The sequence below is a fragment of the Mobula birostris genome, chromosome 9 (genome assembly GCF_030028105.1).
Source record: "Mobula birostris isolate sMobBir1 chromosome 9, sMobBir1.hap1, whole genome shotgun sequence".
Lineage (NCBI taxonomy): Eukaryota > Metazoa > Chordata > Chondrichthyes > Myliobatiformes > Myliobatidae > Mobula > Mobula birostris.
The window spans coordinates 61,244,047-61,388,225 of NC_092378.1; the positions used below are offsets into that span (position 1 = coordinate 61,244,047).

Consider the following 144,179-nt stretch of genomic DNA (forward strand, 5'->3'; position numbering starts at 1 on the left):
CCTCCATACCAGACAGTGATGTACTAACCTGGGTTTGACTGCTAGAGTCCTCATTCACTATCGCTTCTTTCCCTCGCTACATTTCTCTTTCCATGCCTGATCTGACTCTAATTTGCCTAACTTCCTTCACTCTAATACTCCTGCCTGGAATTTTAAACGGCTTTCCACGTTTGTGTGATATAAGGAAGCCCTGTTATTAACATACCCTTCCAGGAATTGACAACTAATACGTTTATAAGTAAATGGAACAGTGAAATAAATCCTATTTGCCATGCTCATCTACTATGGGCCATCTTTCAACAGCATCCTAGCAACGTTAAATAGTTGAATCAGACTTACATTCGGTGGCCACTTTATTAGGTACACCTGTAGGTTAATGCAAATATCTAATCAACCAATCATGTGGCAGCAGCTTAGTGCATAAAAGCATGCAGACATGGTCAAGAGGTCTAGATCAAACATCAGAATGGAGAAGGAATGTGATCCAAGAGACTTTGATCATGAAATGATTGTTGGTGCCAGATAGGGTGGCTTGAGTATGTCAGAAACTGCTGATCTCCTGGGGTCTTCACGTACAACAGTCCCTAGAGTTTACAGAGAACGGGGTGAAAAACAAAATAAAAACTTCGAGTGAATGGGCATTAATGAGAGGGGTCAGAGGAGAATGGCCAGACTGGTTCAAGCTGACAGGAAGGTGACAGTAACTCAAATGATCACAAATGACCACACATTACAACAGCGATGCACAGAAGAGCCTCTCAGACAGCACAACACGTTGAACCTTGAGGTGGATGCGCTACAGCAGCAGAAGGCCACAAGTATACACTCAGTAGCCACTTTATTAGGTACAGGATGAAGTGGCCACTGGGTGTACAATTTAATTGCAGTATAATTAGATGGGTGCATATTCATCTGCCTAGCATTTGCTACATACTTTACCAGGGAAATTAAAAAGTCTTGTCCATTCAGTCGAGTGGCAGTAAACTCGCTAAATGAACCTTATTTTGGTGCACTAAATACTTTGAAGTCCAGACAGGGACTGCTTCATTATAATTCTAAATATGGCTGGGCTTTTTGTGTTAACTTAATGGCAGGTTTCCCGATGAGATTTCTTTTTATAAAGTGCGCAAATTTTATAGAGAGATTCTCTCAGGCAACATTTCAACATCGGGACACCTCCAAAGCAACAGTCCACCAGATTACCCATAATAAGCCAAATCTTCTCTTACAAATACTGCTGTACTGTCATAATTGTGGAACAAATTATTATTGCGCTTCATTTTTGCCAATGATAAATGACATGTTGGGTGTTGGTGGGTGTGTTGAAACACGCTGTGTATATCCCTCACTAACCCGCGAACACAAGCCAAACGGCGGGAAGGATAGTAACAAAAGCCGATCAAGTTCTCTTGGCTCTTTTACAAGGGGTATATGATTACCATATGGCCAGGAGGTGCCGGTGTGAGTGCGCGCAAGCTCGCTTCAGTTAATGGACCCAGTCTAGAGGACTTGTTGAGGCGCAGAGGCAGACGGGCGTTTTTAACCCTCCCCCCACCTCTCTCCAAGTCAGCTCTCAGCCCAGCTTCCCCCTCCTGCACACCTGTGAAAACTCGCCATCAGAACATCTTCGAGATAGTCTGGGACCGATCTGAGCCACTGTAAGTAAGGTATGGCCGGCGTCCAGGGCTGATAAATTTGATTTGATTGCGATTTTTTTCTCTCTCTCTCTGTGAGTGGGATAGAAATGTCGTCTCTGACTTACAGTGATTTGTTTGCTGCTGACAAACTTTGTGTCGTGAGTCTCCGCATCCTCCGGAAGAAAGTGACAAGATGAGCTCTATCGTAAAATAAGTGGGAGTTTAAATGCTTATTATTAACGCTTCTTGGCGCATTTTTTTCTCTCTAAGGGACGTGCAATCATTGGGCAGATGGGTTTTATCCACATTTTGGATTGAATAATATTGATTCTGAAGATGTTGTTGAAACTTAAAGATATTCTTTAAACGAAGTCGTAACTGTAACAGTACATGCGGCAAGAGTGGCCCTTGTAACTTTGTTGTGATATCCCCGGGACTGAAGTGCTTTGGTAAAACAGAATAATTGATCAGCTGTATTAGAAATGGGGTCGCTGACGATACTATTTGAACATTGAAGGGTACAGCAATCACGTGGTATAAATGATTTTTTTTTAAGGGCGCCTTACAATTAAATCACTGTCATTGTCCTTCCTGGGGTTTATTTTGACGGTATTTCTGGACTGTCTTCCGATGCGAGAAAGCTGTGCATTGGGGGACGGGGAGGTGGCGGCTAAAATGCAAGTATATTGGGAGTGCATTCCATTCATAAAGTCAAGACAAAAAGCTTATAACGTGGCAGCCCAGTGATGTCATGCTGAAATTGTGCTTTTGTATTGTATCAAGGAGGTATGGGGGGGGGGAGAACTAAGGTGGGAGAGAAGGGGAGGAGGGGGCACTGCCCAATGCTAAAATAATTCCTCTCCTTTTAGTTTTCTTCTGCAAGGCAATTGAGATCAGATTCCAAGACAGTTGGTGATTGACAGGGGTAGAAGAAGAGTCTTACAGTGTAACTGGCCATTCAGCCCATTGAATCTGTGCTATACTAATCAAGAACCTCTGCACTAAACATGTCCAGTGACTTGGCCTTCACAGCCATCTGTGGCAATAAATTCCACAGATTCACCACACTCTGGCTAAGGAAATTCCCCCTCATCTCTGTTCTAAAGGGATGTCCTTCTACTCTAAAGCTGTGCCCTCTGGTCCTAGATTACCCCACAACAAGAAACATCCTCCCCGCCTCCATGCTATCGAATTGTTGTCTATTGAGTAGGTGCAAAATCTCTTTATTCTCATATCACCTCCGCCTCTTTTGCTGAATCTGTCCTCCCACTATTAGCTGGAAACCCAGTCTTTTCCTTATTTACTGTCAAATCTCTTCAAGATGTTGAGCATCTTTCAAACCTTGCTTTTAGAACCTCTTTGTTCTAAGAAGCAGTATGCCAGTTTCAACACTGTCTTCACATAACCGAGGAGCATTCTAACTGGTTGTATTGGTCTGATACGGAGGGCCCACTGCACAGGATTGGAAAGCTGCAATAAGTTGTAATCTCAGCCAGCTCCATCATAGGCACCAGCCTCTCCAACATCGAGGACACCTTGAAATGGTGATGCCTCAGCAAGGTGGCATCCATCATTTAGGACCCACATCGCCCAGGACGTGCTCTCTTCTCATTACTGCCATCAGAGAGGAGGTACAGGAGCCTGAAGACACACAAGCTACACTTTAGGAACAGCTTCTTCCCCTCTGCCAGCAGATTTCTGAATGGATATTGCACCCATGAAAACTACCTCACCTTTTTTGCTATCTTTTTGCACTACTTAGTTAATGTATATTTAGGACTCTACATCACAAAAACAGGCTCTTTAGCTCCGCTAGTCTGTGCCAAACTATTAATCTGTCTATTCCTTTCTACCTGCACCTGGACCATATCTCTCCATACCCCTCCCATCCATGTGCCTATCTAAGTTTCTCTGAAATATTGAAACTTAAACCTCTTCCACCACTTCTTCTGGTGGCTGGTTCCACACACTCTCACACTCTGAGCGAAGAAGCTCCCCCTATTGTTCCCCTTAAATATTTCACCTTTCACCCTTAACCCTTCACCCATGATCTCTACATCTGGTCTGAGTCAACTCCTGTGGAAAAAACCTGCTTGCATTTACCCTATATATACACCTCATAATTTTGTATATCTCTAAGAAATCTCCCCTCATCCTCCTGCACTCCAGGGAATGAAGTCCTAACCTATTCAACCTCTTCCTGAAGCTCAAGTCCTCAAGTCCCAGCTACATCCTTGTCAATTTTCTCTGCACACTTTCCATCTTATTGGTATCTCTGCTGTATGTAGATGACCAAAACTGTACACAGTACTCCAAATTAGGCCTCACCAACATCGTATACAACTTCAACATAACATCCCAGCTCCTGCACTCACATTGATTGATGAAGGCCAATGTGCCAAGAACTCTTTTTACAACCCTATCTACCTCTGATGCCACTTTTGAAGAATTATGGTTCTGTATTCCCAGATCCCTCTGTTCTCCCACACTCCTCAGTGCCCAACCGCTCACTATGTAAGCCCTGCCCTGGTTTGTCCTCCCAAGGTGCAACACCTCACACTTGTCTGCATTAAAATCCATCTGCCATTTCTCAGCCCTTTTTTCCAGCTGGTCCAGGCCCTGCTGCAAACTCTGACTGCCTTCCTCTGTCCACCACATCCCCAATCTTGGTATTATCTGAAATTTGCAGATCCGGTTTACCACGTTGTTATCCAGATTGTTGATATCAACAAACAACAGACCTAGCACCGATCCCTGCAGCACATCACTAGTTACAGGCCTCCGGTCAGAGAAGCAACCATGTATTACCACTCTCTGGCTTCTGCTGCAAAGCCAATGTCTAATCCAGTTCACTACCTCACCTTGAGCATAAAGCAACAGAAGCAATCCAAGCCCTTGACATTCTTCCTAGAATGTGTGCAGAAATGAATCAGACTATTCCAAATGGAGCCAAGATAGCAAAGGCCACAGAAAGCAGGCCAGATGTCCTGAAATAGAATAGCTGGAGTAGTGGAGGCTGCTTACATTGGCAAGAGAGGGAGGATTCTGCAGATGCTAGAACTCCAGAGCAAAGCACACATGAACTGCTGGAGGAGCTCAGCAGGTCAGGCAGCATCTATGGCGAGGAATAAGCAGTTGACGTTTTGGGCCTATACTCATCATCAGGAGAGAGGATTAGAGTCCGTGCAGTTGAGATTAACAGGCCTTGCTTTGCCCTGCCCGTTGTGTTTCCCTGGTACTGTGTCACAGCTTTACTGGGAGCCTTTCCCATGAGCTCTGTATTGCTAGTTTAAGTACCCCTATCTTCCCCTGTGGTCTGCAGGGGGTGCACAGTGGTGCAGTGTGTAGAGCTGCAGCCTCATGGTGCCAGAGATCTGGGTTCGATCCTGACCTTGGGCCCTGTCTGTGTGGAGTTTGCACATTCTCCCTGTGATCACAAGGGGTTTTCCCTTGGGGTCTTTGGTTACCTCCCTCATCCCAAAAATGTGCAGGTTAATTGGCTGTAAGTTGCCCCTGTCTGGTAGGTGAGTAGTGGGTGGTGGGTAGTCAATGGGAAATGTGGGAAGAATTAATAAAAAGTAATGGAGAATAATAAAGAGTTAGCATAAGTAGATGTTTGAGGGCCAGCATGGAGGTATTGTGTAGAAGGGCCCATTGCTCTGATTTTTGACTTGGGCTGTGCTTTCCTGGAAGAGTTTCTCTCTCTGTGGAATACTGATGCTGGGCTGAGAAATGCACTGGTGCTTATTTGGATGGACTGTTTCTGCCGGCGCACATTCCACCAAGAAGGAGCAGTCACATGGGGCCAAGGCCAAGTGTCCACATGGGGTCAGGCCGAGTGTCCGCATGGGGTCAAGCCCAATTGTCCACATGGGGTCAAGGCCAAGCGGCTGAGTGTCTGCATGGAGTCGAGGTCGATTGTCCACATGGGGTCAAGGCCGATTGTCCACATGGGGTCAGGCCGAGTGTCCGCATGGGGTCGAGGCCGAGTGTCCGCATGGGGTCGAGGCCGAGTGTCCGCATGGGGTTGAGGCTGAGTGTCCGCATGGGGTCAGGCTGAGTGTCTGCATGGGGTCGAGGTCGATTGTCCGCATGGGGTCAAGGCCAATTATCCACATGGGCTGAGGCAGGCCATGACTGCCAACCTCATCATCATTGTGTAGTTTAACACTGGCAAGTGAGAGGGTTAGGAACAGAAGAGATCTATAAATGCTGGAAATCCAGAGCAACACACACAAAATTATGGAGGAATTCAGCAGGTAAGGCACAGAGATAAACAACTGATGCTTTGGGCTGAGACCCTTCATCAAGAGAGAGGGTTAGAGTCAGTGCAACTGAGGTACATCTTTACCACCATCATGTTGCTCCCCCTATTCTTGCTCCCCCAACTGACCATTGGCCTTGGGTCTGCACTGCTGGGCAGCAGCTCGTGAAGCTGGCTTTGGGGGTATTGGATCCCTGTGAGATGGAGTGTTTGAGGAATTGGGATTCTGTTTGGATTTCAGAGGGATACCACTGCCAACACAGATCTGAGGTAATCCTCCCTTCAGCCACTGACTGGATCTGCACAGCTTAGCACCTGTTGGGATGAACGCCATCCCTGGACTGGACCTGCACTCTTTAGGGTGGCAGGGTTTGCTTAACCCAGCAACCCGGGTTCAATCCCCGCTGCCGTCTGTAAGGAGTTTGTACGTTCTCCCCGTGACCGCATGGGATTCTGTCCGGTGCTCCCGTTTCCTCCCACATTCCAAGGGTGTACATACGGATTAGGGTTAGTGAGCTGTGGGCATGCTATGTGTGGTAAGACTTGTGACCCCTCCCCCTCCCCCACCACATCCTTAGACCGTTGACCACATCCTTAGGCTGTTGACACAAAAACAACGCATTTCACTGCAGCTTTCGATGGACTCATGACAAATAAAGCAAATCTGGGTGTAATTGGGTGACCTGAGCTCACTGGGCCAGAAGGGCCTGTATCATACTGTATCTCCAGATAAGGAAAACCATTAATGCGTTAATTTCCGGCTAGTCCCTGTCACTTGTGGTGTCATAGAATCGTGAAGAAGAATACAGACAGAAACACGTTCCTTGATTCACCAAGACTGCACCCACCGTTGAACCACTCCACCCTAATATTTTATACTTTATTGTTGCCAAACAATTGAAACTAGAACGTACAATCATCACGGTGATATTTGATTCTGCACTTCCCACTCCCTGGATTACAAATTGATAGTAAATATTAAAAATTTAAATTATAAATCATAAATAGAAAATAGAAAAATGGAAAGTAATGTAGTGCAAAAAAACCGAGAGGCAGGTCCGGATATTTGGAGGGTACGGTCCAGATCCGGGTCAGGATCCGTTCAGCAGTCTTATCACAATTGGAAAGAAGCTGTTCCCAAATCTGGCCGTACGAGTCTTCAAGCTCCTGAGTCTTCTCCCGGAGGGAAGAGGGACGAAAAGTGTGCTGGCTGGGTGGGTTGTGTCCTTGATTATCCTGGCAGCACTGCTCCGACAGCGTGCGGTGTAAAGTGAGTCCACGGACAGGAGATTGGTTTGTGTGATGTGCTGTGCCGTGTTCACGATCTTCTGCAGCTTCTTCCGGTCTTGGACAGGACAACTTCCATACCAGGTTATGATGCACCCTAGAAGAGTGCTTTCTACGGTGCATCTATAAACATCAGTGAGGGTTTTAGGGGACAGGCCAAATTTCTTTAGTTTTCTCAGGAGTAAAGTATGTAGTATGTCCTCCCCATCTACTGCATTCATGCCCAGCCTGGTTCATCCATTCATCCACATACCAAGGCAGTTTACCGAGGGCAACTAACTAGCCAACCCCTGCGTTCTTGGGCAACAGACAATCTGCTGGAGGAACTCTGTGGGTCGAGCATCCTCTGAGAGAATTAGAATCAGGTTTATTCTTACTGACTTATACCGCGCGGTTTTGTGACAGCAGTACATTAAAAATAGTTTAAGTCGCAATAAGAAGTATTTAACAAATAAATAACTAGTACAAAAAGGAGTGTTCACGGGTTCATGAATCATTCAGAAATCTGACGGCAGAGGGGAAGAAGCTGTTCCTAAAATATTGAATGTGTGGCATCAGGCTCCTATAACGAGGGGGGGGGGGTCCCTTAAGGATGAATGTCCTTTTTGAGACATCGCTCTTTGAAGATGTCCTTGATGCAGGGGGTCCTCTGCCCATGATGGAGCTGGCTGAGTTTACAACCCTGGCATTTACAACACAGGACTTTACCGATCCTGGCATAAGCACCTCTACACCAGGCGGTGTTGCAACTAGTCAAAATGCTCGCCGCGGTACATCTGCGGAAGTTTGGTGGCATACCAAATCTTAAACAAGTTCGTGTTGAAACCCTGCATCATGATTGTTCCTACGACGTGGAAGGAAACTGCAGCTCCTGCCTGGAGGAAACCCGTAGGGTCACAGGGAGAACGAGAAAACTCCACAGAGTTAGCGCCAGAAGCTGGGATTGAACCCAGGTCGCTGGAGCAATGAGGCACCTTCTGCCACCACGTAACACAGCTGGTCATGTTACCGGATCACAATCCCAAAAACTGGATCTGTAGTTACGTGTTCAAATTACGTACCCAATTTCCCTTGGGATCAATAAAGTATATCTATCTATCTAAATCCCATTATGGTTCACTGAGACCTGGGCGCATGTCATGTACAGGATAGAGCAGCTAAAGTGTCCGTTGTTACTGAACAGGGTAGGAGTTTTAACAAGACTATGTTAATCTTATGTTCTCCACATTAACACTTCATTGCAGATTAAATTACTTACTTCAGTAAATTTCCCTGCAGCTATTCTGCCTCCCTTCTTGAGAATGGCAGTGAAACTCCTGTGATGCTTGTCCAGTTCCATAACCTCTACACCACTGCGCTTCCTGATTACCATTCATGAGCTGTCTACCACATGTCCCCGTACTACAATGTTGACTGCGTCTCAGACGCACTTCAGGAGCTGCGGAGTGATGGAATGCTCTGAGACAGTGAGAGGTATAGTGGAGAGATCTGTCTTCCATTCCCTCATTCGTTCCAGATCTCCTGTGATGGAGCTCACTCACCGTTTCCTCCTGAACAAATGATTAGATTAGATTTAGATTATGAGGACACGCAGTCCTCTTTTATTGCCATTTAGTAATGCATGCATTAAGAAATGATACAATATTCCTCTGGTGTGATATCACAGAAACACAGGACAGACCAAGACTGAAAAACTGACAAAAACCACATAATTATAACATATAGTTACAACAGTGCAACAATACCATAACTCGATGAAGAACAGGCCATGGGCGCGGTTAGAAAGTTCAAAGTCTCTCGAAAGTCCCACATCTCACACAGACAGGAGAAGGAAGAAAACTCTCCCTGCCATACCCAACCACAGTCTGACTCTGAGTTGTCCGAAAACTTCGAGCTCCGATCAGCCCTCCGACACCGAGCACCGAGCACCATCTCTGCCGAACGCTTCGACCCCAACCCCGGTCGCCAGCAGCAGGCAAAGCTGAGGATTTTGGGGCCTTCCCTCCGGAGATCCTCGATTGCACAGTAGCAGCGGCAGCGAACTGGACATTTCAGAACTTACTCCAGATGTTCCTAAGTGCTGTCACGGCTGTCAAGTTCCGTGCTCTCCAAGCTCATAAAATGAGGCAGTGTTCAGCAAAGACCCTTCCTCCCGGTGAGAGCTGGTTTGAAGGGACCACTGCACCGTATTGGGAGAAAGCTACAGAGGGTCGTAAATTCTGCCAGCATGGACACTAGCCTCCCCGCCATCAAGGACATCTTCAAAAGTCAAAGCCTCAAGAAGGTGACATCCATCATTAAAGGCCCCCATCACCAAGGTCATGTCCTCTTCTCATTACAACCATCAAGGAGGAATTACAGGAGCCTGAAGACAGTTTCTTCCACTGACAATGAATGCACAAACACATCCTCACTATTTTTGCTCTATTCTGCACTATTTATTTGATTTTTGTATATATTTCTTACTGTAATGTACTGTTTAGTATAAAGTATTTTATATATTGGACTTCACTGCTGCCACAAAACAACAAATTACGTGACAGCAACACACAAAATGCTGGTGGAACACAGCAGGCCAGGCAGCATCTATAGGAAGAAGTACAGTCGACATTTTGGGCCAGGACCCTTCGTCAGGACTCCTGTGTTCATCGAACATAAACAGTACATCACAATACAGGCGTTTTACCCACGATGTTGTGTTGAACTTTTAACCTACTCTAATATCAATCTAACCCTTTCCTCTTATTTAATCCTCCATTTTTCTTTCACCCATGTGCTTATCTAAGAGTTTCTTAAATGCCCCTAATGCCTCTACCACCACCCTGACAGGGTGTTCCGTGCACCCACCACTCTGTGTGTAAAGAACTTTCCACTATACTTTAACTCCAATCATCTAAAAATCTTGGCCCCTGGTATTAGCCACTTCCATCATGTGAAAAGGCCTCTGGCTATCCATTTGATCTAAGCCTCTTAGCAACTTGTACACCTCTCATCCTCCTTTGCTCAACCTAGGTGCTTGTGTCTCGATTGGTGGTTGTGTTCATAGAACATAGAGCTGTACAGTACAGGCCCTTCAGCCCAAAATGATGTGCTGACCATCTTGCCTACTCTTAAAATCAATCTAACATTTCCCTTCTACATAGCCCTCTGTCTCTCTGTCATCCATGTGCCTATCTAACAGTCTTAAATCTCCTGATGTATCTGCCTCTGCATGGGCCTATCCATGGGTCTCTTAACTCTCCATAATGTATCAGCCTCTACATCACCCCGACAGCATGTCCTACACCTAGGAGGAAAATAAATTCCCTTTCATTGGTTCAGCTGGTTCCATTCCTGTCAGATAACATTTTCCATTTGGACTTGCAATGCGACGAGTATGGGACTGTGTTAAGCATCAAATATGATGGCCTCACTAACCTAGCAAGAGATCTCTGTTAAGCATTTATGAGTGAAAGCTGGGAGAGGAAGATTTCTAAAATTATCACCATTATTTTTTATTCCATGTGTACTGTCGCTGTGTATTTTTTTCCTGTCAGATTTTGTTGGCCATTTATCGTTAATAGTAAATTTTACACATCCACTTAACTGAAACTCAAGTAATGAGCAAGTCTATTGAGTGAAATGCTAAGGGAAGATACAGCAACTTAGAGATTAAAGATTAGCTTTATTTGTCATTGAACACATCTACATGGAGTGTTGTTGCAGGAAAGCAGCATCCATCTTCAGAGACCCCCACCACCACTGCTACCATTAGGGAAAAGGTACAGAAGCCTCAGAACTCACACTGCCAGGTTCAGGAACAGTTATTACCCCTCAACCATCAGGCTCCTGAACCAAAGGGGATAAATTCACTCAACTTCACTTGCCCCATCATTAAAATGTTCCCACAACCTATGGACTTACTTTCAAAGACTCTTCATCTCATATTCTTGATATTTATTGCTTATTTATTTATTATTATTTCTTTTTTATTTTCTTTTGTCTTGCACAGCCTGTTGTCTTTTGCACACTGGTTGGTCCACTCTGTAGGTGCAGCCGTTCATTCCACTATGTTCATTGGATTTATTGAGTATGCCCACAAGAAAATCAATCTCAGGGTTGTATTTGATGACATATATGTACTTTGATAATAAATTTACCTTGAACTTTGAAATATACAATGAAATGCGTTGCTTTGCGTCAATGACTGACACAGTCCAAGGACGTGCTGAGGACAGCCCTCAAGTATCACCATGCTTCCGACGCCAAATAACTTGATCACAGCTCATTAACCATAACTAAACATCCTTTTAGAATGTATAGTTAAAGCCAGGAAATTGACACAGTCACGGGTACAAACTCTGAATCGAACCGTGATTGGTGATCGCTGTTGAGATTACTCAGATTCACGTGCATTCATGAGGATGCCAAAACATTGTGATGATCTGTCTTCTTGCCGACAATTGGACGTGAGCGTTCTCTTCATTGTCAGTCAAGCATTGCCTAATTAGTCTAGTATCTTCACCCTTCACTCCACAACGTTATGGTAACCGGAGAACAAAAGTGTGCACAGGGTTTTAAAAACTCCCCATTTTTTTTTTCTCCCTTAACTATTCCTGGCAGTGTCCTAGAAACAAATGCCTAATCCCTGGAGATTGTGGAAAAGTCCTGCAGAGTTTGCAATCAGACCTGATCATTCTTTCTGAACTAACGTTGAAACAGAGCAGAATAGGACAGAAATGCACCAAAATACCATTTGAATAGACAGGCCTGCAAAAGAGTGATCACTCCCTTACCTGGTTCTTTTCAGCCTTCATCACTTGCCATGTAAAAGTAGACTCCTTAAAAATTATTGCAGAATTTGTTGCTTATCAAATTTATTATGACTGACATATGACATGAAATTTGTAGTTTTGTGGCAGCAGTACAGTGCAAAGCTGTAAAATTACTATAAGTTACAAAACTGAATAGTGTAAAAAATCAAAATTCTAAAGTTCAAAGTACTGTTTTGTCTGCATACTATATCCAACCTTGAGATTCATCTCCTTACAGGCAGCCACAAAACAAAGAAACCCAGTAGAACCCATTAAAAACAAGAAGAATGAGGTTCCAGGACTGTTCAGAAATCTGATGGTGGATGGAAGAAGTTGTTCTAAAAAATGGAGTTTGTGTCAGAATCAGGTTTATTCTCACTGACATATATCATGAAATTTGTCGTTTTGTGGCAGTTTATTATATTAAATTAGTGAGGTAGTGTTCATGGGTTCATTGTTTGTTCAGAAATCTGATGTTGGAGGGGAAGAAACTGTTCCTGAAACGTCGAGTGTGCGTCTTTGGGCTCCTGTACCTCCTCCCGGATGTGGTAATGAGAAGAGGGTGTCAAGTGTGTGTCTTCAGGCTCCTGTACCTCCTCCTGGATGTACCAGTGATAGAGCTTGTTGAGTCTACAACCATCTGCAGCATTTTCAATCCTGGATACTGAGTGCTCCATAACAGTAAATTAATTGGAAAATAATATTTAGTGCCCTCAATATATTAATGGTGAAAAATTAGCTTTATTTATCACATGTATTTCAGTGAAACATGTTGTTTTGCATCAACGAACAACACAGTCAAAGGATTGTGTTGGGAGCAGCTCACAAGTGTCACCAACATAGCATACCCACAGGTTAGTAAATTAACTGTGCTTCTTAGGAATGTGGGAGGAAACTGGAGTACCTGGAAAAAACCCACACAGTCATGGGGAGAACGTACAAACTCCTTACAGACAGCGGAGGGAATCGGACCTGGATTGTTGGCCACTGGTGTTGTAAAGTGATCGTACTAATTGCTACGCAACTGTGCTGCCTTCTTAGTTAATATTTAATGAATTATCTGTTAACAAATAAATATTACGATTGATTTATTGATAGATATTAAGGCATCTTAAAGCACTTTGCAGGAGTGTTCCAGGATGAAGTTTGACAACAAGACTCAAATGTTGATATTAGAACAGACCAAAGACAATATTAGTTTGGAGTCTCTTATGGAGCAGGAGAGCCGTTTGTGACTTCTGGAAGGATTCCAAAACCTGGGATCAAGGAGCCAAAAATGAGGCTGTCATTGATGGAGCATTAAACTATTGGAAATTGAGAGACCTGGACTGGATTATGAAGCAAAGAGTTTTAGTGCTGGAGGAGGTTACGAGTGAAGAGAGGGCGATACCACACAAGATTAGAATTGATAAAATAAGCAACAATGTAAAGCATTAATGGTTTTAGTTATTTAGGGATAGAGCAAGGTAACAGGTTGTTCTGGACCAACAGGCCGATGCTGACCAACTACACCCATGTGACCAATTAACCTGCAAACCCATATGTCTTTGGAATGTGGGAGGAAACCGGAGCACCCTGAGGAAACCCACATGGAGAACATACAAACTCCTTACAGTTAGCGGTAGGAATCAAACACTGATTGGTGATTGCTAGGCTGTAAAGCAATTGTGCTAGCCACTATGCTACCGTTCTGCTCCCTTTGTTAATATTTAATTAATAATCTGTTAATTAATATCTATTCCCCTTCATACATACAGCCTGGCTTGCCGAGTTCCTCCAGTGTGCGTTGCAATAAACTGCTCGTGTGGCTTTCAGCTGGCAGAAGTGTGATGTGGTCATTGATAGCATTCTGATAAACTGTATTTTACAATTTGTCTGCTGGGAGTGGGCGTCATTGATAATTCATTGCTGCACTTCCATTCTATAATACGAGCCAGTCGTGAAGGGATTGGCTTGAGTAAGTTGGGCACCTTTGCTCCGTTTGCAACGAGCGGGATTACTCTGTGGCCAACCGCTTTAATTCTACTGCCCATTCCCGTTCCGACATGTCAGTCCATGGCTTCCACCATATGGCCATCCTCAGGCTGGAGGAGCGACACCTCATATGCCAACCTGATGACACGAACGTTATTTTCTTTCACTTCCAGTAATTTCTCTCCCCTCCCCTTCTCTCTTTTTCTATTCCCCATTGTCACTCCCCTCTTACCCCTTCTCCTTCCTTTTCTCCTGAGGTCCACTCTCCTCTTCTTCAGCCCTTTACTTTTCCCAGATTATCACTTCATCACCCCCTCCCCCGTCCACCTATCTGAGACCCCCGGCCCCCCACTCCACCTGGCTTCACCTGCTTGTACTCCCTCCCCTCTGCCACCTCCTTATTCTGGCTTCTTCCCCTTTTCTTCCCAGTCCTAATGAAGGGTTTTGGCCGGAAACATCAACTCTTTATTCCTTTCCAGAGATGCTGTCTGAGCTACCAAGTTCCTCCGGCATTCCGTGTGCGGGTTGAAAATGGTAACAACTAGGGAATAATTAATTAGTTGAATTGACTGCCTTGAAGTGCATCATGACCAGGGGTGGCGAACCCAAGGCACCCATGCCCAAGATGGTATAAGCAAAAGTTTTTTTTGTCACACTGCATGCATTGCTAACCCATGATTCTTTAAACCCCATCCACAGTAAAAAGAGTCATAATGATTATCTTTGCTGCTAAGAGAAGCAGTGAATGATATTTTTTTTACAACCTGACAGCGGTGAAATGTTTTTACAAGAAATGTCTCACGCCAGCTTGGCGCCAGCTGGATGATTGCAAGAACGCGTGGTGTTGGATGATATGTTTTGAAATCCTCAGAGAACTGGTGTACACATTACTATTTGGATAGTAAACGGCTACAATAACAATCCTATTTAAAGATTACGTTATATTTCAATTGTCTTTTTAAAAATGGTATTAATTTTTGAACAAGTGTTTCTAAAATGCTCCATTCATTTCAATCTATATCTGATATACTTTTTAGTAAAGCAATTAATACATATAAATAAACATTAAAATTTATCTTCTTGCCTTAAAAAGTTCAAGTGGAAGTTCAATTGTCATTCAACCATACATGAATACTCATGAATACAGCCAAACAAAACAGTGTTACTCCAGGGCCAAGGTACAAAACACAACACCAACAGTCAGACACAGCACAAGGCACATATAGCACATATAAAATATCAAATAAACATAGATTCACAAAAAAGTTGCTAATATGATGTTACTAATTAATTAACCAATGAGGATTAGGTAAAATATTTAAGGGGAACTTGAGGAGGAACATCTTCTTTCAGAGGCTGGTGTTGAACAAGTTGCTAGTGGAAGTTGTGGATGCCGGCTCATTCTCAACATCTAAGAGAAGTTTGGATAAGTACTTGGATGGGAAGGGTACGGAGGGTATATGGACCAGGTGCAAAATAATAGATTGGCACAGACTAAATGGGAGGAAGGGCCTGTTTCTGTGCTGTAGTAGTCTATGACTCCACACTGTTCTTTGTTCTAAAAGGCAGCTGGATTTTAAACAGACGCTGGGGGCCAAGGTACACCAGGAAAGGAGACCATGGCACAACGTTACTAAAAGATGAGGAGGAATCTCGGTATGCTGGAGTTGGGGTCTGAGAAGTAATTAGTCATAATTGAAGAACTATGCAGAAAAACAGAGTGTAGAATTACATGAAGTATCGGTGGGTGAAATATGACAGTTATTTGACTGCATTTATCCTCCACTGTATCAGCAAGGAATTTCTGGATGTTTGCGGTAGTTAGACATGTCTGGCTGTCCGTAATCTCCATGTCATGTCAGCTTTCTGCTGCTTCTCCAGTGCTCTCTCCACAAAGTACAGCGTTTAATGACTGGTCACTAAGAAAAGGGAGAGATTTAAAGATTAGCTTTATTTGCCACATGCCCATCGGAACATAGAGTGAAATGTGTCATTCGTATCAAATCAAATCAACGTAACGTGACCCCAACTATTACATCTTTGGAATGTGGCAGGAAACCAGATCACCCAGAGGAAATCTACGTGATTACGGGGAGAATGTACAAACTCATTACAGACAGTGAACTCTGATCACTGGCACCATAATGTGTCGTGCCACCTTCTATGATCAGTTCAAAAGAGATCCAGAAGTGTATCTGCAATTGTAATTTTGAAAACGCTAACTCAGTGTGAATGATATCATGAATGATACTTAATGCAGGAATTGGGAGATATTCTTGTACAGTGCTATGATTTTGAAACTTGATTTATAGTTGAAATGATGAATTGCTATGGTCATGGGGAGAGGGCAGAGCAGTGGGGCATTATAGAGGGTGAGCACGTGCTCGATGGATGGAATGGCTGTATTCTGTACGATATGATTATTAGTTCCAAAACAAAAAAAATATATATATAATGATGGACGTGTCCAAAAGAAGTCTGATGATACATTGTGAACTGTTAATTAAAGGCCCTCAGTATTGTGGACACAAGAGACTACAGACGCAGGGATCTGGGACAAAGGAAAACACAGTTAAAGGAACTTAGTTGGTCAGTCAGCATCTCAAAGGTCAAAGTAGATTTTGTGAAGAGAATACAGATTGATTTTCATTCACATGTTCTACACACGGCATTGGGTCCCCATCCCCTCCCCTTCCTTTTCCAATCTTCCCACCATCATTGGTTCTACCTAACGACTTTCTTTCTTAGCGGACTGTGCTGCTTTTTGTTGGTCCCACCAATCACCTTGCAGCCTCTGTCACTGTCTCCACACTTAGCCTCCCCACCTGACTCCATTGTCACATACCGTGAGGGCAGACCTTCATGGCGTGTGTATGCTGTGTATGTATTATGGCAATTCTTATTCTTATGATACGCCACTGTCTGTGAGGAGATTGAGTGTTCTCCCTCTGATCGTGTGGGTTTCTTCCCGGTGTCCCTGTTTCGTCCAGCATTCCAAAGACATATGGGGTAGGGTTAGGAAGTTGTGGGAATGCTACGTTGGTGCCAGATGTGTGGTATTTACTGTCACCTTTCTGTCAGCTTGAACCAGTTTGGCCATTCTCCTCTGACCTCTCTCATTAACAAGGCATTTTCTCCCACAGAACTGCCGCTCACTGCATGTTGATTTTTAATTTTCACACCATTCTCTGTAAACTCTAGAGACTGTTGTGCATGAAAATCACAGGAGATCAACAGATTCAGAAATGCTCAAACCACCCCGTCTGGCACCAGCAATCATTTCATTTGGATCACATTTGTTCCCCATTCTGATGTTTGGTCTGAACAGCATCTGAACCTCTTGACCATGTCTGCATACTTTTATGCATTGAGTTGGCCACAGGATTGACAAGCATTACAAAAGTGGTGTGCAGAAGAGCATCTCTGAACACGCAACAATCTTGAGGTGGATGGGCTACAGCAGCAGATGACCATATTGGGGTCCACTCCTCTACCTCATACTGAGTGTAGGTTTACCTTATAAATATCTATCAGACCTCCCCTCTTTCTGTAATCTTTTCATCTATCTCAAATATTTAGGTAGGCAAGTCCAAAGATTCACTGCCCTCCGGGTGAAGAAATTTCTATTGTCCCAGCCACCCACTGCCTGCTTTTTAAAAATGCTCCCTAAAACCAACCAGGTGACCAAACCTTTGGTTATCAGTGTCATGATGTCCTTATATGTCTCAGTGTTCAGTCAGAAGCACTCTGGGACATGATGAGTGGACTCTCCACCTCACAATCTGCCTTGTTATGATCTTGTACCTCATTGTCGACTACATTGCCCTTTCTCTGCAACTGTTATACTTTATTCTGCTTTCTGTTATAGTTTCCCTCACACTACCCCAACGCGCTATGTAATGAAATGATCTCAATAGATGAAATAATAATAAAATGATTGATTTATGAACAATTCCATCTGCTTCCTCATTACTGCACCAAAAGCTTCAAGCTCAGGCATTACACTCCATTCCTGGAGTGTACATTTTCAGTAACTTTTGCACTTTATTCTGCATTGATATTGTTTTACCTTGTTTGACCTCAATGCACCGTGTAATGATTTGATCTGTATAAACAGTACGTAAGACAAGCTTTTTACTGTATCTCAGAATATGTGACAATAATAAACCAACACCAATATAAATTATTCACATTGATGTGCTCTACTTGATTGCCACATTTCCAAATGGTGATTGTAACTTAAAAGAACAGTGTAGGACTAAAGCAACAGTGGGACTTTGGCATACAAATACATACTGTAGTTCATTAAAAACAGCATTACAGGTAGACGGGATGGTGAAAAAGTTATTGAGCTGGCTTTTATCAGTCGGGGCACTGAGTATAGGAGCGGGGATATTATTTTGCAGTTGTGTAAGTCATTGGCAAGGCCCCACGAGGAGAATTGTGTACAGTTTAGGTCACCCTGTTACGGGAAAGACATGATTTAAGTGGACAGAGTGCAGAGAAGGTTTATGAGGACTTTGCCCGAGTCACAGTGAGAGATTGACCAGGATAGATCTTCATTCCTTGCACCACAGGAAAATAAGGAATGACCTTGTAGAAGTGCTTACCATTATGAGAGACACAGATTAGGTAAAGCAGTAACAATCTTTTCCCCAGCATAAGGGCAGTCCAAACCCTGGCGTAGGTTTAGTGTGAGAGGGTAAAAGTTTAAAACGAGACCCAAGGGGGCAACTTTTTCCTCACAGAGGGTGGTCAGTGTATGGAATGAGCTGTCAGAGGAATTGTTTGAGTCAGACTCAATAGTATAATTTAAGAAGCACTTGGAGAAGTACATGTAGGTCAGGGCTTGGAGGGATATGGGAAATTGGGATTAATGTAGTTGGCATGGAATTGCTCTATGGTTGTAAAGTGCTTTGGAAATGTTAAAGTAATGAGAGTCATAATAAATTGTAAATTAAAACTGAACTTGTGTGTAAGTGTTCTTTTCTCCTTTTTATTGAGATAAACACAGAATAGGCCCCTCTGGTCCTTCAAGCCACACCACGCAGCAACCCCCATTTTAACTCTCGCCTAATCACGGGACAATTTACAATGACCAATTTACCTACCAACTAGTACATCTTTGGACTGTGGGAGGAAACCAGAGCACCCGGAGGAAACGCACACATTCCACAGGGAGAACGTACAGACTCCTTGGAGATGACATTGGAATTGAACTCCGAACTCCGGTGCCCCGAGCTGTAATACCATTGCGGTAGATATCATGGTACAACAGCAATGCAGCTAATGGAGGAGCACCAAAACAGACCCAGTGAACTCAGGTGCTGGCTGTGCGGAGTCTGCACGTTCTCCCTGTGAACACGTGAGTTCAATTGGTTTGCTATTGTCACATGTACCTATCGAATATTGAACAATGGACATGGAGGGGGTGTTTCCTACAATGGGGGAGTCCAGGACCAGTGGGCACAGCCTCAGCATAGACGTCCATTTAGAACAGAGATGAGGAGGAATTTCTTTAGCCAGAGAGTGGTGAATCTGTGGAATTCATTGTTAAGCACGTTGTGGAGACCAAAGCATTGGCATATTTAAAGCAGAGTCTGATGGGTTCTTGATTAGTCAGGGCGTCAAAGGTTACGGGGAGAAGGCAAGAGGATGGGATCGAGAAGGATAATAAATCAGCCATGATGGAATGATGGAGCAGACTCCTAACTCTGCTCCGATGTCTTACGTAGTGACCTACAGTGAAAAGCTTTGCTTTTCATATCGTCCATATTGATTGCTTGTACAGTGCACTGAGGTGGTACAGGAGAAGATAATAACAGAATGCTGAGTAAAACGGTAGCCATGGAGAAAATGCAGTGCAAAAAAATCATGTGTTTGGGCCATAATGAGCCTCATTTCTTCTCGGTGCTCCATTTTTCCTCCTACGTCCCAAAGATGTGCAAGTTGATTGGTTAATTGCACCCTGTAATTTGCATGTGGATTGGTTTGGAATCTGGGAGGGGTTAATCGAAATACAGGAGTATAAATGTGATTGGTGGAAGGTGATGTTTGATGGTTTGGTTTTTATGGACGGGGAGGGGGGTGCTTTTTCTGCACAGTATGACCCTAGTTGCTTAGTTTTAAACCTGTGCAGCAAGCCCAATTATCCAATTCTTGTCCAAGTTGGCTGTTTGATCTCAACGTTTTCACTCACAGCTACTGTGCATCTTAATGTGAGCAACAGAGCTGGTGTCAGTGATGTTTGGTTTAATATGATATTAACACTGTGTCACAAAAAAACTTTGACAAACTTCGATACATGCACAGTGGAGAGTATCTGAACTGGTTGCATCATAGCCTAGTTTGGAAACACCAAAGTCTAGTAACTGAAAAGGCTGCAGAGAGTGTTGATTTAGCTGAGGCCATTACAGTAAAGCCATACTCACCATTGAGCATATTTAAATGGAAAGCTGCCACAAGATAGCAGTATCCATCATCAAAGCCCCCCCTGCCGTACATTCCTTATCCTCTTCTTGCTACTAATATTGGGCAGGAAGCCTTAGGTCCCACACCCCAGGTTCTGGTGCAGTTATTACCCCTCAACCATCAGGCTCCTGAACCAACATGGATAACTTCACTCATCACTACTTTGAACTGACTCCACAACCTACAGACTCACTTCCAAGAACTTGACAACTCATCTCCTCAGTATTACTTATTTGCACAGTTCATCCTTCGCTATTGGTGGTTTGTCAGTCTTTGTTTATGATTAGTTTTCCATAAATTCGGTTGTATTTCGTTATTTTCCTGAGAGTGCCTGCAAGGGAATGAATCTCAAGGTAAATATACTGACACATACATACATACTTTGATAATAAATTCTACTCTGGCTTTGACTGAGGAAATGGCCAGTCACCGACCCTGAGCGGAGCAATACTGAAATCAGTTTTCTTCATTTCTAAACCAGCGTTTACTCAAATTCCCCGGGAACTTGGCTGTTAGTAGGGAGGAACCCAGACAAACCCCAGTTTCAGAATAACATCCAGACTAACCACTATGTGAAGGTTCCTTATTATGATAAGGCAGTCTCACTGAAGGATAATCCCCAACTCATGTGGGAGAATGGCCTCCAAGTAGTCCCGAGCAGCACAGTAACGTAACGGTTAGCGCCATCGCTTCGGAGCGCCCAGTGATCACTGATTGGGGTTCGATTTCTGCTGCTGTCTGTGAAGAGTCTGGATGTTCTCTCGGTGACCGTGTGGGTTTCCTCCGGGTGCTCTGCTTTCCTCCCATATTCCAGGTACATGTGGTTTAGGGCTGGGCATGCTATGTCAGTGTCAAAAGCACGGTGACACTTGTGGGCTCATCCTCAGGCAGCATTAAGATGACGTGGTAAGCAGCGACTGCATTCGGCTGACATCCACAATCACAGCTACTGGTGCTGTAGTAAGCAACATCGTTTTAAGCTTTACTTAATTAAATTTTTTTAAAAATATAAAAAAAAGGCAAAGTACTGCTGCCATAAAACAACTAATTTCACGAGAACATGAGGAGATCTGCAGGAATAATGCTGGAATTTCAAGCAACACACATAAAATTTGCTGGTGAATGCAGCAGGCCAGGCAGCATCTGTAGGAAGAGGTATAGTCGACGTTTCAGGCCGAGACCCTTTGTCAGGACTAACTGAAGGAAGAGTGAGTAAGAGATTTGAAAGTGGGAGGGGGAGGGGGAGATCCAAAATGATAGGAGAAGACAGGAGGGGGAGGGATGGAGCCAAGAGCTGGACAGGTGATTGGCAAAAGGGATCTGAGAGGATCATGGGTGGCAAAAGGGATCTGATATGCCAGTGATATTAAACCTGATTCTGATTCTGAGGCAGTGTTGGCTGTTGACGTAAACCAATGCATTACACTGTGAAAAATAAAGCTAACCTTAACCACACAATCCATTCTACAAAAGTCTTCTTCAAAATAACATTTCCCTCTGCTGCTTGAAAGAATGTGCCATTTCATTCAAAAGGGTAACTAGATATTGTGACCATTATTGTATTTGGAACCATTATAATTTCCACCAATGGAAAATATTCCTGCTTATAAACAGGACACTGGAGACTTCTGGAGGGATTATATTATAGCAGGCAATAGACTTTTTCCATTACTATTTTGGACTGAAGGCTTTTGACTTGTGCCACGGGGACTGGTGCGGAGTCTATTATTATTTGTCATTTATATAAACGATGTGGATAATTATACCACACACACCAACCCTCACAGAGGGGTCAGAAGTGGAGAGAGTGAGCAGTTTCAAGTTCCTGGGTGTCAAGATCTCTGAGGACCTAACCTAGTCCCACCATATCAATGCAGTTATAAAGAAAGCAAGGCAGCAGCAATACTCCATTAGGAGTTTAAAGAGATTTGGCATGTCAACAACTACACTCAAAAACTTCTATAGATGTACCATAGAGAGCATTCTGACAGGCTGCATCACTGTCTGGTATGGAGGGGCTACTGCACAGGACTGAAAGAAGCTGCAGAGGGTTGTAAATTTAGTCAGCTCCATCTTGGGTACTAGCCTACAAAGTACGCAGTACATCTTCAGGGAGTGGTGTCTCAGAAAGGCAGCATCTATTATTAAGGACCTCCAGCACCCAGGGCATGCCCTTTTCTCACTGTTACCATCAGGTAGGAGGTACAGAAGTCTGAAGGCACACACTCAGCGATTCAGGAACAGCTTCTTCCCCTCTGCCACCCGATTCCTAAATGGACATTGAACTCATGAACACTACCTCACTTTTTTAATATATATTATTTCTGTTTTTTGCACAATTTTTAATCTATTCAATATACGTAGAACAGAGTGAATTAGGAGAATAAATACATAGTTCCCTGAAAGTGGCGTCACAGCTCAACAGGGCAGTGAAGAAAGTGTTGCCCATGTCAAGTCACTCATTTGGGATGTAAAGTTGCAGTTGTACAAGATGTTGGTAAGGTCGCAATTGGAGTATTATGTAGGGTTTTGGTTACTCAGTTGTAGGAAGGATAATATTAAGCAGGAAAGAGTGAAAATGTGATTGTGAAAATTAAGAGAGTGTTGCACGGATTTGAAGGTCTGAGTTATAGGGAGGGGTTAGGCAGGGTGGGACTTTACTCATTGGAGCAAGGGAGACTTGTCTAAAATCATGACAAACATAGATAAGAGAAATGTACACTGGCATTTCTCTTGGGGAAGGTAATCAAACACGGCTGAGATTTCAGGTGAGAGGGGAAAGATTTCAAAGGAACTTGAAAGTCAATTTCTTCACACAGTGCAAATGCTTATATGGAACGAGCTGCCATAGCCCTCATCCATGTATTTATCTAAACTTCTCTGAAATGTTACAATTCAACCCACATCCACCTCTTCTGCTGGCAGCTCATCCCACACTCTCCCTGCCCTCTGATGGAAGAATTTCCCCCTCCGATTCCCCTTGAAAGGTACTTTATTTTCTAGAGCGTAGGAGAATGAGAGGAGATTTGATTGAGGTATACAAAATTATGAGGGGTACAAGTAGGGTAAACGCAAGCAGGCTTTTTCCACTGAGATTGGATGAGACTAGAACTAGAGATCATAGGTTAAGGGTGAAAGGTGAACTATTTAAAGGGGGCACAAGGGGGAACTTCTTCAATCAGGGTGGTGAGAGTGTGGAACCAGCTGCCAGTGGAAGAGTTGAATGTGGTTTTGATTGCAACATTTAAGAGAAATTTGAGTAAATACTTGGATGGGAGGAGTATGGAGAGCTATGGTCTGGGTGCAGGCACGTTGAAGGGACTAGGCAGATTATAGTCAGCATAGACGAGATGGGCCAAAGGGCCTGTTTCTGTGCTGTAGTGTCTTTGACTCTACTTCTGTAAATTAGATTTGATTAGCTTCATTTGTCATGTGTGTATCAGAACATTGAAACATACAGTGAAATACGTTGTTTGCATCAAATCGGATCAGCGAAGGTTGTGCTGGGGGTGGCCCTCACGCGTTGCCACACTTCGGGTTCCAATATAGCATGTCCACAACTTACTGTCTTTGGAATGTGGGAGGAAATCAGAGCACCCAGAGCAAACCCATGCAGTAACTGGGAGAAAGTGCAAACTCCTTATAGACAGCAGTGGGAATTGAACCCCAATCTGTGATTGCTGTAAAGCTATTGCACTGGCCACTATGCCACCATTCCCTCTTCCAGCCCAGCTGATCCGTGCCGACCAAGATTTCCACCTAAGCTAGTTGCATTTGCCCATGCTTGGCCTATATTCCTCTAAACCAGGGGTTCCCAACCCTTTTTATGCCACGGACCCCTACCATTAACCGAGGGGTCCACACTTTCCCATCATTGAGATGTTCCCACAACCAATGATCTCACTTTCAAGGACTCTTTATCTCATCATCCTGTGTTCTCATTATTTATTGCTATTTGTTTATATTTGACTTTGCACAGTTTGTTGTCTTCTGCACTCTACTTGATTTGTCATTGATCCTGTTATAGTTACTATTCTATAGATTTGGTGAGAATGCCCACAGGAAAAAGAATCTCAGTGTTGTACATGATGATATATATGTACTTTGATGATAAAATTTGCTTTGAACTTTGAGCCCAGGTTGGGAAGCCTTGCTCTAAACCATTTGTATTCATATATCTGTCCAAATATTGTGGACAATCATGTACAGGGAAACTAATGGTTAATTGAGGGGGGGGTTTAAAGGTCATGTCGCGATGGGTGGATCTCCATATAACCTTTGTCACTGCTGTTAACTATATTTCACCTCTGTTCCCTTTCCTCACTCCAGGTTACGTTGCAGTGCTACCTGGGATCAATCATGCGTGTGGTCATATCCTTGGCGTTCCTTCTCACCGCCTGCTGCGCCAGGCCATTCGAACAGACGGACTTCCTCGAATTCATGCTGGAGGACGAAGGCTCTGCTTTTCCCCCGGATGACGATATGCCCATGTGTCCTTTTGGCTGCCAGTGCCATCTACGAGTGGTTCAGTGTTCTGACCTGGGTAAGTCATGCAACTGCTAACTGCTTTGTACCTGGATTTCCCTGTTCCTGTCGGAATGTATAGAACACTAAACTGTACAGCACAGTATGGGCCTGTTAACCAGTTGTTAACCCAACTGTACAGCACAGTATGGGCCTGTTTACCAGTTGTTAACCCAACTGTACAGAACGGTATGGGCCTGTTAACCAGTTGTTAACCCAACTGTACAGCACGGTATGGAACTGTTAACCCGCCAGGTCGGGCTATACAAGTTTAAATACAATCTACTGTCACTCAACCGTGCACATATATACTGTCAAATCACATCCCTCTGGACCAAGGTGTACAACATAGTAAACATAACTCACACACACAACACATAAATTAATATCCCCACAAATAAATTAACAAATAATGAGGTGCATTTACGACACAAATTAAAAAGTAAACAATATCATGCTACTGGCACTTCATGTGTGATGACACTTGGGTGGTGGCCAGGAGTTCGGTAGTCTCACAGCCTGGAGGAAGAAACTGTTTCCCTTCCTAATAGTCCTTGTCCTAAAGCTACAGTACCTCCTGCCTGATGGTGGGGGGGGGGGGGGTCAAAAGGATTGTTGGACAGAACGGAGGGATCATTGATGATACTAAGGGCTGAGGGGTGGAAGTGAGACCTTGATGGTCCTCTCTGCAGTCCTTGCAATCCTTTGTAAGGACTTGCAATCTGATGCCTTGCAATTCCCGTTCCAGACAGTGAGAGACCGAGGGAGACAGAAACATCGAGGTGGCAGGCGATGTGTTTGCTAAACGCCGGCTGCCGTTAGACGAAGGCCCCTGTACTCGTGCGATCCCTCTCTCTCTTGATGGAAAGTGAGAGCCTCTTGGTCCTCAAGATGGGGGTGGGGTGGTGATGTTGGCTTGGAGAAGCAACGTGGAGGATAATAACATTGGAACAGTGAGTTGCTGGTCTCCGCTCTCGTTGTTGCAGGAGCGACCTTTCTCTCCCTCGATGGAGAGAGACCAAAGTGCTGGGATATGGGCTCTGGATCAAGGACTCTTTGGGGAAATTTTGCTGTTGCTTGCATGGTGGGGAGGTGAGTGAGGGTGGGGGTCTGATGCTTCCACTGGTGCAAGTTGTGGGGGGAGGGGGAGAGAGTTGATGCTTCTGATGCTGCGTGTGTGAAGGGGAGGTGGAGTGGGGCTTTGGGGTTTTGATGTTTATATCAGCGGTCCCCAACCACCGGGCCGCAGACCGGTACCAGGCTGCAAAGCATGTGCTACTGGACCGCGAGGAAACGATATGAGTCAGCTGCACCTTTCCTCATTCCCTGTCATGCACTGTTGAACTTGAACATAGGGTTGCCAACTGTCCCATATTTGCTGGGACATCCCGTATACTGGGCTAAATTGGTTTGTCCCATATTTCTCCCGCTAAGGTAGAGCGTTCCTATGAAACATTTTGTGCCGAAATGGCGTAAAGCGCAGAAACAATTACCATTAATTTATATGGAAAAAATTTTTGTGTTCCCAGACCCAAAAAAAACCTACCAAATCATTCCAAATAACACACAAAACCTAAAATAACACCAACATATAGTAAAAGCAGGAATGATATGATAAATACACAGTCTATATAAAGTAGAACTAATGTATGTACAGTGTAGTCAGGAAGATGAAGGCAAAACCGATTTGTGGAAAAAAATCGGCACCTGCGTGCATGTGCACATCACATATGTGCACATCATTCATGCACACACAGGTGCCCACGCAAGACTTCATGGTCATGGTAGTCATTCCTGGGGTAAAGTGTCCTGGGATTTGACTGCTACTTTTGTCCCTTATTTGGGAGTGAGAAAGTTGGCAACCCTAACTGTAAAAGACATGTTGAGGTGAGTTTAAACCTACTTGCACAACCCCCTGGTGGGCCGGTCCGCAAAAATATTGTCAATATTAAATCGGTGCAAAAAAGGTTGGGGACCCCTGGTTTATATCATTCATTCTATGGGGTTTCTTGTTTCGTGGGTGTCTGTGAAGAGTAAGAATTTCAGGTTGTATACTGCATACATTCTCTGATATTAAAATTAACATTTGAAGCTTTGAACCTTTGATGCAGTGGGTCCAGACCCTCTTGATAGTTCTCCTATAAAATTGGTTACAAATATATAAACCTATAAAAACCTGCTGCATGACCAGTCTGTCCAGCACAGCCCATAACCCTCCAATTTTCTTACATCCATGTGCCTATCTACGAGTGTTATAAATGTCCCTATTGTATCATCCTCAACTACCTCACCCCCGACAGTACATTCTAGACACCCATCACGCTACGAAATATAAAGAGAAATTAAACTGCCCTGAACTTTCCTCCAATCAACTTAAATTGGTGTCCTTTTGAATTGGTCATTACCTGGTTGCAATTGGAATTAGTTCATTAGTGTCACGTGGACTGAGAAAAAGTGCAAAGCTTGCTGTTCGGATTAAACAATCCGGCGGGAGGAGACAGAGCAGTGCGCATCCCTCCGGTGAAAAATGATATCGTATCCATTAAATAGGGGCTGTGGGCAATTCTGATTTGATGGAGACAGACGTGAAAGTACAGAGGAACATCCGGAGAAATTTCTGAAACGCCAGTTCGCTGCTGTCGTTACTGCGTGATCGTGAATCTTCCGGAGGGAAGGCCTCAAAATCCCCGGCTTTGCCTGCTGTTGGCGACCGAGATTGAGGTCGAATCGTTCGGACAGAGATGGCGCTCAGCACTCGGTGTCGGGGAGCTGATCGGAGGCTCGAAGTTTTCGGATGACTCAGAGTCGGACTGTGGTCGGGCATGGCAGGGAGAGTTCTTCTTCCTTCTCCCGTCTGCGTGAGATGTGGGACACTTGAGAGACTGAACTTTTTACTGTGCTCATGGACTTCTTCATCAAGTTATGGTATTGTTGCACTGTTGTAACTATATGTTATAATTATGTGGTTTTGTTAGTTTTTTCAGTCTTGGTCTGTCCTGTGTTTTGTAATATCACACCAGAGGAAATATTGAATCATTTCTTAATGCATGCATTACTAAATGACAATAAAAGAGGACTGCGTGTCTTCATAATCTAAAAATCATTACATAGTGCATTGAGCTAGTATCAGACAAAACAATAACAATACAGAATAAAGTGTAAAAGCTACACAGAAAGTGCAAGATGATAGCGAGGTAGATTGGGAGGTCAAGTGTCCAACTAATCGTACTGGGAAACTATTCAATAGTCCCTATGTAAGTTTACTCTTGTTTCCATGTCCTTTGTCCTGAACGATGCAGAGAGTTGTGGACGTAGCTCAACACATTGCAGAATTAAACCATCCATGCAGGAACTCTGTCTGCGCTTCTCACTGACTCGGTAAAGCAGCCAACGTATCCAAGAACCCCACCCGCCCTGAACATTCTCTCTTATCCCTCCCCCCCCCCCCCCCCAGTGGGCAGTAGATATAAAATCCTGAAACTTGTACCCCTAGGTGCAAGGACAGCTTCTTTGTGGCCTAAGGTAGAAGGAGATGAGTTATACAGCTCTCTTGCCAGTGATGGCATGTGGCCAAGTGGTTAAGGCGTTCGTCTAGTGATTCAAAGGTCGCTAGTTCGAGCCTTGGCTGAGGCAGCATGTGTGTCCTTGAGCAAGGCACTTTACCACACATTGCTCTGCGATGACACCGGTGCCAAGCTGTGTGGGTCCTAATGCCCTTCCCTTGGACAACACTGGTGTCATGGAGAGGGGAGTCTTGCAGCATGGGCAACTGCTGGTCTTCCATACAACCTTGCCCAGGCCTGCGCCCTGGAAACCTTCCAAGGGGCAAATCCATGGTCTCATGAGACTGAAGGATGCCTATAAATTACATGCACATGCAGTTCAACTCTTTCAGTGATTATGCAGAAAGTTTGAAGTTAATAACTCATCGGGGTGATTGATAAGTTTGTGACCTAAGGTAGAAGGAGATGAGTTATTCACTTCATAATCACTCAAAGAGCTGACTTGTATGTGCATGTAACGAGAGGTGTATAACTCAGCTCCTTCCACCTCAGGCCATGAACTTATCAATCACCCATCTGCGGACACTTTCCGGAGGTCCAAGATCTGTATGCTCCACGGCCGCTGGACTAAGTGTGTACTTAGGAGGGGACTATGTTGAAAAATAAATGTGTTAGGTTTTCTAAAATTGACTCCTTCTGCCTTAGGCCCCAAATATATCAATCACACCTTGTAGCTTAGAAATACGGTTGTGTCAGCATGAATTAATCAGTTTGATGCCTGGTGGAAGAAGCTGTCCCGGAGCCTGTTGGTCCTGGCTTTTATGCTGCAGTACCGTTTCCCAGATGGTAGCAGCTGGAATAAATTGTGGTTGGAGTGACTCGGGTCTCCAATGATCCTTCAGGCCCTTTTTATACACCTGTCCTTGCAAATGTCCTGAATCTTGGGAAGTTCACAACTACAGCTGCGCTGGGCTGTCCACACCACTCTCTGCAGAGTCCTGCAACTGAGGGAAGTACAGTTCCCATACCAGGCAGTGATGCAGCCAGTCAGGATGCTCTCAATTATGCCCCTGTAGAAAGTACTTAGGATTTGGGGACTCTTGCCGAACTTCTTCAACCATCTGAGGTGAAAGAGGCGCTGTTGTGCCTTTTTCACCACACAGCTGGTGTGTACAGACCACGTGAGGTCCTCGTTGATGTGGATGCCAAGGAACTTGAAGCTTTTAACCTCTCAACCCCAGATCCTTTGATGCCAAGAGAGGTTAGCCTGTCTATATTCCTCCTGTAGTCCACAACCAGCTCGTTTGTTTTTGCGAAATTGAGGGAGAGGCTGATTTCTTGACACCACTGTGTCGGGGTGATGACTTCTCTGTAGGGTGCCTCGCTATTATTTGAGATAAGGCCAATCAAGGTAGTATCGTCAGCAAATTTACTTGGTAGATTCGAGCTGTGGGAGGTGACACAGTCATGGGTATACACAGAGTAAAGGAGGAGGCTTAATACACAGCCCTGAGGGGCTCCTGTTTTGAGAGTCAGAGGAGCAGAGGTGAGGGAGCCCACTCTTACCACCCGCCGGTGATCTGACAGGAAGTACAGGATCCAGCTGCACAAAGCAGGAACAAAGCCGAGGTCTCTGAGCTTTTTGTTGAGCCTGGATGGAACTATGGTGTTGAATGCTGAACTGTAGTCCGAGAACAGCATTCTCACATAAGCATCCTTCTTCTCCAGATGTGTAAGGACAGTGTGTAGAGCTGTGGCTAATTGTGTCATCTGTCAATCGGTTGTGTCGGTAGGCAAATTGTAGGTGGTCCAGTGGGGGTGGCAGCATGCTGCAGAAAGAGCTCCCGGGGAGGGTTAAGGAACAGTTACCAAAAGCACAATTATCTTTGAGAAATGAACTTCTTCTCTTATCTAAACTTAACAATAAGCAGGGCCTGAACATTTAAAAAAAATAAAAGCTCCTTACTTAATATTTCATGTACTTTTTCTGTACTTGTGGCTTTTACTTGTATTTTTATGTACAATATGAAAGTTTAATGAATAATTATTTGAGACTAGTTCTTTATGAATGCAGTTTAGAAGCCAGCCTGTTTTTGACGAGTCCTGTGAACTAATTTTACTGCTATTTATTCTGTCGGGTAATTCTATTTAATGCACTGAAGTGACCGATTACTTTTACACAGAGCAACACTGAACTCTCCAAAAACACAAATGAGCAAGTTGATACAGCTGGCCTTGCTGTGTTTGTTTATTTGTTTAGCGATTTAGCACGGTAGCAGGTCCTTTTGCTGCAATGACCCTCCCCCCTACCCCCCCCCGCTGCCCATTTAAACCCAGATGGCCTATTATGTCTTTGGGGTGTCGGAGGAAATTGGAGCACCTGAGGCAAATTCACTGGGTCAAACAGAGGACTTCTTACAGGCAGCGGCCAGAATTAAACCCAGGCTGCGAGTGCTGTAATGGCGTTATGCTAACATCTGTCCTATTGTGCTTTTACCCTGCTTGACGCTTTACCTTTAGAATACCACAGAATTCCTTTTTAGGGGAAGCTGGATAAATTCAGGAGGAAGAAAGGAAAGGGACGATGGTGTGGGAGAGGTGTATTGCTTCCTCTCCTCGTCGCTTTCCCTTTATTCCTGGTGTGCTGTCCATCTTCTGCAGCCTTTGTCATCTCCACCTGTCTTCTCCCAGCTCTCAAGGTTCAGGATTGTTTAATGTCCTGTCCAGTATGCATATGTAAAAAATAATTGCTACTCCGGATTCAATGCAGCACAGAAAAAACACATACAATAAGGTAAAGAACACAATTAATAAAACACAAATATAAATACATACGATAGCTTATGTACATAGATTTCTTTGTATGTCCATAAAGTGATGCTCGGACAGGAGTGTCTGTGCATAACGTGACTGACAAGAAATGATAAAGTCATGGTGGGGTTAGTGGGCGGTGATGTTGAGCAATCTTACTGCTTGGGAACAGTAACTACTTTTGAGTCTGGTGGTCCTGGCATGGATGCTACGTAGCCTCCTCCCTGATGGGAGTGGGACAAACAGTCCATGAGCAGGGTGGGAGGGACCCTTCACAATGTTACTGGCCCTTTCTTGGCACCTTTCTGTATGCATGTCCTTGATGCGGGTAGGCTGGTACCGGTGAAGTGTTGGGCTGTTTGACTACCTGTTACTGTCCGTCACATTCTCACTCTCCTCCTGTTTATCAACTCCCCCACTCACCTGGATCCACCCATCACCTCCCAGCTCCTGCTCTACCTTCACCTTTTCATACCGGTTACCTCCCCTCTTTCATTCCAGTCCTGACGAAAGGTCCCGGCCCAAAACAATGACAGTCTATACAGTCCATTTCCTTACACAGATGCTGCCGAACCTGCTGAGTTCTTCCGGCATTTCGTGTGCTGCTGCAGAGGCCCCTTTTAAATACCACCACACTCTGAGAATGATAAAGATTAGCTTTATTTGTCACATCTCATTCATTATCAAGTTCAAGTTTATTGTCATTCAAATGTACACAGCTAAATGAGGCAATGTTCCTCAGGGACGAAGGTGCAAGGCATGGTACATATGTCACATACAGCACATAAAATAATATTAACACAGTAATATTATTCTGCTGATGTACAAGTTGGCATTTAGTGCATATACAACATATATGAAGCCAAATTAACCAAGTATGCAGAGTTAAACTCAGAGACAGAGGGTGGAAGGTCTCACGCTATCCATTCGAAGTAGGCTGCCGTGGGTTTATTGCGTTCACTTTCCAGAAGTGGCTGCGTGACCTTGGCTTCACTAGAAGAGAGATCAAGTCAACCAGCTGAGGCAGCAGAGACAGGATCAGCGTGGGTGTGAACCAAGAACGTCCAGAGGGGCAGATAGTCGGACAGTGTATACATCTTTTGCAAACCCTTCAGTAGTTACATAGACACCTGAAGAGCAGACTATCTGTTGTATGGAAGTGACCAACAACTCTGATAGAGGCAGATGCCAAGTTTTTAAGCTCACCAGTGGGAGGTGGTGCTTTAGCACTGCTGGCCCACCACCTCGAGGGAGTCTTGATCATAAGCGGGCCGAAACTCCTGAAGACAGGTGGCAGATCAACTGATGATCCCAGTGGTGATAGCACAGGACAGTTAACATCTTAGTCCATGTGTATTTTCAATTCAATTCAATACACGGTATAATGCTACTGGCGCTGTCATAAATAATGTGTACCGGGTGATTGCAGGGTGTTCAGAAGCCTCACAGCCTGAGGAAGAAGTGACATGTGCTGTTTGTGTCAATGACAAACACTGTTCAAGATGTCCTGGGGGCCAGTCTCGCGAGTGTCACCAACGTGCCCACAGTTTACTAACCTTAACCCTGACTGTACGCCTTCGGCAAGTGGGAGGAAAACAGAGCATCCAGTACAAATCCTGCCAAGTGGTAAGACAGGGGTCAGAGTCATACACTATCATGTTCCCGGCTGGGAGCCCTGCCTAGTGAGACACCATTGACCCTGGAAAAGGTGTCACAGATCTACAAAGCTGGGAAGCTGGGAAGTAGTAAGGTTGGATGGACGACAGAAGGCATTAAGGGGAGCACTGTGAGGGCAAGCACCGGCAAGATGGCTTTGGTGTGGCCGGAGAGGTTGATATCAAGATCAGGAAAGACGTGCCCCGAGTAAGGGGAAAAGTTGTGCTTCATCTGGTTTGTAAGTTGTGCATCATATTGAGGGAGGGACTGGATGAACATGAGCTGGATGAGATTATCCATCAAAAACAGAGCCAGGTAAGCATTCAGAGTGCTAGTTAGACACATTGTTCCTGGGGCCAAATATTTTGTCAAAGAAATATGTATTTGATAATCTTAGACATAGATAATGTGTGAAGAACAACTGGAGATATTCCAACTGGACCGGCTCTTGAACTAGTGTGGATAACATCAATCACCTTGATTCTGGAACTGATTTCAAAGCCGACAGACTCTTTACAAATCATGTTCTCAGTGTTATTTTTTATTTGCAGCTTTTCTTATTTTCCCATCAGTCTCTGTTTATGTATAGTTTTTTAAAAAATCTATTGAATTTTTTCCTGCAAAAAATGAATCTCAGGGTAGTACAGTATATCGTAACATATATGTACTTTAATAATAAATTCACTTTGAACTGGACTGTGAAGCCATCTGGTTCAAATGATAAACTCAAGTGATTCTGCAGTTGCTGGAAATCCAGAGGAACGCAGTAGATCAAGCAGTTGATGTTTCATGTGGAGAATCTTCATCAGGACCCAAAATGTCGACTGTTTATTCCTCTCCATAGATGCCGCCCGACCTGCTGAGTTCCTCCAGTACTTTGTGCCCTGTAGTTAGTGAGAGCAGAGATTTGAGATCAGCATTTCATTATATCAGCGCACACCTATAATTGGAGTTACGCTGTAACAATGACAGGATCAATAAAAGCACACCTGTGACAGGACCATGAAGATTAATTTAATCGAGCAGGCACTTTAATGAAAATGTCCTCCTTGGAAATAGGAGTCAAATACAATCTAGCCTTGAGTGAGACAGAACAGACAATGGCACACCCACAAAGGTCTGTTTCAGTCACACTTGAGGAGATGAGTCGGGCAGACTGACGAAAGCAGAGATAGCAGCTCCAAAACACATCCCTAGCCCTTTCTGATGTGTCTGTTCAGAAATCAGTAGGCAAGCTAAGAATCTTCCCTCGGTGAAGGTCTGAAGGTGATTAGCGAAACTGTACCCGACCTGAGCAAGGGAAATGAAGAATTGTTGTGTTGAGTGCAAATAACTGGTTCCAGTGCATCATTTGGAAATGACTCCTTATGGAGACGAAGGCCATCTTGCCACAACAGTAGGGGAATTTTGGAGGAGGTGATGCTGCACTCAGACATCTCAGTGGGAGTAAGGACAATGGCAGATGAAGGATTAATTTGGAGAGGAGGTAGTGAGCGAAGAGATAGTGTGACTGGAAGCTGAGAGCACTACTGAGCAGATGCACTGAGATTGAACAAGATCATGAGACATGGAGCAGAATTAGGCCATTTGGCGCATCGAGTCAGCTCCACCATTTCATCATGGCTGACTTATTCTCCCTCTCAACCCCGTTCTCCTGCCTTCTCCCCGTAAGCTTTGATGCCCCTGACTAATCAAGATCCTATTAATCTCGGGTTTAAATATACCCAATGACTTGGCCTCCACAGCCGTCTGTGGTGAGGAATTCTGCAGATTCAAGTTGAGAATGGATGAAGTCTGCTTTGTAAGTTATGATGAAAATAGTCAGAAGCCAAATCCAGCGGAAGTCAGAGTAGTAAAGGGTCGATTCAACCCCTCAGAATGTTGCAGGACAACATGGGGCAGTCATACATCTAAACACATCTCTGCATTATCTGAATGTGATATGGGATCCACTCAAACCACAGACTAAGAAGGTGATGGAATGGTGTTGAGTGAGTGCTCCTCAACTAGCAGACTTCTGCGTGCTGATGAGACAGTCAGAATAGAACTTGTGCTCCAATACTTTGAGACATGATAAGCAGACAATACTGATTATTGTCTTTAGGGTGGTCAGGGATAGTGTAAAGAGAGAGAGAGAGAGATAGAGAGAGAGAGAGAGAGAGAGAGAGAAAGCTCTGACGATATTCAAGGTGTGCTATTCCCAGCTTGAGAAGGAACTGCTTCCTGTGATCGGTGGATCACAGTTTCGGCAAAGCACGGGAGCATCATGTGTGTGTGTGGGAACAGTGATCACAAGTCATTGGAAAGTACGGTTGTTCGTCTCATGCTGAGAGCTCCAGGAGTGCATGTGCAGCTGTGGGTGTAGCTGCAAGAGGTTCTACCAATTAGATTAGATTTAGATTAGATTCAACTTTATTGTCATTGTGCCGAGTACAGATACAAAGCCAATGACATGCAGTTAGCATCTAACCAGAAATGCAAAGGATAGTGTTATTTACAAAATAACTACGAATAAAAAGTAAGTGCTACAGCACACAAATATACAAGTACTGATACAGTACAATATGGGTGCAATACTGCTTAGCGCTGTGATGTGAGGTTCAGCAGGGTCACAGCCTCAGGGAAGAAGCTCTTCCTGTGCCTGCCGGTGCGGGAGCGGACGCTTTTGTAGCGCCTGCCGGATGGGAGGAGAGTAAAAATTCCATGGTTAGGGTGAGATGCATCCTTGATAATGCTTTTCGCCCTGCCCAGGCAGCGTTTATGGTAGATGTTCTCAATGGTGGACAATTGGGTGCCGATAATCCACTGGGCAGTTTTCACCACACGCTGGAGTGCTTTGTGGTCTGATACGGGTCAATTGCCATACCACACTGAGATGCAGTTGGTGAGTATGCTCTCAATGGTACAGCGATAAAAGTCCGTCAGTATCCTGGGACAGAGGTGAGCTTTCTTGATGCTCTGTAGGAAATGCCATCCCCAATGCCAACCCCCTCACTCTTGGCACTCCGTCTGTCCCACCTGTTCCACACCCCTCCCACGACGCTCAACCCTCACCATTCCCAACATCCTTTACTCCCGCCAGATTTACAAACTTGCTCTCCACCCCACATTGACAAATTCAGTACCCTAGCTATATATATAGGTACCCTAACTCTATATATATCTACATGTAGGACTTTTGCACAGTACTGTATGTCCAACAAATAAAGCTAACCTTTTGTCTTTTCATCATGTGCAGAATCAATTACAATGGGGTTGCCTAGCAACCTTTCTGATGCCAGATATTCTCCACTGTCACAGCCAGTTTTAATTGGGGAGGCTAGACTTGTAGCTTGAGGCTCAATTGTGAGTGAAGTGTTGTTCAATTTAATTCCATTCAGGCCCTATGAATAAACGCAAAGATTTTACTGATTCCTGGATGGTATTGTAGATTTTTGCCGGTGTTTTTTTGAATGCTAATTCCTGACTGATCTCCCATTGCCATCCATTTCCATTGTAGAATGCAATAGCTGTCTCTGAAGTGAAATCCAGTAACACAGCTCCAAGAGTTATAACACTAAGTCACAGAGTTGCCTAATTATCTAATTAATTGCTTATTTAATAGATATCTTTATAATTTAAAAAAATTTGCTTCTTAAATATTTGTTTTAAAAGTTAGCTTTATTTGTCATATATACATCAAAACAGACAGAGAAATACAACTTTTGCGTGACATCAGATTAGCAAGTATTTTTCTGGGCAGCCCACACGTGTCGGCAAGCTTCTAGTGCCAACATAGCATGCCCACAATTCACCCACCCTAACCTGTACATAGTTGGAATTAAAATTTTGAAAATTTTTAATGTTTTCAATAAGTAATAAACATCTATTTCATAATCTATCCATTACTAACCTTAAAATACAGAATAACAAAATGTTATTTGCAGGAGTTCTTGACACACGTATCTGCAGATACTGGAATCTGGAGTTACACTTAAAACTCTGGAAGAGCTCAGCAGATCAGACATGATCTGTGGAGGGTGATGGGCAGTCGACAGTTTGGGTCTCGGTCCTTGTGAAACTAGCTCCATTAGACAATTTGGTCAACGTGGACAAGTTGACCTGAAGGGCCTGTTTTCAGGCGATACCAGACCTACTTTACAAAGCTGTTGCACTATTCACACCTCAATCAACTCATCACCTGTAATCCCTAGTTTCACCCCTTTCCTCTCTCTCCCCTCTCTGTATCTTGCTTCATTCCTGGGCTGTTTTAATGACTGTGGTTTGATAGTTTATCTTGTGTTTTTCACATGTTTTTCATCCTTTGCACCTTTTTTTTTTGGCATGTTGGGTATTTGATGTTTTCTTCATGGTATTTCTTTGTCTTGTGGCTCACTGTGGGAAGACGAACCTTCAAGTAGTTTCTCCCCCTCCTCCTTCTCTGTTTTTCTGGCGCCCTTCTTCACCTCACCTGCCCATCACTTCCCTCTGGTTCCCCTACCCCTTCCTTTTCTCTCATGCCCACTGTACTCCTCTATCAGATTCCTTCTTTGTCCGTCTTTACCTTTACCTTTTCTACCTATCAATTCCCAGTTTCTCACTTCATCCCCTCTTCCGCCCGCTCCCAGCCACATTCACCTGCCCCCTCACCTGGTCTCACCTATCACCTGCCAGCATGTACTCTTCACCCCACCCCTGGTCTTCTTATTCTGGCTTCTCCCTCCTTCTGATGAAGGGCCTCAGCCCCGAACAGCGACTGTTTATTCCATTTCAATGATACTGTCTGACCTGCTGAACTCCAGCATTTTGTGTGTGTGTTACTCTGGATTTTCAGCACCTGCAGAATCACTTGTGTGTACAAAATATTTTTGTTGCAAAGCACATTTGCCACCTTAGTGGATACATTTCTAGGCACTTGCCTCTGCACGGTTGGAGATGGTTGGAATTTCCCCGACTCCAATTACTTGCCATCTGTGTCAAACGATTTCAGGGGCAGATTTTCCGTGCGTTATCTCCCACTTTTGCACTGATGCAATTATCTACAGCCGTGTTTCTCCTGGGTCTCAGAGATACCCTGCAAAAGGCAGCTGAAGGGCTGGTCCACCACCCAAGCAAGCTCTCATCCACCAGGGGCAGTTTGGCTTTGTAAAGCTGGGAAGGAATCACATGCTTCCGAGCAGGAATGAGTTCTGTAGATGAAGAGAATCTCCTGCAAGTCCCTTAACTGAGTGAATATTCTTCTCCAGAAAAGATTTTGTTTGATCTGTCACCATGTTTGGCACAGACATTGTGAACTGAGGGGTTCCTGCACTGTTCTCTGTTCAGTGTCCTTTCCCAAGCATACTCCATAGCGTGCTCTGTGTGGGGAAAGGAGAGTGAAGGCAGCTTTGAATTTACTCATTCTGCACTCCACCATCACTGCTCTGACACAAACAGCTTGCATTTCACAAGGCATCGCTAATCTGGTAATGTGGGAGGTTTGCGAGGGTGTCGGAGAGGGATAAGGCTATTTCCGGCCTGTTTGTTGTGTTCTGTGCTGTTAAGCTGAGCGTCGTGGACGTGTTATGCTAACCTGGCACACCCTCAGGTTAATGCAAGCGACGCCTTTACCTGTGTGTTTCGATGTGCACTTGATGAATAAATCTGAATCCCGTTATGAGGAGGGACTGTCTGGGTTCAGATTTTATATCTGCTGTTGGGCTTTGAGGAGACTAGCGGTTTAACTGGGATATTTGACGTGATCGGAGGCCTATTTGAGGTGAGCAGCGAGGGCGTTTCTCTCTGACACGGTGACGGAGGTCATTGAGTTACTGCGACCTCACTGCCAGAAGCCCGGGTCCAGTCTTGACATCCAGTGCTGACCGCTTGCACGTTCTCCCTGAGACTGAGCGGGTTTCCCACAGGTACTCTGCTTTCCTCCTACATCTCAAAAAATGCACAGATGGGAAGGGTACTTGGCTGCTGTAAGTCGCCTCCTGTGTGGGCAAGTGGTAGAACCTTGTGGGTATGGGTCGGGTGTATGGTTGCGTAGCGGGTTAGCACAATCACCAGTCAGGCTTCAATTCCAACCACTGTCTGTCAGGACAACCCTCCCCCTCCCCATGACCGTGTGGCTTTCCCCGGGTGCTCCACTTTCCCCCCCACATTCCAAAGGCATACGGTTAGGGTCAGTAAATTGTGGGCATGCTAGATTAGTACCAGAAGTGTAGCAACACTTGCAGGCGCAATGCTTGGACTGCGGTGGCCCTTGACGCGAAGTGACACATTTCAGTGGATATTTCGACCTTTCGACATATGTGTGACAGGTAAAGCTGATCCTTTCTTTGAAGAATATTGATGAGAATGAAAACTGCGATGAATGTAAGATTAGAGCAAATGAGCAGTTGATGGTCAGCACAGACTAGATGGGCCGAAAGGCTTGTTCGGTACTGCATCTGAGCTCTAAATGAGTGTTACGTGGCAAACGAAGCTGTTCTGTGTACAACGGGTGTGAAAATCACAACAGTGGCACAAGTAAGATTGAGAACATGGTGCGAGTGGTTAACTTTATAATTGTACTGACCGGGGAGTAATCATAGCCTTGTTACACTGAAGAAAAATACAGGTTTTCGTGTACATTGTGCTACAGACGGCCAATGCCATGCAATTGATTTCTCAGCTGGTAAATGGAAGCGAGGGTTTAATGGATCAGGGAGGACATTTATAACTATCTTCTTCTAGGGAGGAGAGCGCAGAGCAGGGGTAGCTGGGGGTGGGCTGGCCCCGGCACATCCGAGGGTGTGTTGGTTGTTGATGCAAATGAGACGTCTCACGGTAAGTTTCAAGTGTTTACGTGCTAAATGAATCGGAATCAGAATCAGGACGGCACAGCTCGGGCCTTTTGGCCCACAATGTTGCGCCGATTTTATAACAATCCTGCTGCTATCGGTAAGAAGTTTGTGCCCTCGCCCTGTGACCGTGTGGGTTTCCTCCGGGTGCTCCGGTTTCCTCCCACAGCCCAAAGGCGCACCGGTTGGTAGGTACATTGATCATTGCAAATTGTCCCTTGACAGGCCAAGTTCGGGTTAAATTGGAGGTTGCTGAGCAGAAGGGCTTACACTGTACTATATCTCAACAAATAAATAAATGAAAATATTTCTCATTCAATCTAACCCTTCCCTCCTACACAGCCCATGACCCTCCATTTTTCTATCATCCATGTGCCTCCCGGCAGTGCATTCCACACACCACTGCTGTCTGTTGAAGAAAAAAACTACCTCTGGCATCTCCCCTAAACTTTCTCTGCTCGTCTGAAATGGATAATCCTCTGGTGGTCCCAGCCACCCTTGGAAAATGGAATGCTGAGAAGGTAAGACTCGTTCCAAAGAGAGAGGAGGGACAAACGTCATGGAGGAGAAGATGGTGCCAGCAAAAACGAACCAATGGTGACACCCTCCTGACGGTTCACAAAACTACTTCTTTTACCTCTCTTATGGCTTCTTTTTCTTCCAAATGTGGTTCTGCCAGTGTTGGAGCCTGTGATCTACAACTTGGTGTGTTACTGGGCCAATTGAGTGATCTAGCGCTTTGCTATTGCTGAGGGTGTCCCCTCAGGCTGTGAGTGAAGCATGAGGCCGGGAGGCCTGGAGACCATGGTCGACTCCACTTCTCACTGATCTCACCGATTAAAGCCCAGAGGAAGATTGAAATCATCAAGGTGAGTGCAGAGTGCAGGGGTTGAGTGTCGTCGATCGGCCTCTCACTCACTGCTGCCGGGGGAAGGTCCCTCTGAATGCTCTCTCTCTCTCTCTTTCTCTCTCCCTCGATTCCATTGGGGGATGGTGCTGGAGTTCTGGATCTCGGGCAATGTATAATCAACACCATTTATAGATTGGATTGTAATTCGGGTTTCTGGTTGCTCCTTTTTCTGTTGTTTTTTCGGTCAATTTTGAATCGAGGCGGCCCGCAAATAATGAACGCAGAGCTGAACTGAATATGCCTGGGCTCTTTCAATTTCGTGTTTTATATTCTCTGTTTTTTTTGCTTGTCTTTTTTTGTTGCCATTTACGTGATTTTTTTTGGTTTTGGGGTGTTGATGTTTTTCTTTGAATAGGTTCCACTGTCTGCTTTGTTCTGTGTCCATCTCTGGGAAAGACAGATCTCTGATAATAAATGTACTTTGGACCTTTGAACATCAGAGACGTGCTTAAGTGACAAGCTGGGCAGCTACTGGAAGGAGAAAGTATTGGGATCTGTTCATTGCGGGAAATAAAGTCAAGAGGAGGCTTGTGAGGATATGTATGAAGCTGTTGAGCCAAATGACTTTCTTCTTTGAAAGTTTAATCAAACGCTTTATTTTATCAGTAGTTTATGGCAGGAATTTAAAGTGTTCAACTTGAACCCACCTGAGCTGACTTGATAGAGGTGTACAAGATGATAAGAGGTATAGATTGAATAGGTAGCTGAGACATTTTCCCAGGGCAGAAATGGCCAATACGTGGGGCATAACTTTCAGGTGAATGGAGGAAGTTATAGGGGGATGTCAGAGCTAAGTTCTTTACACGGAGAGAGGTGGGTGTGTGGAACACTATGCCAGGGGTGGTGGTGGATGCAGATTAGATTAGATTATGAGGACACTCAGTCCTCGTTTATTGTCATTTAGAAATGCATGCATTAAAAAATGATACAATGTTCCTCCAGAAGGATATCACAAGAAAACACGGACAAACCAAGACTAAAACTGACAAAACCATATAATTATAACATATAGTTACAACAGTGCAAAACAATACCATAATATGATAAAGAGCAGACCATGGGCACGATAAAAAAAAAAGTCTCAAGTCCCAATAGCCCCATCATCTCACGCAGACGGTAGAAACTTTCCTTCCCATGAACTCCAAGAGCCGCAAGCTTGCCGATACATTGGAAGCACCCGATCGCAGCCGACTCTGAGTCTGTCCGAAAACTTCGAGCCTCCGACACCGAGCACCAAGCACCAAGCACCATCCTCTGCCGAGCGCTTTGACCCCGGCCCGGCCGCCAAGCAACAGGCAAAGCCGAGGACTCGGGGCCTTCCCCTCTGGAGATTCTGGATCACACAGTAGCAACAGCAGCGAAGCAGACATTTCAGAAGTTTCACCAGATGTTCTTCCGTGCTCTCACGTCTGTCTCCATCAAATCAGGATTGTGCACGGCACCCTACTTGACAGATAACAGATATCATTCACCAGAGTGGCCGCTGCGAGCTGTGTCGTGTCGCCATCTTCTCCTCCCACCTCTATGTATTAGGGACTCTTAGATAGGCACATGGATGACAGAAAAGTGAAGGGCTACGAGGGGTGATTGATAAGTTCATGGCCTAAGGTCGAAGGAGTCAATTTTAGAAAACCTTGCTCATTTATTTTTCAGCATAGTCCCCTCCTACATTTACACACTTAGTCCAGCGGTCGTGGAGTATACGGATCCCTTCTTTGTAAAAGTTGACATCTTGGACCTCCAGAAAGTGGTCCACAGCAGGGGTGATTGATAAGTTTGTGGCCTACGGTAGAAGGAGATGAGTTATACAGCTCTCGTTACATGCATGTGCAGTATGTGGGAGTGAAGGGTTAGATTGAACTTAGAGTAGGTTCAAAGGTCAGCACAACTACATCGGCTGAAGGGCCTGTACTGTGCAATATTGTTCTATGTTCTTATTTAACATTCATTCCCGGGGTTGTATTCACATCTGTGTTGGATTAAGTAAATATATGTCATCAGGAATGGAATGGAATGCTTTTCCTTCTTTCAGACAGAAAGCTAGTGCTTCTTTGGTTAATGTCTCGCCCGAAACTGTCCCATTGAAAGAAGCCATACTTCCTGCATATCACCAGTTGCACTCATGTTCAACCCTGGGCTCTGTTAAGGCAGCAGATTACTGAGCAGATACTGAAAACATCTTCCTGCCCACAGCCAAAATAAATTGGAGGACTCGATAGGTGCGTGTTCTGAAATCTGAAGTGAAGATGATTTGACAGCACCCTGGGCAGTAATTCTTCTCTTTAAATATAAGACTCTAGACGTCCAAAGGAACAAACACACAACGTTGGAGAAACTCGGCACATCAGGCAGTATCTATGGCAAAGAATAAACAGTCAATGTTCCCTTTGCTATTTCCTTATCGTCTTTATATCCATGAGTGAGTGTTATTGTTCTTCCCTCAACCCACAACCTGGAACTTACTCCAGTGGTCCAGCAGAAGATTAGATGAGATTAGCTTTACAGGCACATCCAGTGAAATGGATCATTAGTGTTAACAACCAACACAGTCCGAGGATGTACTGGGGGCAGCCCGCGAGTGTGCTTTACTTCATAGTGTGCCCACAACTGATTACTGGTACGTCTTTGGGAGAAGAATGAAACAGAGATGTATACAAAGAGAAGAGGCATAGATCGAGTGGACACCCAGAAACTCTTCCCCAGGGTGGAAATGACTAATATGAGGGGGGCATAATCTGAAGGTGATTAGAGGAAATTATAAGGTGGGGGGTGTCAGGGGTAAGTTATTTCTTTTTTACAGAGATTTACAGTGGGTGCAGTGTTGCCAAGGGCGGTGGTAGAGGCGGAAACATTTGGGAAATTTAAGAGACTCTTAGACACATGGATGAAAGAAAGATGGAAGACTATGTAGGAGGGAAGGGTTAGATTGATCTTGGAGTACGTTAAAAGCTCAGCACAACATTGTGGGCTGAATGGCCTGTACTGTGCTATATTGTTCTATGAAACGGAAGCACCCAGAGGAAACCCACGCAGTCACAGGGAGAAAACACAAACCTCTTACAGACTGCGGTGGTAATTGAACCAGGGTCACTGGTGCTGTGAATTGCTAACCGCTACTGTGCTGCCTTTGCAGAATAATTTGAGGGCTAAAAGCAATGTTTTTACTTGGCCCATCACTGAAAAATTTGTACATTATCATTAATGCTAATTTTAGCTGAAGCATTGGTGTCTGCCCATTTCTCCTCTGGTGGCACTGCTGAATCTCGGAGAAGTATACAGTGACATATAAGTACTTTAATAATAAATTTACTTTGAACTTTGGACTGATTTCAGGAGAATGCATCTGAAACTATTTACTGACTTGGTCAATAATAATCCCTCAATCAACATCATCAAAGCAAAATTTCAGGTCTAACGCTCAGTGCTGGTTTCAGGAGCTGGCAGGGCTCAAGTTGTCTGAAATACTTAAAATTATTGTGTTAGACCACATGGAAAGAGGCCCTCTGGCCCAGCTGGTCAATCCTGATCAAATTCCCATACACATCTGTCCCAGTAGTCTGCACTGGGCCCATAACCTAAATCTTTCCAATCCACGTACCCATCCAACGGTCATTTAAAAGTTATTGTACCTGGCTCAACCACTTCCTCTGACAGATCATTCCCTACACAAACCACCCTTTGTGCAAAAGAAAGAAAAAAGTTGTCCCTCAAGTTTTTATTAAATCTTTCCCATCTCACCTTAATCCTTTGCCCTTTAGTTTTTGATTCCCCAACCCAGGGGAAAAATACGGTGTGCATGTCCCTTGTAATGTCACACACCTCCATATGAAGACCTCACAGTCTCCAAGGAAAAAGTGCCATCCTGCCCAACCTCTCCTTATTACTCTGTCCCTGTAGTACTGTCAATATTCTTGTAAAACTTTTCTGCATTAATTTCAGTTTAATATCATCATTCCTGTTAACAGCCCTTCATTCGAAGTCTCCATTATGGGTGCTTTGTCCTACAGTTTTGGGATTCTTCCACCACTGTAACAACTAAAATTCTTTAGTGCGATGCATATGTCCTTTAAAGTGAAGTCTTTTTAATCTTTCTCCTGAAACAGGTCTCTCCACCGTCCCAGAGAACATTCCCAAAGATACCACCATGCTTGACTTGCAGAATAACAAGATCACAGAGATAAAAGAAAATGACTTCAAGAATCTGAAGAACCTTCACGTAAGTGAGACGACCACAGTGACGTTCAGCTTTCATTCCTGAGGGTAGTTTGGCCCTAGGTGTGAACAGCAGTGTTGAGGTCTCACCTTCACCTTGGCTCGTGTATCCATTGACCCCTGGTGACACTTCAGACTGTGATAAAGGTTAGCTCTGTCGCACTGAAAAATCGAAATCGGCAGCGTAATGAGCCATTTGCCTCAATGACTGACACAGTCTGAGGATGTGCTGGGGGCAGCCCGCAAGTGTCACCAATGCGGCGTGTTCACGACTTACTAACCCTAACCAAACATCTTTGGAGTGTGGGAGGAGACCAGAGCACCCACAGGAAGCCCATGCAGTAACGGGCAGAACATAAAACCTCCTTACAGTCAGCAGCAGGGATTGAACTCCAAGCGCTGGTACTGTAAACGCTATCCACGGGTCATGACACCTCCGGGCGGAGGTCACTTGAGTGCGTGTCCGTTCCAGTTGCCTGCCTCAGTTCAAAGGTCATGCCAGTACCTGAGGCTCCTCGAAGAAGGTGTATGTGGTCATTGAATGATGCAGCATACTGACCATCAAGTACCAGTCCACACTGAACCCATTTGGCAGTCCCTGATCCTGTCTATTCATTAGTAATTGCTTTATCATGGTTACACGTACTGAGACACTTTGTTTGTGTGCCATCCCGACAGATCATTCCATACATCAGTACACTGGGGCAGTTTGTCTGCTCGTTATGCGCCGTGTTGTATGACGCAGGCGATCATAGTCTTTCCATGATTGCCGTTGGGAAATTTTTCTGCAGGAGTGGTTTACCATTGCCTTCTCCTGGGCAGTGTCTTTACAAGACAGGTGACCCCAGCCATTATCAATATCCTCCAGAGGTTGTCTGCCTCGTGTCAGTGGTCGCATAACCATGTGATATGCACTGGCTGCTCATACGACCGTCCACCACCTGCTCCCCGATCGGGGGGCTAAGCGGGTGCTCCACCTTGCCCGAGGGTGACCGCAGGCTAGTGGAGGGAAGCAGCGCCTTACACCTCCTTTCATAGATGTACTTACCTCCACCCTGCCTCCCGGACAAGAACAATAACAGAATGCAGAATGAAGTGTTCCAGTTACGGAGAGAGTGCAGCGTAGGTGGACAATAAAGTGCATGGGCCATGAGGAGGTGGACTGAGAGACCACGAGCCCATCTTTCTTGTACGAGTGTCAAACAGCAGCAGGGTAGAAGCTGTCCTTGTGCCTGGAGGGACGTGTTCTCAAGTTTCTGCAGTATTTATTTTTTTCTAGTGATACAGCACAGGGTAGGTCCTTCCAGCCCCTCGAGCTGTGCTGTCCCAGCAAGCCCTGACAAACCCGATTAACCCAAACCCAATTTACAATGACCACTTCGCCTAGATGGTCGGCCTTTTCACTGCGGGAGGAAACTGGAGGACCCGTAGAAAACCTGTGCACGCCACGGGGAGCAAAGATGATAAACATGATGAAAGCTTACTTCCTTTCAATGGCTAGTGTTACGTACCCCGTAACCGGTTAAAAGAACCAGCAGAAATGGAACACACCTGGAGTCTGGTTTTGCTGTTAACTAATTCTATTTTATTAGCAACTACATAATAAAGTAACATAAAACCAGATAAATCAAACAGGTTAGCAGAGTTTATGCATATATAGGTGTAGAAATATAAAACCCAAACTTCTTCAAGCTTAGGTGGTAAGTGATACCGTCTTACGGTGGTGGGTAAGAAAAGTTCAATTCAGATGCACAGGTTAATTAATGCGAGATGTTTGTAAGCCAAAAGGCGAATGTTGTGAGAAGGCAATTACGTCGTTTCCATGGCAGCAATACAAAATAACAATAGTAGTAGGTTTTATCTCCTAAGTTGTTCCACTCCACACACGAAATGTCACTGACAGTGATCTTCAACGAATATCCATTCAGCACAAGTGGTACCACACCCGAATTCAAAGTGGTGGCCACAGGATAGTCCAACAGAATCCACGTATTGATTATCACCAACAGTAGCTTGTCACAAAGGGGACCCTCTTCAAGGGAACCACCACCCAGGCAAGGGTTGACACACCGGTAGATTCCATAAGGTTACCTCAAACACACAACGTGATAGCCACTTATCCAGTTATATGAAATAACTCCAACAGTGATCTGCCACAGGGATGCCTTTCTTCAGTGAACTACCACACCCAGACAAAGGGTAAATACACACGTGTATTCACAAAGGTTTCTCCTCACCAGAGAACCCACTCCTGTGGATTAACTAAGTGATAATCACACTTCCATAGTTGAATGGAAACAAACTCACCCTCACGGGCTCCTTAAGGAGAGAGTCCAAACAGTGATCTCTTTGTCACTAGGTTTCTTCTGTTTCAAACCTATCTCTCCTCTCTTCTCTTCCTGCAAACCTGTTCTAATTGCAGAAAACTTGTGACAGTCATTTATCGATACTCAGGATCGATCTCAACTCACCCCTTTTGGGCTACTGAAAGTTTAAACCAGCGACCGACTCACTGGTGTCTTCCATTGACCGAATCCATCTTGACTCTAACTGTGTGTGTCTGCGTGTCCTTGTATATTCAAAACAAGCTGCAGAGAAACCATAACATCGATTGTCCATCAAATAACTCCATCTCTCTCTCTCTCTCTCTCTCTCTCTCTGTGGAGCAGCTCATACAGTGACCAAAAGTCAGTCTCATTCTCCCGACGTTTCAAAGTGACAGTCCACAGAAAATATGAACCCTAGGGGTACATAACACTAGCAAGCACTTGACAGGCCAACTGGCCTCCTCCAGATGTTTGCTTCTCTTCCCTTGAAACTCTGCATTTTTGTTAACCCAAAGGGATGTAGATTCCAGCCTATACATTTAGGTAAAGATGAGGTGGACCCCAGGGGAAGGTATCCAGAGACTCCTGACAGAATGGAGATAGAATTGAACTCTGAACTCTAACGTTATCATGCTAAGCGCATGGCTACTATGGCATTTTCCACCCAATGAAAGAGGGGAGAAGAGAGAATGTCTGGAGTGGGAGTGCTCCTTGATTACATTTGCCGCTATCCTGAGGTGGGGGGTTGTGTCGACAGTGTCAATGGAGGGGAGGCTGGTTTGTCTGATGGATTGGGCTGCGTTTACAACTCTCCACACTTAACCTGCTGCCTTGGGCAGCACGGTTGCCACACGTGGATATAATGCTTTGGCAACTCAGGTGCTCCAGTGATTCGCAAGACTTCCTTAGACACCAGTGGAGCCTATTCAGTGGACAGGGGGACTATTACTTGTTACTTCTATCACAAGTGCACTGAAACATACCGTGAAATGTGTCATTTGTGTTAACGGGTCAGTTCAAGTCAAGTCGCTTTTTATTGTCATTTCGACCATAAACTGCTGGTACAGTACACAGTAAAAACGAAACAACGTTCCTCCAGGACCATGGTTCTACATGAAACAACACAAATCCACACTAGACTATGTGAGACAACACAAGGCTACACTAGATTACAGACCTACACAGGACTACATAAGTTTACAAAACAGTGCAGGGCAGTACCATAAATAATAAACAAGACAATAGTAACAGTAGAGGACAAATTACAATATAATAATAAATGATGTAGATGTCAGTCTTAGACTCTGGGTATTAAGGAGTCTGATGGCTTGGGGGAAGAAACTGTTGCACAGCCTGGCCATGAGAGCCCGAATGCATCCTAAGGATGTGCTGGGGGCATCCCACAAGTGTCGCCACACGTTCTGGCGCCAACATAGCGTGCCCACAGCAACAACAAAGGCAACAAAACAACAGCAGCAAGACAACTCTTTTCCCACCCTCCACCCTCCACCCACACACTCAAAAGCAGAGACGAAAGCCTCCAACCCCAAGACAGGCATCCTCCAAGCCTTTGACCACTAGTCCTTGGCTCCAGACTCTCAGACTCACAGACGTTGTTGACTCCACTCCCTGGTCCAGACTTGCAGAATCACAGACCTCTGATCACTGGCACATGTCAAGCCAAGGGCTCTGACCATTACACCTTGATCCCCAGACTCACGAACTTCAGTCTTTGACCTTTGAGCCTCTGGACTCACTAATCCTTGGGCTTCAACCTCTGGACTTCGCCAAGCTCTGGATATTGACCCAGGACTTGCCAATCTCGGGAACTGACTTTGACCTCTCAACTCATCCTCTGGACTTGCCCACAGGACTCATGTGGGGGGGGGGTCACCAGCCCTAATCCATGGGGACCAGCAACTTCTGTCATTGACCACAGGAATGTGTGTTCTTCCTGTTCCTTTCCTACAATGAGCTGAACAACTGTGACAAGGAGCTGAATCTGTGATGGAATGGTACGTTCTCACATCATTTCTTCTGAGAAGCGGATAAGGGTTATGTCAATGTGCTGACAGAGCGAAGGCTGCATCTAATCAACACGGAACAGCACTTAGCATAAGAATTTTAAATTGGTTTCAAAAGAATCTTGGAACAAAATTCTGGGATCTGGGAATGTGATTATGGAAGTCTTTTCTTGTGGTTCACTGGAAAAATTCAAGGAATGTCATTTCCACCTAGTCTTTACCTAAATGTACACATTGGAATCTACACCGCTTTGGGTTATGAAGGATGCAGGGGTTCAAGGGACGGAAGCAGACATCAAGAGGAGGCCACTTGGCCCGTCAATTGCCTGCTAGCCATTGAAAGACAAGAAGCTTTCATTCCTTAGTCTGTCATCTCTTAGTCTATACCTCATAGAAGAGGTAAATGAGCTGCTGGAGGCAAAAAGCGGGATAGGCAGCAATGGTGAAGAGAAATGCACAGTCCAGATGACAGTGACTGTCTATTTGCTTCCACAGACGCTGCTTGACCCACAGAGATCTTCCAGCTACCAACAAAATGTTGCCTGGCCTGCTGACTTCCTTCAGCATTTTGTGTGTATTGCTAGGTCCTTCCAGCTGCTCAGTTCTCTGTTCTAGATTCCAGCCCCTAGTCTCTCGTGTCTGCATTTTACTGTACCTTACAGGCAACACCACCTTGAGGTGGAAATGCAGCTATTTTATTTAAGGAGGGTTTGATAAGAGCTGCTGCCTCTGCTGTTGAAACTGACTGAGTTCTTCGAAGGATCCACTAGAATCAGAATCAGGTTTTTCTATCTCTGAAATACGCCATGAAATCTGTTGTTTGGCAGCAGTAGAGTGCAATAAATTAAATGTACTATGAATTATATTGAGAAGTATAAAATATACAGTGGATTCCAGTTAATTGGGACACATCGAGACAAATACATTTTCCCCCAATTAGCTGAAGTTTCATGCCTTTATACATTGAGTTGCTACCACATAGTTGAATGATTGCATATTTACAGTAACAAGCATTAATAAAGTGGCCACTGTGTGTATTACGTAGTACCTAAAGAAACCAGATATAGTGAGCCAAAATTAGCTCACGGGTTTTACTGTCCATTCAGAAATCTGATGGCAAAGTGAAGGAAGCTGTTCCTAAAATGTTGTGTGTGAGTGTGAGTGCGTGAGTGTGAGTGTGTGTGTGTGTGCGTGTGTGTCTTCAGGTTCCTGTACATCCTCCCTGATGGTAGTAATGGGAAGAGTGCAAGTTCTGGGTGGTGGAGGTCCAATGCCGCCTTTTTGAGACATGGCCCTTTGAAGATGCCCTTGATGGTGGAGAGGCTAGCACCCATGAGAAAGGTGGCTGAGTTTGCAACCCTCGCGGCGTTTTCTGCTCCTGTGCAGAGATCTCTCCATATCACATGGTGATGATCAACTCTGCTGAGTATTTCCTCAGGCTGGGCGGTGTGGATCTAGGGACTAAGGACATGGAGAAAGGAGGAGGAGAAGAAATGCTTTTACCCAGCTAGCAGTAAATATTCTGAATTTTGGAATCCAGATAGCTGAGGAGTTAAAGCTAAAATAAAGATTTCTGGACATTTAGAAAATTAAAGGAGGTGGAGATTAGATGAGTAAGTGGACCAGAGTTGAAAGTCAGCCAATATCTTACTCAATGGTGGAACAGGCTGTAGAAACCATATGGCCAGCCCCTCTCATGGAGCTAAATAGCTTTAGCTTATTTTGTAATTGTCTGTCTCCTAGTCAAAGATTATTGAAGCCAAATTACACATCATTTCCAAAGGGAGGTGTCTGTCTCCTTTTTGTTGGCTAAAGGTACCATACCGCGAGTGAGGTAACTGTCTCCAAGCACAGAAGAGCAATTGGCTGCCAAGTCTAGAGGCGTTTGGAAAGGTTTCATTGCATAGTTCCTCACCCCCAACTACTGTTCCTACTCAAACAGGCCCTTCCTTATCTCCAGTGGTTTTCACCTTCATTGCTGGAAGATCAAAGCATTGACAGGAAACATGAAAACACTCTGGATTAAGATTTGTCCTCTGGTGTATTGTGATGAAGGATTCAGAATCAGAATAGGGTTTATTGTCACTGGCTTATATTGCGAAATGTGTTGTTTTGTGGCAGCAGTAGAGTGAAATACAATTAATATACTATATATTGTACATGTACGTGTGTATATGTATGTGATAAGTAGTGCCAAAAGAGCAAAATATTGAGGTTATAGGATTGTAATTGTAATTGTGTTTAATTCTGGTTCTGAAAATTGAATTTTGGGAGTGATATGTTGTGTGTTTTTTTAAAAAAAAAGATTAGCTTCATTTATTACATGTACATCGAAACATACAATGAAATTTGTCTTTTGCGTCAATGACCAGCACAGTCTGAGGATGTTCTGGGGGCAAGTATCTCCATCCTTCTGGTGCCCACAACTTACTAACTCTCACCCGTACGTGGTTACGTACATAACACCACGTCAATGTATTGACCTATAATCAATCTATGCATGTAAGGTATCTTATATGTTTATATTTATTGTGAATTTTCTATTATTGTGTTCTTTGTATTATTGTGTTTCATTTGGTGTTGCATCGAGTATTTTTGTTCTCCTTTACACTTGTGTACTGGAAATGACATTAAACAATCGTGAATTTTGAATCTTTGAAAGGTGGGAGGAGACTGGAGCTCCCAGAGGAAGCCCACACAGTCATGGGGGGGAACATACAAACCTTGCAGACAGCGGCCGGAATTGAACCGAGGTCACTGGCGCTGAAATAGTGTTAACCTTACAGCTGCTCTACCGTGCCTCTAACACAAGATTAATTACTCAGATTTAAATTTGTTCATATTTACGCCCCAAGGTAAACATTTTTTATTCCTCCATTTTAGTGGCTTTTCTCCCAGATGTTGTTTATGCCCAGGGCCACTGGACTAATCTTTAATTCCTGGAAGAAGCTGGGTGGTTTATGGAGTCTGCGACCCTGAAGTCCTAAAGCCGTAAGAAATAAGAGCAGGATTAAGCCATTTTGGCTTCTTCTGACTGCTCCACCAGTCAACAGGATTGGCGGTAAACTCATGTCATAGTTTCCTGCGCTTACTACATATCCATTTAATATCAAAACAAAATCGGCCCGCTCCCCTGCCGATCATGTGCGACAGAGTCTCCATAACCCGAGGGTGGAGATTCGCCACAAGCCCCACCACAATAAACACTTGACGAGCTTACCAAGTCTTTCCTCAAGCAGTTCAATTGTCGTGCCCACGTCTGTGGAACAAAAATCTGTTTTGACAAATCACATTATTTAGAAGTCTTTTTTCCTGTTGCTATTAATCCTGAGGAACACTGGGAAAGCAAGGGGTGGGGATTGAGATCCAATTGGAGATTCTCCATCCCATGGTTAGGGCTGCTGGAAAGTAGCCAGCTACATACATCATGAATCAGTTCTCCCTCAGGATGCCAGTGTTTATAGCTAATGAGACCAGTGTTTATAGCTATCCTTAAGTACCCATGTGAACGGTGGCGGTGAGTCACTGCTTTGCGCAAATGCAGTTCTTCGGAAGTTCGTCCACAGTGTTAGGACTGAGTTCCAGGATCCAGACGATCAGCTTGTCCTGGTTCAATACAAAAGCCAAGAAGCACACCTGTGCCTCTACTTCCTCACAAAGCTAGGCAGATCCGGCATGTCCCCAATGACTCTCACCAATTTTTACAGATACACCATAGAAAATATCCTATCTGGGTGCTTCACAGCTTGGTACAGCAACTGCTTGGCCCAAGGCCACAGGGAACTGCAGAGAGTTGTGACACATCACAGTCCTTCACTTAGATCAACCTCCCCTCGATTTCCTCAGGAAAGCAGCCAACATAAACAAAGACCCGTCCCACCCCGGTCATTCACTCCCCTCCCCTGTGCATCATGCAGAAGATTTAAACAATCAAGAACATATCGCCACGCTCAAGGAGATTTTCTACCCCACTGTTGTCAGACTCTTGAACAGACATCTTATACTGTAAGGATGAATTCTTGATCTCTCAATCTACCTCATTATTGCCCTTGCACTTTATTTGTCTGCTTGCTCTGCACTTCCTACATAACCATATAACCATATAACAATTACAGCACAGAAACAGGCCATCTCGGCCCTTCTAGTCCATGCCGAACGCTTACTCTCACCTAGTCCCACCAACCTGCACTCTGCCCATAACCCTCCATTCCTTTCCTGTCCATACAGCTATCCAATTTAACTTTAAATGACAATATTGAACCTGCCTCAACCACTTCTGCTGGAAGCTCGTTCCACACAGCTACCACTCTCTGAGTAAAGAAGTTTCCTCTCATGTTATCCCTAAACTTTTGCCCTTTAACTCTCAACTCATGTCCTCTTGTTTGAATCTCCCCCACTCTCAATGGAAAAAGCCTATCCACGTCAACTCTATCTATCCCCCTCATAATTTTAAATACCTCTATCAAGTCCCCCCTCAACCTTCTACGCTCCAAAGAATAAAGACCCAACTTGTTCAACCTTTCTCTATAACTTAGGCGATGAAATCCAGGTAACATTCTAGTAAATCTTCTTTGTACTCTCTCTATTTTGTTGACATCTTTCCTATAATTTGGTGCCCAGAACTGTACACAATACTCCAAATTTGGCCTTACCAATGCCTTGTACAATTTTAACATTACATCCCAACTCCTATACTCAATGCTCTGATTTATAAAGGCCAGCATACCAAAAGCTTTCTTCACCACCCTATCCACATGAGATTCCATCTTCAGGGAATTATGCACCATTATTCCTAGATCCCTCTGTTCTACTGCATTCTTCAGTGCCCCACCATTTACCATGTATGTCTTATTTTGATTAGTCCCAACAAAATGTAGCACCTCACATTTATCAGCACTAAACTCCATCTGCCATCTTTCAGTCCACACTTCTAACTGGACTAAATCTCTCTGCAAGCTTTGAAAACCTATTTCATTATTCACAACTCCACCTATCTTGGTATCGTCTGAATACTTACTAATCCAATTTACCACCCCATCATCCAGATCATTAATGTATATGACAAACAACATTGGACCCAGTACAGGTCCCTGAGGCACATTCCCTAGTCACCGGCCTCCAATCTGACAAACAGTTATCCACCACTACTCTCTGGCGTCTCCCATCCAGCCACTGCTGAATCCATTTTACTACTCCAATATTAATACCTAACGATTGAAACTTCCTAACTAACATTCTGTGTGGAACCTTGTCAAAGGCTTTACTGAAATCCATACAGACAACATCCACCGCTTTACCCTTGTCAACTTTCCTAGTAACCTCTTCAAAGAATTCAATAAGATTTGTCAAACATGACTTTCCATGCACAAATCCATGTTGATTGTTCCTAATCAGACCCTGTCTATCCAGATAATTATATATACCGTCTCTAAGAATACTTTCCATCAATTTACCCACCACTGACGTCAAACTCACAGGCCGATAATTGCTAGGTTTACTCTTAGAACCCTTTTTAAACGATGGAACAACACGAGCAATACGCCAATCCTCTGGCACCACCCTGTTTCTAATGACATTTGAAATATTTCTGTCAGGGCCCCTGCTATTTCCACACTAACTTCCCTCAAGGTCCTGGTGAATATCCTGTCAGGACCCGGAGACTTATCCACTTTTATATTCCTTAAAAGCCCAGTACTTGCTCTTCTTTAATCATCATAGTTTCCATAACTTCCCTATCTGTTTCCCCTACCTTACACAATTCAATATCCTTCTCCTCAGTGAATACTGAAGAAAAGAAATTGTTTAAAATCTCCCCCATCTCTTTTGGCTCCACAAATAGCTGTCCACTCTGATTCTCTAAGGGACCAATTTTATCCCTCACTATCCTTTTGCTATTAATATAACTGTAGAAACCCTTTGGATTTATTTTCACCTTACTTGCCAAAACAGCCGCATACCTTCTTTTAGCTTTTCTAATTTCTTTCTTAAGATTCTTTTTACATTCTTTATATTCCTCGAGCACCTCATTTACTCCATGCTGCCTATATTTATTGTAGATATCTCTCTTTTTCCGAACCAAGTTTCCAATATCCCTTGAAAACCATGGCTCTCTCAAACTTTTAACCTTTCCTTTCAACCTAACAGGAACATAAAGATTTGGTACCCTCAAAATTTCACCTTTAAATGACCTCCATTTCTCTATTACATCCTTCCCATAAAACAATTTGTCCCAATCCACTCCTTCTAAATCCTTTCGCATCTCCTTAAAGTTAGCCTTTCTCCAATCAAAAATCTCAACCCTGGGTCCAGACCTATCCTTCTCCATAATTATATTGAAACTAATGGCATTGTAATCACTGGACCTGAAGTGCTCCCCAACACAAACCTCCGTCACCTGACCTATCTCATTCCCTAACTGGAGATCCACACTGCCCCTTCTCCAGTAGGTACCTCTATGTATTGCTGCACTGTTACGTTCTGCAATCTGTTATTGTTCTCCTTCCCTTCCACCTCGATAGATAGAATAAGCACTGTGGTAGTGTTGAGGTGAGTGTTGTGCTTTACAGCACCTGCAGTCAACCATCAGGGTTCAATTCCCTCTGCTGCCTTAAGGAGTTGGTGCATTCCATGCATTGACCACGTGGGCTTCCTCCAGGTGCTCCAGCTCCCTGCTACATTCCAAGGTTAATAAGTTGGAAACACCAACGCCTTTGAATGGAAAATCCTACCACAAGTAATGGATATGACCCAGTCCATCATGGGTCGGCCATGTATGGAACCAAAAGAAATGGAGGGAGATCTTAAATGGGTTTTTTGCATCTGTGTTTACTAAGGAAACTGGCATAGAGTCTATGGAAATAAGGCAAGCAAGTAGTGAGGTCATGGAACCTATACAGATTGAAGAGGAGGAGGTGCTTGCTATCTTGAGGCAAATCAGAATAGATAAATCCCCAGGACTGACAGGGTATTCCCTCAGACCTTGAAGGAGACTAGTGTTGAAATTGCAGGGGCCCTGGCAGATATATTTAAAATGTCAGTAACTATGGGTGAGGTGCCGGAGGTTTGGAGGATAGCTAATATTGTTCTGTTGTTTAAAAAAGGCTCTAAAAGTAATCTGGGAAATTATAGGCCAGTAAGTTTGATGTTGGTAGTAGGTAAATTATTGGAGGGAGTACTAAGAGATAGGATCTACAAGTATTTGGATAGACAGAGACTTATTAGGGAGAGTCAAGATGGCTTTGTGCGTGGTAGGTCATGTTTAAGCAATCTATTAGAGTTTTTCGAGGAGGTTACCAGGAAAGCGGATGAAGGGAAGGCGGTGGATATTGTCTACATGGACTTCAGTAAGGCCTTTGACAATGTCCCGCATGGGAGGTTAGTTAGGAAGATTCAGCCGCTAGGTATACATGAAGAGGTAGTAAATTGGATTAGACATTGGCTCAATAGAAGAAGCCAGAGAGTGGTAGTGGAGGATTGCTTCTCTGAGTGGAGGCCTGTGACTAGTGGTGTGCCACAGGGATCAGTGCTGGGTCCATTGTTATTTGTCATCCATATCAATGATCTGGATGATAATGTGGTAAATTGGATCAGCAAATTTGCTGATGATACAAAGATTGGAGGTGTAGTGGACAGTGTGGAAGGTTTTCAAAGCTTGCAGAGGGATTTGGACCAGCTGGAAAAATGGGCTGAAAAATGGCAGATGGAGTTTAATACAGATAAGTGTGAAAACAGTAGGGCACTGAGGAGTGCAGTAGAACAGAGGGATCTGGGAATATAGATACAAAATTCCCGAAAAGTGGAATCACAAGTAGATAAGGTCGTAAAGAGAGCTTTTGGTACATTGGCCTTTAAAAATCAAAGTATTGATTATAAGAGTGGTATGTTATGGTGAGGTTGTGTAAGGCGTTGGTGAGGCCAGATTTGGAGTATTGTGTGCAGTTTTGGTCACCAAATTACAGGAAGGATATTAATAAGGTTGAAAGAGCGCAGAGAAGGTTTACAAGGATGTTGCTGGGACTTGAGAAACTGAGTTACAGAGAAAGGTTGAATAGGTTAGGACTTTATTCCCTGGAGCGTAGAAGAATGAGGGGGGATTTGATAGAGGTATATAAAATTATGATGGGTATAGATAGAGTGAATGCAAGCAAAATCTTAGGCACTCTAGCTATATATAGATAGATATGTGTGTGTGTGTGTGTGTGTGTGTGTGTGTGTGTGTGTGTGTGTGTCTAAGACTTTTGCACAGTACTGTAGTTTAGGAAAATCAGGTTGGTGCTGGATCCCATAAGAGGAAATTTGTAAAGTGCCTGTGAGACGGCTTGTTAGGTACCTTGTGGTTGAGTGCACTAGGAAAGAGGCAATTCTGGATTGGATACTGTGATTAGGGAGCTTAAAGTAAAGGAACCTTGAAGAGATTTGATTATAATATGATAGAATTCACTGTGCAGTTTGAGAGGGAGAAGTTTGTTGTCTTTTTGATATTGGTGTTTGTCTGTCATTGATTCTATTGTGTTTCTTCGCATTTCCTGTGAATGCCTGAAAGAAAATGAATCTCAGGGTTGTATATGGTGACAAGTATATATTTTGATAATAAATTTACTTTGAACTTTGGATGTGAATGTATGGCTACAATTTACTCTATGCTTAAGTCATGATTTTTAAGGTGGTAGTGTTATTTTTGTGGAACAGGTTGTACTCAAGCCAAGGAAAATGGTAGTTTGGCATGGCAAGATTTATTTTGATTGGCTCTCCTCCTCTTGCAGGCCTTAATCTTGGTTAACAACAAGATCAGCACAGTTCATCCCAAAGCTTTTGCCCCTCTGGTAAAGTTACAGAGACTGTACCTGTCCAAGAACCTTCTGAAGGAGATCCCAATCAACATGCCTTCCTCGCTCCAAGAGCTGCGTGTCCATGAGAACGAGATCACCAAAGTGAAGAAGAACACCTTTGACAATCTGTCAGAGGTCTACGCCTTGGGTATGGCACACTGCTTTCACCCTCACTGAGGTCAGGTTCAAGCTCTCCTGATTCTCTCAAGCATTGGACCTCTGCACCATATTTGCCACCACTTTTAACTTTTGGTGTTTCCTGGGATGTTGTTTGAAGTGAGGGTGGGGGGGGGGAGGTGATCCACTTAAAGAACATATCTTATATGAACTAGGGTTTTTCTCTTTGGAAAGAAAGGAGATGAGAGGTGACGACAGCAGTATACAAAAAGATAAGAGACATAGATTGAGTGAACAGCCACGCACTATTTCCCAGGACGGAAGTGGCTAGTACCAGGTGTATAATTTTAGAATGATTGGAGGAAAGTATAGCCAGGATGTATGTTCTTTACACAGAGAGAGGTGGTTATGTGGAACACTCTAACAGGAGTGATGGTAAATACAGATACATTAAAGGCAATTAAGAAACTCTTAGATAGACACAGGGATGATAGAAAAATGGAAGGAAAGGCTTACAGGTTAATGAAAGAAGAAAGAAAGTAAGTTAAGTTTTATTTGTCATATGTACATAGAAGCATACAGTGAAATGTGTCATCTGCATCATATCAAATCAGTGAGGATTGTGCTGGGCAGCTCATAATTTTCACCGTATTTCCAATGTCAACACAGTATGTCCAGAACTCACTAACTTGTACGTCTTTGGAAGGTGGGAGGAACCAGAGCACCTGGAGGAAACCCCTGTGGCCTCGGGGAGAACGTACATACAGTGTCAATTCCTTACAGACAGTGACAGGAATTGACCCCCGGTCATTAGTGCTGACTGCTATGCAGTAAGAAGATAGATCAATTTAGAGATTAAAGATTAGCTTTATCTGTCATGCGCATTTCGAAGCACAAGGTGAAATGTGTTGTTTTATTCCCATGACCAACCCAGAACAAGGACGTGTTGGTGGCAGCCTGCAAGTGTTGGCATGCTTACAATGCCTACATAGTGTGTCCACAACTTACCAACTCTAACCCTAACCACACGTCCTTGGAGCCTAAGAGGAAACCATAGCACCTGGAAGAAACCCATATGGTCACGGGGGAACCTACAGACAGCGGTGGGAATGGAACGGCCAAACCTGGTACTGTAAATCGACGTGCTACTCAGCATGCAACTCTGCCATCAGAGCAGATAAGTGGGAATAACCGGGTAATTCAAAGAGCAGGCAGGTGTTCGATGGGCCAGAATGGCATCCTATGATTCTAATGTTTCTTTTCGATTGTTTCTCACTCCTCAGAAATGGGCAGCAACCCTCTGAAGAACTCTGGCATTGACAGTGGGGCTTTTAAGGGCCTGAAGAAGCTTTCCTTCATTCGATTGTCAGATTCCGATCTGACAGCAATTCCCAAAGGTAATTAGAGAGCGGGGCTGTAAAAACAACACTGTAACTGAGCTCAAAGGGGTCGGTGTGTCCATTTGGAACCGTGGTGTGTTTGTACTCCTGAGCTCAGGAGTACATTGGTTGCTGCACATGATGGAGAGGTGGGGAGGGAGCGGGGGCGGGGAGGGAGTGAGGGAGCCGGGGGAGGGAGGGAATGAGGGAGCTAGGGATGGGAGGGAGTGAGGGAGCCAGGACGGGGAGGGAGTGAGTAAGCCCGTGTGGGGAGGGAGTGAGGGAGCCAGGGATGGGAGGGAGTGAGGGAGCCAGGGTGGGAAGGGAGTGAGTGAGCAGGAGTGTGGAGGGAGTGAGGGAGCCGGGGGAGAGAGGCAGTGAGAAAGTTGCAGTGGGATGGGAACCTGGACAGGGAGGGGCTGAGGGATCTCAAGTGAGGAAGATCAGGGAACTGAAGCAGAGTGGGGAAGGTTATAAACAGTTAATAGCCAAGTTCAAAATCATTTAGAGTTTTTAATGGGGATTTAGGCAAGACATGACTGACTTGGGGAAATTGGCAGAAGAAGCTTTGAAAGGTCTCTGGAACCTGTGCCAGGAAGGGTGGAGGAAGCAGGTTTCACCCAAGGCTCTGCCTGATGCTTTATACTGATCGAAACTCCATCTTGGGAATCGTCCAATCACACTTCTTCAGGTGGAGTTGAGAGGTCATTCACCACGGGTCAAATTATCATACGCCACAGGAATGAAGGTTACTTTACTGGTCCTTTGTAATTTTGAGGCATTTTAAACAAATTTGTCCCAAATGGAAACCACACTGTACTGTGTATTTATCTGAATGAATTTTCCTGTCAGCAGCACAAGTCCTGTAGGAAACCTGTTAAATGTCTGGCATCTTTTTGGAGCCATTTAGTTTACAGTACTTTGGAGTCCTTTCCTGGATCGAGCTTCAAAGTCCCTGACACCCGCCTTCACTGGCATTAAGGCTCACTAGAATGATTCCAGGAATGAAAAGGTTAACACATTAGGAAGTTTTGATGGCTCTGGGCATGTACTCGCTGGAGTTTAGAAGAATGAGGGGGATCTCACTGAAACCTATCAAATAGTTAAAGGCCTAGATAGAGCAGATATGGAGCAGATATTTTCTATGGGGGAGGGGGGATCTAGAACCAGAGGGCACATCCTCAGAATAGAGGAGTGTCCATTTAGAACAGAGATGAGGAGGGAGTTCTTTAGCCAGAGGGTTGTGAATTGCCACACACGGCTATGGATGCCAAATCACTGGGTAAATTTAAACCAGAGTTCTTGATTAGTGAGGGTGGCAAAAGTTACGAGGAGAAAGCAGGAGAATGGGGTTGAGAGGGAAATTAAATCAGCCATGATGGAATGGTGAGCAGACTTGATGGGCCGAATGGCCTAATTCTGCCCCTATGTCTTATGGTCTTCATTGAGATTGGCTATTTTCAGCTCTATGACATTTATATCCTTTCATAGATTGTCTGGCTGCATCCCTTCACTCCTGTCTTTGCTCCCTCCAGATCTGAATACTCCAATACACAGTCAACTCCATTTTCTACTGAGCCCTGTTCACCCACCGCACCTACCCTCACTTATCTTCACTGTCTCAGGGTCCAGCAACCAATTTTTAAAACCATCATCCTTGATTTTAAATCCTTCTGTGGCCTCGGGCCCACCCACCTCTCTCCCCCTCCAACTGCACAAATTGATGAAGTCATTGTGTTCCTCCTGTGCTGGCCTTGTAGTCATCATTGGCAGTGCTTGAACTTAACTTTGCAGTTCTACTCACTTACCTAAGGAAAGGTGGCAAATCAGAATGAAAAACGATTTGACATGGGCTTGTGGGACAAACCAGAGGGTGGTAGTAGAGAGCTGTCTCTCTGACTGGGGGCCTGTGACGAGCGGTGTACCGCAGTGAGCGGTGCTGGGTCCTTTGTTGTTTGTCACTTACATCAGTGATCTGGATAATAATGTGGTAAACTGGATCAGCAAGTTTGCAGACGACACCGAATTTGGGGGCATGGTGTAAAGTGAGGAAGGAAGTGGCAGATGGAAATTATTTCACACAAGTGTGTAGTGTCCACTTTTGGAGGACAAACTAGGGTGGGACTGACACAGTGAATGGTATAGCACTGTGGAGTGTGGTAGAACAGATGGATCTGGGAATACAAACCCATAGTTCCTTGGAAGTGGCGTCACAGGTAGATAGGCTCGAAAAGAGAACTCTTAGCACATTGGCCTTCATAACTCAAAGTCTTAAGTACAGGGGTAGGGATATTATGTTGAAATTATGTAGATGGTGAGACTTAATATGGAGTATTGTGCATATTTCTGGTCACCTACCTATGGGAAAGATTGAAAAGGTCCAGAAGAAATTTACAAGGATGTTGCCAGGAATAGAGGACCTAATTTATAGGAAAAGGTAGAATAGGTTAAGACATTTTTCCCAGGAGCGTGGGAGAATGATTTGATAGATGTATATAAAATTATAAGGGTATAGGTAGGGTAAATGCAAGCAGGCTTTTTCCACTGAGGACAGGTGAGATTGGAACTAGAGGCCATAGGTTAAGGGTAAAATATGATGTGTTTAAGGGGGAGCTTTTTCACTCAGAGGGAGATGACAGTGTGGAACGAGCTGCCAGCTGAAGTGGTGGATGTGAACTTGATTTCAGCATTTAAGAGAAATTCAGATAGGTACACAGATGTGAGGGCTATGGTCCTGCTGCAGCTCGATTGGAGCAGACAGAGTTATAGTTTGGCATGGACTAGATGGGACGGAGGGCCTGTTTCTGATCTGTGGTGTTCTATGATTCTAAATGATCTATCTGATTCTTAACACCACTTTTTAAATTATGATGGGTGATTAGACAATCCCAATATTTTCTGGGAGGGAGGGAGAGTAGGGTAACATAACTTTGAGAAAAGTACATAGTTCATAACCACCGACATTGAGTTGGGGTTTCACTTTAAGAGGCCGATCTGACTTGACAACGTTGTTATGTAAGGATTTTAAGCGCACTTTTGGAGTTTAGGTTTTGGAGTTCAATAAAATGTGTTACGGGTTTCGTTAAGCATAAAACACCTCACTCCGTTTTATTTGTGAAAACCTGCATTGGTGAGCCTGATGCTCTGTGATGATTCTGGAGTTATTGAACATGTCCGCCAATGCAGTTGCTGTGAAACTGCCGGGGTTTTGGGAGCAAAATGCCGTCGCTTGGTTTGTACAACCTGAGGCTCAATTCACTCTGCAAGAAATTACTGCCGACAACACCAAACTCTGCCACATGGTAGTGTCACTCAGCAGTTCCATGGCTGCGAGAGCAGAGAGTCTATTTGAACACACGCCTGAACCCACTAATACCGATCACTGTAAAACTCATCTATTACAGCTGGCAACTGTGAAGGCTGAGCTTGCCAATATGGAACGACTTGGCATTGTACACTAGTCAAATATCCCCTGGGCTTTACCTCTCCATATGGTCCCTAAGTCCAATGGTGGTTGCTACCCATGTTGTGATTACAGATGCCTTAATGAGGCCACCACTCCTGAGTGTGGGCACGTGGCCAAATGGTTAAGGCATTGGACTAGCGACCTGAAGGTCGTGAGTTCGAGCCCCAGCCGAAGCAACGTGTTGTGTCCTTGAGCAAGGCACTTAATCACACATTGCTCTGCGACGAACTGGTGCCAAGCTGTATGGGTCCTAATGCCCTTCCCTTGGACAACATTGGTGTCGTGGAGAGGGGAGACTTGCAGCATGGGCAACTGCCTGTCTTCCATACAACCTTGCCCAGGCCTGCGCCCTGGAGAGTGAAGACTTTCCAAGCACAGATCCACGGTCTCGCAAGAGTAACGGCTGCCTTTAAAACCCCTGAATGTTACCCAGTTTCATACATCCAAGACTTTTCGGCATGTTTAGCCAGAAAGTTAATTTTTTCCAAAGTCAATCTAGTTAGGGGCTTCCATTGGGTGCCTGGGTGCTCAGAGAACATTCCCAAAGTAGTTGTTAGTACCCCATTTGACCTTTTTTGAGTTTCTGCTCATGCTGTTTGGACTGAAAAATGCAGCACAGACTTTCCAATGGGTGATGGACTCTGTATTAAAAAAACGTAGATCTTCTTTTTGTTAACCTAGATCAGGGGTCCCAACCTTTTTTGCTCCATGGACCAGTTTAATATTGACAATATTCTTGAGGACCAGCCGACGGGGGTGGGAGGGGTGTTAGTCAACAGTGGGTGTGACAGGGAATGAGGAAAGGTGCAGCTGACTCATATCGTTTCATATCGCCAAATCATATTGTTTCCTCGCAGCCCGGTAGCACGTGCTTTCGGCCTGGTGGTTGGGGACCACTGACCTAGATGACATACTTGTCACCAGTGAGTACAAATCCAAACATGTATCTCACCTCCACATACTTTTCTAGGGCCAGAGCCACCACAGGTTGATTATTAACCCCATTAAATGCCAGTTTGGGTTGTCAACCATTGACTTTCTCAGCTATCACATCTCCACAGAAGTTGCGAAACCCCTCCCATCAAATGTAACGGCTATTATGGATTTCCCACTGCCCCACGCTACTAAAAAACTACAGGAATTTTCAGGCAGGGTGAACTTCTATCACCGCTTCATTCCATGAGCTGCTGAATTTATGCTTCCCCAGTACAGTGTGCTTAAAGGCAAAACCCCTGATCAAGTGCTTGACTGGTCAGCGGACATGACCAGGGCATTTGATGACACCAAACGAACTCCCTCCAATGTAACCCTACTGGCTCACCCGCTCCCCAAGGCACCCATAGCCATTACCACTGGCACTTCAGACTATGCTGTGGGTTCTGTGCACGAACAGTTGGTTGGAGGCGTGTGGCAGCCACTCGCCTTCTTCAGCCGGCACCTCCATCCCCCAAAGGAAGTGCAACACGTTTGACTGTCTCTATTAAGCAGCTCTGAGGGCGTCCCTGACTGATGAGTACTGGCATGATTGTCTCCCATGGGCCCTACTGCTCAAACTGCAGTCGTCCGTGGCTGAGTTGGTATACTGGCAGTCGTTACGAGTGCCAGGTGATTTCATTCCTAACACCACTACAGCCTGGTCGACCCCTCAACCCCCGTGTTCCACCCTCCTCAGTAAATTCAATTCACTGGCATCTATTCCTACCTCCCATCATGGAATACAGCACTCTTGGGTTGCCGTTGACCTACATTCTGCCTCGGTGTTTTTCGTCTGCCATGACGCACACCAGCATCCTCTCAGGCCCCCTTACAGTGACCGATTCTGCATTTTGGAATGGGGAGAAAAGACTTCTATATTAGATAAGAGGGGCAAACCGGAATGTATTTCAGTAGATCACCTTAAACCGGCCCACCAGGATTTGGAGTATTCTGCTACCATACCCCTGCTGTCACGACGTGACGATGAATGTGTCAACACACCTCTGGATGAGCCAGAGGCACCTGCTATTCCTCTACCCATGGAACACAGGATCCGAGCCATACAGCTGGTCCAAGCCCCAGACAGGCTCACAATGTTGGTTTTAATGAATTCTGGGGGGCCGGGGGGGGGGGGAATGGGGTGGGTTGCTGTCTAGGGTAATGTAATTGGGAAAAATATACATAATCCACAATCACCATCATTGAGTTGGGGTTTCACATTATGAGGCTGGTTTGTTGTAGTGACGTTATTACATAAAGATTTTTAGCACACTTATGTGTTTAGGTTTTGGAGTTCAATAAAATGTGTTACAGGTTTCATTAAACATAAAACCCCTCACTTGGTTTTATTTGTGGAAACCTGCAGGAGCACATTAAGGGGGAGTGGAGTTTCTTGTCCTATGACTCCACCAGTTGATGTCCCACCACTCTTTACTGGGCACATGCAAGAGTGGGGAATTCCACATCTCCGGAATGTTTCTGGAGCCACGGTTCAAAGTAAAATTATTATCAAACATTTTTATTGCTAACATTCACAGGAAAAATGAAATACAGTAACATTTACAAAATCCTGTACATAAACAGACAAATACTGACAAACAACTAATGTGCAAAAGATAAAGTGGGCAAATAAAAATAATAACAGGAGCATGTGTTGTAAAGAGCCCTTGAAAATGAGTTGCCAGATCAAGGGGCAAAGTTTACGGCTGAACCTCTAGTTTTATAGTCGCACCTCATTCATTCTGGATAAACACACACAAAACACTGGAGGAGCTCTCCAGGTCAGGAGAGGAATAAAGAGCTGACGTTGTGGGCTGAGACCCTTCAAAATGACTTCATGAAAAAGGGTCTTGACCTGAAATGTTGGTGCTTTATTACTCTCTATAGATGCTGCCTGATCTGTTACTCTGGATTTCCAGTGTTTGCGGAATCTCTTGTATTCATTTTTCATAATTTCTCTTCCCAACTAGACCTCCCAAGTTCCCTGTCTGAAATTCATCTGGATGGTAATAAAATCACTCGGGTGAAAGCTGATTCTCTGAAGGGTCTCCACAACTTGGTCAGGTAAGCTGAAACTCGAGCGCACTATCTATATGTGTTCACTGATGTACCTTCTTCCAAATTTCATTTCATAATCGTTGTGGCTTCTTTGCTTCTAGCCTATTTTCCCCTGTGACACCTCTGCTCCCTGTTAGGAATCTTTATAAAGCATTAAATGACAGAAGCAGGAGTGGGTGTGTTTCACAAAGATCAAAGTCAAAGTCAGAGTAAGTTTACTATCAACATATGTATATGTCACCATGAGATTCATTTTTAGCAGGCTTTTACAGGAAAGTAAAGAAATGCCGTAGAATTTATGGTAAACTGTACATATAGACTGACAGTCAATGTGCAGAAGACAATGTGCAAACTCTGCTCAGTGGTGGAGAGGGCTTTTCCTGTGACGGACCGGGCTGTATCCATCACTTTCTATAGTCTTTTCCATTGCTGGGCATTGGTGTTTCCATACCAGGCTGTGATCCAACTAATTAAGATCCTCTCCTCTGTGTATCTACAGAGGTTTGCCAAAGTTTTAGGTGGCCTGCTGAATCCACACAAACCTCTGAGGAAGTAGGTTATTTAAGAGGGTATTGTCAATATCCAGCCCACTGCTCAGGAAACCAGACAAGTGGCTCACTCTAGGATCTTTATTTTTTTTTAATTTGTTCATGATTTGTGAGAATTGCTTCCAAAATCAATGTTTATGGTTCATCGCTACTTGCCCTTGAAATGAATGTCAGATCGGTGAAGATCTGAGAAAGGTCAAAGAAAGTGAAAATCTGGAAGATGTCATCGTCGAAAGCATTGTATAATGGTAGACCATTATCTGCACTGAGTTTGCTCATTGTATACACTGGATGAATTCCTCCGTCAATAACTTTTATGAACTAATACAAAGTTTTATATTACTCTCATACCATCGGTAATGTTCTAATTCAATCTGTATTTCATTTAAATACACCATTTGTTACTCAGTTTGTGTTTTAAACCTTTTTCATTATTTCCACGAAAATTCGACTTATTGGGGCAGACCCTTAGTTGGGCCAAAATGTTTCCCAATTAACGAGAATCCACAGTGTTATTTATTTACTTATTACTAACTTTTGGGATCTTCTTTTGCACATTTTTGCTTACCAGTTTTTTGTTTGTTCTACTGTATTTCTTCTCTCTATTGTGAATGCCTGCAAGAAAACGGATCTCAGAGTAGTATTTGGTGACATATACGTACTTTGATGATAAGTTTACTTTGAACTTTGAATTTTTTTATAATCTGTAGATTGATGTTCACTATTGCAGATACAAGATTTTTCAGTATAGATTTTATTTAAATTATTAAAATGCCTGGAACTAGAAGGGGTCTCTGTCCTGGTAATTGGATGTGTGTCACTGATCCAGTAACGTAACCCCCATGTTAGCACACCCTGTAGTTACCTCTGTGTAAGGCACATGGGATGGACGAGAATATCAAAAGGCAAGGGAAAGGGCCCCTGTTGAGAGAACCCCTTTCTTATTCAAGATGTGTGGCCTTCACAGGCTGAGCTGGCGTTTAATTGTGTGTTCCCTCATGCCCTGAGAAGGTGCTGGCGAGTTGCTTTCTTGAACCACTGCGATGAAAGTTGGCAACCGGTTCATTGCAGTCACGTGTACGGTGAAAAGCTTGGCGTCCACACAGCTGATTTCACGGTAACAGTGCAGTGAGACAGTACAAAGGGAAACAGTAACTGAATGATGAATATTATGCTACTGTTGTGAAGGAAATAGATAATGAGGTCTACAACAAGGTCACAGCTAGGCAATAAGGTGCAAGATCATAATGAAGTAGACTATGAGGTCAAGAATCCATCTTATCATACTGGGAAATACTTAATAGTCTTTTAACAGGAGGGCGGTAGCTGACCTTGAGTCTGATTGCACATAATTTTAAGTTTTTTTATCTTCTGCCCAATCAGAGGGTGGGGAAAAGAAAATGTTCGGGATGGAGAAGGTTTGTGATAATGCTGGCTGCTGTCCCGCAGCAGTGTGATTGCCTCTTGGTGATCGACCTGCAGGCCCTTGTGATGTGTACAGCACTGATCCAATTGACTCTCACCACCACAGGCTGGGTCTGAGCTTCAATGAGATTGCCACTGTGGACAATGGTTCCCTCGACAATGCACCGTACCTGCGAGAGCTGCACATGGACAACAATGCCCTTCTCAGAGTGCCCGCTGGCCTGGCCGATCATCGATACATACAGGTACACGGTGCTCAGTCTGAGAGATAACTACGTCATTTGCCATGAGTGATGGATCTTGCTGTCCCATTACTCATTACTTTCATGAGTAATACCACATGAAAACAGGCTGTCTGGCCCAATTTGTCTATACTGACCACAGTGCCCACCAAGCGAGTGCCATTTCCCCCTGCTTGACCTAATCCCCACCTTTCCATGTACTTAACGAGATGTGAACACAAGAGATTCTGCAGATGCTGCAAATCCAGAGTACACACACAAAATGCTAGAGGAACTCAGCAGGCCAGGCAGCATCTATGGAGAGGAATAAACTGTCAAAGTTTTGGGTCAAGACCCATCAGCACGTCTAGATGTCTAATTATCGAAATGGCTTTTAAATGCTGTATTGTACCTGCCCCAATCACTTCCTATGGCAACTCGTTCCATATATTCACCACCCTCTTGCATGAAGACGTTGCCCCTCAGGCCCCTTATAAATTTTTCAGTTCTCATTTTAGGCCTTTACCCACCACTTTTTAGATCAAAGATTAGCTTTATTTGTCACATGGACATCGAAATGTACAGTGAAATATGTCATTTACGTCAAATCAAGTCAGAGAGGATTTACGAGGCAGCCCTCTAGCGTCACCCGGCTTCCAGTGCCAACATAGCGTGTCCACAACTCACTCGCCCTGACGGTACATTTTTGGAATGTGGCAGGAGACCGGAGCACCCGGATGAAATCCACACGCTCACCGGGAGAACACACAGATTCCTTACGGACAGTGGTGCTATTAAATGTGACCTTACAGCTGCCATTATAAAGTATTGCACTAACCACCTCACTACTGTGCCGGCCCCCTTCTCTGGGAAAAATATCACCTTCCCTGGGGAAAATACTACCATGTATTCACCCTTCATGATTTTATAAACCTGTATATGCTCACCCCTCACTCTCCTACATCTCGAAGAGGCCTTTTATTCCCAGGGTGGGAATGGCTAACACAAAGAGGCGTAACTCTATGCTGATTGGAGGAAAGTATAGAGGAAATTCAGAGGTAGGTGATTTTACACAGAAAGTGGTTGCTGCCAGGGATGGTGGTAGAGGCAGATACATTTAAGAGACCCATAGACAGGCAGACGGATGAAAGAAAAATGAAGGGTAATGTAGGAGGGAGGGAAATTGTTGCATACACAATAAATCAAATAACCATAACAGAATCAATGAAAGACAGTACCAACAGGGCGAACACCCAGCGTGCAAGAGACAACACACTGTGCAAATGCAAAGAAAAAAAAGACAAAATAATAATAAATAAAAAGCAATAAATATTGAGAACATGAGCTGAAGAGTCTATGTAAATGAGTCAATAGGTTGTGGGAACAGTTCAGTTTTGGGGCAAGTGAAGTTGAGTGAAGTTATCCCTTATGTTCAAGAGCCTGATGGCTGAGGGGTACTGACAGTTCCTGAACCTGGTGGTGTGAGTCCCAAGAGAGCATGGTCTGGGTGGAGGGGGTCCCTGATGATGGATGCTGCTTTCCTGTGACATCGCTCCGTGTAGATGTGCTCAATGGCGGGGAGGGCTATTGCAAGGCAACCAAAACTGTACACTATACTCCAAGTGTGGTTTCACCAACATCCCATACCAATTGATTCTTTGATTATTTTAAGATTGTTTTAAATTGTACACCTTTAGAGTCACACAGCACCAAAACAGGCCCTTTGGTCCGTCGTGTTAAAGCTAAACGTTATATACCCAACGAGATATGGGTCAGAGGGTCAGGAAGTTATGTTGCAGCTTTATAGAACTCTAGTTAGGCCACCTTGGGGATATAGTATTCAATTCTGGTTGCCCTATACGGGAAGGAATATTGAGTCTTTGGAGAGGGTGCAGAGGAGACCTACCAGGATGCTGTTTGTCTTAGAAAGTGTGTCTTATGAGGATAGGTTGTGTGAGATGGGGCTTTTCTGTTTGGAGCAAAGGAGGATGAGAGATGATTTAGTCGAGGTGTGTAAAATGATAACAGGTATAGACAGCCAGTGTCTTTTTCCCTGGGCAGAATATGAGAAGGGATAATTTTAAGGGGATTGGAAGAAAAGGAGTGGATATCAGAAGGTGGACATTTACACAGAGTGGTAGGTGTGTGGAATGCGTTGCCAGGGTGATGACAGTGGCAAATACATTAGGGCATTTAAGAGACACTTTCATGAAGGAATAATGGAGAACTATGGGAGTGGGAACGGTATGTCACCATCACTCAGGTTAGGCCACATCTGCAGTGTTGCATTCCTTTCTAGTTGCCCCGTTAGAGGAAGGGTGGGGAGGCTTTGGAGAAGGTGGAGAAGGTGCAGAAGCTGCTTGCCAGCATGCTGCCTGGATTAGAGGGTGTGCTATGAGGAGCATTTGAGCACACTGGAGTTGTTTTCTCTGCAGTGCCAGAGGCTGAGGGGAGACCTGATAAAAGATTATTAGATTATGACCAAAGATAGAGACGCTCGTGCATTGCCCGATATCAATGTACCGCCTTTCATTATTTAGTTATGCTCTTCTTCCACTTTTCCCCCACAGGTGGTTTACCTCCACAACAACCTGATTATGAGTGTGCACGTTAACGACTTCTGTGGTCAGGATTACTACGCCAAGAAGAACCTGTACTCAGGGATTAGCCTCTTCAACAACCCTGTCCCTTACTGGGAGATCCAGCCAATCACGTTCCGCTGTGCCACGAATCGAGCGGCCATCCAGCTCGGCAACTTCAAGTAAAGGTTGCCCCAGGCCTCCCCAGACCCCGTCATCTGCGAGAAGAAAATGCCCCCAGAAACGCTGAATATCTCTCGCATGATGCCTTTGAAAACAAAAGTCCCGAGAACGATCATTAGATTCAACCCTGGCTTAATCCCAAAAGGCAGCTGCTACTAAAACAACCTCCATTATTCTCAGATAGTTCTAGAAACTTGCACCTCCTCACTCTTTGTCCTCTTGCCTGTCAGCGTACTCTACCGCGCACGGGCATGTCTCTGTCACGCGGTCCGATTGCGGTCCACCACCAGCGAGTAATTTATTGTCCACTGTGGTGACTATCTGGCAGTCAGACGCTGTACGTCATGGTTCCTCTTTACCGTCCCAGGACAATGAGCCATTTCATCATCCTTGGAAGCATAACTTCAGCAAACTTGTAACAGAACCCCGTTAGACTTCCTTCTGTCCTTGTTTCACAGTGAGAGTCTTTGCGCATGCTGGAAAGGGGGAGGTGAGCACGGGTTTTGACTGTCAATTTTCTTTTTGTAAACTCTCTGTATCATAAACAGCATGTCGGTGCTTATGCATCCAAAGTGATACCAAGACTAAATATATTTTAAGCTCCAGGCTCTTTTGTTCATTTATTTTAAAATGGAGGTGGGTTCTTACACCACAGCTTGACTTTATATTCCTTGTGTAGGCAGCAGGGCACTCTGCTAGTCTGTACAACGAGCAAGTCTGTAAGGAGTTTGTACATTCTCTCCGTGATCGTGTGGGTTTCCTCAGCGTGCTCCAGTTTCCTCCCACAGTTCAAGGACGTATCGGTTGTTAGGTCAATTGGTCATTGTAAATTGTCCTGTGAGCAGGCTAGGGTTAAGTCGGGGGTTGCTGAGGTGCATGGCTTTAAGGGACACAAGGACCTCTTCCACTCTTTATCTCGATAAATAAATAAACAAAATGAGGTATATTGGCTTCTCGCAAACTCGTCTTCCACCGGCATATTGGCAGGAGTTGGAGACAAGAGTGAGGCTGAGGCTCAGCGTAAAGGGATGTCCCTTTAAAACTGAGATGGGAAGCAATTGCTTTAGCCAGGGAGCAGTGAATCTGTGAATTCACTGGGTTGTGGAGCCCAAGTTATTTAAGGCAGAGACCCATAGGTTCTTGATTGGTATAAAATTACTACGAATTACAAAATAAATATAGTCTATAAAAAGTAATAACAGGGTAGAGCTCATGAACCATTAATACTTCTGTTTAATGGAGGGGAAGAAGCTGTTCCTAAATCACTGAGTTTGGGTCTTCAGACTCCTGTACCTCCTCCCCAATGGTGGTAATGAAAAGAGGGCATGCCCAGACAGTGGGGACCTCGATGGTGGATGCCACTTTCCACTCGTTGATGGTGAGAAGGGCTGTGCCCGTACTGGAACAGGTTGAGTGTACAACCCGATGTAGCCTCTTGCCATCTTGTGCACTGGAGTCTCTGCACCGGGCTGTGATGTAACCAGTCACGATGCTCTCCAACTCTGCATCTACAGACATTTGCAAGTGTCTTCTGTGATGTACTGGAGCCTCCAGGGAGGGAGGGGTTTAAAAAATCAGCCATGATTTAATGGCAGAGGAGACTTGAGGGGCTGAATGGCCTAGTTTTGTTCCTGTGTCTTACTGTCTTACAGTGAGTCCACAGAATGTACCTTCCCAAGTATTTTGACACAGTACAAAAGTCCTTTGGGTAAATCACAACAAATAAATGTATTAAATCACAGCCATGTAAGTAACATACACCAACTAACTCACTTGTTTGCAAGCACGGTAACTGAAGTGTTGACCTTGTCCTTACAATTTGAGGTGAATGTGTCTGTGTTCGAGAACATTAGAGAAACCAACTCCATCAAAGGTGCATTAAACCACAGGACCTCTTCAGCTATTGTCATTCCAGTTCATGACTGGTTCAGACAAGAGCCAAGAGGTAAAATTGCAGCTATATAGGACCCTGGTCAGACCCCACTTGGAGTGCTGTGCTCAGTTCTGGTCGCCTCACTACAGGAAGGATGTAGAAACCATCAAAGGGTGCAGAGGAGATTTACAAGGATGTTGCCTGAATTGGGGAGCATGCCTTATGAGAATAGGTTGAGTGAACTCGGCCTTTTCTCCTTAGAGCGACGAAGGATGAGAGGTGACCTGATAGAGATGATGAGAGGCATTGATTGTGTGGATAGTCAAAGGCCTTTTCCCAGGGCTGAAACAGCTAACATGAGAGGGCACAGTTTTAAGGTGCTTGGAAGTAGGTACAGAGGAGATGTCAGGGTAAGTTTTTTCACACAGAGAGTGGTGAGTGCGTAGAATGGGCTGCCGGCGGTGGTAGTGCAGGTAGATATTATAGGGTCTTTTAAGAGACTCCTAGACAGGTACGTGGAGCTCAGAAAAATAGAGGGCTATGGGTAACCCTAGGTAATTTTTAAAGTAAGTACATGTTCAGCACAGCATTTTGGGCCAAAGGGCCTGTATTGTGCTGTAGGTTTTCTATGTTTCTAAGATAGGAGGCGGCATTGGTTATAATTGGGAAGTCTCTGGCGGATACAGTCACAGATTACTTCCACCAATTGGAAAAAGTCATGGGTAGGCAAGGGCTCATTGTTTTAAACAAAATAAACTTTATTCATAATAAATATTTCTAAGAATAAGCCACGCAGTGGATTTTCATTCTCACATTCACAGTCAGTGTTAAGTAGTGTTCCTCCTGTATTACATTCCCTCAGACCAATAGGTGTGTTGCAAGAACACAGGTAACAGTGGAACACGGTGAGGAGGTGTTAGAGACACTGGTAACAATGCGAGAGAAAGGAGCAGAGAGGCTGGTCTGTCAGTCGCCCTTCTCTCCCTTGACCAAGAGAAGGCGTTTGACTGGGTGAGCCATGAGTACCTTTTTGGGACTCTACAAGCGCTTGGTCTTGGCCACATTTTGACCGTTGTACACTGCTGCGGAGTGTCTTGTTAAGGTTAATGGGTCCTTGACAGCGCCCTTGTGCTTTGGGAAGGGGGTGCGTCAGGGGTACCCCTTGTCTGTTTGCATGGAACCATTCCTGTGCCTTCTTTGCAAGAGGTTATTGGGTTTGGTTCTACACAAACCTGACTTGGAGCTCGTCCTTTAGGCTTATGCCAATGACATACCCTTCTTGGTCACCATGCCAATTGACTTGCAGACGATGTGAGACTGCCAGCGGATCCTTTCGGCCGCGTCCTCTGCAAGAATTAACTGGTTGAAGAGCGCGGGCCTCTCGGTGAGGTCAGTGGCAGGTGGACTCCCGACCGGAGGGGTTGAGGCCCTTTGCGCGGAGCAGCAGGCACCTCCTCTACTTGGGGGCCTACCTGAGCTCAGTGGAGGAGGCCTGGCCAGCGAACTGGTGGGATTTGGAGACAAAGTCTCTGTCTGGCTGGGACGCTGGTCGGAACCCCTTCGTGCAATCTCGTACCGGAGAGGGCTTTTGTTATAAATCAGCTGGTCGGACCTCCTTCGTGTAATCTCATACCAGAGGAGGGCTTTAGTTATAAATCAGCTGGTCGCCTGCTGATTACTATAGTCCCACCCACTGCTTTGTCTCCAGGACCCAGAAGAGGCTGGTGGACTACTTCTGGGGCGATAGGAGGCATTGAGTCTCTGCAGCGGTCCGAGTCTTCCGATTGTGGAGGGCGGTCAGTCCTTGGTGTGTGTACACCCAGTGGTGGCTCTCTGCCTCGGGACCCTGCAGAGGCACCCAGTGACCACCCTCTAAGATGGCATGCGCTGGTGACGCACTATCTCCACCGGGGACACGATCTGCAGGAGGGCACGTGGCATCTAGCGGACACATCAGCCGCGCTGCTTTCAGAATCAGAAACAGGTTTATTATCACCGGCATGTGACGTGAAATTTGTTAGCTTAGCAGCAGCAATTCAATGCAATACCTAATCTACCATAGAGAGAAAAAATTAATAATAAATAAAATAAAACATAATAATAAACAAGTAAATCAATTACGTATATTGAATAGATTATTAAAAATGTGCAAAAACAGAAATACTGTAGATTAGAAGAAGTGAGGTTGTGTCCAAAGCTTCAAAGTCCAGTTAGGAATCGGATGGCAGAGGGGAAGAAGCTGTTCTTGAATCGCTGAGTGTGTGCCTTCAGGCTTCTGTACCTCCTGCCTGATGGTAGCAGTGAGAAAACGGCATGCCCGGGTGCTGGAGGTCTTTAATAATGGACGCTGCCTTTTGAGACACTGTTTCTTTGAGGGAACGGCCTCGCTTTTATTGAGAGCTGCTGAGGGTATGGGGTCTAGTCTTGTCCAGACAGGGTACTCCTGGCCGGTGGGGAGATGGAAGAGACACTGGTAACTGGTGCTCCAGCTAGGAGGAGGACTGGTTCCCATCCTACCATGGTGGGTGTTAAGGGGGCTCAGAGAAGTGGAGAGGTTCTGGCTGCACCACCACCTGATGGGCCATAAGTGTTCGTTGGACCCAGGCCCCGGGATACCACGCAGGCAGGGGTCCACACGGTATGTGTTGTCTCACGGGGATGCCCACTGCACCCTTCCGTGACGCTCTAAACCGTTTCTTGTGCGGGCTGCTCCTGCATACCTTTCACTTCCTTGCCTTCGCCTGCCGACCAGACTCGCTTTGGCTTCTGTTTTACTGTCTGGCAGTGAAGGAGGTTTCCAGTGGAAATCTCTTTATGCAGGGGTCCTTTGCCCGTACACAAGGGACCTGGGGTGGGAGGTGTTGCACAGGGCAGTACCGTGCAACAGATTCATTGACACCCCATCCCCTGTCCATTCTGTGTCCGGATGAGTCAGTGTACCACGCTGATGTGGAGTGTGAGGGGTTGCAGCCTCTGTTTGAGTATCTGAAGGGGCTGCTGCTCAGGTTGAATTTCAGCCCCACACTCCTCATATACGGGCACCCAGTGCGGTAGAGGATGGGTTGGGAGGAGGATTTCCTGGTGGGCTTGCTCCTGGGCCTGGCCAAAATGGCCATTCACGGGTCTAGGCGGAAAGGCAAGGGCCGATTGCCTGCCCCTCTTCCGGGGATACGTCGTGCCCTGCTGAATTTGGAGAGGGAGCTTGAGGTCACAATGGGTACAGTGGGGGATCTCTGGGCCCGGTGCCCCCCCTCCCAGGGAATTGACGGCTTTATAGACAGCAATCATGTTTAAGTTTGAATTTATTCACTGTCTTGTAAAAACTTGGTGTATTTGTTTTGTAAATAAACTTTCACAGTTTTGTTAAAAAAAAGAAAAGAAAGGAGCAGAGGCTGTTGTAGGTCGACTCATTACAGGAAGGATGTGGAAGCTTTAGAGAAGGTGCAGAAGGGATTATCCAGGAACCTGCCTGGGTTAGAGAGTATCAGCTAGAAGGAGAGTTTGGACAAACTTGAGTTGTTTTCTCTGCAGCAGCAAAGGCTGAAGGAAGAGCTGACAGAATTCTTTAAAATTAGGGTGGGCAGAATCTGATCTCTCTGGGAGAAAATGTCAAATACTAGAGGTCATGTATTTAAGGTCAGAGGGTGAAAGGCTAAAAGAGATGTGTAGGCAAGTTACTTTGTACAAGGCGGTAGATGCCTGGAGCGGGCTGCCGGTGTCGTGGTGGAAGCAGATTAAATAAGGGTTTTTAAGAGGCTCTCGAATGGCGATGTGAATGTGTAGAGAATGAAAGGGTACGCATCATGTGCAGTTTAGCTTGGTATGTGTTTGGCACAGATATTGTGGGCTGAAGAGCATATTCCTGTTCTGTCCTATATAGGGATAAGTCTGGAGAGGATGGAAGGGATTGCAAAGGAAGGGGAGATTGAAGGGAGATGGAGGCAAGAGATAGCATATGCTGGACTCCAGAGTGAAGATTAAAAATATCTTAAAGATTAGTTTAATTTGTCGCATGTACTGTACATTGAAACATACAGAGAAATTATTCTTTGCATCTGATGCACTATTAATTACTCCAAAAGACTGGAAGTAGAGTAAATACTGAAAGGCTTTTATTAACAGTAAAATGGATCCATGTCCATGCTGTATGTCTGTCCTGGACTGTGAGAGGAGCAGTGACACAATCGCCTTTATTCAGGGGACTGTGGGAGGAGCTGCAGGAGCAGTCAGCAGAGGGGCGTGTTCAGGCATGTCCAGACAGGTAACCCAGTTACAACCTTATACATGGTTTACCACAGCATCAATGACCAACACAGTCTGAGCATGTGCTGGGGGCAGCCCGCAAGTCTCTTCATGCTTCCAGCAGCAACGTAGTACGGCTACAACTCACTAAACCTGTATGTACATAAAGCGTGGGTGGAAATTGGAGAGAAAAGAAGGTGTCCCTGTTTCACAGCGAGAAGGGAGACATAACAAAACAACTTGCCGACTTATGGTGTTAAGAGCTGTTGTGTCGCTTTTTCCGAGCTCTGTGCCCAAGGAACTCGGGTCTCTGGGCACACAGCCAGCCCGCTGCTTTCAATCTTCCATCTCCCACAACACACCAATTTCCTGCAGAGGCGTTGAACTCGAGTCCACCCACTTCCAGAGCCACAAAATCCCAGAACCCTGAAGGCGTACTAGTCTTCTAGGCCGCATCCTTGGTATATCGAATAGCGGCCAGTTGTGAGACCCTCAGAGCATGTCCCATTCCCGCAAAGAACTGAAGTCAACGTGTAACTCAAAGGAACCCTGAAATGGAAAAATAGAGATATTAAAGATGGGAATAGAGCTGTTTCTGAAGATGCAAGTGAAGGAGTTGCTGTTAGACACCATTGTCTCCTCGGCTCCTAAGGGTGGTTTGAGTATCTCAGAAACTGCTGATCATCTGGGATTTTCACACACAACGTTCCCTAGAGTTTACAGAGAATGGTGCAAAAAGCAAAAAAAAACATGCAGAGAACGGCAGTTCTGTGGGCAAAAACGCCTTGTTAATGAGAGAGGTCAGCGGTAGCTGTCTTCTCGAGCAGGAGCATGAGAAGAGAGCTACCTTTTCACTTGGGCTGGAACTCAAGAATAAAAGGGCAGCGCTTCATGGCAGTTTTTCGGAGTTGGACTTTGACCAATCATGTGACCAATGATTGTGAGCAATCACTGAGCAGGATTCATTCAAAAGGGCAAATAAAAATAAGACAGGAGCAGGCAGAGCAGATGTCCTAGGAGTGGCCATTGTGAATAGGCCAATGTTGGAGTGGATTTGGCAAAATCAGGCTTGGGTGAGGTACGTATCCAGTAAGTTTCATTCTTTCTCCTATATTCTTCAATCCTCGTCTGTTAGGGCACAGTTAGTGCAGTGACAATAACTCTAGGGGCAGTGTTTTGTACTATGTGTGATATGTAGGAAATCTCCAGCCTCCCAGATAACTCCACCTGCACCAGGTGCATCGAGTTGGATCTCCTCAGAGAATGTATTAAGGTACTGGAGCTGCACCTCAGATGGTAGATAACAGCTACAGGGAGGTAGTCACCCCTAGGTTGCAGGAGCCAGGTAACTGGGTGACTGTCAGGAGAAGGAAGGGAAATGGGCAGTCAGTGCAGAGTACCCCTGTGGCTGCTCCCCTCAGTAATAAGTATATCTCTTCTGTTACATGTGAGGGAGATGACCTGCCCCAGGGGATCTGTAGTAACCAGGTCCCTAGCACTGATTCTGGTGCTATGACTCAGAAGAGCAGAGAGGTGAAGAGGCCAGCAGTGGTGACAGGAGGTTCTGTAGTCAGAGGAACAGAGACGAGATTCTGCGGACGCGATAGAAACACCCGGATGGTATCGGATGGTATGTACCTCCTTGGTGCCAGGATCAGGGATGTCTCGGATTGTTTCCACGGCTTTCTCAAGTTAGGGAGTGATCAGCCAGAAGTGTTGGTGCATTTTGGCACCAATGACATAGGTAGACAGGGTGAGGAGTCCTGAAGAGAGATTTTAGGGAGCTAGGTAGAAGGTTGAGGAAAAGGACCTCCAGGATAGTAATCTCTGGATTGCTGCCTGTGGCACGTGCCAATGAGGGTAAGAATAGGACGATTTGGCAGGTTAATGCATGGCTGAGGAACTGGTGCAGGGGCCAGGGGTTCAGATTTATAGATCATTGGGATCCCTACTGGGGAAGGTACGACCTATATAAGAGGGACATGTTACACCTGAACCTGAAGGGGACCGATATCCTTGTGGGCAGGCTTTCTAAGGAGAGTTTAAACTAATTTGGAGGGGGAGGAGGGTGGGAACTGGAGTGATAGGACTGCGGGTGAGGCAGTTGGTTTACAAATAGAGTCACTGTGTACTGAGATTGCTAGCAAGGACAGGCTGGTGATAGGGCAAAATTGCAGTCAACAGGATGAGTTGCAATGTAAAAGGCGGACAAAATCAGAAAAGGTGAATACAGGACTGAAGGTGTTATATTTGAATGCACACAGTACATTGAATAAGGTAGATGAACTTGTAGCACAGTTACAGATTGGCAGGTATGAAGTTGTTGTCATCACTGAATCATGGCTGAAAGAAGATTATAGCTGCAAGCTTAATGTCCAGGAAACACATTGTATCAAAAGGACAGGCAGGAAGGCAGAGGGGATGGGGTGGCTCTGATAGTAAAAAATGAAATAAAATCATTAGAAAGAGGTGACATAGGATCAAAAGGAGTTGAATCATTGTGGATAGAGCTAAGGAACTGCAAGGGTATGAAGACGCTGAATGGAAGCTATATACAGTAGTAATATTGTGGTCTACAAATTACAATGGGAGATGGAAAATGCATATCAAATGGGCAATGTTAGGATAGTCATGGGGGATTTCAATATGCAGGTAGATTGGGAAAATCATGTCAGTATTGGATCCCAGGAGGGGGAGTTTCTAGAATGCCTATGAGATATATTTTTGGAGCAGCTCATGGTTGAGCCCACTAGGGGATCAGCTATTCTAGATTGGGTGTTGTGCAATGAACTGGAATTGATAAGAGAGCGTGAGGTAAAGGAAGCCCTTTGGGGATGTGATCATAATATGATAGAATGCACCCTGAAATTTGAGAAGGAGAAGCTAAAGTCAGATGTATCAGTATTACAGTGGACTAAAGTGAATTGTAGAGGCGTGAGAGAGGAGATGGCCAAATTAAATTGGAAAAGAGTACTAGCAGGGATGATGGCAGAGCAGTAATGGCTGGAGTTACTGGGAGCAATTAGGAAGGTGCAGGATAGGTACATCCCAAAGGGGAAGAAGTATTCTAAAGGCAGGATTTTGCAACCGTGGCTGACAAGAGAACTTAAAGCCAAAGAAAGGGCATCTAATAGAGAAAAAATATTGGAAATTTAGAGTATTGGGAAGCTTTAAAAAACCTACAGAAGACAACTAAAAAAATCATAAAGAAGGAAAAGATGGAATATGTAAGTAAGCAAGTCAATAATATTCAAGAGGACACCAAAAGTTTCTTCAGATATATAAAGTGTGAAAGACAGGAAAGATTGGACTACTGGATAATGATGCTCTAGAGGTAATGATGGGGACGAGGAAATGGCAGATGAATTGAATAAAAATTTTGCACCTGTCTTCACTGTGGAAGACATTAGTAGTACGCCAGAAGTTTGAGAGTGTCAGGGGACAGGAGTGTGTGAGGTTGTCATTATTAGGGAGAAGGTTTTCGGGAAACTGAAAAGTCTGAAGGTAGATCAGCCATCTGGGCCAGATGGTCGACACACCAGGGTTCTGAAAGAGGTGGGTGAAGAGATTGTGGAGGCATTAGAAGTGATCTTTGAAGAATCAATTGATTCTGGCATGGTTCCAGTAGAGTGGAAAATTGCAAATGTCACTCGACTCTTCAAGAAAGGAGAGAGACAGAAGGAAACTATAGGTCAGTTAGTCTGATCTCAGTCATTTGGAAGATGTTAGAGTCAATTGTTAAGGTTGTGGTTTCGGGATACTTGGAGCCACATAATAGAGGTCAGCATGGTTTCATTAAGGGAAAATCTTGCATGAAGAATCAATTGGAATTCTTTGAAAAAAATGTCAAGCAGGGCAGACAAAGGAGAATCAGTTGATGTTGTGTACTTGGATTTTCAGAAGACCTTTGACAATTTAACACATATGACGCTAAACAAATTAAGACCCCATGGTATTACAAGGAAGATACTAGCATGGATAGAGCATTGGCTGATTGGCAGGAGGCAAAGATTGGGAATAAAGGGAACCTTTTCTGGTTGGCTGCTACTGAGTAGTTATGTTCCACAGGGGTCTGTGTTGGGACTGCTTCTTTCTATGTTATATGCCAATGATTTGAATGATGGATTTGAAGACTTTGTGGCCAAGTTTGCAAACTATACAAAGATAGGTGGAGGAACAGGTAGTTCTGAGGAAGTAGAGAGGCTACAGAAGGACTTTGATAGTGTTGGGAAGTGTATGGTGGTGCACTTTAGTATAAGAAATAAAAGGATAGAAGATTTTCTAAATGAAGAGAAAAATCAAAAATCGGAGGTGCAAAGGGACGTGGAAGTTCTCACGAAAAATTCCCTAAAGGTTAATTTGCAGATTGACTCTGTGGTGAGGAAGGCAAATGTCATTTTAGCATACCTTTCAAGAGGACTAGAATGTAAAAACAAGGATATAATATTGAGGCTTTATAAAGCACTGGTGAGGCCTCGCTTGGAGAATTGTGAGAGGATTTGGGGCTCTTTTCTAAGAAAGAATGTGCTGGCATTGTAGCAGGCTCAAAGGAAGTTCACAAAAATGATTCCAGGATTGAAGGGCTTGTTAGATGAGATGCGTTTGAAGGCTCTGGATCTCTTTTCACTGAAATTAGAAGAAAAAGGGGCAACCTAATTGAAACCTATCGAATGTTGAAAGGCCTCAATATAGTAAATGTGGAGAGGGTGTTCTCTGTGGTGGAGGAATCTAAGACCGGAGGACACAGCCTCAGAATAGAGGGGCGATCTTTCAGAATGGAGATGAGGAGGATTTTCTTCAGCCAGGGAGTGGTGAATCTGTGGAGTTTGTTGCAACAGGTGGCTCTGGAGGCCAAGTCATCGGGTGTATTTAAGGCAGCAGTTGATAGACTCTTGATTAGTCAGGGCATGAAGGGATACCGGGAGAAGGCAGGAGATGGGGGTTGAGGGGGAAATGGATCAGCCATGATGAAAAGAGGGAGCAGACTCGATGGGCCAAATAGCCTAATTCTGCTCCTATATCTGATGGTCTTATGGACAATGACCAGACTTGTTCAAGCTGACAGAAAGGCAACAGTAACTCAATTAACCACGCATTACAATAGTGGTGTGCAGAAGAGCATCTCTGAGCACAGAACCAGTTGTACCTTGAAGTGGATGGGCTACAGCAGCAGATGACCATGAACATACACACAGTGGACACTTTATTGGGTTCAGAAGGTGGCCACTGAGTGTATGTCCTATCTTCTGCAGGATGATAACTGATCATTGTTGAAAGTACATATATCCAAATCACAGGGTTGTTGAGCCACTACAACAGGCTAATGTCAATACTTTGTCCTCAATGGAATAGCAACTTTTGGCATTGTGATACCTGGGAGAACAATCTTCCTCAATTTTTACCGAAGTTGCTGTAGAGATTTCTGGCATTCACAACAGTATCCCATCTTTTACACAAAGTGTCACCTGTGAAGAAACACGACGTGTTATTTAGTCATTTCCAAGCCAATTAGCAGTGATAGAAGTAAGGACGGTCCATTAAATCTGTTTTTCCAGAAGACACGAGAGACAGCAGATGCTGGAATCTGGAGCAATAAACATCTGCTGGAGGAGCTCAGTGGGTCAAGCGGCATCTGTACGGGGAAAGGAATGGCTGACATTTCAGGTCAAAAAAATCCATATCACGTCTAATCTGGTCCCCATATTTAGAATCCTACAAATGCAAACAATGCCTATCTTATAGCCAGTTCACTCCCGTTAACTACCCCACCTCAACCCAATGTCGTAAACCCCTTTACTGCAGAACATTAGCCACTAATCTGTGGTCATGCCAGTAAGCGCCCAGTGACAGATGTTGCCTCACCAACATTGCCTTGGACTCACTCAGTCCCTGAGGGCAGCATTGATTCGAAGCCTCTCTACAAGTGACAGAATTAGGAAGAAACTTCTTTTCTGAGAAGGATCGCACACACAAAATGCTGGAGGAACTCAGCAGGCCAGGCAGCATCTATGGAAAGGTGTACAGTCGACATTTCGGGCCAAGACCCTTCAGCAAGCAGGACTAGAGGAAAAAAAAAGAAGGGTGATCGCTAATTTCTTTTTGTAATTTATTTTTTACTGAATTTCATCATCAAACAAACATTTCCATAAGATGCATTTCAGATACTGTACATATATATATCAAATCTCCACATAATATTTATCTGAGGTATGCACTTATAGAAAGGAGTGGAAAGAAAGAACAATCGAAAGAAGAAAACTATGTACATAGTAGGGAGTGATCTTTTTTACAACATATTCATTGACTTGTGAGAAAAAAATCAGGTCTATGAGGTATTATGTAGTTAAACCATTTTTTCCAGTATGAATAAAATTGTTCCAACTTATGATTAACAGATGCTGTTATTTTCTCCATTGTAATTTCCATCCATATATTTAAAGTTGGGCTGTCCTGTGATAACCATTTCCTGGTAAGGGTCTTTTTACCAGCCACCAGCAGTACATTCATTAAATATTTATCTCTTTTCAACCATTCTTGAAGTATATACCCAAAATATATGGTCTTATTTTCTAAGGGTATTTCACATTTAAAGATAACTTGTAGGGCATTATGTACCCCACTTCAATAGTCTTTGATAATGGGGCACTCCCAGAAAATATGATAATGGTTTGCATTTTGATTTCCACAATTTCTCCAGCAAACAGGGGGGTTACTATCATAATGGGATTTCTGAGAGGGTGTAATAAAGTATCTTCTTAAGTTTTTCCACCCGAACTCCCTCCATTTCTGTGAACTGGTACACTGATTCCTTTAGCCACAAGGACCATATCTAACTCCCTCTTAAATATAGCCAATGAACTGGCCTCAACTGTTTCCTATGGCAGAGAATTCCACAGATTCACCACTCTCTGTGTGAAGAAGTTTTCCTAATCTCGGTCCTAAAAGGCTTCCCCTTTATCCTCAAACTGTGGCCCCTCGTTCTGGACTTCCCCAACATCGGGAACAATCTTCCTGCATCTAGCCTGTCCAATTCCTTTAGCATTTTATACGTTTCAATAAGATCCCCCCTCAATCTTCTAAATTCCAACGAGTATAAGCCTAGTTGATCCAGTCTTTCATCGTATGAAAGTCCTGTCATCCCAGGAATCAATCTGGTGAACCTTCTTTGTACTCCCTCTATGGCAAGGATGTCTTTCCTCAGATTAGGGGACCAAAACTGCAGACAATACTCCCAGTGTGGTCTCACCAAGGCCTTGTACAACTGCAGTAGTACCTCCCTGCTCCTGTACTCGAATCCTCTCGCTATGAATGCCAGCATACCATTCGCCTTTTTCACCGCCTGCTGTACCTGCATGCCCACTTTCAATGACTGGTGTATAATGACACCCAGGTCTCATTGCACCTCCCCTTTTCCTAATTGGCAACCATTTAGATAATGGTGCAGTCCTTAAATCTGTCCAGTCCTTAAATCTAGCATCCAGTTTATTCGGCGTAAAATCCGAGTCATATGCACACCATTTAAGAATTGCAATGTCTCTGTCCAGTTTATATTCTTTTATAATAGTTTTCCCTATTTTAAGAGTCCATTTCACCCACGGGTTGTCAATATTATTTATGTAACTCTGTAGGTTGTTATCAGCCAAAGTTGCCTATATGGGATGGAAAGTGTCCTCTCCTCAATGTTTTTCCATTGAGTGCCATATGATGGGTTGTACCAGCATATCACAGCTCTCAACTGTGCTGCAAAATAATAATCTCTAAGAGAAGGTAGGCCCCATCCCCCCTTTTCCTTGGCTAATTGCAAACTTTTGAGACAAACTCTAAGCCTTTTACCTTGCCAGATATATCTTGATAGCATCTTGTTGCATTCATTGAATTGATTTTGGTTAATCTCTATTGGTAGGGTCTGAAAGAGATATGGTAGTCTGGGCTGTATATTCATTTTAATAGATTCAATCCTTGAACTGAGACCAAGAAAAGGAATTAGGTTCCATTTTGTTATATATTCCTTAATTTTTTATATATTGGCTGATAATTGCATTCTGATAATTTTGCCAAATCTTTTGGCATAATGATGCCAAAATATTTGATGGACTCTGTTTGCCATGCCCAAGAATATCTACTTTCAATTTCTCTTGGTGGGCTATAGTTATATGAAAGTAGTTGGGTTTTATCTATGTTGATCTTGTATCCTGATAATTGGCCATGTTGTTCAAAGGATTGCATCAATTTAGGTAAAGGGTCTGCTGGTTGCCCTAGATAGATCAAAATGTCATCCGCGTAATAGGCCAATTTATGTTCTGTTCCTTTAATAGTAATTCCCTTGATATCTTCATTTTGTCTGATGTATTGAGCTAATGCTTCCAGATATAATGCGAAGGGTAGCGGTGACCATGCACAACCCTGTCTCGTGCCCCTTAGGTAAACTATTAGATAAATATCCATTGATTTTAATCCTGGCAGTAGGATTGTCGTATAGTGCCTGTATAGTTTCAATAATTGTGTCATGTAGACCAAATCTATGTAAAACACTGTAAAGAAAATTCCAATTAACCGAATCAAATGCCTTTTCAGCGTCCACGCTTATCACTATTGCTTCAATTTCATTTTTTTTATATGATCCATAATGTGAGGTGTCCTTCGTATATTGTCTTGTGTTTGGCATTGTTGTATGAAATCTGTCTGATCATTATGTATCAGTGTGGGTAGAAACTCTTCTAATCGTTTGGCCATGATGGAGGTAAATATTCTATAATCCATATTAAGACCAGATATTGGTCTAAATGACCCACATTCCATTTTATCCTTGCCTTCTTTCGGAACAGCTGAGATTATCGCCTCCTTCCAGCTGAGTGGCATTTGTGCCTTTCTCAGGGCCCAGTTTAGTGCGGGGAGTAAAACGGATTAATTTACTGCTAAACTCTTTATACCACTCTGCCGTATATCCATCCGATCCTGGTGACTCGCTTAGTTTAAGCCTACTAATTCCAGTTTTTAGTTCAGCTTCAGTTATGTCAGCAGTCATCATTCTATTTTGTTCTTTGCTTAAAGTGGGTAACCCTAAAGAATTCAGGAAGGTGTCAATTTGGGTTATGCTTCCCCCTGGAACTTTGGAATACAGAGTTTTGTAAAACATTTCAAAAACTTCATGAACTTCACTTAGCTTATTTTTTATCACTTTTGTTCTTGAATTTCTAATTCTATAAATTGTATTTTCTGCTATCTTTTTTTACAGTTTCCACGCCAGTATTTTCATAGATTTAGATCCACTTTCATTGTGTCTTTGTTTCAGAAACATTAAATTTTTTTCTAATTTCTTATGTAGCCAAACTATTAATTTTATTCCCAATTTCTTTTAGTTTCTTCTAGAGTATCCTGTGCCAAACTCAATTTGTGTTTTTTTTCCTAGCTCCTTCAGTTTATTTTGTAATTCCTCTAATGTTTTATTCTTTATTTTTTTCTTATATGAGGATATCGCTATAATTTTCCTTCTTAAGACAGCCTTCAGATTATCCCATAGAATGGGAGGTGAAACCTCTCCATTATCATTGAACTCTAAGTAAAGACCAATTTGTTTTTTTAATTTGTTCCTTAAAATAGGGATCATTGAGTAGACCTGCATTTAGTTTTCAAATACTATTCTTTGGTTGCAGGTCAAAATCAACAGACAAATATATAGGTGTATGGTCACTTACATCTATTGTCCCAATTCCACAGGTGACTATTTTGTCTCTATTTTTCCCAAATGTTATGAAATAGTCTATTCTTGTATATACGGAATGGGGGGCAGAATAATGAGTGTAATCTCTTCTGTCAGGGAAAAGGTCCCTCCAGATATCAATTAGACCAACATCCTCCAAAAGAGTGTTAGCTTTCTTATGTAAGGACTTTGTTTCATAAGTTTTTCTATTGGAAGAGTCTAACTTTGGTTGTAATTGTAAATTTAAGTCTCCCCCCCATATCAAGGGACCTTCTGTTTCCGTTACCATAATATTAGTAATTTTCTGGAAGAAACTAATATCACTTCCTGGGTGTGTGTGTGTATATATTCAATAAAGTAACTGGATTTCCATCTATATGCCCCCTTAGCAGAACATATCTGCTCTCCTTATCTCGCATTTCGAATACTTCTTCAAAATTTAGTTTGCTTGAGATGAGAATAACAACTCCTCTTCTATGTCCTGATTTATATGAGGAGAAAAACAAATTAGTGAAGCCCATTCTCTTTAATTTTCCATGCTCATTATCACTTAAGTGAGTTTCCTGTAAATATACTACATGGGCTTGTTCTTTTTTCATTTTTGATAGAGTTTTACTGCGCTTAATTGGATTCAACAGCCCATTGACATTAAAAGAAATGAATTTTACTTTGTCCTTAGCCATGTGTATTTATCTGTTAGTATATCATTGAAATTTGCAGAACATAATTTAATTGACCTACTCCCTGAACAATTAAGAGCCAAGAAACGTGAATAATTAAAAAAAAGGTAACAAAGGTGTGATTCGAAGGCTGGGGTCTCTAGATAACACTGGGTTGAGCTAGAAGAAATGTCTAGCCGTGAGGGATAGCCCCTCCCACCTGTGAGTTGAGGGCCCCGCTACAGTACCTATAAAAGTAAGTAAAAAAAATCTATGTCCATTACACAGAATGATTTCCCTGTGTGTTCTTCCCATGTATATATTCTCATTTAGGTGAGGAAAAAGGAATGAATGAATGAATTTTTTTAAAATTGAGTAATATAAAATCCATATTATAATACATGTTTCTCGATACAGGTATACCACAGTCTATTTTTGCTTCCGTTTAGTTTATCAGCACTTTTAAAGTTAGCCAAACCTTATGGCTCTTCCGGAGAAGGTGAGGGCTGCCCTCTGAGAACTCACAGTCTCTTCCTAGTATCCTTCTCTCGTCCTGTTCCCGTCCCCTGCTTTCTTGGTTCTCTTACTATTTCCCAAGCAGATCGGGATAACTGCTCAGCCAGACTTTCCCTTGGTTTGGCCACACTAATGGGCAGTCCTCTGTTATTCATGTCTGTAGTCGCCTCTTCCACCATCTGATATAGCTGTATCCCTTCTTGTTAAAATACCCTCAGTTTAGCAGGGTACGAGGTTTGGAATTTAATCTTTCTTGCTTTAATATTCGTTTTGCTTCGGAATATTTCTTCCGTTTCTGTAGGACCGCCGGGGGGTAATCATGATCGAAGTATATTAACTTCCCGTTCAAAAAAACCCTCTTCTTACCCCAGGCCCTTCATAGAATCTCCGCCTTGCTCTTGAATCGAAGGAATTGAAGTACTATTGAGCGTGGTTTACTTTGTCTGTCTCTGGGAGGCCTCGGGATGAGCGAATGATGCGTCCTCTTAATTTCAATCTCCATAGTCGGGGGAATCTCCAGCGCGTCCCGCAGCAGCTTTTCTACAAACTCTATCATCGACAATCCCTCCGCTTTTTCAGGAACATTATAAATCCTGATATTTTTCCGTTGCGATCTTCCCTCTTGGTCAAGCAATTTACTTTTCTGTTGATTTAATATTTTTATCGTCTTTCTTAGTATCTGTTCCACGTTTTACATGCGATCTCCCACCTTCTCAATGCGAGTCTTTGCCACCGCTATTTTCTGCATGACGTTGGCAAGCTCTGACTTTATATCATTGAGTTGCTGTTTTATATCTTTTTGGACATCCCTTATCTCTTCTAAAATCATTATCATATTTGCTGCTTCGCCTGCATGAGGCCCAGTGTCAGCCTCGCCGCCACGCGCACGTGTAGGAGAGCCGCGCGTTGTACCTCTCTCTTCCATAGGCTCCACAGTGGTGCTTTTTTTAATCTCCATTCTTTTTCCCCATTCTTGCCCCCCTTATCAATTCAGATATTTTCAAAAGATCTTATATTTGATGGATTAACTGGGCAAAATACGCATTTTTCTGGAGGAGCTGTTGATTTAAGCTGCCATTCTGGACAATGACGTCACCGGAACCTCAGGTGATCTAAAGTAAATTTTTATCCAAGTGCATATGTTGCCATATACTAGCTTGAAATTAATTTACAGGAAAATAAAGAAGTGCAATAAAACTTATGAAAAACAAAACATAATGAAAGACTGACAAACAATGAATGTGCGAAAGACAATTTGTGCAAATTATAAAAAATAAGTAACACTGATTTGTAGAGTTCTTCAAAGTGAGTCCATATGTTGTGGAAACATTTCATCGTTGAGGTGAGAGTGAAGTTACCCCACTGTTTCAGGAGCCTGAAGGTTGTCTGGTAATGACTGTTCCTGAACCTGGAGGTGTGGGAAAAAGGCTCCTGTCTCCCCTGCCTATTGAAAAAGGTATATGTATTGATTTACAACCTAAATTAACTGTGCTTTTTGGAATAATTCCTCAAAATACCCGCGGTATCTCTTTATCTGACCAACATGTTATTGCATTTGTTACATTGATTGCTAGGAGGGCTACTTTGTTGAACTGGAAGGATACGTCGGCTCCCATTTTGTCACAATGGTTCTCTCAAGTGATGCTATATCTTAGTTTGGAGAAAATTAGAAGTCAAACCTTTGAACCTATGTTTAATTTTGAGAAAAGATGGGGTTCATTTGCTCGTTACTATCATTTGAGTTAATTCATAGATTTCCTCCATGATCTAATTGTAATTTTTTTTCTTGCTGGCCGTTTGATGTTTATCTTTAGAAGCTTTTTGTATGACGCATGGCTCCGGGGTTGAACACCTAATGGGTTATTTTTTTTTTCACTTTCTTTGCTTTTGTAGGGTTTTTTTTTCTTTTTTTCGGTCACCAAAATTTTTTCAATCTTGAAAACAATTTTTTTTTCTTGAGACATTGTAAGCGTTGCCTACTTTGATGTACTCTTGTTAATTTTGGATAATAATAATAAAAAGATTTGAAAAGAAAAAAGTATATGGCCTGGACAGTGGGACTCCTTGATGATGGATGCCTCTTTCTTGTGACAACCTTCCATGTAAAGGTGCTGAATGGTGGGGAGGGCTTTGTCTGTGATGGACTAGGCTCTATCTACCACTTTCTGTAGCCTTTTCCCTTCCTGGGCATTGATGTTTCTATGTCAGGTCAGCTTCATTGATAGCTATGACGCAATCATCAGATGCCATGTTAGTGCCTCACTAGGTGAGAAATACACATCACATGGCAGGCAGCACGGTCACTTGCCAAGCGTGTAAAAGCCGTGCTACCAGGCTCCATGAGATGTAAGGGGAAACTGGAGGAAACATGCGGTCACGGGGAGATCATACCAACTCCTTACAGACAGCACCAGGAATTGATTGTGGGTTCCTGGCTCTGTAATAGTATTATACCAATCAGTGCGTTCCGTGCTGCCCCAATTAGGCATCAGAGATTCTACACCAGGCTAGTCACAATTGATCTCACTGAGAACCATGAAGACCAAGAGACACAGGAGCAGAATTTGGCCATTCAACCCATCGAGACTGCTCCACTATTCCATAATGGTTGATTCATAAACCCTATCAACACCATTCTCCTGCCTACTTCCTGTAACATTTAACACCCTGATTAATCAAAAACCTATCAGCCTCCATGTTAGAGTAGTGTTTAGTGCAATAGTATTACAGTCAGAATGCTCCAGAGTTCAGAATTCAATTCTGGCACCATTATGTAAGGGGCCTCTGTATATTCTCCCTGTGGGATGCATGGGATTTCCTCGGGAGCTCTGGTTGCCTCCCACAGTCCAAAGCCATAGCTTAACTGGCCATTGTAAATTGTCCTGTGATTAGCTTAGGGTTAATCAGGGTTTTGAGTTTGCTGGGGCAGCACAGCTCAAAAGTCCTGAATAAATACAGTAAATACACCCAAAGATTTGGCCTGCGGAACCCCCTGTGGCAATGAATTCCACAGACTTACCATCCACTGGCTAAAGAAAGTTTTCCTCATCTCTGTTCTAAATGGATGCCCATCTATTCTGAGATTGTGTCCTCTGGTCCTAGATGACCCACTCTGGGAAACATCCTCTCCACGTCCTCTCAACCTGTGTCCTCTGTCCTAGATGACCCACTCTGGGTAACATCCTCTCCACGTCCACACAATCTAGGCCTTTGAATATTCATTGAGATCAATATTCAATATTTTAATGAGATCAGAGGCACAGCTTCAGAATACAAGGATGCACTTTTAGGTGGAATTCTCTGAACCAGAGGATGGTGAATCTATGGAATTCATTGCCAGAGACAGTTGTGGAGTCCATCTTTTACAGTCATAAAACACTACAGCACAGAAACCAGTACTTCGGCCCATCTAGTCTGTGCTGAACTATTATCTGGCCTAGTCCCATCGACCTGCACCAGAGCAGAGCCCACCAAACTCCTCCCATTCATGTGCCAATTCAAATTTGCCATGCACCATTTTTGCTGGCAGACCATCCCACACTCTCATCACCCTATGGGTGAAGTAGTTCCCTCTCATGTTCCTCTTAAATATTTCACCTTTCACCCTTAACCCATGACCTATAGTTGCAGTCTTACCCACCCTCAGTGGAAAAAAGCCTGCTTGCGTTTACCCGATCTATACCTCTCATAGTTTTGTATACCTCTATCAAATCTCCCCTCAATCTTCTACATTCTCGGGACTAGAGTCCTAACCTTTTCAACCTCTCCCTATAACTCAGGTCCTCAATTTCCAGCAACATCCTTGTAAATTTTCTCTGTAATCTTTAAATCTTATTTGCATCTTTCCTTTAGATAGGTGACCAAAAGAACACACAATACTCCAAATTAGGCCTCACCAATGTCTTCTACAATTTCAACACAATATCCCAACTGCTGTACCCAATATTCATTTATGAAGGCAGATATGCCAAAAACTTTCTTTTAGACCGGAAGACCATAAGACATAGGAGCAGAATTAGTCCATTTGGTCCATTGAGTCTGCTCCGCCATTCAATCATGGCTGATCCTTTTTACCCCTTCTCAACCCCTTTCCCCGGCCTTCTCCCCATAACCTTTGATGCCATGTCCAAACAAGAACCCATCAATCTCTGCCTTAAATACACCCAATGACCTGGCCTCCTCAGCTGCCTGTGGCAACAAATTCCATATATTCACCAGCCTCTGGTTAAAAAAATTTCTCCCCATCTCTGTTTTAAATGGATGCACCTCTATTCTGAGGCTGTGCCCTCGTGTCCTAGATTTCCCCACCACGGGAAACATCCTTTCCACATCTACTCTGTCACGACCTTTCAACATTCGAAAGGTTTCAATGAGATCTCCCCTCATCCTTCTGAATTCCAGTGAGTACAGACCCAGAGCCATCAAACGTTCCTTGTATGATAACCCTTTCATTTACAGAATCATTCTTGTGAACCACCTCTGGACCCTCTCCAATGAAAGCACATTTATTTCTTCTGCCAAAGTGCATGACCATACATTTTCCAACATTGTATTTCATTTGCCACTTTCTTGCCCATTCTCCTAATCTAATTCCCTCTGCAGCCTTCCTGTTGCCTTAACACTACCCGCCTCTCCAACAACCTCTGTATTATCTGCAAACTTGGCAACAAAGCCATCTATTCCATCATCTAAGTCATTAATTATACAGCGTAAAAAGAGGTGGTTCCACACCGACCCCTGCGGAACACGATTAATCACTGGCAGCCAACCAGAAAAAGTTCCTTTTATTCCCACTCACTGCCTCTTGTGAAGCGAATATCTAATCTAATTTACTATCTCCTCTTGAATGCCAAGCAACTGAACCTCCTTGTCCAATCTCCTGTGCGGGACTTTGTCAAAGACCTGGCTAAAGTCCATGAAGACAGCACTTACTGTCCGTCGTCATCAACATTCCTGGTAAAATAATTGAAAAACTCTGTAAGACATGATCTACCATACAGAAAGCCATCTTGACTATCCCTAATTAGTCCAGGTTGATCCAAAAACTTAAATATCTGGTCCATAGAAACATAGGAACATGGAAAACCTACAGCACAATACAGGCCCTCTATTTTTCTGAGCTCGGTGTACCTGTCCAGGAGTCTCTTACAAGACCCTATCGTACCCACCTCCGCCACCATCGCCAGCAGCCCATTCCACACACTCACCACTCTCTGAGTAAAAAAAACTTAACCCTGACATCTCCTCTGTGCCTACTAACAAGCACCTTAAAACTGTGCCCTCTCATGCTAGCCATTTCAGCCCTGCGAAAAAGCCTCTGACAATCCACACGATCAATGCCTCTCATCACCTTGTACACCTCTATCAGGTCACCTCTCGTCCTCTGTCGCTCCAAGGGAAAAAAGCCAAGTTCACTCAACCTATTCTCATAAGGCATGCTCCCCAATCCAGGCAATCTGCACCATTTCTGTGGTTTCCACATCCTTCCTATAGTGAGACGACCAGAATTGAGCACAGTACTCCAAGTGGGGTCTGACCAGGGTCCTATATAGCTGCAACATTACCTCTCGGCTCCTAAACTCAATCCCACGATTGATGAAGGCCAATGCACAATATGCTTTCTTAACCACAGAGTCAACTTGCGCAACAACTTTGAGTGTCCTATGGACTCGGACCCCAAGAACCCTCTGATCCTCCACTCTGCCAAAAGTCTTACCATTAATTCTATATTCTGCCATCATATTTGACCTACCAAAATGAATCACTTCACACTTAACTGGGTTGAACTCCAACTGCCACTTCTCAGCACAGTTTTGCATCATATCAATGTCCCGCTGTAACCTCTGACAGCCCTCCATACTATCCACAATACCTTCACCATTTGTGTTATCAGCAAATTTACTAAGCCACCCCTCCACTTCCTCATCCAGGTCGCTTATAGAAATCACAAAGAGTAGGGGTCCCAGAACAGATCCCTGAGGCACACCATTGGTAACCGACCTCCATGCAGAATATGACCCATCTACAACCATTCTTTGCCTTCTGTGGGCAAGCCAGTTCTGGATCCACAAAGCAATGTCCCCTTGGATCCCATGCCTCCTTACTTTCTCAATAAGCCTTGCATGGGGTTCCTTATCAAATGCCTTGCTAAAATCCATATACACAACATCTACTGCTCTGCCTTCATCAATGTGTTTAGTCATATCCTCAAAAAATTTAATCAGGCTCATAAGGCATGACCTGCTTTTGACAAAGCCATGCTGACTATTCCTAACCATATTATGCCTCTCCAAATGTTCATAAATTCTGCCTCTCAGGATCTTCTCCATCAACTTACCAACCACTGAAGTAAGACTCACTGGTCTATAATTTCCTGGGCTATCTCTACTCCCTTTCTTGAACAATGGAACAACATCTGCAACCCTCCAATCCTCCAGAACATCTCCTGTCGTCATTGATGATCATCGACAGAGGCTCAGCGATTCCGTCTCTCACCTCCCATAGTAGCCTGGGATAACATCTCGTCCGGTCCCAGTGACTTATCCAACTTGATGCTTTCCCAAAGCTCCAGCACATCCTCTTTCTTAACATCTACATGCTCAAGCTTTTCAGTCTGCTGTAAGTCATCACTACAATTGCCAAGATCCTTTTCCATAGTGAATACTGAAGCAAAGTACTCATTAAGTACCTCTGCTGTCTCCTCCGGTTCCATACACACTTTTCCACTGTCACACTTGATTGGTTCTATTCTCTCACATCTTATCCTCTTGCTCTTCACATACTTGTAGAATGCCTTGGAGTTTTCCTTAACTCTGTCTGCCAAGACCTTTTCTGGCTCTCCTAGTTTCTTTCTTAAGCTCCTTTATGCTAGCCTTATAATCTTTTATATCTCTATCATGATCCAGTTTTTTGAACCTTTCATAAGCTCTTCTTTTCCTCTTGACTAGAGGAACAGCCTTTGTACACCATGGTTCCTGTACCCTACCATCCTTTCCCTGTCTCATTGGAACGTACCTATGCAGAACTTCACACAAATATCCCCTGAACATCTGCCACATTTCTTCTGTACTTTTCCCTGAGAACATCTGTTCTCAACTTATGCTTCCAAGTTCCTGCCTGATAACCTCATATTTCCCCTTACTCCAATTAATCCCTTTCTGAACTTGTCTGTTCCTGTCCCTCTCCAATGATATGGTAAAGGAGATAGAATTGTGATCACTATCTCCAAAATGCTTTCCCACTGAGAGATCTGACACCTGACCAGGTTCATTTCCCAATACCAGATCAAGTACAGCCTCTCCTCTTGTAGGCTTATCTACATATTGTGTCAAGAAACCTTCTTGAACACACATAACAAACTCCACCCCATCTAAACCCCTCGCTCTAGGGAGATGCTAATCGATATTTGGGAAATTAAGATCTCCCAGCACAACAACCCTGCTATTATTACACCTTTCCAGAATCTGTCTCCCTATCTGGTCCTCGATGTCCCGGTTACTATTGGGTGGTCTATAAAAAACACCCAGTAGAGTTATTGACCCCTTCCTGTTTCTAACTTCCACTCACAGAGACTCTGTAGACAATCCCTCCATGACTTCCTCCTTTTCTGCAGCCATGCCACTATAATCAACAGTGCCACACCCCCATCTCTTTTGCCTCCCTCCCTGTCCTTTCTGAAACATCTAAAGCCTGGCACTCGAAGTAACCATTCCTGCCCCTGAGCCACCCAGTCTCTGTAATGACCACAACATCACAGCTCCAAGTGCTGATCCACGCTCTAAGCTCATCCACTTTGTTCATAATACTCCTTGCATTAAATTAGACACATCTCAAACCATTATTCTGAGCACATCCCTTCTCTATCACCTGCCTATCCTCCCTCTTGCACTGTCTCTAAGCTTTCTCTATTTGTGAGCCAACTGCCTCTTCCTCCGTCTCTTCAGTTTGATTCCCACCCCCCCCCCCCAGCAATCCTGGTTTAAACTCTTCCCAATAGACTTAGCAAACCTCCCTGCCAGGTTATTGGTCGCCCTGGGATTCAAGTACAACTGGTCCTTTTTTGTACAGGTCACACCTGCCCCAAAAGAGGTCCCAATGATCCAGAAATCTGAATCCCTGCCCCCTGCTTCAATCCCTCAGCCACGCATTTATCCTCCACCTCACTCTATTCCTATACCCACTATTGTGTGGCACAGGCAGTAATCCTGAGATTACTACCTTTGTGGTCCTGCTTCTCAACTTCCTTCCTAACTCCCTGTAGTCTGCTTTCAGGACCTCCTCCCTTTTCCTACCTATGTCGTTGGTACCAATATGTACCACAACCTCTGGCTGTCCTCCTTCCTACTTCAAGATATCGTGGACATGATCAAAAACTTCCTGGACCTTGGCACCTGGGAGGCAAACTACCATCCGTGCTTCTTTCCTGCGTCCACAGAATCACCTGTCTGACCCCTTAACTATAGAGTCCCCTATCACTGCTGTCATCCTCTTCCTTTCCCTAGCCTTCTGAGCCACAGGGCCAGACTCTGTGCCAGAGGCACGGCCACTGTTGCCTCTCCCAGGTAGGCTGTACTCCCCAGCAGTACTCAAGCAGGAGTACTTATTGTTAAGGGGTACAGCCACAGGGGTACTCTCTAGCCTCTGACTCCTGCCCTTCCCCCTCCTGACTGTTACCCACTTATCTGTCTTCTGAGGCCCTGGTGTGACTACCTGCCTATAGCTCCTCTCTATCACCTCCTCACTTTCCCTGACCAGATGAAGGTCATCGAGTTGCATCTCCAGTTTCCTAACACGGTCTCTAAGGAGCTGCAGCTCAACGCACCTGACACAGATGTGACTGTCCAGGAGGCTGGGAGTCTCCTGGACTTCCCACATCTGACACCGAGCACAGAACACCGGCCTCACACACCTACTTCCTGTCTGTATTGTACACAGGCAACCTACCTCGCCTCGACCCGTTATCGTCGAAGCCCCGTTGGAACAAAACCTTCCTACTCTGTCTCCCTCTAATCTGGCACCTACTCTAAAAAGCTGTCTCGTTTTAAACTCTTCTTGCTGTTCTCACTGGCTGATGTCCACATGCTTGCGCAGTTGTGCTTCAATCAAACTGCTGGAGAAATACTGTTAGAATACTTTCCAATAAATTTCCTACTGCAGATGTCAGGCTCACCAGCCAATAATTTCCTAGTTTATTCTTAGAGCCTTTCTTAAACAATGGACCAACATTGGCTATCCTCCAATCCTCCAGCACCTCACCTGTGGCTGAGGATGTTTTAAATATCTCTGCTAGGGCCCCTGCATTTTCTGCACTTGCCTCCCACAGGGTCCAAGGGAACACATTGTCAGGCTCTGAGGATTTATGCACTCCATCCTAATTTGCCTCAAGACAGCAGACACCTCATCTGCTGTAATCTGTACAGGGTCCTTGATTTTGCTACTGCCTCTATAGAGCAAATACAGATGAAAAAAATACATTTAAGATCCCTCCCACCTCTTTTGGCTCCACTCGTCTGAAATTCCAGAGGACTAATTTTGTCTCTTGCTATCCTTTTGCTCATAACACATCTGTAGAAGACTTTAGGATTCTCCTTCACTTTTTCTGCTAAAGCAACCTCATTCCTTCTTTTAGCCCTCCTGATTTCTTTCTTCAGTGTTCTCTTGCATTTCTTGTACTCCTCAAGTACCTCATTTGCCCCTACCTTCCTGTACCTGCTATTCACCTTCTTTTTCTTAACCAGAGCCTCGATATCTCACAAAACCAAGGTTCCCTAAACCTGTTAACCTTGCTCTTTATTCTGACAGACACATACAAACTCTGTCCTCTCAAAATTTCACTTTTGAAGGCCTCCCACTTTGCCAGAAAACAACCTGTCCCAATCCACATTTGCCAGACCCTTTCTTTTACCATCAAAAGTGGCCTTTCTCCAATTTAGAATCTCAACCCAAAGACCAGACTTATACTCTTCCAGAAATACATTGGAACTAATAACATTATCCTCCAAGAGGATTGAATTCTTGTTGTGGTTTGAAGACTTGCATGCCTCAATGACTTAGAGAGATATATTGGCTGGAATCAGGGCTTTATGTTTTGGCTTTTGGTAGGATCACCCATGCCAAATATGTTAAACAGTAGAGGCTAGACTAAGAGTGGTCTTCCATTTCTACAGGTTTGTGGGTTCAACTCAGGGCTAACAAAATAAAACTGTTATAGAAACAGCAGTGAAGAATCCTTCTGCATCTGGGCGGCCAAATAAAGACAGAGATGGAGGGCCTTCATCGCTGCCCTACACGCCAGCGGTGTTACAGGCAATAAGTAACTAATAGCATTACAACCACTAGGTGCAAAGTGTTCCCCTACACAATCATTTCTTACCTGCCCTGTCTCATTCCCTAATAGGAGATCTAGTATTTTGCACTCTCTCTGGTTGGGATTGCTATGCACTAATTCAGGAAACTTTCATGGACACATTTGACAAACTCTTTCCTATCCTGCCCTTTTACAGTATGAAAGTCCCAGTCAATATGTGGAAAGTTAAAATTACCTACTATCATGACTTTATGCTCTTGCAGCCGTCTCTGATCTCTGTACAAGTTTGCTCCTCCAAATCCCACGGACTGTTGGGTGGTGTATAATACAATCCTATTAACATGGTCATATCTTTTTATTCCTCAGTTCTACCTGTAAAGTCTCAGTAGACGAGCTCTCCAGACTGTCCTGACTGAGCACTGCCATACCAGTCTCCCAGACTGGTATGCCACCATTCTCCCTTTATCACATCTAAAACAATGGAATCCCAGAACATTGAGCTGCCAGTCCTATCTCTCTTGCAATCCAGTCTCCTAATGGCTACAATGTTATAATTCCATGTGCTGGTTCATATCCTGAGCTCATTTGCCTTTCCTACAAAACTCCTTGCATTGAGAAATACACAGCAATTCACACCATACTCAACCTTTTGATTCCTGACTTTCTACAAAGGCTTAACAACATCTATCTCCACAACAACTCCATTATTTATCCTGGCATTCTGGTTTTCATTTCCCTGTAATTCCAGTTTAAGCCACAGTGCAGAGTACCAGCAAACCTTCCTGCTAGGATATTAGGTCCCTCCAGTTGAGGTGCAAACTGTCCCTTCTGCAGAGATCCTACCATCCCTTGAAGTGAGTCCGAGAACCAGAAAACTGACGCCTCCGTCCTGCACCATCTCCTTAGCTACTGTACATGTTAAACTCTATGGTTTTCCTATTTCTGGCCTCACTTGCACGTGCCACAGATGGCAATCCTGAGATCACAGCTCTGGAGGTCCTGTTCTTTAACTTAGCATCTAACTCTCTGAACTCACTTTGCAGGACCTCCTACTCAAGTCATTGGTACTGATGGACCATCAGCTTTGGCTGCTCACCCTCCCATGCTTAAAAATGCTGTGGACTTGATCTGAGATGTCCTTGACCCTGGCACCCAGGAGACAACATAACCTCTGGGGGCAAGAGAAAATCTGCAGATGCTGGAAATCTGAGTAACACACACAAAATGCTGGAGGAGCTCAGCAGGCCAGGCAGCCTCTATGGAAAAATGTCCAGTCGACATTTTGGCCCAGGACCCTTCGGCAGGACTGGAGAAAAAAAAAGCTGAGGAGTAGATTTAAAAGGTGGGGGGAAGGGAGAGAGAACCACCAGGTGATAGGTGAAACCTGGAGGGGGAGGGATGAAGTAAAGAGCTGGGAAGTTGATTGGTGAAAGATCCCTACGGAAAGCAGAAAGTGGGGGTGGGGGGAGATGTGTTTGGTGGTGGGATCCCGTTGGAGATGGCAGAAGTTTTGGAGAATGATGTGCTGGATGCAGAGGCTGGTGGGGTGGTAGGTGAGGACAAGAGGAACCCTATCCCTGGCAGGGTGGCGGGAGGATGGGGTGAGGGCAGACGTGCGTGAAATGGAAGAGATGCAGTTGAGGGCAGCGTTGATGACGAAGGAAGGGAAGCCCCTTTCTTTGAAAAAGGAGGACACCTCCTTTTGGGGGTCTCATTCTCATCCAGAGAACCACCTTTCTGTTCCCCTAAATGACCAACCCTGTATCACTACAACTTACCTCCTCTACCCTCTTCCCTTCTGAGCCACGGAGCCAGAATCAGTGCCAGAGATCTGACTGTTGTGGCTTTTCTCTGCTAGGTCACTCCCCCCCCCCCCCTCCCCCGCCTTTCCCAAAACGGTATACCTGTTGTGGAGTCATTAAGCATATTTGAGAGTTTCTTGATTAGTTACGGGGAGAAGGTAGGAGAATGGTGTTGAGAGGGATAAGAAATGAGACATGATGGGATTGCAGAGCAGACCTGATGTGCTGAATGGCCTAATTCTGCTTCTGTGTCTTACGGTCTAATGAGTCGTATATGTTTTATACTTAACAGAATGTTCTACAAATGCTGGAAATCTTGAGAAAACTCACAAAGGACTGGAGGATCAACTGGTCAGGGGGCATCTTTGGAATTTCAGACCAAGACCCTTCATCAGGACTGAAAAGGAAGGGGTGATAAGTCAGAATAAGAAGGTGGGGGACGGGGGAAGGTGAAGGATTACAAATGGTAGGTGATTTGCCTAATTCTGCTCCTGTGCAAATGGCCTTCTGCTTTGTGTCAACTCCCAACAGAGTAGAGGGGGCAGCCCGCAGGTATCTCCATTCTTCCGGCACCAACGTAGCATGCTCACTGCTCAATAACCGAACCGTATGTCTTTGGAATGTGGCTCTTGTTATGACCTTCTTTCAAACTATATCAACTGAGATAAAAATGACCAGCAGAGAGCACTACTAACATGCATTAGGCAGGGTGGTTTACATAGTTAACCTGGCCACAACTCATTGATAACTGCCAGAAACAAAAAAAACTCTGGGCTTGTAATTTTGGCTCTTAGTCTAACATACCACTTTTAAAGGCAGTACGATGTAAACCCTGGAGACTGTTTGGATGATGAATTACAAGTTCAGACAGCATCGCAGCAGAGTTTGATTGCTGACACATGTGGACCAGATCCCCTGAGGCAATGCGTGGACCAAAATCGCAGAATGACTAACCAAAGATTCATACCTAGAAGCTGGCCCGACCAGCGCCTAGATTTCCCATGCCACGTGATAGGATTTGAATGAAAATTGAGAGGCTGCTGGAGACTGGGGACTGCGCAAGGTTTACAAACTCTGCAGTCTTCTTTCAGGGTCCTGCAGGTGCCTGGGGTACGAGTGCATAGGGTACCCTGGACACATAAACACTGTCACGCTGGCTACCACTCCTGACTCTGTGAGACTATCTTCCATATGTGGTTTCTCTTCACTTGTGAAGCTTATGAGGAAAGCTTGAGCGAGCTAAGGCTTTTCTCTTTGTAGCAAAGGAGGATGAGAGAAGACTTGACAGAGATATATGAAATTCTGAGAGACGTAGACAAGGAGACCATCCAGGGCTTTTATCCCAAGGGCAGCAATGGCTAATCCCAGAGGACATCAGGTTAACGAGAGAGGAGCAAGGTTTGGGGGAGATGTCAGAGATAGTTTTCTTTAACACAAAGAGTGGTAGGTGAAAGGAATACACTGTCAGGGGTGGTAGTAGAAGCTGATACAATAGGGAAATCTAAAAAGTTCTTGGATATGCACTTCGAGGGTCATGTGCTTTATAGGGGGACGGGTTAGATTGATCTTGGAGTAGACTGAGTGGGCCAAAGGGCTGGTTCTGTACTGGACTATTCTATATTCTCTGTTAAGAGGACTGGGCAGATCCCAAATTGGCATTGGGAATCTTGTGAGGTCCCTTTTAGGGTGGGGAATATCCTGCTTTTTCCTTGGTGTTCACTTGGTGGAGAATCTCACCTGGTCCCTCAATACTAGCTTCATAGCAAGGAAAGCCCAGCAGCATCTCTACTTTCTGCGAAGGCTGAGAAAAGTCCATCTCCCACCCCGCCATCCTCACCACATTCTACAGAGGATGTATCGAGAGCATCCTGAGCAGCTGCATCACTGCCTGATTCGGGAATTGCACCATCTCGGATCGCAAGACCCTGCAGCGGATAGTGAGGTCAACTGAGAAGATTATCCGGGTCTCTCTTCCCGCCATTACAGACATTTACACCACACGCTACATCCACAAAGCATTATGAAGGACCCCACGCACCCCTCATACAAACTCTTCTCCCTCCTGCCATCTGGCAAAAGGCACCAAAGTATTCAGGTTCTCATGACCAGACTATGTAACAGTTTCTTCCCCCAAGCCATCAGACTCTTCAATACCCAGAGCCTGGACTGACACCAACCTACTGCCCTCTACTGTGCCTACTGTCTTGTTTATTATTTATGGTAGTGCCTGCACTGTTTCGTGCACTTTATGCAGTCCTGGTTAGGTCTGTAGTCTAGTGTAGTTTTTGTGTTGTTTTACGTAGGTCAGTGCAGTTTTTGTATTGTCTCATGTAGCACCATGGTCCTGAAAAACGTTGTCTCATTTTTACTGTGTACTGTACCAGCAGTTATGGTCGAAATAGTGATTAAAAGTGACTTGACTTGACTTGCTTTCCTTGCCCCAGAGCGACCCGCACAAAGTCAGTTTTACACAGATTAGAAACAGGCTTTTTGGCCCAATTACTCCCCACCAATTGAGTTATCTTGCTGAGTTGGTCACATTTCCCCACATTTGGCCCATATCCTTTCAGACCTTTCCAATGCACGTATCTTTCTGAAGGTGTTTTACAGCACTGATACGGACCCTTTCAGTGTGTTGCCCACCCAGCTGGTCCCACTTTCCTGCGTTCAGCCCACATCTCTCTGAATCTCACTCCTCCAAGTGCTTCTCAAGGGATACTATTGTACCTGTCCAGGTGCTTCTCAAATGATATTATTGTATCTGCCTCAACCACTTCCTCCATCAGCTCATTCCTTATATTAACTAGTGAAGAAGTTGTCCTCGGGCCCCTTTCAAATCTTTCCCCTTTCATCCTAAACCTATGCACCCTAGATTTGAACTCCCCTACCCTGGGGAAAGAAGTGTTACTATCCACCCTACTGACCCAGCTAGTGGTGTAGTGGCATCAGAACTGGGCTTCAAGGTGAGTGGTCATGGTTTCAAATCCAGCCAGCTCCTTGCCCGCTTTCCATCCGTGCTAGGTTGAGCGTCGAGCAAGCAATTCGGCCTCATAAAAAAACAGACAAAATGGTAAAGAAAGGGCAAGGTTGCCATCAGATGTACCATAAGGTACGGAAAGGAACAACAACCTTATCCCTGCCTCTCAATTTTAAATGATTCTATAAGGTCATATCTCATTCTTCAATAACGACCCAGCCTAGCCAACCTCTCACTGTAACTTAGGTCCTCTAGTCCTGGCAACAGGGTTGCCAACTGTCCCGTATTAGCCGGGACATCCCGTATATTGGGCTCAATTGGTTTGTCCCGTACGGGACTGGCCTTGTCCCGTATTTCTCCCGCTAAGGTAGAGCGTTCCTATGAAATCGTCCGTAAGCCGAAATGGCGCAAAGCGAAGAAGCAATTACCATTAATTTATATGGGAAAATTTTTTGAGCGTTCCCAGACCCAAAAAAATAACCTACCAAGTCATACCAAATAACACATAAGACCTAAAATGACACTAACATATAGTAAAAGCAGAATCGGGAAGATTAAGCCAAAACCGATTTTTTAGAAAAAAAATCGGCACGTACATGCATGCGCACACGGGTGCCCACGCAAGGCTTCATAGTCATGGTAGTCTTTCTCGGGGTAGACACAAGTGTCCTGTATTTGACTGCTACTTTTGTCCCTTATTTGGGAGTGAGAAAGTTGGTAACCTTACCTGGCAACATCCTCGTAAGTGTCCTGTACAGTCAGTGTCAAAGGTTACGGGGAGAAGGCAGGGGAATGGGTTTGTGAAGGATAATAAATCAGTCATAATGGAATAGAGAACACACTCAAAGGGCTGAATAGCCTAATTCTGATCTGTAACTCCTAATAGTCTTATGGTCTACACGCCTTTCAGTTTAATCATGTCTTTCTTATAACAGGGTGACCAGACTGTAAATATTATTGTAAGTACGGCGTCACCAATGACTTATACAACTCAACAATATATCGCAGCAATATATACGCTCCAGACCACAGTATTCCATGCTCTGCTTTGACCTCTGTACAAGAAACAACATGTAACACAAGCACAGCCCTTCTGAAGGGATCTTCACCCCATCAGAGTCATAGAACACCACAGCACAGAAACAGGCCCTTCAGCCCATCTAGCCCATGCCAAACTATTATACTGCCAAGTCCCAATCAATCTGCACCCATACCACAGCCCTCCATACCCCTCCCATCCATGTACCTATCCACATTTCTCTTGACCTCACACCTGCCATTTCTGCTATCAGCTCATTCCAACTTTCACTGTCCTCTGAGTAAAGAAATTCACACTTATATTCCCCTTAAACGTTTCACCTTTCACCCTTAATCCATGACCTCTAGTTCTAGTCTCACCCAACCTCAGTGGAAAAAGCCTTGTCTATACCCCTGATAATTGTGTATACCTCGATCAAATCTCCTTTCATTCTCTTACACTCCAGGGAATGAAGTCCAAACCTGTTCAGTCTATCGCTTTCAGCTTGGAGGAAGATTGGGAAACAGCAAGTGTGAATAAAGTACTGTAGATTGAGCATGTGTAAGGCTTTGTTCTGAAGTTAACCACGCCCACTTCCACCACGGTTCCCTGACCAGCTTCCCACACTTACTTTTCTTTATTTATGTCTGATTTGAAATATCTGTACAATTTATCTTATTGAGGACCTCCTGGTCCTTTGGAAGATTCTTTCTGGGTAGCCTCCAACCTGGCAACATGAACATTGATTTCTCTAACTTCCAGTAAATTCTCCCCCTTCACCCTAGTATCTTCTTCATTCTCCATTCTAGTTCCCCTTTCACCTTTTCTCTTCTCCTCACCTGCTCATCACCTCCCTCTGCTGCCCCTCTTCCTTCTCTTTCTCCATGGTCTACTCTCCTCCGCTATCAGAGTCCTTTGCAGCCTTTACCCCTTCCACCTATCAACTCCCAGCCTCTTACATCAAGCCCTCTCAAAACCTTCTCCCCCTCCCACTCATCATCGCCCTCACCTGGTCTCACATATTACCTGCCAGCTTGTACTCATATCCCTCCCCCTGCCTTCCTTTTCACTCCTGATGAAGGGTGCTGGCTTAAAATATCGAGTTTATAAGACGTGGGAGCAGAATTAGGCGATTCAGCCCATTGATTCTGCTCCAGCATTCCATCATGGCTGATTTATTGTCCCTCTCAACCCCACTCTCCTGCCTTGTCCCCCTAACCTTTGTCGCCCTTCCACTCCATAGACATTGCCTGACCTGCTGAGGTCCTCCAGCGTCTTGTGTGTGTTGTTCCGGATTGAAGACTCTGTTCTGTGAGATATTACAATCTGCAGAGCCTTAAATGCATAAAACTACATCCTCAGTAACACAGATAAAGTACTGGAGGAACTCAGCAGGTCAGACAGCATCTATGGGAGGGAATAACCAATTGACATTTCGGGCCAAGGCCCTTCATCAGACCTGCTGATCTTCCCCAGTATTTTGCGTTACCCTGGATTTCCAGCATCTGTAGATTCTCTGAACTTCCATCCCCACCTTTCGGTCCTTTGTCTCCTTTGAGCTTCCAGCAACACTGCCACAAGATGAGATTCAGCAGTTGTTTCTGGTTGAGTGCCGCACTTCCCTTTCAGCCCCGTTGCCTCGAATGAAAGCCTGCGCACTGCTTCAGGCGGTTGGCCTGTAAAGCGGGAAAGCCTCCGTGGAGTTGATACAGGAGTTGCTCATTCTTCAATGGAGAGCACAGTGCAGGGCAGTGCCTTCTCCTTAAAATCACACTAGTATGCCTTTGTACCTTTTACATATTTTCTGTTGACCCATTCCCACATTGCTCAGGGAATATATTAAATATGGGCACCCCTAGCACTGATCTCCAAGCAGAAAACCACAAGAACCACGTTAATATAAAAATGTTGCTGGTTGAAAGTTTATCATTAGCAAGCTGTGTATAGCTTCTAGCATTAACCCTGTTTTCGCTAACCCAACTGATCATATACATTCAGAATGCAAATGCTTGCATAGTTGGAATTGAAAAAATGATTAAGAATGTATCGTTTATTACACACAGCTGTCGGATAGCTCAGCCTGGAACTAAGTTTAAAGATCCACAGCTGGATATTGCGATACCACAACTTTTGACTAGATTGGAGTGTCTGGCGAAGAGTAAGCAATCAGGAACTGAAATTTAAATGAAGTCTGCCATAAGCCTCAATCGGTGACATGTTAGGGACATCAATGCAAATAAACACACATCATATTAACTTTCAGAAGGAACTTGAAATGAAGAAAAAAGGAATTGCGTTTCCCTGGAGTGAAGGAGACTGAGGGGTGTAGATCTACTGTAGATTATAAGATTCATACATAGGGTGGATTGTCAAAAGATTTTGCTCAGAGCAAGGGTATCAAAAAGTAAAGGTTCAAAGCGAGAGGACAGAGCTTTAAAGTGGATTTGAGTGGTAATTTCACACAGAGAGTGTTTGATATCTGGAACTTGCTGCCAGGGGAGGTGGAGATGCAGTCACTACTTTTAAGGTAGTAATAGTTCGATCACTCGAGTTGAGTATGATGTTCTCTGAAGGGTTTGTCTGTTGGAGGGTCATCTAGTGGCTGTATTAGCCAATCCAGGATCCACTTACTCTCTCCTCGATGTTGGGGTGGATTCCCCTAGTGGAGAATACCATGCATGACTTTGTTTAATGTGGGGAGTTTGATGCACGGGCAGTAACCACATATTCCTTGACAGATCGGGGTGAGGTCTAGTGGAATTGAATGGGGATGGGGACTGTGGAAAATGACAGTGGACACTCACTGCTGCAGTCTTCCTCCAGTGTGATGTGTCATCACAGACCACCAGCTCAGCATTGATTAGAGACCTTTCGATAGACACTAAAATAGGCAGGGCAGAGCTCGAGTGTAGGAAAGTGGGATTATATAGGGAAAAGGTTGGCATGGTGTGTTGAAGGGATGGCTTCTGTGTCTCACCTCTCTGTACGTCCATACATTGCTCTAAAATCTTTAATGATTTGGGATATAGATCATAGGTATGTGGTCGTTTTGGGCCTTGTATCTAAGGAAGGATGTGTTGGAATTGGAGAGGCTCCAGTGGAGGTTTACATATGAAAGGCTTAATGCACAAGGAGCTATTAATGGCTCTGCACCTGTATTCATTGGAGTTTGGAAGAGAGAGGCGGGATCCCATTGAAACCTATTGACTATTGAAAAACCTGGTTAGAGTGGACAGGGAGAGAATATTTCCAACAGTGAGAAAGTCTAGGACCAGAGGACACAGCCTCAGAATAGAGGGACATCCCTTTAAAAGAGAGATGAGGCGGAATTTCTTTAGCCAGAGGGTGATGAGTCTGTGGAATCCATGGGTGTGGAGGCCAAGACATTGGGTATATTTAAAGCAGAGGTTGATACATTGTTATTTAGTAAGAGTGCCTAGATTGCAGGGAGAAGGCAGGAGAATGGTGCTGAGGTGGAACATAAATCAGGCATGGCAGAACAGTTTCAATGGGCCAAATGGCCTAATTCTATTCCTACATTTTATGCTCTTATGATTCCAGGATGCTATGGCTGGTTTCATCATGGTCTGACACAGTAATTCAAATGTGCAAGAACGTGAGAAGTTGCAGAAAGTGGTGGAATCAGCCCAATACATCACAGGCACTCTCTCTCCATCGGTAGCATTGACATGAGCTACTGCCATCCATCAAAGATTGGCACTATCCAGGCTGTGCCATCTTCTCATGGCTACCATCAGGCAGGAGGTACAGAAGCCCGAGGTCCCACACCACCACGTTCATGAAACATGCAGTTCCTGTACCAATCTGCACAATGCTAATTACCTTAGAATGGCAACCTCTGAGAACTTTGCACTGCAATGGACTTCCTTTTGTTTTAATTGTGCTCTTCCTTATAAAAAAAAAGTGCATTTAATTTGTGCAATTAAATGCTGGAAATTCAAGCAACACACACAAAATGCTGGTGGAACGCAGCAGGACAGGCAGCATCTATAGGAAGAGATAGAACCACTTCCTATAGAAGCTGCCTGGCCTGCTGTGTTCCACCAGCATTTTGTGTGTGTTGCATTTAATTTGCGGTTCATTTTGTTTTCTTGAGAAGCAGATGCTACATGAATGGGATGCTGATGCAAGTAAGTTCTTAATTGCCCTTGTACATACCTGCACTTGACAATAAACTTGACTTTGATAACCTCGTGCAGTGTGTTCTTCTGGCCTTTGCGGGGCGCCGGAGAGCACTGGACTCCGTGGTTTTTAGAGCACCTGAACTGGTTGTTGTATACGCGAGTCATTTATCATTCCTTGTGTTTTTCTCGAGGGATTTACTCTTTGTAATGTGGGCTCCTGGTGCTTTCTGTTTAAACTTGTTAAATTTATTTTGATAGATTTGGGGATTCCATGTTAATTGTGCTATTTAAGCAGAAGCCCAATCAGCGTTAATCACAGGGCTGCAGTTTGGAGAAAGTCACATCTTGCGACACTGCTTGGCCGAGCCTCTGATGTTCTGTTGAAGTTCTAATGAATAAATTCTGGTCGCCGGCTCTGCATTGGAGACTTCTTTCCTCTACACTTGGGTTCCATCATTGTCAATGCATATCATGACACCTCAACTTTGAATTTGATATTTCAGTACACTTTGAAAAGTAACTTTGGAAGTATAGACACCATTGCTACGTAGAACGTTCAGTAGCTGATTTGTGTGCTGAAGCGTCAAGAGAGCAACAAACTAAAAGATCTCCTGTTTCTGGATTCGGTGAAGTATTGGTCAATAGTGACATACCCACTGGAGAGGTAAAGCTGATTAAAATGGATAGAACTATGTGAGGAATAAGAGAAACTTAGAATGGCATAGTTCGTTGGCTCCCTTTGGCCCTTCTAGTCCGTGGGTGGCCCGGCCTTCTCCTAGTCCCATCTACCTTCGAGTGGATCATATCCCTCTGTCCCTCTCTCATCCGTGTACTTATCCAAACTTCTCTTAAATTAATTGAACCGATGTCTACCACTTCCGTCCCACACTTGCACCACCCTCTGAGTGAAGGTCCTCCTCAGATTCCCCTCAAATATTTCACCTTTCACCCTAAACCAGAGGCACCTCCTTATCCCTTATTGGGGAGAAAGAGAGCCTGTGGTATGTCGTATACCGGGTGAAACGTGAAGTCTTTGGGGTAACTGCAAGTCTGTGTCTTTGCTATTGCTTTGCTCACGCTTCAGTGCTCGGTGGCGAGTGCTGATGCTTTTATTTTGCTGGTGGGGGGAAGGGGATCGTTGTTCACTCCCGCTTACGCATGGGAGGGAGGGGACCTGGGGAGGACTTTGGGGTTCTCACATTTAACTGTCATTCATTCTGTGGGGCACCCTTCTGTTTTCGTGGATGTTTGCGAAGAAAAAGCATTTCAGGATGTATATTGTATATATTTCTCTGACATTAAATGTACCTTTCAACCTTTGAACCTATGACCTCTAGTTCTATTCTCACACAAGCTGAGGAGAAAAACCTTGCTTGCATTCGCCCTATCTATACCCCTCATCAGTTTGTACTCCTCTATCAAATCTCCCCTTATTCTTCTGTACTGCAGTCCTAACATATCCAACCTTTCCCTGCAATTCAGATCTTCAAGTCCCGGTAACAGCATATCAGTATGAGTATTGGTTCAGTTTCACTGCCGCCGTCTGTAAGGAGGTTGTACGTTCTCCTCGTGACCATGTGGGTTGCTTCATTTTCCTTTTATGTTTCAAAGGGTTACTCGGTTAATTGGTCACATGGGTGACATGGGGAAGCAGAGGCGCGTTGACCCAGAAAGGCCTGGTACCCTGCTGTCCTGTATCTCCAAATAAATATTTTTAAAAATACCTCCAGCCTTTCAAATAATTGCCAACTAGTCATGAGGCGTCAGCAGGGGTCAGATTGGACACAGGTCCTTCGGCCCAGCTAGCCTAGTTAGTCCCGTTTATCTGCATTTGACCCATATCCCTCCAAACCAGGGGTTCACAATTTTTTTTATGCCATGGATCCCTACCAATAACCCTACCATACTCCTGCCATTTAAAAAAAAGGATCAGCCACGATTAAATGGCGGATCAGACTCAATGGGTTGAATGGCTTAATTCTACTCCTACGTCTTATAGTCTGTGAACCCCAGGCTGGGAAGCTTGCTCTAAACCATTCCTATCGATGCACCTTGGCAATTGTCTTTTAAAATTGAATCACACAGTGAAACACGTTGCTTGTGTCATCGACCAAAACAGTCCGAGGATGTGCTGCAGGCAGTCCACAAGTGTTGCCGTGCTCTGGCACCAGCATAATGTAATAACCCTAACACTCATATGCCTTTGGAATGAACCCGGAGCTCCCGGAGGAAACCCACGCGATCACGGGGAGAATGTACAAACCCCTTACAGACAGCAGTGGGAATCAAACCTCGATTGCTGCCACTATTACCATGTTATGTCAACTACTACACAAAAAGACTGTTTGGTGTCCAATAAATGCAAACCAGGAGGAATGGAACAGCTAAATTACAAGGATTCCATTCAAGAGATAATTTTTCCCATCTGGCTGCATGTCTAAAGGAGGCTGATGTCTTAGTGGGATGCTTCCGTTTGCTCAACCTGAAAGTTGTAATTTCCTACTCAAGTGGAAGGCAGAACTTCTTCTGAGCATGTATTGGCATCTGTGCTGGCTGTAGAGCCCTGTGGTTACAGAGTGTAGACAAAGGAAATTAGAAACTGAGTGCAGACTGAACATTCCTGACCGCAGAAGAGTGTATAAACTGGTCAGGAAATTGTATCTGCAGCTGAATTATAGGAAAAGGTGGAATAGGTTAGGACGTTATTCCCTGGAGCATTGGAGAATGAGGGGAGATTTGATAGAGCAATACAAAATTATGAGGGGTATAGAGAAGGTAAATGCAAGCTGGCTTTTTTCACTGAGGTTCGGTGAGACTAGAACTAGAGGTCATGGGTTAAGGGTGAAAGGTGAAATGTTTAAGAGGGAACTTCTTCACCCAGAGAGTGGTGGGAGTGTGAAACGAGCTGCTAGCACAAGTGGTGGATGTGGGATTGAGTTTCTGAAATTTGGATACGTACATGGATGGAGGGGTATGGGTTACACTCTGGGTGCAGGTTAATGCGACTAGGTAGGAAAATAGTTCAGATGGACTGAAGGGCTTGTTCCTGTGTGCTGTAGTCTTCTATGACACTCTGAATCTAGAAAATAAAAGGTATGCAGTTCTTGCTCTTGGTTGGCTGCTTACTGATGTATTGTTCCACTCTGATGCATTAGCACCATCAGTCACCCAATCATTAGCACCATCAGTCACATCATCATTAGCACCATCAGTCACCCGATCATTAGCACCATCAGTCACACAATCATTAGCACCATCAGTCACACCATCACCAGCACCATCAGTCACCCCACCATTAGCACCATCAGTCACACCATCATTAGCACCGCTAGTCACACCATCACTAGCACCATCAGTCACCTCATCATTAGCACCATCAGTCACCCCATCATTAGCACCATCAGTCACCCCATTATTATCACCATCAGTCAAACCATCATTCACCCCTTCATTAGCACCATCAGTCAAATCCTCAGTCACACTTTCATTAGCACTGCCAGTCACACCATCATTAGCACCAACAGTCACCCCATCATTAGCACCATCAGTCAAACCATCATTAGCACCACCAGTCACACCATCATTAGAACCAACAGTCACCCCATCATTAGCACCATCAGTCAAACCATCAGTCACCTCATTATTAGCACCATTAGCCACACCATCAGTCACACCATTATTAGCACCATCAGTCGCTCCATCATTAGCACCATCAGTCACACCATCACTAGCAACATCAGTCACCCCATCACTAGCACCATCAGTCACCCCATCATTAGCACCATCAGTCGCTCCATCATTCGCACCATCAGTCACACCATCACTAGCAACACCAGTCACCCCATCACTAGCACCATCAGTCACACCATTATTAACACAATCACCCCACTATTAGCACCAACAGTCATACCATCTTTAGCACAATCACCCCACTATTAGCACCAACAGTCATACTATCATTAGCATCATCAGTCACACGATCTTTAGCACCGTCAATTACCCCATCATTACCACCAGCAGTCACACCATCATTAGCACCATTTGTCAAACAATCAGTCACCCCATCATTAGCACCATCAGTCATCCCATCATTAGCACCATCAGTCACACAATCATTAGATCCATCAGTCACATCATCATTAGCAGCATCAGTGACACCATCATTAGCACCATCTGTCACCCCATCATTAGCACCACCAGTAACACCATCAGTCGCACAATCATTAACACCATCAGTCACCCCATCAGTCAAACTAATGGTCACCCCATCATTAGCACCATCAATCAAACCATCACTAGTACCATAAGGCACACCATCATTAGCACCATCAGTCATGCTATCATCAGCACCAGCAGTTGCCCCATCATTAGCACCATCAGTCACCCCATCATTTTCACCATCATTAGTACCATCAGTCACACCATCATTAGCACCATTAGTCATGCCAACTACTGTCTTGAGAGGTGTTACTTGACCCTGCAGCCTTTGATGCCCCAGATCACTCAGGTCTTAGAAATAGAGTCACACAGCAGTACTTTGCAGAAACAGGCCCTTCAGCCCATCTAGTCTCTGCCAACCTTGTCTCATCTATTTGCACCTGACTATAGCCCTCCATATCTCTCTCACTTACATACAACACCGATCCAAATTTCTCTTCGGTGTTACAACTGAGTGCACATCTACCACTTCCGCTGGCATTACTCCGGTCGAGTATGATGTCCTCCCCAGGGGTTATTCCCTGCATATGATTGTGTTAACGTAGGGAGGCGGATGCATGGGCAGCCTCCACACGGCTCCAGTGGCATGGAGTGCAAGATGATTGAGGACTCTTCACGGCTGCAGCCGTCCTCCACTTTCACCACTGTCGTGATGTGTCATCATTTTCTGCCAGCTCCATCGCTGAGCTCTTGGTTGTTCCTTGTCTAGAAACTTCCCCTATCACTATGGGTGAGCCTACCAGCAGCTAAGCTCCAGAAGGCATGGATCTCAGGAATTCACTTGCCTCTCCTTCATGACAAGAAGACAATCCTTGGAGAAGTTCTATTGTAAAACAGGAGCACAGAAGATGAAGGAGAAGGATGGGAAGGTAACTTAAGTATCCCCCTCCCAAAATGTTCATAGACCGACATATCAGTCTGTGTAATCAGCACTACACCCAATTTACAAACAGCAACATCTTTCCTTAAATTCTAAATTATAGTGTGTCTAACTCACTAAACATGCTATCAAAAGCACTCTCAGCACCACAGATGCTCCAAAGTGAATCCATGCACAGATCCAGAGCTAAAGTATGTTCTGTCAGGAGCTGGACACACTTCCTGCACATGTAAAAGAATAGTAAAATACAGATAAACCACGTGAAAGCCTGTCTGAGGCCTCCATTGGTCAGACTTGACCATGGATATTGCTGTCTAGACTTGCAAGCCAGGGCAGTACGATATGGAGAGCAAGCTGTAGCCCATGTAGCAAGCTCCCCCTCTCCACGCAGCTGATGAACCCAAAGGAATGACAGAGAACCGATAGAGTTTGGTACCAGCAGCGTCACAGGAGCTACCAGTCAGCGTTGAACCCAGCTCCGGATTTTTCCCTTGAGGTTTACTCCCGAAGCTTTCCCCATAACTGGGTATAGCCGCAAGGCAGCAGAGGTTTGAGATCAGAGTTTTCCTTCTTCTAGATGAGCTGCCAACCACAGCTAACCAAAGCAACTGATTTTAAGACACCAGTAACCCGCCTTTTCCCCTTCTCCTATCGGTAGAAATGCTTCTGCTGGGCTTAGAGACTAAGCCACACATGAAGGCCAGAAGCTGGACTTGGTTGTCAGAGGCTATTTGAGGTGCACGACATTGGGAGCACTTAATAGGTAGTGGGAGCTTGTCCCTATTACCACCCCCGGCTATAACAACCCGAAGGAACCTGTGAAATCCCAACACCTGATATATTGAAAAGTGTGGGAGGGAATGGGAGAAGTAAGGGTTTATGATGTGGGGATTTTAATGCTCATGGTGCTATTAGTGATACAAATGTGAAGGGGATGGTGGTGGAAGACTTTCTGGAGGAAAAGTATTTGCTGTGTTTGAAAGCTGGTAAGAGTCCAAGGATAACTCTATTTAACAATGCTGTTTGTGATATAGACATTCCATTGGTATCTGAGGATACAGCAAGGCTGTGTAACTAGGAAGTGTATTGTGATACAACAGTGGGGAGTAGCATTTTCCCATTATCTGTACAATGGGAATTGATGTGTATCAGAGGAAAGGTTCTCATATCCCTGGGTGGAATTCTAAAAAGGCAAATTGTATGTATTTGATGATTTATATGAAAGTAGATTTCCTGATCATTTAGCCTTGGAGGATATCGAGCTGAGCAATAATACCTTGTGCTCTGTACTGAGTTCACTAGCAAAGGAATCAACTCCCAGATCGCCGGGAGATATTAAAGGGAAAGCTGTTTCCTGTTGGACAGATGAATGTAAAAGAGCTGTGAAGGGTCTGAATGAAGCTTTAGGGAAAGTCAGGCAGTGTTATCCTATTTACCTTTCATAAAAAATCTCAAACCATAGCTGGAAAAGTCATGCGAGGGGCAAATAAAATGTATTGGGGAATGTACTGTGATAGCATTAGGAAAGAGGTCTGGATAGGGGAAGTTTTCGTGGTTTGATACAGAACATGGAGGATTTAGAAAGCTTATATTACCAGTTTTGTATGGTGGGGAGAAGGTTGCAGTTTCTGACTCTCAAAATGAGTCAGTCTATTTAATATTTCCTCAAATGTTGGCTCAGACATTTCCAAATTGTTATTTGTTGATGACAGTGTACTGTGGAAGACAGCAGGAATATGAATGATATAGTTAGGAAAATACAGGCTGCTATTAATGGAGTAGAGGAATGGGGACGTCGTTGAGGGTTTAAATTTTCTGTTGCAAAGACTCAAGCTATTTGATTTTTCTAAAAGTAACATTACACCCACAATTGATTTCAAGTTATGGAAAACCTTTTAAACAAGAGTCAATAGTAAAGTTTCTAGGTATGTGGGTGGACTCAAGGTTAACGTGAAAGGTCCATGTGAATAAAATTCTAGAGAAGTGTGAAAAAGCCCTTAATGTGCTCAGGTGTTTAGTTGGGTAGGATTGAGGTGGGAGTAGGATGCCACTTAAACAAATGAATATTGCTTTAATCATATCTGTCTTTGATTATGGATATGTTGCTTATGGGTCAGCTTCACCAGTGATCTAGATCAAATTCAAGCTCAAACATCGAGATTATGTTGGCACTGTTCCTTCTAAGTCGTGCGGGTGCACAGCCACGGAGTACCTGAAATGCTTCTGTGTTCATAGCCTTTGTTGCTGTGCAGCTAGAATTTTCTTAGCATTTAAACATTTAAAATGCTGCGTTGTTTTCAGGCCATGTCAAAGTTTCCTACATAGAGCAATGGCTGGTCAGTGAGGCAGTAAGAACATTCAGAGAGAACATTGGCTGTGGTGCTATTAAATCATCCCCAATTTCGGCATTACTGGTAGAAATGGGTGAAGAGCCTTTACAGCTGTGTAGGTTACAGTTAGCAATGATTTACTGGGTTAGTGTAAGAGGACATAAAGTTGGTCATCCAGTATTGGCAACATTAGTAGAGTGTCAGGAGCACTGTATTTGTAAGGTCTGCAGTTTTGGGTGGATGGAAAATGTATGAGCACAAAATCTTGGCTTGTTTTGTGTGGAATATGGTCGCAGTGTACCCCTTTTTGTCACTCCTCCATCGTTTTTCCTTTGTCTGTGGTTGACTCAGGCCTTTAGGAAAAGATTAGGATGATGAGTGATTATATATCAGTGGCACAGGATATATAACCATATAATAATTACAGCACAGAAACAGGCCATCTAGTCCATGCTGAACTCTTACTCTCACCCAGTCCCACCGACCTGCACTCAGCCCATAACCCTCCATTCCTTTCCTGTCCATATATCTATCCAACTTAACTTTAAACGACAACATCGAACCTGCCTCAACCACTTCTGCTGGAAGCTCGTTCCACACAGTTGCCACTCTCTGAGTAAACAAGTTACCCCTCATGTTACCCCTAAACTTTTGCCCTTTAAATCTCAACTCATGTCCCCTTGTTTGAATCTCCCCCACTCTTAATGGAAAAAGCCTATCCACATCAACTCTATCTATCCCCCTCATAATTTTAAATGCCTCTATCAAGTTCCCCCCTCAACCTTCTACGGTCCAAGGAATAAAGACCTAACTTGTTCAACCTTTCTCTGTAACTTAGGAGATGAAACCCAGGTAACAGTCTAGTAAATCTTCTCTGTACTCTCTCAATTTTATTGACATCTTTCCTATAATTTGGTGACCAGAACTGTACACAATACTCCAAATTTGGCCTTACCAATGCCTTATACAATTTCAACATTACATCCCAACTCCTATACTCAATGCTCTGATTTATAAAGGCCAGCATACCAAAAGCTTTCTTCACCACCCTATCCACATGAGATTCCACCTTCAGGGAACTATGCACCGTTATTCCTAGATCCCTCTGTTCTACTGCATTCTTCAATGCCCTACCATTTACCATGTATGTCCTATTTTGATTAGTCCTACCAAAATGTAGTACCTCACATTTATCAGCATTAAAGTCCATCTGCCATCTTTCAGCCCACTCTTCTATGTGGTCTGCAAGCTTTGAAAACCTACTTCATTATCCACAACTCCACCTATCTTAGTAAAGATGTTCAGCAATATATGCAAGGCAGATGTTATGGCCTCTTGAATATCTATACAGATGGTACAAAAGATCCAGAGACAGGTTCTTCAGGTGTTTCTGTTTACGTTCCAAAGTTTCAGGTGACTATTGAGAAATATTATCAGACAAAGTATCAGTGTTCTCTTATGTGATGGTTGTTAGCATATTAGCCTTGGAATGGGTCAACTAAGTACACTGTGATTATGTTCTTCCATGCTCTGATTCATTCTCGGTTTTGAGATCTATTAAGGCAAATATTTCAAACCATAAGCCAGACATTCTTCTTGAGATTGGACAAGATCTGCTGTGGCTGCAGGGTCAGGGTTTGTGCATTAATTTCTAATGGATCACTGTCCACACTGGGGTTGAAGGAAACATGGTGACAGGCATTCTAGCCGAGCAATCACTTAAAATTCGGGATATAAGTGTAGTGGTACCTTTGCATAAAGGTGAGATAATGCCATGATTAAAAATTCTATTTGATCGCTGTGTCAGCAAAGTTGGGATAAGGAAAAGAAAGGCAGTCACCACCTCTGAGTTGGCCAATGACAGTGGTGTCATTAGCAAATGTAAATATGGCATTGGACCTGTACTTAGCCTTACAGTCATAAGTGTAAAGCTAGCAGAGCAGGGGGTTAAGCATCACCTGTGTTGATGGAGATGGTGGAGGAGATGTTGTTCCCAATCCAAACTGACTGGAGTCTACAAGTGAGAAAATTGACGATCCAATTGCACAAGGAGGTACTGAGGCCAAGGTCTTGAAGCTTATTGGTTAGTTTTGAGGGGAGGATAGTGCTGAACGCTCAGCTGTAATCTATAAGGAGTATCCTGAGTAAGCATCTTTGCTGTCCAGATGTTCCATGGTTGAGTGAAGAGCCAGTGAGATGGCATCTGCTGTGGATCCATTGTGACAGTAGACAAATTGGAGTGGATCCAAGTTGCTTCTCAGGCAGGAGTTGATAGTTTCATCACCAACCCCTCAAAACACTTTCCCAGGGTGTTACATTGTATCACTATTTTGAGCTATTTGAGATGTTATTTGTTATCCAAGTAAGACTGAATGCCTGGGCAGGCTTGTATCACCTGGTCCAGAGCTTTCTCCCGGAGTGCAGGTACAGATGCTACTCCAAAAATAAGCCTATTATGGCAATAAAACCCTTTGTGAGTGTTGATGGTGAGAAACACTTTGGACTTCCATCCATCTCCTTCCATCCTCATCGGTAGGTAGGCTTAGGCTAAGTCCACTTTGCTGGTGTGTTTTCCTCCAGAAAGGTTAGCTAAGATATCCTCTATCCTGGGCAGAGGGTATTGATCTATTTTCAGTACAGAGTTGATGATGACCTTAACATACTGTAACCACAGACCCTGATAGACCCATTCTTCGTGGCCACTGGGATGACTAGCTTTGCTCATGGACTCCACTGAAACTTGGAAAGAATTCCTTCAGCCTCCATGAGATCTACCTCGCTGGCTACTTTTTCACGGATGGTGTAAGAAAGTGTAAGGGCTTTGCAAAACTTGGGTGTGGCATTTTCATTTAACACGATATTTTTAAGTTTTCCAATGCTATCCCTGAACACTGCTGTAGCATCATCCAGTAACTTCCTTAATTCGTTTTCAGTTGACTCCATTACAGGGGATGTGGCATGTGGATCTCCAATCGAGTTGTAATTGTCTCAGCCAATCATGTCCCTACAAAGCTGGCCCTCCTGTTTTACCACATACAAGCCCAATGTGGTTTGTTGGTTGTTGTATTTCATCCTTACAAACGTCTTTCTGTAGTTAATGTTCTTAGCCGGATATTTACAGTTTTCAGTTCAGTATCTTTGAAATGCTGTCAAAACTCTTCTTGTGAAGTGACTGAAACAGTCGAGCCAGTGTCCAAATCCATTTTAATTAATGTGCTATTCACTTCTGGTGTGAGCCAAATTGCTTGTCTACTGCTAGTTTTCACATTATAAATCTCCAGGCCACTCATTCCTGTGTCACTCCCATCAGTATCAGGTTTTTCATCAACAGCCTGTAGATCAGTGCTCTTTTCGAAACTTCGTCTTAACTTTTTATCCTTTTTTCTTCCCTGTGCAGTCCATTTATGTTATCTCCGCAATATGCTCTTTGTATGTGTCCTGCGTTGTTGCATTTTCTGCAAGTTTTGTCTTTAAACCTGCGTTGGTCTGGTGTACATGACCTTCTGCCACAAAGGTAACACAATTTGTTCGGACAGGCAGGTTTCTGGTTAGATGTTGCAATTTTCCTCACGCTCACTTTCATTCCTGACTACAACTCAATTGTGTCTCCATCTGCTGTTTCCTTTGATACAACTATTTCAATGGTTCTTTTAAATGTAAGTTGAGCTTCAATTAGGAGATGTTTTTGAATGCTTTCTTGTAAGATTCCATAATTTAAACAATCTCTCAGTGGACCATTCAACCCGTCACTGAACTGACAATGCTCAGACAACCTTTTCAATTCAGCCACTTAAGCTGAAATAGACTCCCCTTCCTTTTGACTCCTCTTATGAAACCTAGGTGTTCTGCAATCAACAATGGCTTTGGTTCTAAATGTTCCTGCATTACTTTCATGATATCAGCAAAGCTCATTTCAGCTGGTTTGGTTGAAGCTGTTAGACTTCTAAACAAACTGTATGTCTTTAAATCCAATGTACACAGCAAAATTGGCATTCACTTCTCTTTGTCTATTTAATTTGCTTCGAAATACTGTTCAATTCACTCGGTATACAAAACCCAGTTATTTTTTGTGCAATTGAACGCACCTATCTTTCTGATGTACCCAGCCACGGATCTCACTGTTTATGAATCCTAGAATTTGTCTATTTCCTGCCATTTTTTAAACTCGAATGTCTTCTGCTCTTGTGAAGAAGTGGGCTGAGCCTTTTTGTTTTGCTTGGATGTCTTGCTACGCTTCAAGAGGTAGGTTGTCATCTCAGGCTCATTTAAAAATATTTCATCACCACTGTTATATTTTGTAACTCCAAAATATAAAAGTAATTGAGAGGAAACATGGAGCTGGGAGTGCATGTCTTAGTTTTGCTTTTACTTTTAAGTGAGGTAGGCACATATGATGTGGTAGCATAATGACATATGCTGTTTACTTACTTCTACATATAAATGCAGTGCATATATAAACAATAAAGAATACTTAATCAGACAAAATATTTACAACATTACTCCAATATTATCAAAATATTAAATACACGACAGACTCCATACAGGGGGGTTTTGTTTCTGTGATGTGCTGATCTGTGTCCACAACTCTCTGCAGTTTCTTGCAGAACAGTTGCCATACCAAGCCACTATAAATCCAGACAGAATGCTTTCGATGGAGCATCATGCAGTAATCTCAGTCCACAGGAGATGCCATAATAAACAAGGAGAACTTCCCTACATAACTCTGCCATACATGTATTGCAGAAATACATTTGCACTCTTGGAAGATTATGCCCCATTCTGGTCATAAAAAGGATGTAGAAGCTTCAAAGAGGATTCAGAGATTTGTCAAGATGCTGCTTGGCTTAGATGGCATGGTCTTCTGAGGATAGTTTGAGTGAGTTAGGGATTTTCTCCTTGGAGGAAAGGAGGATGAGGGATGACTTGATAGACATGTACAAGATGATAAGAGATCTCTGGCTATCAAGTGGATAGCCAGAGACATTCTCCCAAAGGTAGAAAGAGCTAAGATGAGGGGGCGTAATTTTAAAGTGATTGAGGGAGGTATAAAGGGGATATCAGAGGTAAGTTCTTTACACTGAGAGCGGTGGACACATGGAACACCTGCTGTGATACCAACTATGGTGGCGGTAGAGGCAGATACATTAGGATTATCTCTTAGACAAGCAAATGGATGATAGAAAAATAGAGGGCTATGTAGGAGGGAAGGGTTAGATTGGACTTAGCGTAAGTTAAAAGACTGAAGGGCCTGTACTGTACTGTGCTGCGCCATTCCATATTCTATGTTCCATGTTTTGCCCTTTAACCCACAACTGCTGTACATCCTTCACAGCCCAAAGTGCAAGGATTCCCAGAGCTGTTTGAGATGTGTGAAATATTGTTTCATTTCTAAAAATGACCTCGATTCAAATATGTCCACTGCTAATGGAGCCTTAACGTTTGAGGGGCATTTGATTCTCTGGAGCTCAGAGGAGTTCAGCAGGCTGAGGGGCAATCTAATTGAAACTTACCTGATACCAAAAGGCCTAGGTAGAGACGATGCTCCCACTAGTAGGAGAGTGGAGGGTCTGAGAGCACACCTCGAAGTAAACGGATGTTCCTTTAAAATTGAGATGCAGAGGAATTTCTTCAGACAGAGGGTGCTGAATATGTGGAATTTGTGAGGACTGTGGCAGCCAAGTCACTGGGTTTATTGAAGACAGAGATTGATAGGTTCTTCATGGGGAAAGGGGTTAAGTTTTATATAGAAAGGTGAGAGGATGGTTTAGAAAAGGAATCAATCCTGCTTGAGCAATGGAGCAGTCTTAGACACATGTATATAGCTAGGGTGCCTAAGACCTTTTGCACAGTACAGTATTTGCCAACGTGGAGCAAAGAGCGAGTTTGTAGATCTGGCGAGAGTAAGGGATGTTGGGAATGGCCAGGGTGGAGTGCCACTGGAGGGGTGTGGGACAGGTGGTAGCGAAGGAGTGCCGCGGCATGTGGGGCTGGTGCGGGTGCAGACACACCCAGCCCTGAGACACCAGACAGGGTCATTTGATTCCAAACAATTGGTTCCCTGATCGTTACAAAACGTCTCTCTGGTGCTTCCTACTCCCTCTACTCTCTCTTCTCCTTTTCCCAACCATGATTCCCCTCTCCCTGCCCCCTCCCCACTCTCAGTCCACAATAGAGACCCAAATCAGAATCAGGCTTACCATCACTCACATATGTCACAAAATTTATTTTTTTGTGGCAGCAAAACAGTCTAGCTCTCTCTCTCTCTCTCTCTCTCTCTCTCTCCCTTTATATATATATATGTGTGTGTGTGTGTATAGATAGATACAGATATACATATAAATATCTACATATTCCTAAGACTTCTGCAGAGTACTGTATCTTTAATTTGTGGAGCAAATTTGATGGGCTGAATGGCCTAATTCTGCTCCTATATCTTGTAGTCTTAGCCACACACATCAAAGTTGCTGGTGGACGCAGCAGGCCAGGCAGCATCTCTAGGAAGAGGTACAGTCGACGTTTCGGGCCGAGACCCTTCGTCAGGACGGAGTGTTTAGGTTTTTAAAAACCTTGTAGTCTTACGTGTCTTTATAATTGCTTGTACTGCTTTTATTTTACAGGCTGTACATCATGTATTTCCGCTCTTAGGTTGTGATAAATCACTTGAGGCTGTACAAGAAGTTACTGGTCTCGCTTTGATTTTACATGCTGTTTGTGCAATGACTGTGAGACCTGAAGACTCTCCTCTTAAGTATGCTTCGCTTTCAAGATGTGTTTTCAGTTTACACAAACTCTGACTCGCTTGGAATTCTCTCAGGAGATGATTTGATACCTCAAAGGATTTGGAGTAACAGAAGTCTCATGTGAGTACTGAGAACTGAACAGTCTTGTACATCCTGGTTAGTGTTACGTCATGTGTGTGCACAAGGAAGGTATCATTTTGTAAATAGAGTTGCTCTGGTTGTCTTTACAAATCAGTGTTATATCATTGATAGAGAACAGCTCTTACATCCTCCGCGTTTGATCAATCATGACCTTGCAATCACCTCAAAGCCTCATTGCTTTGTCTAATTTTAATCTCGAACACCGGACAGTACAGCACAGTACAGGCCCTTCAGCCCACAATGTTGTGCCAGCCTATATAAACCTGCTCCATGATCAATCTAACACTTCCCTGCTGCACAGCCCATTACCCCTCATTCTCTCTTATATCCATGTACAGAATGCCTCAAATGTATCTGCCTCTACCACCTTGCCGGCAGTGCACTTGACCCTCCACCGCTCTCTGTATTCAAAACCTCCCCTAAACCTTCCTCCGCTCACCTTAAAAAGATGTATTAGCCATTGCTGCTCTGGGGGAGAAATGTCTCTGGCTGTCCACTCAGTCTATGCCCCTTTTCACCTTATACACCTCTATCAGGTCACCTCTCATCCTGCTTCACTCTAAGAAGAAAAACCCCAGTTCATTCAAGCTCTCCTCAACATGCTCGCTAATCCAAACAACACCCGGTAAATTTCTTCTGCACCTTCTTTAAAGCTTCCACATCCTTCCTATAATGAGGTGACCAGAATTGAACGTAATAATCCAAATGTAGTCCAACCAGTTTTACAGAGCTGCAACATGACCTCATGGCTCTTCAACTAAATCCTTTAACAAATGAAGGAAAGCACACCATACGGTTTCTTAACCACTCTGGACAGAGATCCCAAGATCCATCGACTCTGCTACGAATCCTGCCATTCACCCTGTACCCTGCCTTCAAGTTTGACCTTCTGAAATTAAAATAAGTTATAGCATATAGATTAGATTAGATTAAGTTCAAAGCTAATCTACCGCTGTTTCTAAAGACCTTGTATGTTCTTCCTATGCCTGTGTGTGTTTTCTCTGGGTGCTTCGATTTCCTCCCACATTTCAAAGACATTATGTTTAGTTGGGTGTCAGGGTGGAGATACGTCTCTACCAAAGGAGGTGTAAGGTGCTCCCTCCCTCCGCAAGCCTGCAGGTCACCCTTGGGCAAGGTGTAGCACCTCCTTAGACATCCCCCCTCCCACCATCAGGGTCACATGTAGCCATGGTCGTATAAGCAACTGGTTATTCACAAGTCCTGGTTATGTGACCACTGACACCAGGCAGACAAGTTCTGAAGAGTGTTGAAAATTGAAAATGGCTGGGGTCACCTGTCTTTTAAAGTCACTGTTCAGAAGAAAGGCAATGGCAAACCATTTCTGTGCACAAATTTGCTAAGAACAATTACGCTCATGGGAAGACCATGATCACCCATGACACAGGACATGGCACATATGGAAGAACGGTAATTGGAATAGGTCAATGCTTTCACTAGACTTAACACAACTAGCTATGGGAGTACTTTACTTTTGGCCCTAACATCAGGGAACGGAGAGATACAGATGGTGGACAGGCAGATGGAGTTACCTTGTATTGGCATCAAAGATAGTCCAGATACTGAGGGCCAGATGGTCTGTCCTGTGTAGTTGGTAATTAGTCACATGTACTGAGATACAGATAATTTCAAAACATAAATACATCAAGGTAATACAAATAATAATAGAATGCTGAATAGTTAGTTATTTATTTGTTTGTTTGTTTATTTGTTTATTTTTGTTTTATTTAGGCATACAGCAGGGTGACAGGTTCTTCCAGTCCAACAACCCCGCGCCACCCAATTACACTCATGTGACCATTTAACCTACTAACCCGTACATACATCTTTGGAAGGTGGGAGGAAACCGGAGCACCCGGAGGAAACCCATGCGATCATGAAGAGAATGTACAAAATTATAGACAGCAGCGGGAATTGAACCCGGGTTACTGACACTGTAATAGCATTACCCTAACCACTATACTGTACTACCATGCTATACGGTATGGTGTTACAGTTAGTGTTGCAAAGGAAAGTGCGGTGCAGGTGGACAATTGGGTGTAAGGGCCACGATAGGGTGGATTGTGAGGTCAAGAAGTCTGTTCAGGAGTCTTATAACAGTGTCTCTGAGCCTGGTTGTGCTTGCTTTTAAGCTTTAGTATCTTCTGCTCAAGGGAAGGGGATGAATAAAGACCATCCAGAGTGGGGGAGAGGTCTTTCATTATACTGGGTGCTTTCCTGAGGCAACAACAGAGTCCGTGGATGGGAGGCTGGTTTCCATGATGTGCTGGTCTATGTCCACAACTCTCTGCAGTTCTTTGCCGTCTTGGGAAGAGCATGCTGTTGTGTGCCACTGTGATGATTATTAAGATGCTCTATATTAATACAACCATTGGAATATTTTTCTATGTTACTATTCATTAACTATATAACCATATAACAATTACAGCATGGAAACAGGCCATCTTGGCCCTTCTAGTCCGTGCTGATCTCTTACTCTCACCTAGTCCTATCTACCTGCACTCAGCCCATAACCCTCCATTCCTTTCCTGTCCATATACCTATCCAATTTAACTTTAAATGACAACATCGAACCTGCCTCAACCACTTCTGCTGGAAGCTCGTTCCACACAGCTACCACTCTCTGAGTAAAGAAGTTCCCCCTCATGTTACCCCTAAACTTTTGTCCTTTAATTCTCCACTCATGTCCTCTTGTTTGAGTCTCTCCCACTCTCAATGGAAAAAGCCTATCCACGTCAACTCTATCTGTCGCCCTCATAATTTTAAACACCTCTATAAAGTCCTCCTTCAACCTTCTACGCTCCAAAGAATAAAGACCTAACTTGTTCAACCATTAGGGTGACCAAAGTTGACTGTCCCACCTTTGAGCCAGACATCACTTTATCAGCCATTATCGATTAGTCCCATGGCTACCACAACAGGCATAGCCCAGTATACTTTACCAGACATTACATATCTCTTTCATATCAATGATTTAGGTAAGATCGGTAGAGTTACCAACTTTGCAAATGACACTAAATAGGTGGAACATTGAACAATGAAGAAAGTTATCAAACGTTACAGGGGGATTTTGATCTGGACTCAGAATTGGCAAATGGAGTTTAATTCAGATAAATGCTAGGTGTTGGATTCACAAAAGTCAAGTCCAGGTGGGATTTTCACCATGAATGGCAGGGCCCCGGGAAATATTATAGAACAGAGCACCAGTACTTGATTCCCTGACAGTTGGATCCCAGGTAGACATGGTGGTGAAGAAGGCATTTGGTAGGTCAGACTTCCTGTCAGGGCATTGAGCGTAGAGGTTTGGAAATCTCGGTGCAGTTGTACAGGACGCAGGTGAGGCTGCACTTGACGTATTGTGTTCAGTGTCGGTCACCCTGCTGTAGGAAAGATGTTACTAAACTGGAAAGAGTGCAAAAAAAAAGATTTACAAGAACACTGCCGAGTTTTAGGGAGAGGTTAGACTGTTTAGGAGTTCAGTCCTTGGAGTGTAGGAGAATGGCGGGTGATCTTATGGGAGGGCGGTATAAAATCATGAGAGGCATCGATAAGGGTGAATACATCAGTCCTTTTCCTAGGGAAATCAAGAACTAGCGGACATAAAGTTTAAGGTGAGACCGGAAAGATTTAGTAGTAACCTGAGAGACAACTTTCTTCTATAACGATAGGTACATATGTGGAATGAGCTGTTAGCAGAAAGAGCTGAGGCAGATACAATAACAACTTTTACAAGACAGTTGGACAAGTGCTTGGATTGGAAAGGTTTAGAAGGTTATGGGCCAAAGGCTGGCAAATGGGGCTTGCTTAGGTGGGGCATGGTGACTGGAATAGATCATTTGGGATGAGAGGTCGGCTTCCCAGCAGTGTAAATCTGTGACTATGATTCTATGCCTCGTTGTTGGGAGAATTTCCCCCAAATTCGTGTTCAGTTCGATTGTTTTCCCTTGAGGACAGACCACTGACACTCTGCAAGGCATTTCATGGCTTATAACAGGAGTTCGCAACAGTGATGATCTTCATCTCAGTGTGATCATTGTTGGTTAAAATATGTGACTTAAAATCATGGTTCATCTGGTTTTCATTTTACACACACTCTGTATGCATCAGTTTCTTCAAGTCTCATGTCAACTTCCAAACACAAAATTTTAATGTGAGCATCTGGCTTCATTTTCAGCTGCAAACATCTGTAATGTGAACCTTTGTTTGGCATTAGTAATTGTTTGGCTGCTTTAAATTCATATTTCTGTTCTGCGTGATTACCATCTCATCCCCCACAAGTCGCAGAGGCCATTTCCTTTCTCTCTCAGCCTGTTTAACTGCATGAGTCTGTGCGAAGGTTCTGTAAAACCATACACCAGTGACCATTTGCGGTGGGCAAAGCACTTTTGCATTTGCAGGGCTTTTGGGATTTTCAAGCTTTAGACACACTGAATGAGAATGAGGTTTATTATCCAGAACACATGTTGTAAAGATTGTTGTTTTGTGCAGCAGTACAGTCCAAGCAGGACAAAATCTGCTGGAAGTTGGAATAAATACATAGATTATAGAAAAGAGGAATAATGAGGTTGTGTTCATGACCATTCAGGAATGTAATGGCAGAAGAGGAGAAGTTGTGTCAAAAGCATTGAGCTGAATGATTTGGACTGTGTCTATTCATCAATCGATCCCCTCACCAGATTGAATGGTAGGGTCCTGACTAGAACATAAAGCAGTGCAACTTAAGAACAGTAACTTTGGCCCACAATGTCTCTGCCGACCATGATGTCAATCCAACTAATCCCACTTGCCAACACGTGGTCTACTGCGTCTCTCTCCTTTCCCTGCCTGTTCATATGCCGATCCAAGTGGCCATTAACTGTTGCTATTGTATCCACTTCCACCACTGCCCTGGCAGTGTGTTCCACACTCCGGGTAAAACACTGACCTCATAACTCTCATCTAAACTTTCCAAAGCTGGAATGTGATGAAAGAGTTTTCAATTCCACAGTATAATTGCCAATCAATTTACTGTGTTTTTGCATTTACATCCTCATCTCATTGACTTTCGTTATCTCGAGGATATTTCTTTAACACGTTATTTTGCATGGGAAGAGAGTGAAGACAGTGGGAAGCTTTCGACACAGCTCAGTACATCACAGAAAACAGATTCTGTCATTACAGACAACAACAGCATAAAAGCAGACCATGTAATCAAAGACCCCACCCATCCCAAACACTCTCTCTTCTCCCCGCTCCCATTGGGACATAGATACGAAAGCCTGAAAGCACATACCACCAGGCTCAAGGACATCTTCTCCCTGCTGATGTAAGACTATTGAATGGTTCCCTAGTACAATAACAGGGACTCTAGACATCACGGCCTTGCACCTTGTTGCCTGCCTGCACTGCACTTTCTCTAAGCTGTTACTCTGCATTCTGTTATTGTTTAACCTTGTACTACCTCAATGCACTGTTGTAATGAAATGTTGTGTGTGGATGGCATGCAAACTAATTTCACTACATGTGAAAATAATAAAGCAATTTTTAAATACAAGTGATTCCACAGATGCTGGAAATCCAGGCATGCAAAATGCTGGAGGAACTCAGCATCTATGGAGAGGAATAAACAGTCAATGTTTAATGTCACTGGTCCCAGTTCAGCTACATAGATTGTATTTGTCTTCTCTGGATTGTCTTGTAGATTATTTGTGTATCTCCTTGATTTGCATCTATGTCCATGATGTTTTTTTGGCCTCTAAAATAAATTTGAATCATCATCTCCAACATAATCCTTGAGCACAGCCAACCCCTTGTACTTTGGGGAGGCAACATTAGTCATAGAGCAAAGCAGCATGGAACCAGGTCCCTCACCCCAAATGCTTCATACTGGCCAGAGCATCTTCCTTGCTGGTCTCAGTTCAGCCCATCATCCTCCAAACCCTTTCACTCCATGTCCCTATCCAAATGCTTCTTAAATGTTAGAATGGCAGCTCATTCTAGGTGCTCACTAACCCCTGTGTAAAGCAGTTACCTCTCGAGTCCCTTTTAATCTATCCCCTCTCATCAGAAATAAATAACTTAGATTTCTTTTTTATATCTTATACCTACACTCAGTGGCCACTTCATTTGGTACCTCCTGTACTTAACAGAGTGGCTACAAAGAGTACGTTTGTGGTCTTCTGTTGTTAAAGCCTATCCACTTCAAGGTTCAACATGCTGTATGCTCATAAATGCTCTTCTGTACACCACTGTTGTAACGTGTGGTTATTTGAGTTACTGTCACCTTCCTGTCAGCTTGAACCAGCTTGGCCATTCTCCTCTAACCTCTCTCATTAACAATGTGTTTTCACCCACTAAACAGCCATTCACTCGTTTTTTATTCTTTCTTCCACCATTCTCTGTAAACTCTAGAGACTATTGTGCATGAAAATCCCAGGAGATCAGCAGTTTCTGAAATGCTCAAACCACCCTGTCTGGCACCAACAATCATTCCACGGTCAAAGTCACTTAGATCACATTTCCTCCCCAGTCTGAACAACAACTGAACCTCTTGACCATGTCTGTATGCTTTTATGCATTGAGTTGCTGCCACGTGATTGGCTGATTAGATATTTGCATTAATGAGCAGGTGTACAGGTGCACCTGATTAAGTGGCCACTGAGTGTTTAGTGGCAGAAACAGATATGATAAGTATTTTAAATACAACAATGCATGAATATACAGGGAATGGAGGAAAATGGATCATATACATCAGAAACATTTAGTTTAATTCCTACTTCATTTGGCATGGACATTGTGGGCCAAATGGTCCATTACTCTGCTGTACTGTTCTACTGCATGTTCCATAAATTTACTTTCGATATGTTGGTTGAGGGATTGCATTTGCTAAACTACCTGGAACTCCTGGCATCTTCCCTGAGCTCAGAACATCCTGGAATGCTTTGCAAAGAATTATATGCTTCAGAGATGCTGAAAAGATGTCAGCCAATTTAGACATGGCATTATCCTGATCATCTGGAATCAGGTAGTGACTGGGTTGTCATTTTGTGACACAAGGGAAGGATGAATATTATCTAGATGGTTGCTAATTACACCATTCCCTTTTCCCTTCAGCCATATCCCTCCATTCTCGGTATATTCATGTGTCTAAAATGTTCTAAAAATGGTCTCTAAAGTACCTGTTGCATCTTAGATTATCTGTCACATTACATCCAAATGTAAAATGCGTCATATTGCGTCAGTGACTGACGCAGTCTGAGGTCTGTGCTGGGCAGCCCACAGGTGTCACCATGCTTCCCGCCCCAACATAGCATGCCCACAACTCACCAAACCTAACTGTATGTCCTTGGACTGTGGGAGGAAACCAGAGCACCCAGAGGAAGCCCACTCAGTTGTGAGGAGAATGTACAGACTCCTTATAGACAACGGTGGAAATCAAACCCCGATCGATTACTTCTGGCGCTGCAAAAGAATTCCGTTAACCACTACGCTACCATGCCTCCACCATCAGCATGGCAACACATTCCCACCACCCACGGTTCTCTGGGTTGGAAAATATCCCACTCGTCTCTATTGAACTTACCCCCTCACCTCAAATACGTGCCCTCTGGTATTAGACATCTTGATTTTGGGAAAAAAGATCCTGTCTGTCTGTCTGCTCTACCTATGCCTCACAAAATCTTATAAACCTCTATCAGATCTCCCCTCAACTTCTGCTGCTTCAAAGAAACCAACCAAGTTTGTCCGACCTCTCATTATATCATATGTCCTCTCATAAGACCATAAGTCATAGGAGCAGAATTAGGCTCAATACTCAATGACATGGCCTCCACAGCTGTCCGTGGCAATGAATTCCACAGTTTCACCACCCTCTGGCTAAAGAGGTTCCTCCCATCTCTGCTCTAAATGGATGTTCCACTATTCTGAGGCTGCGCCCTCTGGTCCTAGACTCACCACTGTAGGAAACATCCACTCCATCTCAACTTTTCAATATTCAATAGCTTTTCAATGAGATCCCCCCTCAATCTTCTAAACTCCAGTGAGTATAGGCCCAGAGCCATCAAATGCTCCTCGTACATTATTCTTGGAATCATTCTCATGAACTTCCTCTGGACCCTTTCCAATGCCAGCATATATTTTCTTAGATAAGGGGACCAAAACAACATACTCCGTATGTTCTGACCAATGCCTGATAATGCCTCATCATTACATCCTTTCTTTTAAATTCTAGTCCTCTCAAAATGAATGTTAACATTCCATGTGCCTTCCTTACCACTGACTCAACCTGCAAGTTAACCTTTAGGGAATCCTGCACAAGGACTCCCAAGTCCCTTTGCACCTCTGATTTTTGAATTTTCTCCCAGTTTAGAAAATAATCTACACCTTTATTACTTCTACCAAAGTGCATGCCCATACACTTCCCTACATCGTATTCCATTCTCCCAATCTATCTAAGTTCACCTGTGGACTCCCTGCTTCCTCAATACTAACTGCCCCTCCACCCATCTTTGTATCATCTGCAAACTTGACCACAAAGCCAACAATTCTGTTATTCAAATCATTGACGTATAATGTGAAAAAACGGGGTCCCAATACCGATCCCTGCAGAACACCACTAGTCACCAGCACCCAACCAAAATAGACCTCTTTTATTTACACTCCTTTTCTCCTGCCAACAGCCCATCTTCTATCCCTGCTCGTACCTTTCTCGTAATCCCATGGGCTCTCAAGCACTCATGTGCGGCATCTTGTCAGAGACCTTCTGAAAATCCAAGAATAGAACATCCACTGACTCTCCTTTGTCTGTCTTGCCTGTTATTCCCTCAAAGAGTTCCAACAGTTTTGTCAGGCAAGATTTCTCCTCAAGGAGACTACGCTGACTTTGGCCTACTTTATCACGCGCCTCCTACTACCCTGAAACATCATCCTTAATAATGGGCTCCAACATCTCCCCAACCACTGAGGTCCTTTCTTCTGCCCCCTCCCCCACTGTCTTAAATAGTGGAGTGACATCCGCATTTTCCAATCCTCCAGAACTATTCCAGAATCCTGTGATTCCTGAAAGATCATCACTAATGCCTTCAAAATCTCTTCAGCTACCTCATTCAGATCTCTGGTGTGTAGTCCATCTGGCCCAGGTGACATATCTACCTTCAGATCTTTCAGCTTGCTTCTCAAGCATCTTCTCCTTAGTAATAGCAACTACACTCACTTCTGCTCCCCCAATGGTCTGGAACATCCACCATACTGCTGGTGTCATGAAGACTGACACAAGATACTTACTCAGTCATCCGTCATTTCCTTGTCCCCCCATTACTACTTCTCCAGCATCATTTTCCAGCGGTCTGATATCCACTCTTACCTCTCTTTTCCTCTTCATATATCTGAAAAAACATTTGGTATCCTCTTTTGTGCTATTGGCTAGCTTGCCTTCGTATTTCATCTTTCCTCTCCTTATCATTTCTTTTTGCATTGCTTTCTGTTGGTTTTTGACAGCTTCCCAAGCATCTAACTTCACACTAATTTTTGCTATGTTATATGTCCTCTCTTTTCCTTTGACTTCCCTTGTCAGCCACAGCTGACCTGGCAAACCTCTTGTGCATCTTCTCCAAATCCTCTACACCCTTCCTAGAACAGGGCAGCCAGAATTGAATGCAATTCTCCAAATCTGGTAAAACTGGAGATTTATAATCTACAATGTAACTTCCAGGATTGTTGTACCATTTTTTAGGATGATGATGGCTTTTAGCAAATTTCGCACAATATAGTCATAGAACACTACAGACAGAAACAGGCCCTTTGTCCCATTTAGTCCACACTGATCTGATCTTCTGTCTCGTCCCAACTCCCTGCACCTGAGACATATACCTACCTAAACTTCTCTTGTATAGTGCAACTGAACCTGCAGCTACCACTTTCACTGACAAGCTTGTTCCACAATCTCTCCACCCTCTGAATGATGAAATTCCTCCTCATGTTCCTCTTAAACATTACACCTTTCACCCTTAACTTATGACCTCTAGTTCTATCCTTAGCCAATCTGAGAGGGAAAACCTGCTTGTATTCAACCTAGATATAGCCTTCTTAATTCTGCACAATTCTATAAGATCTCCCTTTATTCTCCTGTGCTCCAGAGCATAAAGTCCTAACTTATTCAGTATTTCTATATAATTCAGGCTCTCAAGTCCTAGCAACATATTTGTAAATTTTCTCTGCGCTCTTTCAAGCTTGTTGATATCTTTCCTGTAGGTGAGTGACCAGAATTGGACACAATACTCTAAATTCCACCTCATCAACATCGTGTACTTCAACATAAGATCACAACTCCTGCGCTCAAAGCCTTGATTTATAAAGAACAATCTGCCAAAAGCTCTCTTTATGACCCTATTCACCTGTGATGTCACCTTCAAGGAATTATGAATCTGTATTCCCAGATCCCTCTGTTCCACCACAGTCTTCAGTGTCCTACTGTTCATGGTGTAAGTTTTTACTGTGTTTTATTCTCCCAAAGTGCAGCACCTCACACTTGTCTGCATGGACCAACTCATTGAAGCTTGGAGTTTTGAGTTATTGTTAAGTATTCACAATATGGGAATGAGCTGGTCAAACCTCCTCTCTCCATCTTCACCTCAGCTCACTAGGCTTAGAACAAGCAATCAGTTTCCAGCTGAGACCCTATGTCAGGATTCAGCCTGGATCAGGGCTTTGCAAGCTGGGGTCGGTCTATGGACCTCTTGTTTAACGGTATCGATCCATGGCATAAAACATGTTGGGAACCCCTGGGCTGAATAAACAGTCGATCTTTTGGGCTGAGACCTTTCATCAGGACTCAGTCTAAAATAAACAGTCTACACTTCGGGCTGAGACTGTTCCTCACGACCTAGCTGGAAAGTTTAACTCTTTATTTCCATCCATAGATACTGCCTGACTTGCCGAGTTCCCTTGGAATTTTTGTGTGCGTCGCACAAGTTTTCCAGCATCTGCAGAATCTCTTGTGTTCTTCCTCTGCCTTTTTCATATTGCTTCTTAAATGGGTTTGTGCTCTTCACCGCAGATCCGCAGCTCTTGAAGTTTCTCATCATTTCCGTAGTGTTTTTCCAGCTGGGATCACTTGCCCATTCCACAAGCTGCCCGGCAAGTGACTCATAAATCACTTGTAAATACTTGTCTGGAGCTCCGAATGTTTAATCTGCTCAGTTTCCTGGGGCTCAGATTGTTGATGGCATATTTCAAAGTGCTCATGGTTATGAGGGAAATTGCCTAATCAGACAGGCAGCTGAAAATACTTTGGGACTTATCAGAGCAAATATTTATCTTGGATCTCTCAGAGGCTTTTCAGCTCATGTTTAGATTGTTAAAATTGTAGTTATAAAACTAAGATTTCACGAACTTAAACTAAAATAAACAGACGCTCTTTCAGACTTCCACAAAGGGAAATAAATTCACGAAGTTTTCAGGTACTTTAACTTAATTCCAATATTGCTGTGTCAAAGTTGGTTTGGATAATAAGTGAGGGGTCCTTTCATCTCTGGACTAGCTGGTGGGACGTACGGTAATGTGAATATGCCGTCAGTGTTGTCAGGGTTTCCTTTACTATGCAATGATCATACTGTGCGCTTATGTCTTAAACTTTCTCTACGGTGGTCACCACGTTGTGGTGGAGAGGCTTGTGAGTTCCTGGGACCCCGAGACTGATGCCATCTGCAGCTTAGCTCCTGGTAGGGTCACCCATGGTGGTAAGGTCAAGGCGAGGGTTCCAGACAAAGAGCGATCCAACCAAGACCTCGACCTTGAGAAGATGATGACACATCAGAATGGCAGTGAAGGCTGCGGCAGAGAAAGAGCCCCCAGTCATGCTGTGTGTCACGCCACTAGACCCTGACCTTGATCTGTCAAGCACCGTGCGGTGGCTGCCCGTGAATCAACCTCCCTGCGTTAGACAGCGTCACGCACCGGCGTTCTCCATTAAGCCCCTTGGGAGAACATCGTATGCGAGTCGGGGGATTGAATTACTTGTTTTAGGTGGAAAGGTGGAAGTCCTGAGGGACTTGGACGGGGAGTGGTAATAGTGTCCACTTTACACAGCTGGTGCTGAGGGTAAGGTGGAACTTCGGGGAAGGGACACAGACCGGAGATTTGGATGAAGGCTTGAGGGAATTGTTTAATGGAGAGCTGGGGAAGGAAGCATGGGGCAGAGGTATTATCCTGGAGATTGACTGGCCAGATGGATACAGCAGTCCTTTCCTTTCTGGCAAATCCTTATAAACCTATGTAACTCCATCTTGTAAAATGGTGTGGGGTGAGGTGGGGGCTGGAAGGTCCAGGACTCCACAGGGACTCTGCTCTCTGCGCAATGGCTGCGAACAGCTGGAATCTGCAAAAAGCTAGAATTTGTGGAATATATTTTTGCCAAATACAAGTTAAGACACGGAATTATAAAATCACAGTATTCTTACAGCACAAGAGGAAGTTATTCAAACAATTTAGGTCTGTGTGCCTTTAACAAAAGAGCCCAATATTCACACCATCACAGACAGAAACACCCTTCAGTCAAATTTATCCATCAGACCAAGCTGCCTTACTGAGTCAGTCCCAGTGGCCTGTGTTTGGCCCATTCCCTCTAAACCTTTCCTTTTTATGTAACTGTCCAAACACCTTTGCTGTTTCTGCCTTTGTCATTCCTCTGGCTGTTCGTTCCATATATATGCTTCACCTTATGCATGAAGAACGTGCCCCTTTCGTCTCTTTTAAAACCTTTAACAGAGAATTTAAAATCCCTCGGAATAGATAAATGGGGTAGTAAATCGGGTGCAGCCCTTTACAGCTCGGGGCGCTCCAGAGTTCAATTCCAGTGCCATTTTGCAAGGAGTCTCTGTGCATCCTCCAAGTTTGAATTTATAGGTTTCCCCGACTGCTCCAGTTTCCTCCCACAGTCCAAAGACATAATGGGGAGGTTAATTGGTCATTGTAAATTGTCCCGTGATTAGGTTACGGGTTAATCAGGGCTTTGAGGTTGTCGAGGCGGTGCAGACCAAAGGGCCAGAAGCACTTACTCTGTGCTGTATTGCTGAATAAAATAAAATCCTCAAAGCCCTTGAATTATATTTCACTCTAAAATACTTACGTCATTCCTTTCTGAGACCACATCCATCCCACTAACAAGCATTCTGTTCTGGATTGCATGTATTTCTCCTGCGCTACTCCGATCTTTATATTTAAATCAATGTTCTCTGAATTTTGACTCTTCTACTAATGGAAGACGTTTTTCTTCATTTACCCTTCCAAACCCATCGTTATTTTGTAAATCTCTAATCATCTTCTCTTAGCCTCCCAAAATCCCCTTTTGGGCTCCTTATCTATGAAAGGATGTGCTGGCATTGGAGAGGGTCCAGAGGATGTTCTTGAGAACGATTCCGGGAATGAAAGGGTTAACATATGAGACACGTTTGATGGCTCTGGGCCTGTACTCGTTGGAGTTTAGAATAAGAGGGGAATCTCATTGAAAGCTATTAAATATTGAAAGGCCAAGATAGAGTGGACGTGGAGAGGATGTTTCCTACAGTGGTTGAGTCTAGGGCTAGAGGGCAGAGCCTCAGAATATAAATACACTCCTTCAGAACAGAGGTCAGCAGGAATTTCTATAGTCAGCGGTTGGTGAATCTGTGGAATTCATCACCACAGAGTGCACAGACAACTGTGAAGGCCAAGTCATTGGGTACATTGGGTTGATAGGTTCCTGATTTGAGAGGGTGTCAAAGGTCATGGGGAGAAGGCAGGAGAATGGGGTTGAGAGGGATAATAAATCATGATGGAATGTCAGGGACGACTTGATGGGCCGAATGACCCAATACCATTCCTATGCCTTACGGTCTGACAGTCTCTATGTCCCTATTCATAAAGTGCAGTATCCCATATACCTTACTAACCACTCTCTCCACATGTTTTCACTGTACACCAAGTTATTGCAAACTTTTCTGTCTACTACTGTCCCTCTGCTCTCTCTGTATGCTTGCATGAACAGAGAATTGACCCCTCCAGACTGAAAAGCAACTGTTCAGTGCTCAGTGTACCTCTACATTCTACAACCATTCTCCGTCATCCCCACGGACAGTAGGTGCTGAGACGTGGACCAGCCATCCCATTGGCCAGTGTCGGGCCCCGTAGATGAGGCTTGGTGAACCCCCAGTTGGCGGGTTTTGCAGTTGGAGGTCTTTGCGGACAGGTGACCCCCATTCAGGTTCAAACCCGGAGTTTGGGTCAATAGTTCAAATTCTGCTCATCGGCGAGACCTGTGGTCGATACCAAAGGTCAAATTCATCGAGTCTAGAAGTCAAGGCCCGATGTTCAATGCCCCTGTTTCGGTGCAGCCAGAAGTCGGAGGCCCATTGTCTGTGAGTCTGGGACAGGGTCCATACGTTGAAGGCTGAAAGTGGCCCTTGCTGGGCTTGGGGATCAGTGTATGTGTGAGAGTGGGAGGGAGGAAAGGGCTTGTCTTGCTGCTGTTGTTTTGTTGCAGTTGCTGTTGTAGTTGTTGTGTCGCTCTGGGGAACGTCGTGGGCATGCTACAATGGTACCAGTGACACTTGCGAGCAGCGTTAGGTTGCGTTGGCTGTTAACACAAACGACACCTGCCATTGCGAGTTTCGATGTACAGATGGATCTGAATCTTTGACGGAGGTGCACAGGCTGATGAGGCATAGGTACAGTGGATTATCAGAGTCTTGTTCCAAGGGTAGAATTGGCTAAGTCAAGGGGGCGTAATGTTAAGGTGATTGGAGGAAAGTACAGGGGGATGTCAGAGGTAGGACTTTTACACAGGGAGTGGTGGGGTGCGTGGAACATGCTGCCAGGAGTGATGGTGGAGGCAGATATGTTGTAGACAGGTACATGGATGAAGCAAAGATGCAGGGCTACATGGGAGGGAAGGATTAGATTAATCCTGAAATAGGTTAAAGTGTTGGCACAACACTGTGGGCCAACGGGTCTGTACTGTGTTCTGTGTTCTATGTGTTCCGGGTACAGTTCTTTCATCTCTCCCTCCAGCACTACCATTCTATAGAAACATGCATGGATGCTCCAGTACATTGTTCATCGAAGCATTGAGTTCCAGAGTCAGGAAGTTATTGATGCTAGCCTCACCCACATCTCCTCCAATCCCTGAACATTCGTGCTCACCCCATCTTCCTGCCGTCTTCGTGATAGAGTTCCTCGTGTCCATACCTACCGTTGTATATCACCACCCCATGAGCTTCAGCTTCCAGCACATCACACACCACGACTTCCACCATCTCCAAACTGATCCTACCACCAAACACATCTTTACCTCAACACCACACCCCCGCCCAGCTTTCCACGGGGATCACTCCCTCTGTGACTCCCTTGTCCATTCATCCCTCCCCACTAATCCCCTCCCAGCACTATCCCTGCAAGCAGCCAAAGTGCTACACCTGGCCTTACACCTCCATTCAGGGCCCCAGACAGCCCTTCCAGGTGGGGTAGTCTATGGTGTCCTGTGCTCCTGATGCAGCCTCCTCTACATTGGTGGGACCCCTTGTAAACTGGGGCACCGCTTTGTCGAGCACCTCTGCTCCATCCACCAAAAGCGGAGCTTCGCTTGGCAAAACATTTTAATTCCCATTCCCATGCCCATTCTGACATTCCTGGTCCTGTCCCTCCCCAGAGCTGAAGAAGGGTCTGGGCCCAGTATGTTGACTGTTTATTCATTTCCACAGATGCTGCCTGACCTGCTGAGTTCCTCCAGCGTTTTGTGTGTGTTTATAAGCCTCTGGTTAAAAGGCATCTGGAATATTCCATTCAATTCTAGTCACCCCATTATGGGAAGAATGCCGAAGGTTTGGAGAGAATGCAGAAGATGTTCACCAGGCTGCTGTCTGGATTAGAGGGCGTGTGCTATAGCGAGAGGTTGGACAAAGTTGGGTTGTTTACTCTGGAGGGTGAGGGAAGGTCTGACAGAAGTTTATAAGATTATAAGATGCATTGATAGATTGTTGATACCTTTATCCCAGTGGAATGTTTTCCCAGGTATATGAGGAGTAAGCATTTTAGACTAACTTAGCCATGGATGCTCCCAAGCCAAGCTGCGAAAGGAGGCTGGCCATGGGGCTAGAACCCCAGAGGTACAGAAATGCCACCCTCCCACCGCCACACCAGGATAGGGCTCCTCTTGTCCTCACCTATCACCCCACTAGCCTTTGCGTCCAGCACATAATTCCTCATAATTTCCACCATCTCCAATGGCATCCCATCACCAAGCACATCTTTCCCTTCCTCCCCCACTTTCCACTTTCCACAGGGATCGCTCTCTACTCAACTCCATTGTCCACTTATCCCTCTCCACTGATCTCCTTCAGTGCAAGTGGAACAAGTGCTACACCTGCCTTGCACCTCCTCCCTCACTACCATTCGGGGCCCTAAACAGTCCTTCCAGGTGAGGGGACACTTCACCTGTGAGTCTTTTGGGGTCATATACTGTGTTTAGTGCTCCTGGTGTGGCCTCCTGTATATCGATGAGACTCGAGATAGATTAGAAGACCGCTTCGCTGAGCACCTACACTCTGTCTGCCAGAAAAATGGGATCTTCTGGTAGCCACCAATTTCAATTCTACTTCCCATTCTCACTGCGATATGTCAGCCCATGGCCCTCTCCACTGACGTGATGAGGCCACACCTTATATTCCATCTGGGTAGCCTCCAACCTGATGGCATGAACATCGATTTGTCAAACCTGGTAATATCCCTCCTCTCTCCTTCACCATTCCCGATTCCCATTTCCCTTTCTCACCTTATCTCTTTACCTGCCCATCATTTCCCTCTGGTGTTCTTCCTCCTTCCCTTTCTTCCATGGTCTTCCCCTATTCTCCAGTCCTTTACCTCTTTCAATAATCAGCCTCCCAGCTCTTTACTTCAGCTCCGTTTCACCTATCACCTACCACCTTGTACTTCCTCCTTTCCTCCCCTCCCCCACCTTCTTACTTTGACTTCTCTTTCTTTCGGCCTGAAGGGTCTCGGCCCGAAATGTCGGCTGTTTACACTTTTCCATAGATACTGCCTGGCCTGCTGAGTTCCTCCAGCATTTTGTGTGTGTTGCTTTGGATTTCCAGCACCTGCAGATTTTCTTGTGTTTGTGATAAATTAGATTAGATTAGCCTGATGTATCACATGTACATCAAAAGATCAAAACAAACAGTGAAATGTGTCAATTGCATTAATGACAAACACAGTCCGAGGATGAGCTGGGGGCAGCCCACAAATGTCCGCACGCATCATAGAAGCACGCAGAGTGGCCAAGGGGACTTCTCCGCGTTGCATTGTCCTATGCTCACTGATACAGGCTTGGACACCCAAATTGAAGAAATCAGGAAAAGAATCCATCCATGTCTTTACAATGAGGAATGTCTGAATCAAAACTACCTTGCAATGTACGACTTTGTAAAGAAATTTTGTCCTTTCCAAAATTAACTTTTTTGTTCATTTTCCCGACAGTAAAAGCTCACAGCAATGCTTAAAGTGTAGTTTGTGGAGCAGAGCATCACATGTGGCTGTTCTGGGTCATTGCCCAGCAGCATGGTCTGTCATAGAAACATAGAAAACCTACAGCACGATACAGGCCATTCGGCCCACAATGCTGTGCCGAACATGTCCTCACTTTGTAATGGTGCTCCTAGTTCATTCCATTTACCTGTCAATCCCACTGAGGGCTCCAATGCTTTTTTGGCTGATATTTATCTTAAATATTAGCTTCATTTGTCACATGTATATCAAAACATGTCAAAATGGTTGTGTGACGCATCTAGTGTGGTGGTCTGTGCTTGTCGCTCTCACTTTCAGCTTCCTCCGCGGGCTAGCAGTCTCACAAAATGAGAACTGAATGTGTAAGTCTCTCCCTGCCAGTACACAGCCTCTCCAACAGCAAGCCTCATGCTGTGCCTGCTCGCTGGCGACACACAGAAAATGAACTTCTTTCGGACTCAGGGTGAACTACAGAGGACAGGGAGGAGGTCTGGCACCTGCACACGTAGTACGCAGGCCCACCGGTGTGTGGACACACCCTGGTGCTCGTGAACCAGATCCCCAGCTATGGGTAAATAGCCCCACTAACTCGTGGGCAGCCTCGAGAGAGACAGAGGCTACAGGAGCAAACGCAGACAGCAAATCTGGAGTGGAGCCCCTAAGGCCCCTGGATGTCATTGAACATCCTTCCAGCAGCTCCTGCAGCCAAGCCAGTTCCAAATCTATCGCTTCATAAGCTTTCCTCTGGACTGCACTGGTGAGGCCGGGAGGGAGATCTTGACAACTGGGCATCTTGGGATCTCCATACCTTCCGCCCAGGCTTGTGATGATGGTTATCATCACCCATTGTCCTTCCAGACAGATGCCAACCATCATATCTAAAGAGTGAAAGATGTCAATTTTCATCCATGACCAAGATGGTTCAAGGATTGTGCTGGGGGCAGCCCACAAGCACCTCCACACTTCCAGGGACAACAGAGCATGCCCACGGCTCACTCAGCCTAACCGTGCATCAGTGTAATGTGAGGGGAATCCCACATGGTCAGGCAGATAATATTCAAACTCCTTACAGACTGTGTTGGGAATCGAACTGTGATCGGTGATCATCGGTGCTGTAAAGCGACTGCGCTAATCGCTACACTACCATGCCCCCCGCAAACACAATCTTCCAGACACAATCACTCTTTGCCCAGCTTGCTTGAGTGTCGGGTCCTGGTGCTTTTACCATCCTGAGATTCTTCAGAAGTCAAGAATGGGGCACAAAACTTGCTGCTTATGGTCATTTTATTAATGTTACAGTAACAAAGAAGAGTCAAGAAAACAAAATAAATTGTGATTGTCATCTAGAAAACTAACTCCGACTGAAAAATAGTAACATTCCAGTGATAACAATTAGCCTACAAATATAGTCAGATTTAAGAGGTGTGATATCTGCAACAGAGAATCTAAGAAGCTTCTAGAAAGATAAAGTCAGCTAAATCGCAATTAGTGGAAAATTTACTGAACAATTACACACACACGGGCAATTAAAAAAAATATGAACAAGCGTAGGAAAGTTAAACTATAAAGAAAATGCATGAAAAATATTTGGAGTATTGCGTTCCGTCCTTGTTGCCTCATTATCAGAAGGGAGTGGAATCTTTAGAGAGGATGCAGAGGTGACTTACCAGGATGGTGCTTAGATTACAAAGAACGTCTTACCAGAATAAGTTGTGCGGGCTAGGGCCTTTCTGCTTAGAGAGGAGGTGGATGAGGGGTCACTTGATAGAGATGTACAAGCTGACAAGAGGCACAGATCGAGTGGACAGCCAGAGGCTTTTTCCCAGGGTGGAAATAGCTATTACCACGGGGGAAGATTTTTAGGTGATTAAAGGAAAGTATACGGGGCATGTCAAGAGCAGGCTTTTTAAACAAAGAATGCTGGGTGCATGGAATGGGCTGCCGGGGTGACGGTAGACGACGATATGTTGATATTTATGAGACTCTGAGATGGACACATGGACAAAAGAAAACTGGAGGGCTACATGGGAGGGATGGGTTAGATTGATCTTTGAGTAGGTTAAATGGTCATAGAGTCATAGAGAAGCACAACACAGAAATAGGCATTTTGGCCCATCTAGTCGCACTGAAGCCAGCACAACATTGTGGGCCAAAGGGCCTGTGCTGTACTGTACTGCACTGATCTATGTTCTAATAATTCTATACCCTAATCCAAATTACTCTACTAAGCTTACAACTGCACTCAAAAGAAACTTCATGGGGTGTAAAGTGCCACAAATGTGGCCTAACCTAACCAAGTTTCATAAAACAGCAACATAACTTTCTGACTGTTGAACTCAATGCTTTGATGGTTTGCGATGGAGAATCAGTCTGTGGTCTATAGAATATTGCACTGGAGGGAAAGCCTAAATCACAAATAATGTTCAAAGCTCAAAGTAAATGTATTACAAAGTATGTACTTGTCACCGTATACTGCCCTCAGATTCATTTCCCATGGCAGTCACAGTAGAACAAAGAAATACAATAGAGGCAATGAGAAAGCTACACGCAGTCTGACAAGCATCCAATGTGCAAAAGAAAACAATCTGAGGAAATACAAGAACAATAATGATAATAAATACTGAGAACATGAATTGAGGAGTCTTTGGAAGTGAGTCCATAGGTTGTGGAATCACCTTGGAGTTGTGATGAATGAAGTTATCCATGCAGGTTCAAGAGCTTGATGGTTATAGGGTAATGGCTGTTCTTGAACCTTGTGGTGCATGACCTAAGGTTCCTGTACCTCCTTCCTGATAGCAGTGAGAAGAGATGCATGGCCTGGATGGTGGGGATAGTTGGTGATGGATGGTGGGGATAGTTTATGATGGATGGTAGGGATAGTTGGTGATGGGTGGTGGGGATAGTTGGTGATGGGTGGTGGGGATAATTGGTGATGGGTGGTGGGGATAGTTGGTGATGGGTGGTGGGGATAATTGGTGATGGATGGTGGAGATAGTTGATGATGGATGGTGGGGGTAGTTGGTGATGGATGGTGGGGATAGTTGGTGATGGATGGTGGAGATAGTTGATGATGGGTGGTGGGGGTAGTTTGTGATGGATGGTGGGGATAGTTGGTGATGGATGGTGGGGGTAGTTGGTGATGGATGGTGGGGATAGTTGGTGATGGATGGTGGGGGTAGCTGATGATGGATGGTGGGGATAGTTGGTGATGGATGGTGGGGGTAGTTGGTGATAGATGGTGGGGATAGATGATGGATGGTGGGGGTAGCTGATGATGGATGGTGGGGATAGTTGGTGATGGATGGTGGGGATAGTTGATGATGGATGGTGGGGGTAGTTTGTGATGGATGGTGGGGATAGTTGGTGATGGATGGTGGGGATAGTTGGTGAAGGATGGTGGGGGTAGTTGGTGATGTGTGGTGGGGATAGCTGGTGATGGACGGTGGGGATAATTGGTGATGGACGGTGGGGATAATTGGTGATGGGTTGTGGGGCTATCTGGTGATGGGTGGTGGGGATATTTGGTGATGGACGGTGGGGATAGTTGGTGATGGATGTTGGGGATAGTTGGTGATGGGTGGTGGAGATAGTTAGTGAAGGATGGTGGGGTAGTTGGTAATGGATGGTGGAGATAGTTAGTGAAGGATGGTGGGGTAGTTGGTGATGGGTGGTGGGGATAGCTGGTAATGGATGGTGGGAATAGTTGATGATGGATGCTGCTTTCTTGTGGTAGTGTTCCATGTAAATGTGGTCAATGTAAAAGGGAGAGAAGGAGAGAGAGATATAGAGAGGAGGGGACAGAGAGGGTGAGGGAGAGAGAGTGAGGGGGAGAGAGTCACGAAGAGGGAGAGAGAGAGGGAAAGATAGAGAGAGAGGGAGAGACTGAGGAAGAGAGAATGAAAGAGACAGAGAGGGAGAGAAAGTGAGGCAGAGAGCGAGTGAGGGAGAGAGAGAGAGAGAGAGAGAGTGGGAGAGGGAGGGGGAGGAGAGAGAGAGAGAGAGAGAGTGGGAGAGAGGGAGAGTAAGAGGTGGAGAGACAATCTTGTATCACTGCAGTTCAGCCAGAAATATGAGAGTAATAAAAATTGAAGAGAGAGAGGAGGTCATTACTGGCAGAGGATGGAGGCA

General features: G+C 44.3%; 1 protein-coding gene across 2 annotated transcripts; it reads left to right on the top strand.

Moving 5' to 3' along the window:
* Positions 1–1,360: 1,360 nt before the first annotated feature.
* Positions 1,361–71,583, top strand: dcn (decorin). Of its 2 annotated transcripts, none has more exons than XM_072269434.1 (8): positions 1,361–1,667; positions 24,756–24,969; positions 44,740–44,852; positions 57,962–58,175; positions 59,428–59,541; positions 65,935–66,028; positions 68,102–68,240; positions 70,787–71,583. In XM_072269434.1, the coding sequence occupies exons 2-8, from the start codon at positions 24,786–24,788 to the stop codon at positions 70,979–70,981; spliced, it is 1,053 nt and encodes a 350-aa protein (XP_072125535.1). In that variant the 5' UTR covers positions 1,361–1,667; positions 24,756–24,785; the 3' UTR covers positions 70,982–71,583. The 2 variants fall into 2 exon arrangements, with proteins under 2 accessions (XP_072125535.1, XP_072125536.1); XM_072269435.1 differs by having other exon boundaries at positions 1,361–1,658.
* Positions 71,584–144,179: the final 72,596 nt, after the last annotated feature.

Excerpts from the sequence above, each read along its gene's own strand:
- dcn (XM_072269434.1), top strand. The coding sequence starts at position 24,786 with ATGCGTGTGGTCATATCCTTGGCGTTCCTTCTCACCGCCTGCTGCGCC. Across the intron at positions 24,970-44,739 it reads GGTTCAGTGTTCTGACCTGG|GTCTCTCCACCGTCCCAGAG; the intron begins GTAAGTCATGCA and ends CTCCTGAAACAG. Across the intron at positions 59,542-65,934 it reads TCTGACAGCAATTCCCAAAG|ACCTCCCAAGTTCCCTGTCT; the intron begins GTAATTAGAGAG and ends CTTCCCAACTAG.